General features: G+C 48.1%; 1 pseudogene across 1 annotated transcript; it reads left to right on the plus strand.

The window, feature by feature from the left end:
• Positions 1 to 2,533: 2,533 nt before the first annotated feature.
• Positions 2,534 to 68,002, plus strand: LOC309361247 (inositol polyphosphate 5-phosphatase OCRL-like; annotated as a pseudogene). Its single transcript has 14 exons — positions 2,534 to 2,578; positions 49,237 to 49,354; positions 49,437 to 49,631; positions 54,696 to 54,878; positions 55,597 to 55,696; positions 55,815 to 56,065; positions 59,447 to 59,500; positions 61,335 to 61,438; positions 62,849 to 62,983; positions 63,485 to 63,595; positions 64,061 to 64,226; positions 65,039 to 65,247; positions 65,596 to 65,619; positions 67,887 to 68,002. The product of its transcript is annotated as an inositol polyphosphate 5-phosphatase OCRL-like (transcript).
• The last annotated feature ends 75,747 nt before the right edge of the window (positions 68,003 to 143,749 follow it).

Consider the following 143,749-nt stretch of genomic DNA (forward strand, 5'->3'; position numbering starts at 1 on the left):
GCTTCGCCAAGGATGCAGTCAGGCCTCCTTCTGACATGAGCCAGTCTCTTGACCAAGCTTCTCTTCCCGTTCCCTCCACAACTTCTGGGTGGATCCCCTTCCCCATAGATCCTGATCGGCCCAAAATGGTGCTCGGCCACAGTGACCAAAGAGCAAGACAGAGGGACTCATCCAGACTGCGCCACCTTCTCCACTCACAATCCCATATGGCCAGACGTACAAGTGCTTCTGAACGCCCTCTTTAAGGAGGCGGAGAAGGCTGACATACTGGCAAAGGCAGGAGAAGCCCTATTACGGAATGGTTGCCAGATGTCCCCGTCTCCCGGGGACAGTCCCCGGATTTAAAAATCTGTCCCCAACAAAATCAGTCCCCGGAATGTCCCTGGATTTCATTTAAGGCCCCCAGATTCATATTTTAAGTGTTGTAGATTTATTAGTAGGGAAGGAATGTTGCGTGATTGGTTCAACGGCACAAGACACATCATATGGGGACTTCCGGCGAGGCAAAATGGCGGGTGCCACGGCAATGAGCAGCTCCTGAAGCCAGCCAGAGCCAAGTGCACTACCAGGCTGGCTCCGGGCTGCTGAGACTGCCACCTGCGCTGCCACTGCCGAGGGGGAACCAGGGATGCCCGGTGCGTCAACTGGGGGAACCGCTGACCCCCCCCCAGGACCCAAATCGAGGCGGGAGCGAGAGCGCCCGGCCACGTGGACAATTGCCCAGTGGCGCTCCAGGGCCAGTAAAAACCCCGGAGCCAACCCAGGGAGACGGAGGAAAGGAGAAGGAGAAGGAAGAGAGAGAAAGAGGAAGGAGAAAAAAGAGGGGAGCCCCGACCTTGCGGCCGCTGAGGAAGAGAGGTAGGAGAGCACCAGGAGGGCAAGGACACGGGGCCGAGCCCAGGCCCGACCCGAGCCTACTCCAGGGCAGATAGCACTCCAAGAGATCAGGCTGGGGCCCAGAGGAAGGCCACGCGACAGAGGAGACCCAGAAGAGAAGGTATTACTTCTTAGTTTTTTAAAAAATGATTTTTAAAAAATAACATTTTTTTCTCTTTTGGAAAAAAAAAAAGTGTCCCCAGATTCTTTGAAAAAAAATCTGGTAACCTTACCTTAAATCCTAACCTTCTGATTCCAAGTCTCTTCTTTCTCAATATCCCCATTCCGTTAACCGCACCAAGCAACAAGCTGTAAAATACAAGTTTAAAACGCAGGCTTTCCTTTGCATATCGCAGAACTTTAAATGTAATTTGTGGTTTTTTCCACCTGTCCTCCAAAATTCGGTCGTTTTGCCATCCTTTAAATGGGAAATCAGTAGTCAAGCCATACTTTTTGGTAAAACGTTTGTCTGGATCCCGGAAGTCCTACCTGAGAAGAACAATGGGAGTGTCCGCTAGCGCCAACCGCTTCTCCTTCTGCAAGCAGCGCCACCCGAATTCCCACCTGGGATGAGCCGCTTGGCGCACTAAACTGAGCCGCCGGAGAAAGACTGGGGCGGGCGGCAAGTGGGAGGGGGAAGTTGTGCGCTTCTGTCCCGTGAGAAAAGCGCTGGGCTCTGTCTCTCCAGTTGCGCTTCCTCGGTTCAGAGGTGGACTATAGCAGCTGGGCTGGGTTGCCACTGTAGCAGGAACCCCCCCCCCACCCCAATCATTCTGTTTGTATAAACTACACACTCACACACTATATACACCACATTTCTGTTATAAATTCATAGAAAATCAACCATACATCGGATTTGCACTGTTCCATTTTTATTTTACTCCATATGACAAGAACTAACAAAGGGGGGTGGCTTAGTCCTGGTCAGCCATAATCCCTTCACCGTCTCAGCACATCCACAGGAGCCCTGCCCATGCCAACCCTGATGATCCCAGACAGAAGACAATCAAGATCACAAAGAACTTGCATATGGGAGTGGATTCAACATGGACTGAAACAAAGGACACTGATCAGATCTTCCCTCAGGGGGCAGGAAACTGCAAAATTCCCTTTGTCTCCTGGAAGTTCCTGGAAGTGACTCAGGGGGAGGGGGAAGGGAGGAACCAGCCAGGTGACAAGACACTCAGGTTACCACCACAACTCCTCCCCCAACCCCTCCTTTCTGTAATGTATGCCTCCCTCAACCCCTCCTTTCTGTAATGTATGCATGATGTTTCTGGGGGTGGGCTTGATCTAGAGGAGGGGAATTTCAAAAGTTTTTATAAGACCTTGCACACTATTCTTCTGGGTCTTTCCTCTCTCCTGCAAGTGAGGGGAATACCCTGTTGCAACAGTTCAATAAAGGCCAAGCCTACAGGCTGCTGTTTTGCTCCAAGTTATCCTGGTTGGTGTCTTTGTTTTGTCCAAGAGAGCCCTCGGATTTTTCCTGTAACACCACAAAGCCCATCAAGGCCACAGGCTGCTAGCATGACTCATCCCGGCTTTCTCATCTGAGGGGAAAGAATGCACGGTCTTAAATGCTGGCCTTGGCAACTTGGCTGAGCTACCTTGGGCCAGTCCTTGGGCCAGCTTAGCCTCCCACCGCAGCCGCTCCAGGATGGGAACTGCGTCCGAGGAAAGCGGGAATCAGGCGGAGGAGGACGTCGGGTTGGGTGGGGATTGCCAGGAGCAGCACAATGTCCCTCCAACCCCCGGCTTCCACTCTCCAGGCAGGCGCCCAAAGTGGCCAGCTGGCAAGGGCTCTTTCTTACTCCAGCCTTGGCGTGCAGATCCCGGGTTCAGCCCCAGATCTCTGGAGCGGAAAGGCTCTTGGGCGTGAATATGAAAGGCAGCATCTGTCAGAATAGGGCATACTGAGCCAGTACAGATGAACGTGACTGTTGGTTCGCTTCCTCGGCATCCCAGAACTGTGAAGGTTGCCTCAACTGTTGAGCAGCACAGCTAAGGAAGAAGGAGTGGCGTGTCTCTGGGGGGAGCATAGCTCTCATTCCCTTCCAAACACACAGACAGGACAGTGTGGTCGCACCCAGGGAATAGTTCGGCTTTGGATCCATTCCAGTCCGGCTTCCGCGCTGGTCATGGGACCGAGACGGCTCTGGTTGCCCTAACAGATGATCTTCGTAGACAGCTGGATCGAGGCGGGTCGGGGCTGCTGATTCTTCTAGATCTGTCAGCAGCTTTCGTCATGGTCGATCACGAACTTCTGGACCACCGCCTTGCCAACATGGGGATCCAGGGCACAGTCCTTCAATGGCTGCGCTCGTTTCTCTCTGGTCGGGACAGAGGGTGGCGCTTGGGGGGGAATTGTCATCGCGCCACTCCTTGGTGTGTGGAGTACCTCAGGGTGCGATACTCTCCCTGATGCTTTTCAACATCTTTATGCGCCCCCTCGCCCAGCTTGTCTGGAGTTTTGGGCTGGGTTGCCATCAGTATGCCGATGACACCCAACTCTATCTGTTGATGGATGGCCATCCTGATTCGGCCCCAGACACACTGACCAGATGTTTGGAAGCTGTGGCTGGATGGTTACGTGGGAGCCGGTTGAAGCTAAATCCTTCGAAGACAGAGGTCCTGTGGCTGGGACGGGACGATATGGGATTGGGGGGGGGGCAACTCCCATCTCTTGCGGGGGCGCAATTAGTGCCAGCACCGTCCGTTAAGAGTTTGGGTGTAATCTTCGACACCTCCCTTTCCATGGAGGTGCAGATTGCAGCTATAACAAAGGCAGCATTTTTCCATCTCCGCCAAGCTAAGCAGTTGGCTCCTTACCTCTCTCGCCCTGACCTAGCCACTGTGATCCACGCGACGGTCACCTCCAGACTGGATTATTGTAACTCGCTCTGCGTGGGGCTGCCCTTGAGACTGACCCAGAAACTCCAGCGGGTGCAGAATGCTGCGGCGAGACTCCTTACGGGGTCTTCGCTGCGAGATCACATTCACCCAGTGCTATACGAGCTGCACTGGCTCCCGGTGGAGTACAGGATCAGGTTTAAGGTGCTGGTTTTAACCTTTAAAGCCCTATACGGCCTAGGACCCTCGTACCTACGGGACCGCCTCTCCTGGTATGCCCCACAGAGAAACTTATGGTCTTCAAATAAAAACATCTTGAAGGTCCCAGGCCACAGAGAAGTTAGGCTGGCCTCAACTAGAGCCAGGGCTTTTTCGGCTGTGGCTCCGACCTGGTGGAACACTCTGTCACAAGAGACTAGGGCCCTGCGGGACTTGACATCTTTCCGCAGGGCCTGCAAAACAGAGCTGTTCCGCCAGGCCCTTGGCCAGGGCGCAGCCTGACTCCCTCGCTTGGCAACCTCGCGGAGCTCTGGTCCAATGGTGGCCAGTGGCTTGAATTTAATTAATTTTATAATGAATGATTTTAGAGTGTTGTTTATGCTGTACTTTTGTACTGTTTTATTGTTGTTAGCCGCCCTGAGCCCAGCGGGTTATAAATAAAATTTATTATTATTATTATTATTATTATTATTATTATTATTATTATTATTATTATTATTTGCAGCAGCCGGATGGCTGGCTGAAACACACACCATTGCACTCTTTTTGAATGGGATTCACTCTGAATCAGCCAGTTAGTGAACTTGGTGCTCCTGTGCAACAAACCCACTACAAAACTGCTCTTCCCCGCACACTTCCAGGTCCCTCCAGCTGGGCTTTTTGAGTGTAATGGGTTTTTCTCACTCCAGAGCAGTTTGTCTTTAAGCTGAAGGTCACCAGGAAAGCAAGGGAGACCAGAAATATTGCATTTGTTGATATAATAAGCTTTTAATAACTCTAATACAATCTGAATCATTAGGGGTGCATTGCAGCAGTCATTGCAAATCTCCATGAGTCGCCTTTCAGCCAGAAGCTCTGCAGCACAGGTGGTTCTGATGATTCCCCTGTAAGGAAGGCTTACAATGTAGGAGGCTATGGGGCTTTGCGAGGGGGGGGGCATCATAGAAGTAGGCATGATGTGGGAAAGGGTTAGACCATGTTGCACCTCCAGCCGCAGAGGCAGTCTACCTCTGCCTACCCGTTGCGGGTGTCCCCAGTGGGGAGAGTGGGGCTGCATTTGGAGTCTGCTTGGGGCTTCCCTTGGACATCTGCTGGGCTGCTGAGAGCTGGACTAGATGGGCCTTGGTCTGATCCTGCAGGGCTGTGACAATAAGAGCCTGGAGTATGGCTGCTTTGCGAGCAATTCAGGGAACAGTAGTACAGAGTTGCATCTTCCTGGGAAGGGGCACGTGCTCAGCAAAGCTGTCTCTTGCTTCTGGTCCTAAGAGTTGGGGTGGGGACATGGAGGAAAGGGGTCTCTCCCCTGCCTCTCTCTGTGCCCGAAAAGGCAGATAGCAGAGGAAGCGAACCAATAGTCACGTTCATCTGTACTGGCTCAGTATGCCCTATTCTGACAGATGCTGCCTTTCATATTCACGCCCAAGAGCCTTTCCGCTCCAGAGATCTGGGGCTGAACCCGGGATCTGCACGCCAAGGCTGGAGTAAGAAAGAGCCCTTGCCAGCTGGCCACGTTGGGCGCCTGCCTGGAGAGTGGAAGAGGGGGTTGGAGGGACATCGTGCTGCTCCTGGCAACCCCCACCCAACCCGACGTCCTCCTCCGCCTGAATCCCGCTTCCCCCGGGACGCACTTCCCGTCCTGGAGCGGCTGGGGGGGGGAGCGCTCCCCACCCCCCTTTCCAGACTCTCCTCGTTCTTCTTCTTCATGCCTCGGGTGTTTTCCTGAGTGTATCTTCAAAACAACCCTCTGTGAGGGAGGCTAAGCTGACCCAAGGTTGCTAAGCCAAGTTGCCAAGCATTTAAGACCACGCATCCTTTCCCCTCAGATGATAAAGCCGGGATGAGTCATGCTAGCAGCCCGTGGCCTTGATGGGCTTTGAGGCAGCCCGGCCCCCTTCTCTGCAAGCAGGCTGCCTCCGGGGAGGAGCAGCACTTTTCTGACGGGACAGAGGCGCCCGACTTCCCCCTCCCACTTGCCGCCCGCCCCAGTCTTTCTCCTGCGGCTCACTTTAGCGGCTCATCCCAGGTGGGAATTCGGGTGGCGCTGCTTGCAGAAGGAGAAGCGGACACTCCCATTGTTCTTCTCAGGTAGGACTTCCGGGATCCAGACGAACGTTTTACCAAAAAGTAAGGCTCGACTACTGATTTCCCATTTAAAGGATGGCAAAAAGACCGAAGTTTGGAGGACAGGTGAAAAAAACCACGAATTACATATAAAGTTCTGCGAGATGCAAAGGAAAGCCTGCGTTTTAAACTTGCATTTTACAGCTTGTTGCCTGGTGCGGTTAACGGAATGGGGATATTGAGAAAGAAGAGACTTGGAATTAGAAGGTTAGGATTTCAGGGTTAGATGGCTTGGATATTTGTGGTAGATCAAGTCAGAGTAAATGCGCATCTTGAGAACCACTGTATTAGACGTGTGTGGCGTATTAAGAATCTGAAAATAGATATAAAGTTAGTTTATACGCAAAGACTCTGTTTCACCAGAAGACCCTTTTTATAGACAAAAGGGTGACGGATAAAGAGAAATGGTTAATCTACTGAGAGTTCTTAAAGTGAAAACGGGGAGATTGTAAAATTAAAACAAGGGGTTTCTCTTTTACACTTAATAAAAGAGGGTTGGGGTGTTGTTTACGGGTTCTTTTTCCGGGGGGGGGGGGTTTGCTGTTGGTGATGTTTTTTTTTTTCCTCTTTAGCTTGGATTATATGATTTACGTGGAATCTTTATTATTTATGTGGAATTTTTTTCAATTTCGTTGTGTACTTTTTGATATTTTCTTCATTGTTTACGACTAGTTTTGTTATGTTTGCAGTTATGTAAAGTTTTATTTTTTTTGTAAGCTGCCTTGCACATGGTTTGAAATTTGGAAAGGCAACATACAAATAAATGATTGATTGATTGATTGATTGAGAGAGTCTAGTTGGAAATGAAGACCTGGGGTATGGAAGAGTGGAAGACGGGTTTTGAGATACAATTGTGCACATCATGTGATATCAAAAATGTACAAACTTTTGTTGAAATCCTAAATGGAAGAGGAACAGATTAAAAAGTGCATGATTAAAGGGGCAAGAGTTTCTCTTTTTTGGTTATATTGTACAGTTGGAATAGTGGTAACATATGTGGACTAAAGAGTTAAAATAATAATTGAGTTATGTCTTGAAATAGACTTTTAAATATATATATATTTAAGTATTGTTGGTATCTAACTCCCAAGAAGTTATTTAGAATACATGAAAACATACCAAATATTTGTTGGAAATGTCAAGAAGATGAAAGGACATTTTCTCGTGCTTGGTGGACATGTGAAATAGCTTAAAACATATGAGATACAAATACATACATTGTTTTTGAAGGTTCCTATTCAACTGTTGGGACTTACCGATATACAGAAAGCCTTTCCTGACTATAGCGCTGCAGCAGCTCCCAGCCAAGTGCTAGGAAATGTTCCCCAGCAGATGGCATGCTAGGAGGTCCTGCACCACTGGGTTTTTCAGGTATTCAGAGAAAATGTGGATTTTAGGACTTAGAAATGGGTCTGCAGCTTCATTTGGCACTGCCAGAAAAGACTGCCCCTTCAAATTCTGTTTCTAACGCGTATAATAATTTAATAATTATATTTTTAAATTATTTCTACCTGGCCCATCTGGCTGGGTTTCCCTAGCCACTCTGGGCGGCTTCCAGCAAAAGATTAAAAATACATTAAAACATCAGTCATTAAAAGCTTCCCTAAACAGGGCAGCCTTCAGGTGTCTTCTAAATGTCATATACTTGTTTATTTCTTTGGCATCTGGTGGGAGGGCGTTCCACAGGGCGGGCGCCACTACCGAGAAGCCCTCTGCCTGGTTCCCTGTAACTTCGCTTCTCGCAATGAGGGAACCACCAGAAGGCCCTCAGCGCTGGACCTCAGTGTCCGGCCTGACCGATGGGGCTGTATTGAAGCACAATAGGGGGGGGGGTGTAGGGACTTTGCGCAGGTGATTGATGGTCAAGAAAAGGCAACCTTTGTGCTGTTTTATGTCAGGAGTTGGGAATTCTAGAAGTAGTATTCCTGTTTGCATGTTCTTACTTCCTGTATTGCTTGAATGAAAGAGGAAAACTTCACTTCCTAATTAATTATGTTAAGCGAGGCAAATGTTAGGTCAGGAAGCTCAGCGCAGTATACCCGAAGGAGCATCTCCACCCCCATCCTTCAGCCCGGAGGTCCTCCTCCCAGGGTCTTCTGGTGGTTCCCTCCCCGCGAGAAGCGAGGTTGCAGGGAACCAGGCAGAGGGAGGGCCTTCTCGGTGGTGGCAGCCTCTCTGTGGAACGCCCTCCCTACAGGTGACAAGGAGATGAGCAACTATCAAACCTCTGGAAGGCAGCCCTTTATAGGGAGGCTTTGAATGTTTGTTGTTTTAATATGTGTTGGAAGCCGCCCAGAGAGGCTGGGGAAACCCAGTGAGGTGGGTGGGGTACAAATAACACAATTACATTTATAGCCCCCATTTCCTGCAAGGAGGTCCAGTTGGTGTGCAGAGTTCTCTCTCCCCCCCCCCCCATTTTATCCTCACAACAACCCTTTGAGGTAGGTTAGGCTGAGCGTGAGTGCCTGGCCCAGGGTCACCCAGTGAGCTTCAGGGCTGAGTTTGAATGCCTGCCCCCAGCATTCCTCCTCTGCAAGGCCTGCCTCCTCCCATGAGAAAGTCTGCTCACACACTCTCAAGCCCCCATGGATGGCTGAGGCAGGTAAGGTTGTGTGTGTTGGAGGAGGGCAGGAGCAGGCAAGGTGAGCCATGCCCCCAAAGGAGGCAGCTGCAGCAGCCCCCTCCTCCTGCTGCCCTCCAGGAACAGGGCGGGGAGGGACCAGCCCCCAGGAAGGACATGTTTGCCTCCCTCTGCAGTGCTCAGAACAAGAGGGGAATGAGGCCACCCAGGCCCTCTGGAGCACAGAAGGGCTCACCATCCTTGACTTTCCCCCTTCAACTGCCTTTCTACCCAATCCCTCATTTTGAGGAAGTCTCCTCTTTTGACGTCAAATGTGACTGTTCTGGATTTCCTTAGCAATTGTCCACTTCCATACTGTGTATGTTGAATTTGATAGCACTGTGGTCACTGTTCCCATTTGATTCAACCACACCTACATCTTGTCAGTTGAGAGCATCAGGCAGAGCACCCAGCACCTACCGAAGCCTTTTTTTATTCCAGCAGGTCTTTTTAACGGAAGTCTGATGTCATCCATGTTAACTTTTTCTGCAATGTATTTCTCGTGTGTCACTTCAGAGATGATTATAGTCAAGTGGTGTATAAGCTGTTTAAATAGTAAATGGTTGAATGCAATTTTAAAAATAATAATTGTATAACAAGGGGGAAAGCATACTTGTATCTGACCATATCTTAATGGACACAGACCTTGATAAATAGCATCCTAGCCATAGGCTAATTTTGTGGAGTTTAAAGCTAAGCATACAAGTTCTCAAAGCATGCTTTGAAATCCATATGAACTCTAGTATGCTGTCGGGGGAAGAGGAAGGATGTGGTTGGCTGAAATGAAGTCCGATCCTGTACAGATAAATCACTAGTGGAAGCGCCAACAGAAACCTGTACAGATTCCACACGATCATGAGGAAGCCTGAATCTGGGCAGGACCTTGTCTCTTTGCCTGTCATTTGTGGCTGCTCCACCCAGGTCTGAGACGCCTTCCGGAGTGAAACAGTGATCGGGGGGGGGGGGGGGGAGGCAAGAGGATGGAGCCGTCTAAAGCCCTCCGCGGGTACTTTGAAAACAGACTCCTTTTGTCTGGATCTTCCCTGCGCAAAGATGGGTCTGTATGCATTTTGAGCAGAGGAGGAGGGTCTGTGGAACTGCCCACCACTGCGGTGTACTGTTCCCAGGATATTAAAATAAAATAAAATATATTCAAAGTTATAACAAGACATATTATCCAAAAACATATAAAAAAATTGTGGATGCTTATTCAAAACCTAGCAAGGAGTCCAATTCACTTTGTTGCGTCTTCAGAGACTTTTTGAAAGGTTCCCATTCATCCTTAAAGTCATAGTTCTCCTTGTCCTGTAGCTTATATGTCAATTTTGCCACTTCTGCATAGTCCATCAACTTTTCTTGCCATGATTCTTTAGTTGGGGTTTCTTCAGTCTTCCATCCTTGCGCAACCAGAACTCTCGCGGCCATTGTCGCATACATGAAGATGTTTTTCAACTTTTTTGGCAGACCTTTCCCTACAATCCCCAACAAAAATGCCTCGGGTTTTTAAACAAATGATAAATGGGACATTATCTTCAATTCATTGTATATCATTTCCCAAAATGTTTTAATTACCTTACACTCCCACCACATATGATAAAATGTTCCCTCCTTTTCCTTACACTTTCAACATATATTTGAACTAGTTTTGTACATTTTCCCTAACTGCACTGGTGTTGTATACCATCTGTACATCATCTTCATGTAGTTCTTCATGTACTGTTCCCAGGATAGGTAAAGATCATTCAACAGTTTTCAAATTGAAAAGCGGTGTTTCATTTTGAGACCCTTTGTAACACCATCCAGTTCGCTTAACCACAACCTACGACCCTTGAGGTTTTTACTGAAGCAAAAGGATTGATTCCATCCCTGCATCAAACAGCTGTGATTTGAGGATCGCCTGTTTCATAGCAGCTCCTGTGCCCCTTCCCCCTGCTGCATTTGGCATGAAATTGCCGGTGATTTCCCCAGGAGTAAAAAGGCCTACCTACTCTGGGCTTATTCTTGGGAATTACTTTGCAACAAAGAAGAAAGCTTTTCGTCTTCTGTTTCTTTTCATTTTTATGTTTTCAAAATGCTTGATATCTGACACTGATTTCTGTATATTGTGTTTTCTTTGTTTTTCAAGCTTTCATAAAAATTAGCCTTTGAAACCAGCTGGTACACTGGTCAGAAGACTTGCCTTCGTGTCCACAGAATGGAGAGGAAAAGTTCGCCCAACGAATCCCTGGGTGCGACCCCAGAGACCTCCGGCTCCCACCTGGCTGAGCCTTCTCATTGCCAGCTCACTTCGATGCCCTCTGTTCCCAGAGATACCACTGGAAGAGCTGCTTCCCTTAGCCAAGAAGAGTCGGGGTCCCAGCAGCCTTCCCAGCAGGCCTCCCACATTTCCTCCTCCTTGGGCAGTGCTCCATTGCAGGTCCCCGAGCAGCTTGCCGAAGAAAGGCCCCATGGCACTGGCCAAAGTGCTTCCCTCCCATCTCTGGGTGAGGTTTCTTCTTCCCAGTGCACCACCCAGGGAATGGGTCACCAGCGTGCAGCGACGTTCTCTAGCCTGCAGTCTGGGAGTAGGAAAAGTGTGATCTGCTTTGCGGGCATCTCCTTTGAGAGTGCTCTCCAGGGGACCCAGGCTGTTTCCTCTGCCTCTAAGTCTCCAGAGGGGTCTGTCCCAGCTCCGAGCACAGCTGATCTGGCTAAAGGCGGCCAGGGGCAAGGCCAGGTAAGTCCAGATTGAGAGGTAGGGAAAGGGCTTTGAGGCTGTAATGCCCTCCTTGAGTCTCTCCAGCTGCTTTGGACAACTGCCCCCATCCCTGACCCCTGGCCATACCGCCTGGGCCTGGTGAGAGATGGAGCCCCAGAACACCTGGAGTGCACCAGGCTGGGGAAGGATGTCGTGAGGTGGAAGGCAAAAGGAAGGCAGACAGCCCATCCCGGGGTCGGTCCTTTTCCTCCTTCTAGCTTAATGGCTCACCTGAGCCGCCATCCTTTAAACTGGGGAAGCAGCAGCGGCTCATCAGAACTCACAAGTTAGGAAGTCCTATGTTATCGTCCCCATCTTCTTGTTATGTCCTGTTGGTGGGGAGGATCGTGCCACTTTCCTGTGGGTGGGCAGCCAGCCAGCAGCAGGCTGGCAGGTGGGCCCAGGGAAATGGCTTTGTTGGGGGAGCCTCAGAACTCATCCTCTGCATGTTTGTTCCCTGTTGCCCCAAAGTGGGAACTGTCTTGCAATTCAGGCTTGTGGCACACAGGTAGAGAAGGGGAGCCGTTTGTCTCTTCAGATGCCTGGGAGAAGAGAGCAGTGGGTGGGGGCAGCCTCTGCTCCCCCTTCTAGAAAGGAGGCCTTTGCCAACATGGGTGCAATTCTGCTCCATGGGGGGAAAATGTTTATCCATCATGGACTTGGGGGGATGCTGCTGCCAGCCAATATGGGCTTTGAAGGATATTTTTTTACTGTAGGCCTGCATTTCAATGTTTGCCTATTTTCGGACCTAGTTGTAAAGTACCTTGAGATTCCCACATAATAGGTTGCAGGTAAATACTCAAAAAATAAGAACTCCCCCCCCCCCATCATGTTACAAAGTCAATTGACACAGAGCCTAAAATAATGCCAATGAGCTCTTCTACCTGGAAGTGCAACATCAGCCCTTCAACACATCAGCATGATGTGCAGTTGTCACACGGCTACGACTCATAAGCCATGAATGCAGGTCTGAATAGTGCCCCTTTGGAAACCCCCACCCTCCATGCAGAAAAAGAGCATCTGCCCCTGAAATCCTTTCAGTATAAAGTGTATGAATGACAGGCAGCTAAAAAACTGTCTCCTTGGCTATTTGGCTCATGTGTCTCATAGGACAAACTCCGTGGACGAAAACAGCCTTGCCAGGAATGTGAGCCGACTTTAATCCAGCCTGCCCTGAAATATCTCAGAAGTGAAGCAGGAGAAAGAGGCCCAGTTTATGGCGGTGAGCTGACTTGGTTTTGAGTAGGAGGGTGTGCGCTGCAGGGGACTGGTCTGCTTATGTGAATAGGCTGGACTACAAAATCTATGGCTACTCTTCTATTCTTTTCCTGCAAGCCGTCCTCTACAAGGAGATCCTTGGGCTGGGAGGGGGCTTGAAGTGACCATATTCCAGATGAGGGGGAGCATGAAGCCAGGCTCTGGGCTTTCGTTTCGTGTTGGAATGGAGATGTAAAATCACAACAGATCCACACCTGGGACCTTGTCAAAAGTCAAAAGTTTAAAATATAAAGGCTAATGGAATTCTATTTAAAAATCAAAAGTCGCTGTGGTGGTTCAAATTATAGTGTCAGACAAAAGACAAGATGGAAAAGAAAAGATAAGGAACAGAGAAAAGAGATAGAGAGAAAAGAAGAAAGAAAGAAAAAGAAAACACAAAAAATGCTACTGAAAATGGTTTGTTTGTTTGTTCAGAAAAGAGAAGGAAAAGAAAAAAACCAATGTAATAAGTAAATAGGAAAAGGGGGGAGTGGGGATGGAAAAGTAGTTATATATATATAGAATTTTTTAATGAGAAATTAAAAAAAAACTTTTTAAACTTTTAAGTGATAGCAGCTCTTTTGGCTGAGGTGTGGCATGCAGCTGAAACAGTATTTCAGGAAACTCAAGCATTCGGTGTGAATCTCCAAGAGCTTGAAGAGAAACTCCAGGCGTTGCCAGCAACACTCCAGGAGCCGCAAGCCAGAGGTATTTTTGAGAATCCTGTCTTCACAAATTCCGGGGACATGGCCCTCCCAGTGTTAAGGTGGGGAGGTGGGGCTGCGGGTTTGCAGAGAAGAGTCCAAAGTTAAAAATGTAAAGGCCTGGGGGGGGGGTGCCCCGACCTTGCTGCAGCCGCCGCTGCTGAGGAGAGGGAGAGCACGACCCGAGAGAGAAGAGACCCAGAGGAAGGTCTGTCTGCTTTAACGCCTCATTGCTGAGCAAAAATCAGCGTTCTTGGCCGTTCCTGTGGCGTACACCCCTCCCCCCTTTTCTCCAGCTGGACGGCTTGTCTTTGGGGCGTTGAGGCAAAGCACAGCAGAGGGGATCCCCCTCCCCCCCACCCACTTTGTGGGAGAGCTTGCTTGCAGATAGGGATAGCGCACGGTTGGAGTGCCTTTTATTTGTAATTGCTCTGGTTGCTTAGAAGGGTAGTTGGCGGATGAAGTGAATCAAGTCAACTTTAATCGTTTAACCTGCCAGAAAAAGGGCCAGTTTAAAACAGCGGCTGTCTAGTTCACAGAGTTCCTGAACAAGCCTGCATGGAAACACCAGTTTCTATAATAACTGAAATGTGCTTTTCTCCTAATGCAGAGCACAATCCACAGCTTCAGGCAAGGCCATTTATATACCCAGAATCCAGAGCAGCCTTTTCTCATACGCCTCTGAAGTACCACCACTGCAACACCAGCGCTTGGCCTTCTGGCACCTGCAGGCTAGGGAAAGAGCTCTTTAGCACCCTGGGGTGGAGCTCCTTTTCAGCAATAGCACTGTCTGCTCATTCCCAACTTCTTCAACCAGTGCCTCTGTGCCTTCTGTAAATGTCTGGAGTAAATGTCTAGCAGGAAGTGTCTGTCCTCTCCAGGATGTTGAAATACCGAAGAAGGCGCCCAATAGCCCTAAGACGGGGGCGGAAACAGTACTTAAGCATGATGAAGCATTGCCTATGAAGGTCCAGGAGCTTGAAGAAAAAATCCAGCTGTTGACAGAAATACTCCAGGATCCGCAAGGAAGAGGTATTTTTGAGAATCCTGTCTTCACAAATTCTGGGGACATGGCCCTCCCAGTGTTAAGGTGGGGAGGTGGGGTTGGGAGTTTGCAGATAAGAGTCCAAAGGTAAAAATGTAAAGGCTAATGGAATTCTATTTAAAAATCAAAAGTCGCTGTGGTGGTTCAAGTTATAGTGTCAGAGAAAAGACAAGATGGAAAAGAAAAGATAAGGAACAGAGAAAAGAGATAGAGAGAAAAAGAAGAAAGAAAAAAAAACACACAAAAATTCCTACTGAAAATAGTTTGTTTGTTCAGAAAAGAGAAGGAAAAGAAAAAAAAACCCATTGTAATACGTAAATAGGAAAAGGGGAGGAGTGGGGATGGAAAAGTAGTTATATAGAGAGAGAATTCTTTAATGATAAATTAAAAAAAGCTTGTTAAACTTTCTAAGTGATAGCAGCTCTTTTGGCTGAGGTGTGGCATGCAGCTGAAACAGTATTTCAGGAAACTCAAGCATTGCCTATGAAGGTCCAGGAGCTTGAAGAGAAACTCCAGGCGTTGCCAGCAACACTCCAGGAGCCGCAAGCCAGAGGTATTTTTGAGAATCCTGTCTTCACAAATTCCGGGGACATGGCCCTCCCAGTGTTAAGGTGGGGAGGTGGGGCTGCGGGTTTGCAGATAAGAGTCCAAAGTTAAAAATGTAAAGGCTAATGGAATTCTATTTAAAAATCAGGTCAGGACAACAGATCCACACCTGGGAGCTTGATGGCAGCTGAAGGGATCCATGGGGATCCAGGGCAAGCTGCACTTGCTGCTCAGGTAAGGCCAGAAGGAGGCTTACCAGTCGTCCCCGGTTGCCAGGGACAGTCCCCGGACTCAGCAATCTGTCCCCGGCAGAAATGTGTCCCCGGAATGTCCCCGGATTTACGCCTGGGGACTTCCTGCGCTGCAACATGGCTGACGCCATGGCAGCAAGCAGCATCGGAGGTCCCAACTACATCCGGGGACATTAATTAAATCCGGGGACATTCCAGCCAGCCAATCCGCTGGCTGGGGGGGGGGTGCCCCGACCTTGCTGCAGCCACCGCCGCTGAGGAGAGGGAGAGCCCGACCCGAGAGAGAAGAGACCCAGAGGAAGGTCTGTCTGCTTTAACGCCTCATTGCTGAGCAAAAAACAGCGTTCTTGGCCGTTCCTGTGGCGTACACCCCTCCCCCCTTTTCTCCAGCTGGACGGCTTGTCTTTGGGGCGTTGAGGCAAAGCACAGCAGAGGGGATCCCCTGTCCCCCCCCCACTTTGTGGGAGAGCTCGCTTGCAGATAGGGATAGCGCACGGTTGGAGAGCCTTTTATTTGTAATTGCTCTGGTTGCTTAGAAGGGTAGTTGGCGGATGAAGTGAATCAAGTCAACTTTAATCGTTTAACCTGCCAGAAAAAGGGCCAGTTTAAAACAGTGGCTGTCTAGTTCACAGAGTTCCTGAACAAGCCTGCATGGAAACACCGGTTTCTATAATAACTGAAATGTGCTTCATTTGCAACTAAGTAGAGCCTCTCTGCTAATGCAGAGCACAATCCACAGCTTCAGGCAAGGCCATTTATATACCCAGAATCCAGAGCAGCCTTTTCTCATACGCCTCTGAAGTACCACCACTGCAACATCAGCGCTTGCCCTTCTGGCACCTGCAGGCTAGGGAAAGAGCTCTCTAGCACCCTGGGGTGGAGCTCCTTCTCAGCAATAGCACTGCCTGCTCATTCCCAACTTCTTCAACCAGTGCCTCTGTGCCTTCTGTAAATGTCTGGAGTAAATGTCTAGCAGGAAGTGTCTGTCCTCTCCAGGATGTTGAAATACTGAAGAAGGCGCCCAATAGCCCTAAGACGGGGGCGGAAACAGTACTTAAGGATGATCAAGCATTGCGTATGAAGGTCCAGGAGCTTGAAGAAAAACTCCAGCCGTTGCCAGCAATACTCCAGGATCCGCAAGGAAGAGGTATTTTTGAGAATCCTGTCTTCACAAATTCCGGGGACATGGCCCTCCCAGTGTTAAGGTGGGGAGGTGGGGTTGGGAGTTTGCAGATAAGAGTCCAAAGTTAAAAATGTAAAGGGTAATGGAATTCTGTGCTCCGAAGGCTTGCGGATTGCCGCCTGAAGCCTGGAGAGTGAGAGGGGTCTGTGCACACCGATCCCTCTTGCTCTCGAGGCTACGCTTTGCTGGAGAGGCGCTGCACAGTTTTCCCTCTCTGTGCAGCGCCCCTTCAGCGAAGCGGGAGGAGAAATGGAAGGGGCTCCGTTTCTCCTGCCACTTCGCTGAAGGGATGCTTAGCAGAGAGGGGGAGAATTTTTTTCCCCTGTTCTCCGCCTCCTATGGTCCGGTGCGTCCTATAGAGCGAAAAATACGGTATATATAGAATTCATTAATGAGAAATTTAAAAAAACTTTTTTTAAAAAAAAAGAAAAAATGAGTAATAATAATGAAAATGAGTAAATGAGTAAGAAGTGAATAGAAATGGATGAATAATGAGTAATAATGTATTAATAAAAAAGGGAGGGTTGTGTGTATAACTAAAGAAGAAGGAGGAGAGAGAGAGAGAAGGGAACAAGAAAAAGGGGCAGTTTGAATTCTCCTGTGGGACCCCCAGGGCTTGGTGTCGGGTCCCTAGATCGGGGCTGAGGCGGCCGTTCCAGGAAATGGGCTCCAATGGTTCAGGCCGCCTACCTGGGTTCATAGGGCTTTAAAATACGGATAAGAAATGGACTGAAAATAAACTAAATAAAATAAAGCATGGGTTTTGCTGTGCCCCCCTGCACTGGCAGGGCAGGGTCCACGCCGCGTTCTTCTAGCCCCCAGCCGGTCCCCGGTGCGCGGTTCCTCTGCTCTTTTGCTCCAGCCGCTGGTGATATTGGCTTGGGGTCGGAGCTGGGCTAGCTGGGGCGTTCCCTCCGGGCTTCCCTGTCTCTCCCGATCCCCTCCTATCCTTACCAATACAGTCGTACCTTGGATCCCAAACGCCTTGCGTCTCGAATGTTTTGGCTCCCGAACGCCACAAACCCGGAAGTGAGTGTTCCGGTTTGTGAATGTTCTTTGGAGCCCAAATGTCCGACGGGGCTTCCGCGGCTTCGGATTGAGTGCAGGAAGCTCCTGCAGCCAATCGGAAACCGCGCCTTGGTTTCCGAATGTTTTGGAAGTCAAACGGACTTCTGGCATGGATTCCGTTTGACTTCTGAGGTACCACTGTATATCTTCTCGGAGCAGGGGCAATCCCATTGCCGCCTTCAGTTCTGGTAAAGCTAAGAATTGCTTGTGCAGATCTTGATGCCTTCAAGGCCGAGGCTGTCATCTGATGAGACCCAGTACTCCTATCAGAGAAGCAAATCCTCAAATACAGTCATACCTCTTCTTCCGCTCGGCTCAGGTTACGTCTTTTCAGGTTGCGTCCCGCGGCGACCCGGAAGTAACGGAACGGGTTACTTCCAGGTTTCGCTGCTCGCGCATGTGCAGACGCTCAGAATGACGTCACACGCATGCGCAGAAGCGGCAAATCGCGACCCACACACGCGCAGACGCGGGTTGCGTTCTGCTCATGATGCGAACGGGGCTCCGGAACGGAGGCCCTTCGCAACCAGAGGTACCACTGTAGTTGAAATGCCTGGCTTGTTCAATGGCTTGTCCATTTAGGAGCCATTTCTGCTTCCTGGGCTGTGCCCCCAATACTACGGCTTTTGTCTTGGAATAATTTGTATTCAAATCTTTGTTACGACACAGTCTCCCAAAGTTCTTTAGCAATCGCCTCATACCCACTTGCGTTTGTGCTAACAACACCGTATCGTTGGCATGTAGCAAAATGGATACATTATGGGATAAAACTGAAACAGGGAAATATCTGGCCATTTGGGTTCCTTTACTACACCATTTACATAAATGTTAAAAAGCAGAATTTTAGAAAGTATTTCAAAGTGTTTAAAATGATTTAGGAATTACAAGGTTAACTTTTTTAAAAAGATATTAAATAGGTTTTAAAAGCCTGTATGTGTAACTACTGATGATGTTGGGGGGTGGCGGCAGCTGTGGTTGTAAGACTCCCTTAAAACTGATTTACAGTGCTGGCTCTTGGGGACTGAAAGGGCACATAAAAAGGCCTTGCCCAAATTAAAGAAAAACCAACAAACAACCCCAGTCAAACAATTAGAAAAAAAGCCTGTGGAGCTCAGATGAACAAGCCCCACTTTGGTGCAACTTGACCGGAATGGCATGCACAGATGCTCCTTTCTTTTTCTCAGTGATTACAGCTCTTTTGGCTGGGGTGTGGCATGCAGCTGAAACAGTATTTAAGGAAGCTCAAGTGTTCCGTGTGAAGCTCCAGGAGCTTGAAGAGAAACTCCAGGCGTTGCCAGCAACACTCCAGGAGCCGCAAGCCAGAGGTATTTTTGAGAATCCTGTCTTCACATGGCCCTCCCTCCCAATGATGTTGGGTTTCAAGTCCCATCATCCCTGATGAGCGCTGGCCATGTTGGCTGGGGCTTAGGGGAGTCCCACCACAGTCTGGAGCCCAGTTCAGTGCGCCTTTGTGGGCAGCTGGTAGCCATGCCAGGGTCGCCTTCGCTGCGTGGAAGGGGTGGCCTCCCCCCCACCCCCACCCCATGCGCAGGAGACCAGAGGCCAGTAGCAGACTGCGCATGTGCCTCTGAAGGGCACAAAGGTTTGCTGCCTCCTTGTGTGCCCATTTTCTTGCCAAAAAGAATAAAAATACAGCATATGGTTGCACATACCAGGCACCAATTTTAATGGTGGTTCTTTGGCTTTTCCTTCAGGTGAGGAACACGAGGAGGAGGAGGAGGAGCAGCAGCAGGTGGAGAAGGAAAAATAAAGAAAAGGGGGGGATATATATTTCCCTATATATTTCTATTCTTAGTTCTATGTATTGCTCCTTTATTTAATAAAATTTATTTTTAAAAGCCTGCAAAGTGGTTTACCAAAACAAAAAACAAAAAAACCACCACAGCAGTAAAATTAAGAAAAATCAATAATCCTACTTTAAAACATACAAAATCTAAAATATTAAAAGAGATGAAAATTACTTCAACTTCCTAAGCTTCTAGGTATGCTTGCCTCAACAAGAATGCTTTTAGCAGGTGCCTGAAAAGCGTCTAGCAAAGGCACGTGCTTTGTTGCAAGAGGCGGGGAGTTCCAAAGGGCAGGTGCTGCCACACTAAACCATGCAGTACAGATATTCTGCGGAACCTGTGGTAGCGCTTGAAACTGTGAGAATTCCAGCTCCATGATTGCAGTCATGGGATTGTTGTCTATGTTTTGACTCCACAGAGTGGGAAGTGACGGCGACAGGATGTTTGTGTTCCTGTGTTCCGTGAAGTGGGACTATTGTCCTTTGTTCTTTTTCTCTTTGCTGTCTGATGCTCGAGAGAGAGGGAGCCATGTTGCAGTGCTCCGTGTGTATGTTGATATGTAAATAAAGTTGATTAGCCAAAATGCTGAGTTGCTGAGGTCTGTCACGCATGATGCACAAACTCTGCGGATCCCTAAGTGTGCCGGTGTCACTTGGCATCAGTCGCTGTGATGTTCGGGCTGAAGAAAGCTTATGAAGATCCCAAACGATCAAGATTCCTTCTGCATTTGCAGCGCTGCCCCCAAAGTGACCCTTTCAATCCACATGGTAGTCCAGCTGTAGGCGCTGGTCTTCCAGGCAGAATGAAAGGCGCACCCACCGATCCCGCTTCCTTCCTCTCCCCTTCCTGCCCCCCTCCGTTCTTTGCTCACCTGCCTCCTTCCCGTCCTCTCCCCTGCCTGCCTCCTCCAGCCGGGAGCGCCCACCCATGACTCCCAGCTTCCCAAGCCACCAGTGAATGCCCCCCCCCCCCGCAGGATGACACCCTGCTCCGCCACTGCTCTGGAAGAAGCTGTTCTGCTGAGAGCAGGACATCTCTGAAGACTCGGCTGGGGTTCTGTAATCTCTGGTGATACATCCCACTGGCTGAGGTGTGGTGAGCTGCAGACTGACTCCCACAAGTCACCAGCTGAGAGGTCCATGGTCCAGATGCCACTACACCCCTAGGTGCTGAAAAGTACCAACTTGAATGGCTCTGAAAGGAAATCAGACAAATTCAACCTTGAGATTTCTATGCTGTCCATCGGACTGGGTTGCCCCAGCCATTCTGGGCAGCTGCCTCACTCTGGCTCATCAGAGGTCCGGCCCTGCTTGGGAATATGAGTGGGAGAGGGCCATTGCACTCAGGTCCTGCTTATGGGCTTGTTGTGAGCCTCTGCTGGGCAACTATGGGGAACAAGGTGCTGGACTAGATCATCCATTGGTCTAATCCAGAAGGACTGTTCTTACATCCGGGGTGGACTGGAGGCAACTCCAACTTGCAAAAAGCCCTGGAACACCAAGAATTGCAGACTCCCACACTCGCAAGCAAATGAGCTATTGCTTCGCTTCTTAAACCAAAAGAAAAAAACAAACCCACGTCCAGTAGCAAACAGACCAATGAAAGTTGCATTTTTGCGTGGGTAGGAAGGGTGTCATTTTCCTTTGGCTGATTTAGGTCCTCGGCTTTTAGACTCCAGAACTGGCACAAACAGGGATGGGACTCTGCTTAAGTTCAAAGGGAGGTATGATTGGCAGGCAAGGTGACACAGCCAGTTAGGTGGGAGGGAGGAGGAGGCGGGTGGGGAGGTCACAAGGGAGGAAAGAGCTGTGCACCTCAGCTCGGAAGTATTTTGGAAGAGTGGAGGGGAACAGAGGAAACCTTTCTTCCCTTGCAGTCTTTTCTCTCCCCCTCCTTTTTCCTTTTTTTCCTTTTCTAAGAATATGCTACACGGAATTTCCGAGGGGGGAATTCGCTAGGGATCTCGCCTTCCCCAGAAACCCCTCCTCATAGCTAGGGCGCGGGACAATGAGCTCGAGAAAGCCCTTTCCTTCCCCTGTCGCACCAAGCACCACATCTTTTTTTAAGAAGAAAAGACCCTGCTTCCCTCTTTCTGGTATGAAAGCCTATCAATATGAGCGGGGACTTGGGCATGAACTCTGTATTTACATACTGCTGCGTATAGCCCAATCAAAAGCATCGGATTTGGACAGCTAGCCAATAGCGCTTAGCGGCCTCTAGTGGACAGAATCTGTCTTGGGCCGCTGCCTGTTTCCCTTCTGCGGAGCAGCGGAGCTTCGCCAGCTTGACTGAGCTCCTGAGTGGCCGCCGGCTGAGAGAACAATGGACTCCGTCCATCAAAAGCCCATGAACTGGTTTCTATTGCCCAAAGTGATCCTTTGTTGCAAGAAATCTGTCAAGCCACTTCACCTATGGAATGCTGGCTTAGGAAAAGCCCCTCACTTCAGAAAATCCACCCCCTGCATCAATTTCCTCCATTCCAACGCCATTCTTGCCCTTAAGGAAAGGACTCTTTCCCCCTCTATCTCCCGCCAGAATCCCTCAAGCGTGAGGACACGTGTACACCCAGGGAAGTGCCCAAAGGTGACACTTACTGAGCAGTTAGTTGGCCAAAGAAACCAAGAGCCCATCCCCAGGCTTGCCCCAGGGTATGGATGTGCAGGAGGGACGCGGGTGGCGCTGCGGTCTAAACCTGGCGCTGTGATCTGTTGGTGAAAACAGTACCAGGAGACTCTTTCAGGTGGTTCATAGTCTAACAGAACCACCTTTGCCATCAGGGTCTGATACAGAGTCCAAGATCTCCTGTCATGACTCCTGTCATGAGATAAAAAGAGGTAGACTCCACCAAGGGAGGAGGGTGCCAGAGCTCTTCCTTGCCAGTTCCCGGGGCCACGTGGAGGAGGGGGTAGGAGGGAGGGAAACAGACGGAGTATGCATGCGCATTCGACTGCCCAATGGCATCCACATCACCCAGGGGATCACAGCCACAGAGATGAGAAAAGAAGAGCCACCCCATTGTCTGGAGAGGTCACTTACCTGATCGCATGGACAAGCCGTTGTCATCGGACCCCAGTGATGGAAGCGTGCAGCTGTATTGAGGCAGCACCAGGTGCTGAAATTGTGCACCTCTAACAATTTTGTGCCTGGGGCAACTGCCCCTGTGCCCCGCAGCCCACTACGCCACTGGGTCTAGTCAAGTAAAGTGAAGTTGATCCTCCACTGTGGGTTACTTTTGTTCAAAGCAAGATTCCTCTGGGGGGAGAGGATGTTGCAAAGTAAGTCAGAGGCAAAGCAGCCCCAAGCCAGGTTCTGTGTTTGCACACATGATTTGCAGTGAGCCAAGGGCTGAATTGCTGCTCTTGTTTCATAGCCCAGAACAGCAGCTGTAGGCGAAAGGTCTCAAGTTAGACAACCAGGTCTTGGTCAAGGCATCCGCTGACCAGCAGGCCATAGAGAAGAGGAACGTCAGCATTTCAACTCTGAGCCAAAAGTTTGGCTTTTGCTATTTTTGGACACCCTTGGTCATGAGCCAAGTGTGATTCTCGAACTGTGAATGCTGACTTTGCCAAATCCACACAGGCCCTTTTCATCTCTCATGCTCAGGAAGTCGCAGCCAGAGCTCAGGAGAGGATTTTTCATTTGCTCCTTTTCCATGGGGTGGGGAAAACTCAACACTTTTAATCTTGTCTTATTGTTATGCAAATTGGGTGGTCCAAAAGAAGGAGACTTATAGCTGCACCCTCTCTTTAGCACAGATGGCCTGCAGGAGAATTTCCTGTCCTTAAAAGTAAAACTGAACTTTTTTGGCAGTGCAACTGCAGGGAAGGCATTGTCTGCCATGTTTGTAGTTGAAGGCAGAGCTTGGGGGGGCAGGAATGTTCAGCAGAGGGCAACCAAAATTATCAAGGGGCTGGAGCAACTCCCAGATGAGAAGCTAAAACATTTGGGGCTTTCTAGTTTAGGGGGGAAATGAGTAAGGGAGGACACGGTCAGGGGTACACGCATAGTGTAGAGAAAGTGGAATGCTCACAAGGCTGAGGGACTAGGCAAGACCAAGGCTATTTCAAAACCAGTTTTTAGGTGCATTTAGCTTTGTGTTCTATAGCTTTTAGCCCAATATTGATTGATGGGGAATGGAGGCTTATTTGGGGATGGTTTGTGGTGCGCAGCCCTGTCTTGTCTTGTCCGTGTGTGTGTGTGTGTGTGTGTGTTCAAGGGCTTTTGGCTTGTTCACGGGGATCCTTCAGAAGGAAGAGACAAAAGAGTAGGGGCATTTTAGGACAACATAACAAAAACTTATGCAGGCATAGCCTATTTCATCAGAAGCATATAGGAGACTGAGGAGGTTGATTGATAGTTTGAGGTATTGGTTGAGGCTAAGGCACCTGAAAAATCATATCACCCCTTAATGGATGGCTCTGCTCTGCAGATGACGGCTTCCTGCAGGTACCATCTTATCGGGGGTCCCTTCTCTGCTATCTTTTCAATGCCTACTTCCTCTTCCTCTTTCAAGAAGCCTTCTAAGGAGAGATTTTTCTTAGTCTGCTTCTGTGTAGGAACCGTTTTTGGATGTTTTGGTTGTTTAACTGTTGTGTCTTTGCTGCCCTGGACTCCTTTGGGAGGAAGGGTGGGATAATATAAGGAGGCCGAGTAGTGCCTCCTGCCCATACCTGAAGGTTTTGTGGAGGCGCCAGAGCCTCAGTGTCTCAGCACCTGCATTGCATGCAGAAGGTCCCAGGTGCAGTCCCTAGCACCTGCAGTTAGAAGCTCAATGTAGGTAGGAGCCTCTCTCTGCCCAAGACCTTGGAGAGCTTCTGCCACTCAGGCCGGAAGTGGGCAATACTGGGCTAAATGGATCAATCAGGTTTAGGATCAGGGACTTGCTTCTCTTAAATGAGCTACCTTCCCAGGTGGATGAGCCCCACTGCTCGTCACTTCCCTCTACAGCACGGGCAGAAACCACCTTCTTGACTGTTGGACCCCCTAGTGGTCTCATCAGCCCAATTGGCCGGAGCCTGGCTGTCAGGGCTGATTCAGCTGCAGTTCAGCATCAAAACTCAGAGATGAGCAGTAAGGTGGACTCTTTCTTCAGAGAGACAAAACCCGACAGAGAAACTCCACAGGCAGGACTAGCCCCAGTTGCCAGAACGGAGGATCTTAGCCTCCTCTTAAGGTAGGGCTATCAGACATCAACAGCTTCTGGGTCTTCCTTTAAGAAGCTCAACAATTTGGGGGTCTTCCTAAAAATAGCGCCACAGCTTTCGGGGTGTCTTGGTTTCTACTATTAGAAATATGGCATCCCTATCCTAAGACTCCTCCTCAGTCGGCTGACTTCCCAACAGTCATGGAGGGGCTCTCTGTGCCTTTTGTTCTGCTCCATGTAATGCCTCCCTTGTTCCTGGGGACAGAGGAGGAGGGGAGAAGGGAACAGTGGACATGGCAGGTGCCTGGGGATCTGTTGCAGCCTCAGCCTCCACCTCCTTCTCCTCCTCCTCAGCTGCCTCAGTCTCCCTTAAACCTGTTGCTTGTTTAGCCTCCAAGCCATCTGCTCCCCCTTCTTCTTCTGACCTGTCTCCTGCACCCCACCAGCAGTCTCTTGGCTTGGAGCCTTCCCACTTTGATGCTTCCCTCGGGGGTTCCCTGGCTGTAGCCTCCCACCATTCCTCCTCCTCTAGCCAGTACCCGACACTAGCTTTGTCTACAGAGGAAGCCCCTAACTCACTGAGGGTTTGAGACCCATCTACACCCCTCACCTGGTTAGCCCACCAGTTGAAGCCATTCCTGGGGTGTGGCTGCTGCTGCAGGCTGACAGTTTCTAAGAGAAGAACTGTAGTGACCAAAGGTGGACAAACTACCCCAGAAGGAGCACAACGTGCCCCCCACCAGAGGTACTACCCCTCCCCTCACACCCTTGAGTCATGAAGGACAGAGAGTGGAGAGTTGAATGTGTGTAGAAACCAGCCTTCCTTAGGAAACCAAAGTTTACATTCATCACTCCACCCACTTTCACCTGTGGCCCCTTCCACCACAGGCACACGGCCCCTGGAAGGCTTCCCAGAGGAGAATATGGCCCTTAAGACTGAAAAAGAGTCCCCAACTCCAAACTAGTGACGAACTGCTATTGATGGCTCCAGCTGGAGGTGGAAATCTCCCTCTAAGCTCCTTCTCAGATCCATGTTCCCTTTCAACAACTGGCTTCCTCCTGCAGGTCAGACAGTCCCCTCAGTTCAAGGACCCATTGTTTCTCCATGTGCATTTTCAGCAGCCTCCCATGTGACTGCCAGTGATGTCATTTTTCCCATCCTCAGATTTTGCCCCACCCCCGGCAGCCTAAAATTCTAATCAGCTTATATCTTCAAAGGAAATAAGACATCTCCATCTGAGCAAGACCTCCATGTGGCTGGGGTATTCTGGGGCTTCTGTACCTTGAACTAATAATTTCTTGTTTGCATGTTCTACCCCAGCTGCTGCTCCCTGTTCAGTTCAGCTGGGGGATTAATTATGCCTTGTCATTTGATTCGTCAGGGTCTGTTCCATACATGTCTAACTGGTTTGAGCGAAAGGCTTCTCAGAAGCTAGGGCATGTCATAAAAGACAGCAATGTACAAAAGCGGGTGGAGGGTGGACATTAAAATCAGTCCAAAGAATTCAAATGTCTGGGTGCTCAGGAAATGTTTAAATGATAGCACAGAGCTGTTGGCATAAAAAAGGTCTTCAAGAGATGCTTGAAAGTCAGCATTTCATTCCAGATCAGCCTTCTCACGGATTCAGTCACTTGTGCAGACAGCTCAACTTCTGCAACCAATGACCTCCTGCAGAGTGTAGCCACAAAAGAGAGTTTTGGGAGGACTGGAGGACAGGCTTGCAGTTCATTCAGGGCGGAAGCAATGGGAGAAGGGCCATAGCTTAGTGGTAAAGCAGCTGCTTACATGCAGAAGCTCTCCGGTTCAATCTGTTGTATCTCCAGCTAGAATGTCCTCTGTCTGAAACCCTGGAGAGTTTTTGCCATCCATTGTGGACAAGACTGAGCTAGATAGAGCCATAGTGGGACTCAGTATAAGGCAGCCTCCTATTGTCCCAGCAAGAAGCCTTTGCCACGCACAGAGGACTCCTTTCAGACATGAAATAAATAAAGCTGCCCTGGAAAGGGATGCTGAAAATTAGAAAGCCCTGGGACAACAAAAGACTCGGACACAGTGCCTTTAAAGCACGGACCTGGGCCTAGGAAGCATGGGGCACCAGGAACCTGTGGCTGAGCCTTGAGAGACTGCTGTCCAAGGTGCTGAAGGGATTGAATACCAAGATGCAACTGTTAGCATGTCAAGGGGCATGATGGTGCTTTGAATGCATAAAGCAGATGCGGCCTAACTTGCACAGTTGCAGAATGAACTGAACTGAGCTGGAAGAAGCAGGACTACATGGGATGTAGAACGCTATACAGCAAATGGCTCGGGGTGGCCCACTGGGAGAGGCACATGATGCAAAAAGCGGCAGTTCCAACCCATTCATGGGAAAGAGAGCTCTGAAATCCTGGAGAGCAGACCTGGAGTGGCAGACCATACAGAGCTAGATGGCCCAGTGGTCTCACTGGCTTTTCAAGCCAGAACACAGCTTCAGCGCCCCCAGGACAAACCAATTTTTAATCCCCCAAACACTTACTAATCAGAGTTTCCTTTTTAAAGCGACAGTAGTTCAAAGCATTGACTAGGGGCTGTTCAATGTTCAAAGGCACTTTGGATGCCTTGACTTGCAATCCCTACAACAACCCTGCAGAGCAGTTCAGTGTTATCTCGAGTTGCAGAATAGCGAGGCGCGATGCCGAGGCGGACGCAGGGTGGCCCACCTAAGGAGTTCATGGTAGGGGGACCTAATGAGGCCAAACTCCGCCTTTTGCAGCCCACTCCTGCATATTGTAATAAGCAAAAACCTGTCCTTATTCCCTTATGGGGAACACAAGAGCCCTTCTAGAGTCCTTTGTAGGCTCTCCATCGGTCGGAGAAAATAGCAGAGGCCAAGCAGAGAAGATTGAGAAGCAAAGCAGCTAGTAAGCCTGATCTTTATTGAACTGTTGCAACAGGGTGCTCCCCCCACAGGCAGGAGAAGGAGGAGGACCCACAACAAAGATGTGCCTGCCCTTATAGAGACATTTTAAATTGCCCGCCTTGGAGGCCAAGACCACCCCCAGATACATCGTACCTACATCACAGAAAGGGCGGTCTACAACAGACATCTGAGTGTGTTGTTTACCTCCTGTCTGGCAGGTGACCTGTTAGTGCTCACTTGATTGGGTACCCTGGGGAGCCTGGCCAGTCTTTTGTAATGACAAAGACTTAGTTCCTGAGCCAGGTCACAGGCTCAGCCTATGTAGGAGTGCAAATATCCAGAGATGTAGTGATCAGATGGGATTACTATGAGGAATTATAAAAGACCCTGATGCTGGGAAAGATGGAGGGCACTAGGAGAAGGGGATGACAGAGGACGAGATGGTTGGACAGTGTTCTCGAAGCTACCAGCATGAGTTTGACCAAACTGCGGGAGGCCTGGCGTGCTCTGGTCCAGGGGGTCACACAGAGGCGGGCACGACTAAACAACAACAACAACAAAGCTCTCCATTCCTTTTCTGCACCAAACTTGATTATTGGAGGACAGGAAAATACTAGCAAAAGAAAAGGGGGAAAAAAGCTGACCTTGTCTTGTGTTTCTTTCCTGGAATAAGAAAAAAATGAAGAGACACGAGAATTCTAAGGTGCCAGAACAAGCTTTGCTGGCTACTGGTAGTAAACAAACCAGAAGAGACAGAAGATGACCGACTTTCCATTGAAGAAGCCTTGACCCGTTTGAATAAAGGTAAGAAGAAAGATAGGGCTCAGTGCTTATGCCCCAATCCAGCAAAGAAGAACAAGACATGTAAATCAGCTCCAGTACATTTGTCTCTTGCTGGGTCACGAACTGGGAATAAAGCTGGTGCATATCTGAGTGTTAGTACTGAACTGCATTGTTTCCAATATGATGTGCTTCTGAATGGGTACTCCTCTTCATCTTTTAGCTCATCAAGCCATACTTTAAAATGGTGTTTCCATGTGACTAGGGTTGGGTAAGGTCCTTACCGTCAGGATGTTAATACTTGGATGCTCAGTTGAGGTTTATCCCCTTCTCTTCAGCTGTTTAAGGACTGCCCCTCTTTCTGATTTACTGCCAATGAACTTTGTGCCATCTGCAGATTTCAACATGCTTCTACTTAACCTGACCCAAACCATTGGTTGGCTTTCATTGAGTTCTGTGGACACAGTAAAACATAGCTGCCATCTGGTTTCTCTCGGGATGTTCGGATTGTGGAACACAGATTTGCTCTCCACCGTAACCATGTCTCTCAGCATACCACTTTATTTCCCCCCAGATAGGTGGCTACTATTCACTTGTAGGAAGATGTGCTCATTTAGATTACAACATTGCAGCTGGGAGGCTGCTCAGAGCCCGTGGGTCCCTGCGGAACAAAGAAGGAGTCCAGCCCCCAACCGGAGCAAATAGCGGAGACCAAAGTTTATCGCACAACAGGTTCAGAGAGGAATTGAACCCCGAGAACGGGGTGACAAGGACTTTTAAATGTTCCTATCTTATCCCAGCAGGCAGTTCGCTAAACATCACCACTCCATCAGAAAAGGGGCGGGTTATGCATGATTAACATAGGAGGAATGTGTTGGGGTAACATGCAAATACAGGATATGTCTTGGGAAATCCGCTCCACTTCCCAGTGGGGAGGAATTGCGGTGGACCACGTGGCCACCCACTCCCCACCAGGGGCGGGGGACTCTGTCCCCCGTTGCCTATGGGATCCTGCCCACGTCAGAGTCCGGCCAACCAACCCCCAGAGAACTTCCTCTTTGGCTCGCTTCCTCAATCACCCGCCCTCCCTCCCGATTTTGCAGGTTAGGCAATGGCCTTGCTATGGACTTTGGTTGGTCGCCTTGGTTGTCCGAGGGGCCTGGTAGGAATTTTTCCACTTGGCAAATTGGCACTGGACACTTGGTTTTTGTGGGAATGTTCAGGGGTGCAGGAGAGGATATATTGACTAATTATATCCTTATCCAACTTGTGCTAACAAGTTCCCAAAATATCAGCAGAGTTTATAGACATTCCCCTTTAAGTTCGCAACGGTAACGTCTGCACAGGTTCGCTAGAACCTCTATAATAATTACTCTGGTAATTTCCCCTTTGTTCCCTCTTAAAATACAAGACACAACACAGTCTTTATAAAAGTATAAAAGAGTTTACTCACATTCTGTTCACAATATGATCCCAGAAGGCACACAGACTTAAAAAGGTAAAATACATTTAGAATCTATCTTGTAGCAAGATAGTCCTTATCTCCTCTCTTGGCTGGGAGCCAAGAGAGCATCCTTAGATGTTTCCCCATCGAAGGAAGATGGCAGAGAGAGAGAGATGGCTGCCTGCCCTGTGCTTTTAACATTTACCTGCACAGGTGAGGCCACACCCACCTCTGGTCACATGCGGAGGAAGTCCGTACCCAGGAAGTTTACCTGCTTGCTAGACAGACATCCCTCCCCATGTTCTAACATGTACACTCTAGGAATGTTGTCATTGACTGCTCCTGTGTTTACATCCCACACTTTTCGCCTACCTCGTAGCAATCGTCACAACTTTGTTAGGGTTGTGGTTAGGCATTGTTTGACCTTGTGTGGGGGAGGGGAGGTGTGGCCACCACCTGCCCCTCCATGCTTAAGGGTATTCCGTTAAAGGGTGTTGATCTAGTCTGAAGCCCGGCTGGGGGGCTAAGGCCTTGACACGACCCCGACGGGAACACCAGGGGGAGCTTGAGTTGGTTCGCATCGACAGGGCTCCCCCTACTGGGACTTCCTGCACAATGGGCAGGAGTCAGATATAGTCAGGTCCAATCAGTGCCTTGGCCAATACCGCTCACATTCTTTAATTTCAATAAAGTTGTGGCCAAAATTTGCCCAGTAACATAAACCTAATATCCGTGTCCTTGTGTGAGTCATTTCCAACGAGGGGGTGGCTGCGGGGTCTCGACACCCAAGTACATTCTAAGCACCTACTGGAAGAGGACAATAGAACTTTGGTTTGCATAGTCTGCCGCCTGGGTAAGTCCGGAGGAGAGCTTTTGCCCAGCGATTGTCACCTACGGGTAAAGTACCTTCCTGTGAGTAGGTGACCTCCTGCTTGGGGAATTCTGGCGGGGACCCAGGGGTTCCCAAGTCCTTGGCCAACAACGCAGACTGGCGGTGGAATGAAGAGAATCGGTGAAACCAGTGGTTTTCTATGAATTTCCAAGCGTTTTTAGGCTTTTTTAATACAGACGGTTCTTTTGGGAAGTGGCCTGGCCTGACATTGCTACTTTGTATCTAGCTGGACCATAAAGAAGGCTGTTCGCCGAAGAATGGATGCTTTTGAATTCTGGTGCTGGAGGAAACTCTTGAGAGTCCCATGGACTGCAAGAAGATCCAACCTCTCCATTCTGAAGGAAATCAGCCCTGAGTGATCACTGGAAGGACAGATCCTGAAGCTGAGGCTCCAATATTTTGGCCACCTCATGAGAAGAGAAGACTCCCTGGAAAAGACCCTGATGTTGGGAAAGATGGAGGGCGCAAGGAGTAGGGGACAACAGAGGACGAGATGGTTGGACAGTGTTCTCGAAGCTACCAGCATGAGTTTGAGCAAAGTGCGGGAGGCAGTGGAAGACAGGAGGGCCTGGCGTGCTCTGGTCCAGGGGGTCACGCAGAGTCGGACACGACTAAACGACTAAACAACATCTAGTTTTGATTGGATTAACAGGGTAACGAGGTTTCGATTGCCTCAGTCCGTTGTTCTCGCAGCTGGAGCTGTCATCACCTTGTCAGCGCTCAGTGGAGTGTGCAAAACAGCTGGAGCTGAGCTGCCTCTGCAGAGCCATGGCATTGCTGCGATTGGCTGAAGGGCTACAATCAACGCCATCTGATTGGCTAGAGCGCATCCTCATGCAAATACATTGTTCATTCATAAAATGCATCAATCGTGTATAGCATCGGGATACGGGGTCAGAAATGGCGCTTTCTTCTCGGGGTTTTGGACTTTTGTGCGGTGCTTGGTGCAACGTTGGGACGGGGCGAGGGGAGCCCTAGTGTGGTAGGGTTCCCTTGAGGTCATCGCCTCGGGCTCTACGTCTCTTACTCGGGAGTAAGACTTTGTTCATATGCCCCCCCTCCATTCCGTAACACTCTTCATATGGACTTCATGGAGTGTGCACTACTGCAGGGTCTGCTTCCAGAAACTGCAGATGTAGATATTTTGGCAGAAATGGTTTACAAATATGCACGATGGCAAGCAGGCAGACAGGAACAGTTACAAAGCAACCTTGGTCCTGCCTAGCCTGGAAGCTGTTTCCAACTAGTGAAATGGAAACCTTTACAACCATCTACAAACCCCAAAGTTTGTATTTTCTTGAGCTTTCTCTAGAGAAGGGGCTGTTTTGTATATTGGAGCAGAATAGTGTATTAGCTCTCATGTTTTGTGTAAAGCAAGCCCTTGTTAAGTACCGTCAGCTGAATTGGGCTTGTGCCCAGATCTTAGCACACTAACTGATAAAACAGGTGAGGGTAACCTCTGGCTCTCCAGACGTTGCTGAGCTACAATTCTCACCATCCTGCCCATTGGCAATGCTGGCTGGGGCTGAGGAATTTCAAGGAAGCTTTCGACTTGCCCCGACCTACACCTACCTACCCACTGAACGAAGGAGCAAGAAAGCAAAAGGCAAGTTCAGCATTCCAGAGTTTTCCAAATGCCATGGCATCTCAATGGGGCTCCCTTGCCAATTGATGGTAAAGCAAGCCATTGGAGAGGCCATCATGCATGAGGACGGTTTTTCGAATGGATTTGAATCACACTTGGACTTTTTCCTAATTCAAGATAGTGCCTCACGGAAGCAGGGAGCTTTGCAGAGTCCTTTGGAGACTGTGGAAAAGATTGCGCAAGAGAGAGGCTTGGCACCAGAAGAAATTCAGAACTTGCTGAACTCGCACTCAGTGCCAAGCTTGGTAAAGAAAACATGTTTTGGCTTCTTCTCTTTCCCCTTGGCAGCAAAGTATGTCAATGGAGCTGCATTGCCCTGCCTTCTCCCTTAACAAGAACCGGGGCTGCTTCGAACTTGTGAGAAATTATCAAGAGTGAAGTTGTTCAGCATGTTCAGCAGTGTCTTTCAAGGTTTTGCAGGCACAGTGATAAGCACTAGGCTACTGAAGACTCTGATTCCCATTTCCGTAAGAACAGAGGATTCTCTTCTTTCAGCTGTGTCTTGGCTCTGTGCTCGCAAGTGTTGTAGTGACTTTCAGGTAACTTGGAAAGCATGGTAATGATGTCTTGGTTCTGAAGAATGATATTTCCCCCAGCCTGACTTAGTTATCCTGGTGATGATTCAGCTAGATGTTGTACACGCTGACCATATTCCAGAAGGGGTTGGTTGTCTTGGCCTTGCTTTGGCTTACTGAGATCTGTCTTCTCCCTATAGGTGCTCATTCTGAAATGGATAATTGTAACGTTTGACTTCATTGATCAGAAGGAAAATAGGAATGCTCTCTATGGTTTCTTCTTCCGCTTCTTACAATGTGAGAAATTGGTAAGATAAAAAGGAATGTGTTGTTTTGAAGGAACTCGCTTTTATTCTGACATTAACCCAAATCAAACAATAAAGAGTACTTTCCGACCACACAAGAGGACACCATGGGAAAAGTGGGGCCTTACAAATACCTCTCCCATTTCCTTCCTTTTCCTGTCTTGTTCCTTCCCAATGGGCGCCGGTCACAGCGCCCCCCGGGGGCACGGCATCTTCAGGCAGGCAGGCAGGCATCGGATGTCGATCCCGCCCGTTCCTCCCTCCACCCCCCCAAAGACAGCCGCGCAGGCAGCTATCCGATGGAGGGAGGGGGGAATCCTGTTCTGCATAGCTATCAATTCGGGTGTGATAGTCTTATGTTTGCATACTTATGGGGAAATACAACTAATTTATTTTAGAGCTTGTATTTGTGTGTATTCATGGTATCATTTGTAGACCCAGTAGATGGCAGTGTGGTGTGGAGAGTGTTTTTGGCAGCTCCTGAAAGGATAGAGGGTGGAACGTTGACCGTTCAAAGGCACTATAAGCAAGATATATATATCTCCACATTGTCCTAGCTACGTTTCCCCATAAAGGTATCCACTCGAATACATTTGAATCAAATACATTTGGAACAACTGATTGTTACATTTAAGGAACATCCTCTTTAAAAAAAAAAAAATATTCATTTTTCAAACACATAATAAAAAACAAACACAACACAAAACAAAAACATACACAACATTAAACATATACCGACTTCCCCATACCTCCCTTTCGCTGCATCCTTATTCCACAATTCTTTAGCAACCCTTTAGTCAATTTATCTATTAGTTCCCTTTCATTAAATTTCCTTAAACTTATTAGTTACAGCTGTAATTCTCTACTTCTTACCCCTTGACATCTTAACACTCCTCAATTTTACAACAGTTTTTAAGATATAATTTAAACTTCTTCCAGTCCTCTTCCACTGTCTCTTTCCCCTGGTCTCGGATCCTGCTGGTCATTTCTGCTAGTCCCATGAAGTCTGTCACCTTTGTCTGCCATTCTTCCAGAGTAGGTAGTTCTTGCATCTTCCAATACTTTGCCAGAAGAATTCTTGCTGCTGTAGTAGCATACATGAAAAAAGTCCTATCCTTCTTTGGCACCAGTTGGCCAACCATGCCCAGGAGAAAAGCCTCAGGTTTCTTAGGAAAAGTCCACTTAAGGACCTTCTTAATTTCATTATAGATCATTTCCCAAAAGGCTTTAATCTTTGGGCAGGTCCACCAAAGGTGGTAAAAGGTACCTTCAGTCTCATTACATTTCCAGCATTTATTATTGGGCAAATGGTAAATTTTTGCAAGCTTGACTGGGGTCATGTACCACCTATAAATCATTTTCATTATGTTCTCTTTTAAGGCATTACATGCCGTGAACTTAACACCAGTGGTCCATAACTGTTCCCAGTCAGCAAACATAATGTCATGACCGATATCCTGTGCCCATTTAATCATAGCTGATTTCACCGTTTCATCCTGTGTATTCCATTTCAACAGCAAGTTATACATTCTTGACAAATTCTTAGTATTGGGTTCTAACAGTTCTGTTTCTAACTTTGACCTCTCCTTCTGAAATCCTATTTTCCTGTCCTGCTTAAATGTCTCATTTATCTGATGGTAATGTAACCAGTCTCGAACTTTGAACTTTAGTTTCTCATAACTCTGAAGTTTAAGCTTCTCACCATCTTGTTCTAGGATTTCACAGTATTTTGGCCAATTAGAATCCATATTAAGTTTTTTCACCGCCTTAGCTTCCATTGGTGACAACCACCTGGGAGTTTTACTTTCCAACAAGTCTTTATATCGAATCCAAACATTGTATAATGCTTTCCTGACAATACATTCATCTTAATAACAGCAATTCGGCCTAACAAGGAAAGTCTCAGTCTAGACCATATTTCTAAATCTTTCTTTACTTATGTCCAACACTTTTCATAATTGTCTTTAAATAAATTCACATTCTTAGATGTTAAGTTCACCCCCAGGTATTTCACTTTTTTTGTTATTTCCAACCCTGTTTCACTCTGAAATCTCTCTCTTTCTTCCATTGTTAAATTTTTTTCCAGCACTTTCGTTTTCTGTTTGTTCAGTTTAAATCCTGCTACTTGACCAAATGTCACAGCGCCCCCCGGGGGCACGGCATCTTCAGACAGGCAGGCAGCTATCGGATGTCGATCCCGCCCGTTCCTCCCTCCACCCCCCCAAAGACAGCCGCGCAGGCAGCTATCCGATGGAGGGAGGGGGGACTCCTGTTCTGCATAGCTATCAATTTGGGTGTGATAGTCTTATGTTTGCATACTTATGGGGAAATACAACTAATTTATTTTAAAGCTTGTATTTGTGTGTATTCATGGTATCATTTGTAGACCCAGTAGATGGCAGTGTGGTGTGGAGAGTGTTTTTGGCAGCTCCTGAAAGGATAGAGGGTGGAACGTTGACCGTTCAAAGGCACTATAAGCAAGATATATATATCTCCACATTGTCCTAGCTACGTTTCCCCATAAAAGTATACACTCGAATACATTTGAATCAAATACATTTGGAACAAGTGATTGTTACATTTAAGGAACATTCTCTAGGCGATGAGATTGGGGGAAAATACAAAAACCCATTCGGATACATTTGGATACATTTAGAAAAGGACAGCATTTTGAGGAAAAATACATTTGAGTCGAAAAATACATTCAGATCCATTCTTAAAGTCAATGAGAAAGATACAGCGAAAAAGGATCCATTCCCCAAGGCACCGTTGACCTTCTTGTAGGGTGTGAAGGCAGAATACGGTCTATTTGATATTGGTAGGGTCCTTCTCTGTGTGGTTTGGGGCAGATCCAAGAAGCACCAACACCACGAGGTGATTCCTCTGGAAGAGGCTGCCGAGGAATACAAGGTACCTTGAGGGGGAGAAATAGCTGTGTATTCTTCTTGGCAGGTGATCTTCTTAATTCTCAGATCCAGAGTAGGCATGGTATTCCTTGGTGGTTGTTTATTACCTTAGAAGCAGCCAAGGGGAAGCCTGAGGGCTGCTGGGATGGCTGGGAGGAGGGAGTCAAAGTCTTTCTCTCTGCCAGGGGGGCCAAGGGATCTTCCCTTGAAATACAGCAGCTTCAAAGATTTGGGTTGGGACCATGGCAGGGAGAGAAAGGGTTAACCTCATCCACATCCCCCAGCAAGGTTGCTTTGTACACATTTAGAACACTACAAATGTGAATTGCACATGTCTCCTTTGGCTAGCAGGATGCCTCCTCAATACCCTGCCAAGCAGAGAGCAGCAAGGGGTCAGCTGCAAGGGGGTGGGGACTGGGGGCTCCTTTTCCCTTCTGGGGTACCTCAGAGCCCATATAGGGTCCTTTTGTAGCTTCTCTATCGGTAGGAGAAAATAACAGAGGCCAACCAGAGAATACTGAGAAGCAAAGCAGCTAGTAAGCCAGATCTTTATTACCTGTTGCAACAGGGTGCTCACACCCCCCCACGCAGGAGGGAGGAGGAGACCCCGAACCAAGTCCTTATATAGACATTTGAAATTGCCCACCCTGGAGCCCAAGACCATCCCTCCATACATCATACATACATCATAGAAGGGGCGGCCTACAACAGACTCCTGTCTGGCAGGAAACCTGTTGATGGGTTTACCTGGCTGTTCATGGGTTTACCTGCATATTCTTTTGTGATGAGAACTACTTATGGTATTTATGTATGTGTTCTGTACTTTTCTTTCCTCCAGTAAATTACTTTGCTGTTATACTATTGCTGATATTATGGCTAAAAGGTTAAGAAAGATACTGGTAGAAGAAAGCCATAAAGATCAAGCGGGCTTTCTCCCGGGGAGACACTTGTCTGACAATACGAGGAATATAATTAACATTAGAAAAAATTACATTAGAAAAATTACAAGTGAAGGTCAACACAAAAGCAGTTTTGATGTTTGTGGACGCGGAGAAAGCCTTTGACAATATTTCTTGGAGTTTTATGAAGAAAAAATTACAGGGAATGGGGGTAGGCCAAGGTTTTGAAAACGGTATAGGTGCAATTTATTCAGAACAAAAAGCCAAATTGGTTGTGAATAACGTAGTTACAGAAGAGTTTAAGATTGAGAAAGGAACACGGCAGGGGTGCCCAATCTCTCCATTGCTTTTTATATCGGTCCTGGAGGTTTTGCTAAATATGATTAGAAAGGACCAATTAGTTAAAGGCATACAAGTCGGAGCTAAACAGTACAAATTGAAAGCATTTGCGGATGATTTGGTATTGACATTACAGGAGCCAGAATCTAGTACTAAAAGAGTATTGGAATTGATTCAAGAATTTGGTCAGGTAGCAGGTTTCAAGTTGAATAAGTTGAAAACTAAGGTTTTAGAGAAAAATCTAACACCGATTGTGAGAGAGAGGTTTCAGAAAGAGACAGGATTAACATTGGTTAAGAAAGTGAAATACCTTGGGGTTAACATGACTGCTAAGAATGTGAACCTATTTAAAGATAATTATGAAAAATGTTGGACGGAAGTGAAAAAGGACTTAGAAATATGGTCAAATTTGAAGCTTTCATTGCTAGGCCGAATTGCAGCGATAAAAATGAATGTATTGCCAAGGATGTTGTTTTTGTTTCAAACATTGCAAATTTTGGACAAAATGGACTGTTTCAAGAAGTGGCAGAAAGATATTTCTAGATTTGTGTGGCAGGGCAAGAAGCCCTGAATAAAATTTAAAATATTAACTGATGCAAAAGAAAGAGGTGGATTTGCCCTGCCAGACCTCAAACTTTACTATCAATCAGCCGCATTTTGCTGGCTGAAAGAATGGCTGCTTCATGAGAACACAGACATTTTGGACTTAGAAGGTTTCAACAATGTATTTGGGTGGCATGCATATTTGTGGTATGACAAGGTCAAAGCACATAAAGCATTTAAAAACCATATTGTCAAGAAAGCTTTGTTTAACGTTTGGATAAGATACACGGATCTGCTTGAAAATAAAACCCCAAGGTGGTTGTCACCAATGGAAGCTAAGGCCTCAATATGGAGGCCAACTGGCCAAAATATTGGGAGATATTGGAACAGGAAGGAGACAGCTTAAAGCTGCAGAGTTTTGAAAAACTAAAAAACAAAGTAAGGGATTGGCTTCATTATTATCAAATAATGGAGGTTTATAATTTGGATAAGAAAATTGGGTTTCAAGTGGAGAAATCAAAATTGGAAACAGAATTGTTAGATCCTAAAACTAAGAATCTGTCAAGAATGTATAACTTGCTGTTGAAATGGAACACTCAGGATGAAACGGTGAAATCAGCTATGATTAAATGGGCTCAAGATGTTGGACATAACATTATGATGGCTGACTGGGAACAGTTATGGACCACAGGTATTAAGTTTACGGCATGCAATGCCTTAAGAGAGAATATAATGAAAATGATATACAGGTGGTACATAACACCAGTCAAGCTTGCAAAAATCTATCATTTGCCCGATAATAAATGTTGGAAATGTAAAGAGATTGAAGGTACATTCTTTCACCTTTGGTGGACGTGCCCAAGGATTAAGACCTTCTGGGAGATGATCTATAATGAAATGAAAAAGGTACTTACATATACCTTTCAGAAGAAACCAGAGGCCTTTCTCCTGGGCATGGTCGGCCAATTGGTGCCAAAGAAGGATAGAACTTTATTATGTATGCAACAACAGCAGCAAGAATACTCATCGCAAAATACTGGAAGACACAAGATTTACCCACCCGGGAAGAATGGCAGATGAAAGTGATGGACTATATGGAACTGGCGGAGATGACTGGCAGAATCCGAGACCAAGGTGAAGAGTTGGTGGAAGAAGATTGGAAAAAAATTAAAATTTATTTACAGAAACATTGTAAGATCCAGGAATGTTAGAAGGATGTTGGAATGAAGTAATGTGGTTTTAGCAGAAACGATATAAAAGATTAGGTAAAAATTGATTTTTTAATTGGTGAAATGAGAATGTAAAATTATAGTACACTAAGATAAATTATTAGGATAAAAACCAAGCTGGAAAGGATTTGCTGAAATATTTAATTGAACTAGAATACAAAAAAGGGAGGTGTGAGGAGGTCAGGGAAACAAGTAAATGAAAGACAAGACATGGAAAGAAGGAAATGTTTTTAATTGTTTTTATTTTGCTGTATTTTGTATTTTGTGCTCTCTTTTTATTTTTTTTATTCCTTTTCTTTTCTCATTTTTGTAACTTTTTTGAAACTTTAATAAATATTATTTAAAATATATATATATAGCAAGGCCACTGGACCCAAGAAGCCAGTATAATATTCATCTCCTCTTTTTGTGTCTCAATCAAAGCTGAGTTTTCCCTTTTCTTGTCAGGGAGAGATCTGTCGCCGCCTGGAGATTCGGAGGAAAGAGAGAGGGGAAATTCTGGCCTATCAAGCAGACCTGGACAAGGAAAGCAAAGACCTCCTTGGAAGTGTCCCTCTTGTTACTAGTGAGGGAACAAGCACTTCAAGAAGCAAGTCCGGACTGACTTCTCATTTCAACTTCTCCCCATTTCTCCTTTTCCCATATCGGTTTGCTATTTATTTATTATTCTGAAAATGAATCAAATGCTAGGGTGGCTACCCGCCTCCGGCAATGGCGGAGCTCCTCCGATCAGGAGGAACTTGCTCCATGGAAAGCAGGGTCTGACCACCACGGCGAAGGCGGAGACCCACTGAAATCACAAGCGGGAGAAGCTTGTGAACCTGGGATTCGGCTGGCACCCTTTGCGCCTCCCCTACTCGCGGGGAAACCCTGTTTTGGGGATCCAGAGTGACGTGGGGTGAGTGGCGCGGTGCTTCGAATTGACTGCTTCTTTCACGGAGTGAAGCCGCATTGCTGTTGCCGGAGAGCGCTGACTTTTTCCTGTGGACAATTGGACTTTAAACAACTACCCGTGAGTAGAACGGAAAATTGGATCTTTAAATACCTTAATTTGGCACCAAAGCGGGAAGGTCTTAAACAGGAAGTCCGCCTTCCGCTTTTGTAAATACATTGAAGCAAAGACGGTACAAGCTAAAGTCTTTGAAAGCTTTTGGCAAAGGATTAAATTTCCATCGGTTAAAATTACAAAACCCCCCTTGGAAGCAGGAGAAGAGGGGGGAAATTTTGGACCTAGCGAGCCTGCAGGAGAGAGTGAAAAATCAAATTACCACTGCTCTGAACCTGGAAAGAAAAGAGTTCATTAACTGCGAACAGACCATATTTGACAGCTAGCTAAATAAGAGAAAGATACTGTTTCCATTGCCCTCTTCTGCTCTTAAAAAGGAGGAAAAGTAACTGAAAATGGAAACTATTTTTATGGTTTGAGTTGTGTTTGAAAGGATTGATACAAGTGGAGACTGTTTCCCTCTAGAGGGAGCTTTTGAAACTGTTACAGGAGTGTAACTGGGGAATCGCCAGCTGCAAGATAAGGAATTGTGAGAACCAGAGATTGACCTTGGACCATTTTAAAATGTTGACAGGAGAAGCCATAGTGACTGTATTATGTAAGATAAGCTATTCGCTGGAACAGCTTCATAAGAAGACGGATGACATGACTTTTAAAATTGATAACTTGGAACAGAAAGTGATTAATTTGAGACAAAAAGTGAGCATCAACACAGAAGTAATTCAGGACTTGGTACAGGAATCTACTTGGGCAGGACAAATTGTGGAGGAGAAGGAGAAAGCTGTTGTTGTTGAACCTAAAGTAATACAAGCGGGATCCTTAGTCTTACGGAAGCAAATTGAGGACTACAAATTGAGGCCTTTTATGATTGAATCTAGAAGAAGTCAGATTTTGAGGATCGGATCCCGGCTTGGACTGAAGAAGGAAAGTTGGAAAGATCCCTCTATGCAGGGATTAACTGACATGGACTTGGGTCTGGAGGAGATTGAAGTTCTGGGGGCCTTTGGATTTGGAGGAATCCTGAAACATGTTCTGAAACACTTTATGGATCTTAGCTTCAAATATGGAAATTTGGCTGACCTGTCCAGAAGGAATAAAAGTATTGTTAGGTTGGAGTTTTCCCGAGATTTGCTCTTTAGCATTAAAGAATATGAAGAAGACCTGCAGAAGGGACCTGGAAAAGAGTTAAGAGCCTCGGACATAAGATCTCCAGGTTGATGGACTATATGGAATTGACGGAAAGGACTGGCAGAATCCGAAACCAGGGAGAGGAGATGGTGAAAGAAGATTAGAAATATTGTAAAATTAATGAGTGATAGAAAAATGGTGGAATGATATTTTATGGCCTTAGCAGAAATGTTATAAAGAGTTAAGCATATATAAGTATTTTAGTTTTAATGGAAAATAAGGTTAAAAAATATGTTATTTATAATATGATAGAAAATAGAGAAAGATGGAAAGGATTTGCTGAAACAATTAATAGAAGTGGAATACAAAAAGGGAGGTGAGAGGAGGTCGAGGAAACAAGGGAATGAAAGATAGAGTATGGAAAAGGTGTGGTGTATGTTTTTAAATTGTTTTTGTTTTGTTTTATTTAGGGTTAGGGTTAGGGATTCGGTTTTGTTTAGTTTAGTTTAATGTGTTTAGTTTAACGGGTTTAGGTTGTGTTTTGTATTGTCTATATATTGTATTGTTTTTTTCTCCTTTGTTTTTTCTCTTTTGTCTTTTTTTTCTTTTCTTTTCCTTTTTTGTAATCTTTAAAAGTAATAAATATTTTTTTAAAAAAAAACAAATGCTAGGGTGGCTACCTTCTCGTATAAATATGTTGATACGTGCTTTACCCTCATAAATTCATTTTTTGTGAACATTACCTGGCTGGGTCAACCTTGAGAAATTCAGAGGTGTGAATTTCAAAAGAATGCTGTTTTGGTCTCCATATTTTCCCAAGAATGGTGAATTAGGTAAGTTCACCTTTGAATGCAGCTAAATGGAGTTTATTTCCCATTGTTGTTTATTATGTGAAAAGCAGTCAAGGAGAAGCCTGAGGACTTGTGAGCTGAGAGGGTGGAAGCAGTTCAATTCAAATCCCAATCCTAATTGTGAGTGGAGAGGCTGAAGACTGTGGAGAAGTTGAGACAACTGCGCCAGTTCCTGGAAGAAGAAGAAGAAGAAGAAGAAGAAGAAGAAGAAGAAGAAGAAGAAGAAGAAGAAGAAGAAGAAGAAGAAGAAGAAGAAGAAGAAGAAGAGCGTCTGCTGAATCATGTGGAAGAGGTGAAGAAGGAGATTGCAGGGAGAAGGGATGAGCAGCTGGCCAGACTCTGCAGGAAACTCTCCTCTCTTGAGAGGATCAGGTGCGCAGGACCAGGTGCGCAGCCTGGGAGTCATTTTGGACTCACAGCTGTCCATGGAGGCACAGGTTAATTCTGTGCCCAGGGCAGCTGTCTACCAGCTCCACCTGGTACGCAGGCTAAGACCCTCCCTGCCCGCGGACTGTCTCATCAGAGTGGTGCATGCTCTAGTTATCTCCCGCTTGGACTACTGCAACGCGCTCTACGTGGGGCTACCTTTGAAGGTGACCCGGAAACTGCAATTAATCCAGAATGCGGCAGCTAGACTGGTGACTGGGAGTGGCCACCGGGACCACATAACACCGGTTCTGTGAGATCTGCATTGGCTCCCAGTACGTTTCTGAGCACAATTCAAAGTGTTGGTGCTGACCTTTAAAGCCCTAAACGGCCTCAGTCCTGTATACCTGAAGGAGCGTCTCCACCCCCATCGTTCAGCCCGGACACTGAGATCCAGCGCCGAGGGTCTTCTGGCGGTTCCCTCATTGTGAGAAGTAAGGTTACAGGGAACCAGGCAGAGGGCCTTCTCGGTAGTGGCACCTGCCCTGTGGAACGCCCTCCCAGCAGATGTCAAACCAATAAACAACTATTTTACTTTTAAAAGACAACTGAAGGCAGCCCTCTTTAGGGATCCCGGGTTCAGCCCCAGATCTCTGGAGCGGAAAGGCTCTTGGGCGTGAATATGAAAGGCAGCACCTGTCAGAATAGGTCATACTGAGCCAGTACAAAAAAAAAAAAATCCTTCCAGTAGCACCTTAAAGACCAACTAAGTTAGTTCTTGGTATGAGCTTTCGTGTGCATGCACACTTCTTCAGATACCTTGCTGAAGAAGTGTGCATGCACACGAAAGCTCATACCAAGAACTAACTTAGTTGGTCTTTAAGGTGCTACTGGAAGGAATTTTTTTGTTTTGACTATGGCAGACCAACACAGCTACCTATCTGTAACTGAGCCAGTACAGATGAACATGACTATTGGTTCGCTTCCTCGGCATCCCAGAACTGTGAAGGTTGCCTCAACTGTTGAGCAACACAGCTAAGGAAGAAGGAGTGGAGTGTCTCTGGGGGGAGCATAGCTCCCATTCCCTTCCAAACACACAGACAGGACAGTGTGGTGGCACCCAGGGAATAGTTGCAGCAGCCGGATGGCTGGCTGAAACACACACCATTGCACTCTTTTTGAATGGGATTCAATCTGAATCAGCCAGTTAGTGAACTTGGTGCTCCTGTGCAACAAACCCACTACAAAACTGCTCTTCCCCGCACACTTCCAGGTCCCTCCAGCTGGGCTTTTGGAGTGTGAAGGGTTTTTCTCACTCCAGAGCAGTTTGTGTTTAAGCTGAAGGTCACCAGGAAAGCAAGGGAGACTTAAAAAAATTGTTAATATAATAAGGTTTTAATAACTCTAATAATGACTAACTGTGGAAATGACTGGAAAAAGAAAAAAAAAAACGGAAAATCAAGGCTTTCGACTCTTAGTTTCCTGGAAGAAGATGAAAAGACTCCCCTGGACTAGAAGAGACATCTCATTAACAACTGGAGAAATGCCAAAGAACTTTGGATATCTGCTTGGGAAGTTTCTGATGCAGTATTAATTTAACAAGGAGCCAGGAGTGAAACCGAAAGTAGACTGACCAGCTAGCTGAATCCAATTATATTGCTATGGGGTGGGGGGAAGCCTCTAACATTTTACTTTTTGATACTTGTACTTCCAGGGTGAATTGAATGGTTGGGGGGTGGGGTGGAGGAGAGGCAGAAAGAAGAGCTAACTTGTCCCTGGCTGGGGGCGCAATCTGGACAGTTCTGCCGGGGCGCAAGATCACCTAACTACTGCTCTGCGCCTCTGGACCAGGGGTGGATGGTGCTCATTGGGACTGGGAGGGTGGAAGGCAAGGAGGCCAACAGTAGGTGGCGCCAGAGCCAAGGAGTGGCAGAGCAAATGTGTTCTGTATCTGAGATGGAGTGGGAAGGGGCTGGCGGCCACCTCAGCCATCCCCTGTCTGCCCTCATGGAGCGGCCAGAATCCACTGGACAAATGCTCATCTTGCCAGAGTCTGGGTCTTCTGCTGTTGCTCTCTCAGAAACCGTGCCCAGGTGGGATGCTTCGTTTTTCGTAGCTGCTTCATCCCCGAGGAAGTTGGAGGTGATGCAACTCCTGCATCTCTGACGTGGGAAGTTTGGGAGGTATTTCAAATTCCCCCCTTCTCCCTTGGCTCCCTGGAAAGAAGGCATCTTTACATTTTGAGCGCATTTCACAGGCCAGGAGCCCTTCCCAGCCCAAAGGCGTTCCCCTGAGATTCAGCTTCCGGGCTATGGCTAACCAGGTTAGGAGCAGGAATATTGGGAGCGGGAAGGAACTGATGTCATCTGCCAGAGCAGCTGGCTAATTGAAGGGAATGAGGTGATAACAAGGCTTTCAAATCTGAACTCTTGTTTGCGGCTGATTAGGAAAGAGGGAGGTGGAGAACAAGGGCAATCGGAAGCAGACTCTGGGTAGCTGGTTCCTTCTCTTTGTTCGGGTTCCTACGTCACACCTGCAGTTTAAATGGCAACACTCCTTTGCAAGATTGGCCGCCTTTTTAATTCTTTGTTATGGAAAATCAATAAAATGATAAGTTGCCCCTGCCAAAGGGTTGCATGACATCTGGCTGAAGACTTTTGGTGCTAAACGCTGAAGCTATGCTGGGGTGTGTGGGTGTGGGTGTGTCCATCCGTCCATGTGGCCGCTGTGTATTCAACATTCCACCCCCTCCAAAGCATCCTAAGAACCTTACTTTTCCTTTCACAGTGCTACGATTCCCAGCACCCTTAACAAACCATTGTTCCCAGGACGTTTTGGGTGTGGGTGGGAGGAGATGTGCTTTACGTGTGTGGTGTGCAGGCATCTCCCAGCACATCTGTGTGGGGATTCAAGACTGACTCTTATGCTTTTCTTCCTTAGACCAGCTTGACGTTGAACAAGAGGTTCTCTGGGTTGAGGAACACACGCCATTTCACAGCGAAGCAGAACACGGGCCGAATGGTCACTCTGCCATTGCATTTGGTGAAATCAGACTGGCTTTGCAAAGGAGCTTGCCCCTGAAGCCAGTTGGTTGCCTGCCTCTGGCTGGCTGGCGGCCTGGCATCACCAAAACACAAAGAGACAGCCCCATGCAACCTCACACCCAAAGATTTCTGCCCATGCTTCAGACATGCAGCCCTAAGAGCAGCTCTGACTCCCACTCTAGGCCCCTCTGCCCCAGTCTTCCTCCTGATGTAGGCTACAGGATCTGGGAAGTCTGATCCAGCTTTGAGGTGTGGTTCCATATGGCCGTTAGTACTGTTGTGTTTTTGCCAGAGAGCCACGTGGTAAGGAAGATCTCCAAGCACGCTTCCTAGGGGGTCCTCTTTAATCCTCAGATGGGCCCACAAAGGCATGATCCAGCACCCTCATGCCACAGCTGCCTCTGGAGTGACCCTCCCTCCGGTAAGAGGTGTGCCTCACAGCTGAGTGCCTGGTTGTTTGTGTAGGGCGGGGGCAGGGAATCTTGTGGGCTCCCAGATATTGCCAGATCCAATGGCCTTCTGCCTCAGGCAGCATGGCTGACGGTCAGGGGTGATGGAATCCAACAACATCTAGAGGGCCACACAATTCCCCACCCCTGGTCTAGTGAATTTGAGGTTCTTGGTTTCTCTCCCTCTGCCCCCTTTTGCCTGGAAAAGCACTTTGGCAGATTCCTTTGGAGGATTTGGGTGTGACAAGCTGTAGCAGCGCACTGAATAAAACAACTCTGAGAAGCTGAAACACCGGGCTGTTTTCTTTTCTAATAAAAATATTCACTGTGCAGTTCACAGGCACAAAACACAATGTTGATATTGTCCAGGAAATGGGTTTTCAGTTGGAGGGCATGGGTTGTGTGAGAGCATATTGTGCGGGATAACCAGTCTCATATAACCATCATGCTTCAGTCTAATTAGTGCATGAAGGGGTTAACACCATAGAGTAAGCTGTCCTGCCATCTTAGCCATGTCTCTTCCCCTTACCTTGGGAGTGAGTTCTGATCTATTCTGGTATTCACTTCTTCAGCGTTTAATTTTATGAAATAAATAAATAATTTTAAATAAATAAATAAATAAATAAATAAATAAATAAATAGGAAGATGTAAAACCACAACCTCCGAAATCAAAGCTACTGTCCCGCCAGACGGATGTTTTTGCCTGGAGGGGGGCCGTATTCTGCAATGTGCTATCGATGCAATAATAGTGCAGCGTTCTAATGGACTGTCCACGCAAACATCATTCTGCTTTCTCAGTTGCTCTGCAATGCTTCGCCAGGGTTACCACATCATGGCCCCCTGGGGGTGCGCTCCTGTGTTGTAGCTCAGCAAAAGCAGGACAACATTCCTCTAGTATGGCTCACAGTGAGGGCTGCTGAGAGTCGGGAGAGATCTCGGAGGCCAAAGAGTTTGCTTTCCGGCTCAGTACAGGGGATCTTGCCAGCTCTTCAGCCCTGACTGGCCGAAGATGCCCATCTCTCATCCATGCAGCTCCACAGCGTGCCTGGATGATGACTCAGATGGAGCTGGACACACCATTCCTGAAGGATGCAATAATCTTGCAATTGTGGTGGACCAACTACATGCCAACAGGATGTCGGACTGAATGGGCCTTGGCCTGAGCCAGCAAGGCTCTTCAAATGCGCTTATGTTCCCCTGACTTTGGGGACGCCTTGCAGGAGTCTCACCCGTCTCATGGCTATTCTTCTAGTGTGGACCAGTTCGACAAGCTCTCCCCCGAAAGCAGGTGCACCATCCAGAACATGCTGGCGCTGTACCTGAAGAAGAAAGCGAACACAGACCAGGAGGCAGGGACTTCTAGGGGAAGCGAGGCCTTCATGCGGGAAGCCTTGACTCCTCACGTGCTCCCCGGGATCAGCTTCGACCCCACCACCCAGTCTTCTGCTGGTGTCACTCTTCCACCTGGCCCAGAACAGGAGGCTCCTTCCCAACATGCAGAATGCCTTGCACGTGATCGATGGGCCTGTGCTCACTGTGACATAGGCAGGGCCGGATTTATGTATAGGCTAAGTAGGCAGAAGCCATGGGCCTCTAGATCTAGGGGGCCTCGCTAGCCTGCCTGCTCCCCAGCGCCGCAGACAGTCTTCCCTCTCCCCAAATTGCAAACCCAAGACTTCATGCAGGGCATTTCTCCCCCATTTCAATGACATTTTGCTTCAAAAGGAAAGGTGGACTTGGAGAAGGCAAGCAAAATGCGAGGGAGATAGTGAAAGATACAGGAAATTGAATGCAGATTTCCAAAAAATAGCAAGGAGAGACAGGAGGGCCTTCTTAAACGAGCAATGCAAAGAAATAGAGGAAAACAACAGAATGGGAAGAACCAGAGATCTGTTCAAGATAACTGGAGCTATGAAAGGAACATTTCATACAAAGAGTACCATAATAAAGGACAAAGGTGGAAAGACCCTCACAGAAGCAGAAGACGTCAAGAAGAGGTGGCAAGAATACACAGAGGAATTATACCAGAAAGATATGGATGTCTCATACACCCCAGGTAGTGTGGTTGCTGACCTTGAGCCTGACATCCTGGAGAGCAAAGTCAAATGGGCCTTAGAAAGCACTGCTAATAACAAGGCCAGTGGAAGTGATGGTATTCCAGCTGAACTATTAAATTTTGTTAAAGATGATGCTGTTAAGGTGCTACACGCAATATGCCAGCAAGTTTGGAAAACTCAGCAGTGGCCAGAGGATTGGAGAAGACCAGTCTACCTCCTTTAGAGGAAAAGGCCTTGAGGGGAGGACCTCTTGCCTCCACAATCCTTCCTAAACATGCATAAGCTGAGAGGCAATTGTCCGGCAAATGTGGTGCTGTGGGGAGGCAGGAACATTTTCCTGCAGTTAAGTATTTTCTAAGTTCCTTTCCCGAAACTTCCCCAAACGGTTCTGAAGCCTGTTACAGGAAAGTCCGAGGGCTCTCTTGGACAAATGAAGACACCGACCAGAGCAATTCAGAGCAAAACAGCAGCCAGTAGGCTCGGTCTTTATTCAAGAAAAGACTGTCGCGACAGGACTCCCACCGCCCACGAGGTGAAGCAAGATGGAAGCCCCGAACAAAGGGAGACCCTAACTTTTATTAGTTGCTAATCCCCTATGCTACACCCCCAGAATTACATCACATTTACATCATGATTACATTAATATTAGGAGGAGTCGAGGAGGGGCTACACAGGTAATCTGAGTGACCTGACACCTGGTCGGAGCCTCCTCTCCCCTCCCCATATGAGTTATTTACAAGAACAAAAGAGAAGGGCGAAGTTTCCTGCCCCCTGAGGGGAATCCGGTCAGAGTCCTTTTGTGCGAGTCCGCATGGAATACACTAAAGGGTGCAGTTTATTGTGTCCTTGATAGCCTTCTGTCTGAGCCCATCATGATGGCTATCAAGGTAGTCACGTCCGCTGAGAAGGGCCGCTGACTACGTGACCGCTCGGTCAAGGGATTATGGCTGCCCCACATCAGGTCACCCCCCTTTGATAGTCCTTGTAATATGTAGCAAAATAAAAGTGGTCCGGTGAAAATCCGATGTACGGCTGATTTTTGGTGAATTTATAAAGAATATTGTCCTTGAAGTTCAAAGTACTTTCGCCTTTCGGAAGTTACTTGCTACATTTTGATTACATCAGTCACGGTCAATTAAACTCGGAAACATTGTATCGAGAGCTGTCAAAAGGTGAGGAAAAGGCGCTTGCAGCCTGCAGTACCAGCGTGGCCGCCGCAAGGGGCGCTGTTCGGCAATGTTGATTGGCTGAGGCGGCCGCCGTTTGACCTAAAGTTCAGGCGGCCGGTCTACTCACAATAAAGATAGGGCGATGCGGAGCGCTGTAGAGAAGAGCTGTCAGACTAGCGCTTCCTTATTTACGGAAGGCTGTTAAGAGATGGCCCTCTAAAGGGACATCTCTGGGGTCAGGGAGGGGAGCTGCGTGCATGTGTGAGTGTGGTGCTTGTGCGTTACACGTGTTAATGGAGGGGGGGGGGTGATTTCCGGCGACAAGCCTCTCTAACCTCAGAAGTCTTTTCCTCTCTCGGGAATTCTGGGATTCGAGGATAACTTCATGGAGAAGGAAAGAAACCTGCAGAATCAGCAAATGGGGAGCCTCCACCCCCACCGCTGCCACCAAGCAGGCTGTAAGTTGCCTTAGAGGTGTACTGTGCCCTCCCACCTCCTTGCTTTGAAGGACTACTTGAGTTGTGTTCTCATCTCCCTGAGGCGTATCCGTGACAAGGAGAGCATGAGCAAGAAGCAACCCCAATGACCCACACTATGCGCCAGCTCTTTGTGCCTTCCACACATCCGCAGTCCGGACAGAGAGAGGGACTCATCCAGCACGTCCTCGCCAAGAGAGAGAAGGAATATGTCAACACCCAGAATTTCAGCTCAGATCATGCCAAAGTGCAAAGACCAGTGGAACCACCACAGCATAAGAGGCCTGAGAGAGGCTTCCGGGACACGGCTGCTGCTGCTGCTGCTTGCGTGAGTGTTGGGAGGACCGCTCCCTCTCCTGCCAACTCCATCCGGCCTAGGGGGCGGGGCCTGCACTACCACTACAGTTTAGAGCAGCTACCAGCAGCAATGGACACAATGGTTTTAAATGTTTTAATCGCTTTTAATTTGCAGCACTTTAAATGGTGGTTGTTGTTTTTTTATAATATTATATTATTTCATTACTTTATTTTTGCTTGGGGTGGGATAAGCATTTAGTCAGGGCTATTGTTTCTTGCTTTGTTTTGTTTTGTTCTGTTCTGTTTTGTTTTATTATTATTATTATTCTGTTAAATTATTATATAGTTTGTATTTTGCCTTTTAAGGGGAAGGGTCATGGCTGCCTGGGAGTGGGCCTCAGCCAATAGATTGGGTGGGGCAGGTTCCACAGGGGGAGATGTATTGGGACACCCGATCTCAGTGATCACGGGCAGGAGGAGGAATTATGCTAAGACCAGACCATGTCATTACCGAGGAGGCAGGTTTAGTCGTTGTTTGAGGACTATCCCTGCCTCCAGGTCTGGTCCTGACCGGAAGGATACAGTAATCAGCAAGGGAAACCCACATGACCTGAAGGTGTTGCTGTGCAATGCCAGGTCAATGATGAATAAAACCACTGCCATCCACGACCTGATTGTGGATGGAGGATTTGATCTGGCATGTGTGACAGAGACCTGGTTGGATGAAGCAGATGGGCCTGTCCTTGCCGCTGCTTGCCCACCAGGTTTCTCTTACGCACAGCAACCCAGGTCATGTGGGCGGGGGGGGGGGGGTGTTGCAGTGATTTTTAGGAAGTCATTAGTCTGCACCAGGCGTCCTATTGGGAAGACCCAGTTTTCTGAGTGCATGTTCTGGAAGTTGGGCAATAGGGGCAGTACAGGATTCCTACTGGTGTACCGACCTCCCCGCTGCACCAAGGATTCCCTGCCCGAGCTGCTTCAGGTCGTGGCGGATATGCTCCTGGAGACACCTAGCTTGGTTGTCCTGGGGGATTTTAACATCCATGCCGACACGACCTTACAAGGGGCCGCTCGGGACTTCGTGGAAAGCATGGCCTCCATGGGGCTGTCCCTGAATAAGTCTGGCCCAACTCATAGCCACGGACATGCCTTAGACTTGGTGTTTACCTCTACGGATGTTGGTGATCTGACATTAACTAAAAGCGAAACAAAAGAAGTGCCATGGTCAGATCACTTCCTGGTGCAACTGGACTTCTCCGCAACCCTTCCCCTACGCAGGGAGGTGGGACCGATTCGGATGGTCCGCCCCCGCCACTTAAGGGATCCAATTGGCTTCCAGAGAGTGGTAGGGGATGCTTTATCCCAAGTTGATGGCCTTTCAGCTGATTCCCTGGTGGCACGCTGGAATGCGGAGTTAACCAGGGCTATTGACTGTCTGGCTCCGAAGCACCCTCTCCGATTGCATGGAGCCCGGACAGCCCCGTGGTTTTCCCCGGAGCTGAGGGTGATGAAACAATCGTTGAGACGGCTAGAGCGCCAGTGGCGGAAAACTCATTCTGAATCAGACCGGACACGGGTTAGAGCTCAACGTCGAGCCTACCAAGTGGCAATGGCGACGGCGAAGAGGGCCTTCTTCGCCGCCTCCATTGCATCTGCAGAAAACAGCAGCAGGAGACTTTTTCAGGTGGTTCGCAATCTATCAGAACCACCTGTACCACCGGGGCCTGGTAGGGACCCCAAGACCTCCTGCAATGCTTTTGCAAAGTTTTTTGCGAATAAAATCGCTCAGATTCAGAAGGAGCTAGACTCCACCGTGGGAGCAGGGCCAGGGCGGGAGAGTGCTAGAGTTCTGTCTGGTCCTGTTACATGGGATCAATTCCAATCTGTTACCTCCGAGGATGTGGACAGGCTGCTTGGACGAGTGAAACCGACCACCTGTCTCCCTGATCCTTGCCCATCCTGGCTGATAAAAGCGAGCCGGGAAGGGCTGGGCGATGGGCTCTGCGGGGTGGTGAATGGCCAACTATCGCCCAGTCTCAAATCTGCCATTCTTGGGCAAGGTGATTGAGCGGGTGGTTGCTGAACAACTCCAAGCACGCCTGGAGGAAACGGACCATTTGGATCCCTTCCAATCGGGATTCAGGCCTCACCATGGGACTGAAACTGCCTTGGTCGCGCTGGTTGATGATCTCCGGCGGGCTAGGGACAAAGGTGAGAGCTGTTTCCTAGTTCTGCTGGATCTCTCAGCGGCCTTTGACACCATCGACCATAACATCCTTCTGGACCGTCTAGAGGGGCTGGGAGCTGGGGGCACTGTCATACCGTGGTTCCGCTCCTTCCTCCTGGGCCGTGTTCAGAAGGTGGTGGTGGGGGGTGAGTGTTCAGACCCCTGGGCTCTCACTTGTGGGGTGCCTCAGGGTTCTGTCCTCTCCCCCATGCTTTTTAATATCTATATGAAGCCGCTGGGAGAGATCATCAGGGGGTTTGGACTGGGTGTTCATCAGTATGCAGATGACACCCAGCTCTACCTCTCCTTTAAATCAGAACCAGTGAAGGCGGTGAAGGTCCTGTGTGAGTGCCTGGAGGCGGTTGGAGGTTGGATGGCGGCTAACAGATTGAGGTTGAATCCTGACAAGACAGAAGTACTGTTTTGGGGGGACAGGAGGCGGGCAGGTGTGGAGGATTCCCTGGTCCTGAATGGGGTAACTGTGCCCCTGAAGGACCAGGTGCGAAGCCTGGGAGTCATTTTGGACTCACAGCTGTCCATGGAGGCGCAGATTAACTCTGTGTCCAGGGCAGCTGTCTACCAGCTCCAACTGGTACGCAGGCTAAGACCCTCCCTGCCCGCGGACTGTCTCATCAGAGTGGTGCATGCTCTAGTTATCTCCCGCTTGGACTACTGCAACGCGCTCTACGTGGGGCTACCTTTGAAGGTGACCCGGAAACTGCAATTAATCCAGAATGCGGCAGCTAGACTGGTGACTGGGAGTGGCCACCGGGACCACATAACACCGATTCTGAGAGATCTGCATTGGCTCCCAGTACGTTTCCGAGCACGATTCAAAGTGTTGGTGCTGACCTTTAAAGCCCTAAACGGCCTCGGTCCTGTATACCTGAAGGAGCGTCTCCACCCCCATCGTTCAGCCCGGACACTGAGATCCAGCGCCGAGGGCCTTCTGGCGGTTCCCTCATTGCGAGAAGTGAGGCTACAGGGAACCAGACAGAGGGCCTTCTCGGTAGTGGCGCCCGCCCTGTGGAACGCCCTCCCATCAGATGTCAAAGAGATAAAGAATTACCTGACGTTCAGAAGACATCTTAAGGCAGCCCTGTTCAGGGAAGTTTTTAATATGTAATGCTGTACTGTTTTTAACACTGATTGGGAGCCGCCCAGAGTGGCTGGGGAAACTCAGCCAGATGGGCGGGGTATAAATAATAAATTATTATTATTATTATTATTATTATTATTATTATTATTATTATAACCTGTATCAGAGTTGGGGCTGGAGAAAGCGACATCTACATGACAGCTTTATTGTTGGGTGCCAGGCAAAGTCTGTCCTGTTCACTCAGGCCACATGGGTGGGTAATTGAAAGTATTAGTTGTGGTGGGCAATTTCCCTTGGTGCCACATACTGAACCGTGGCTTCATATTATGAGCAGGACGGCAGCCTCTCCTCCAGGTTTGCACACCTCTCCCCCACCCCAAGCCTATTGGGAAGCTTCCACTTGGATTTTAAATTAACCACAGTTTGGTGTGTCCAGATCCTAAGGTGGTTCATTTGACCAGCTTTGTAAACCCACGATTGGAAATGGGCTTGTTTCAAGGAGCCATGGTTCAAATGAAGCGGTTTGTGCAGCTTCAGACATTGTGACAAGATGCAGTTAATCCAAAACTGAAGCAAAACCTTTGGAACTCCTCCTAAAAGCTGTGCTGGAGGAAAGGGAGGTGTGACACCCCCCCCCCAACACTTGGTGTGGGTCATCCTTATAATGCTAAGCTTACTACTTCAAACAAAGTTTTTGAGTTTTTGCTTTGGTTATTTCCTCGTACTGTTAGTAGTAAGGTAAAGTTAAAGGGACCCCTGACCATTAGGTCCAGTCGTGACCGACTCTGGGGTTGCGGCGCTCATCTCGCTTTACTGGCCGAGGGAGCTGGTGTGCAGCTTCTGGGTCATGTGGCCAGCAGGACTAAGCCGCTTCTGGTGAACCAGAGCAGCACACGGAAATGCCGTTTACCTTCCCGCCGGAGCGGCACCTATTGATCTACTTGCACTTGGACGTGCTTTTGAACTGCTAGGTTGGCAGGAGCAGGGACCGAGCAACGGGAGCTCACCCCGTCACGGAGATTCGAACCGCCGGCCTTCTGATCTGCAAGTGCTAGGCTCTGTGGTTTAACCCACAGCGCCACCCGTGTCCCACTGTTAGTAGTACCCAGTGGCCATTTGTTTTTCATGTCTCCTTTTATGATATGTTTATCAGTATGTGGTTAGCAGCTTCAGATGCTACTGTTTTACAGAGGCTGTTTAGCTTGCTCTTTTTACCCCTTTACTAGACAGGCTGTATTTCTGTGCTGTTTTCAGAGTCGGGAATGCCCATTCCTTCATGGCCAGCATGGAAACACAGAAGGCTAGCCTTTTAGGAGGTTTGCAAAGAGGACAAGGGTGTTACGGGGTAATCTTCTAGCAAACAAGCTTGGCACAACAGATCTGAGAGGTGGTTTTCTGCTCCCGGAAAGCCAGCCTGGAAACCAGGTTGCCAGGTGAAGGAAGAATGGAGAGATCAACCAACTCACTTGCCTTCAAAGAATTTCTGGTTGCCTGTGGCTACTGGGATAGTGCTTAGATATCAGGCTGGCTGACACATCTTAAAAAATACAAGGGAAAAGCTTTTTTTCTTTCATTAGCAAAGCTCCTTTGGGGCCCCGAATAGCTAAGCTGAGGAAGAAGTGGCTGGTATTACTTGTTTGTTCTTGGTCCTGATCTTGCCTGCCCTTGCACACTCCTGTTGTCTTTGCATATTTGACCAGCACGTCTGTTCCGATTGGAGTCCTATTCCTGCACTTCCACATCCTTCTCTTTGGCACTTGGGCATTCGGTTCCAGGAGCTGGACCTGAGCACAGAGGCTTTCTTCTACTTGGACTCGACAAAGGAGCAAGAGTGGCTGACAGCTGTGGAAAAGGCTTTGCGTTCCAAATCCAAGTACAAGAAAGTAAGTCCAACCCCACCCATTTCTTCAGCAGCCAGACAGCTGTCAGGAGCTGGAGTGAGGAGGAGGAGGAGGAGGAGGAGGTCAGCAAGAAAAAACACCTGGTGTCAGTGGTGTTTTATTCAAAAGAAGCCCACATTCTTTATTCAAAGAAACCCAAACCGTGCAGGCCTCGTGATCACAGAAACCTTTCCCAACAGGTCTTGCCCCAGTGAGGTAGTTGTGAAGGCTGAAGGTTGCTACCCACCCACCACTCTCTGAAGTCTCCTCCTCCCCCTGGTCCTTCCCAAGCATCCTGAGACTCTGACACCTTGCCTGTCTTTGCTCCCTCCTCTTAATTTCTCTGTGTTCTGGGAGACCAGCAGGGAGGGGAGCTGATCGCAGCAGGATGGGGAGACCCCCTGGCTTCTTCAGCAGCCTGCCTGATCTCTGCCTCTTGACCCCCGCCTCCAGCCTCCACTTCTGCCTCGGATTCTGGGCTGCTGTTTGCCACAGAATCTTCCTGCCCTCCTGCCTCTTCAGTTTCCAACACCTCCTCTTGCTCACAGTCTGCTCCCTCTTCTCCCTCGGACGACCCCCCACCAGTTCCCTGGCTCTGAGCCTTCTTCCCTTGGGGGATCCCCAGTTGGTGCCACCTGCCACTCCTATCTGCATCCAGCCGGCCCAGGACAGCAAGCAATGAACAGAGCTGGTAGACATCCCAGTACCTTGCATCTTCTAGGTGCAGCTGGTGCTCATCTTTGTCAGGAAGGACCAGCTCAGCCGCATCAAGGAAGTGATGAGGGAGACAGTGGCCACAGGCATCATGGGGAAGATGGGGAGTAGACCCTGACAGCGGAATTCCCTACGTCGATCTTTCTGTCTGTCTGTCTGTCTGTCTGTCTGTTTTTCTAATCTCTGCCAACCAGTTCCCCCTCTTTCCTGCTTGCTCACTAACAGCCATCTTTGCTCCGCCCCTGCAGGGTAACAAGGGGTGTGTGGCCGTGAGGCTTGTCTGCAACAATACCAGCTTCTGCATGGTCAATTCCCACCTTGCTGCCCACGTGGAAGACTTCGGGCGCCGAAACCAGGATTACAAGGATATCGGTGCCCAGATGAGCTTCCTGCCCCCTGACCAGGGTCTGCCGCAGCTGACAATCATGAAACACGAGTGCGTTTCGAGGGCTTGGAGGGAGAGAGCCTTGGCTGATGTAACTTGCTGGTCTCCGCTATCTGGAGAAGCAAATTGAGTCACGTTTCTGTAACTTTCCTGCCTGTGTGTAGCTCAGGGTAGGCAGCATTTGTTGTTGTTTAGTCGTTTAGTCGTGTCCGCCTCTTCGTGACCCCCTGGACCAGAGCACGCCAGGCCCTCCTGTCTTCCACTGCCTCCCGCAGTTTGGTCAAACTCATGCTGGTAGCTTCGAGAACACTGTCCCACCATCTCGTCCTCTGTCGTCCCCTTCTCCTTGTGCCCTCCATCTTTCCCAACATCAGAGTCTTTTCTCTTTTTTAAAGAAATAATTATTAAAGTTTTACAAAAACATAAGTACAAAAATACATGAAAAAATAAAAATAAAAATACAACATACAAAAGACAAAAGACAAAAAGAAAATAAGAAAAAATAAAAACAAATCTGTTTTTTTATAACTTTAAACTCATTTGCTTGTTTCCTTGACCTCCTCTCACCTCCCCTTTTTGTATCCCCTTTACATAATCAAATCAGCAAATCCTTACCCTCATTCATTGTCTTATCTCTATATCTTAACATATTATAACTCTTTATTTCCAACCATTATCAATTCATTTTTGCATATTCTTAATAACTTTGTTGCTAATGCCACTTATTTTCAATCCAACATCATTTTAACATTCGTTAATTTTACAGTGTTTCTGCAAATAGTCTTTAAATTTCTTCCAGTCTTCTTCCACCAACTCTTCTCCCAGGTCTCGTATTCTGCCAGTCATTTCCGCCAATTCCATATAGTCCATCACCTTCATCTGCCACTCTTCCAGGGTGGGTAAATCTTGTGTCTTCCAATACTTTGCAATAAGTATTCTTGCTGCTGTTGTTGCATACATGAAAAAAGCTCTATCCTTCTTTGGCACCAATTGGCCGACTATGCCCAGGAGGAAGGCCTCTGGTTTCTTCAGGAAGGTATATTTAAATACCTTTTTCATTTCATTATAGATCATCTCCCAGAAGGCCTTAATCTTTGGGCACGTCCACCAAAGGTGAAAGAATGTACCTTCATTTTCTTTACATTTCCAACATTTATTGTTGGGCAAATGATATATTTTTGCAAGCTTGACTGGTGTCATGTACCACCTGTATATCATTTTCATAATATTCTCTCTCAATGCATTACATGCCATGCCATAAATTTCATACCGGTGGTCCACAATTGTTCCCAGTCAGCAAACATAATGTTATGACCAATGTCTTGTGCCCATTTAATCATAGCAGATTTAACCATTTCATCCTGCGTATTCCATTTTAACAGCAAGTTATACATTCTTGAAAGTATCTTAGTTTTGGGATCTAACAGTTCTGTTTCCAATTTTGATTTTTCCACCTGGAAGCCATTTTTTTTGTCCAAATTATAGGCCTCTCTTATTTGGTAATAATGAAGCCAGTCTTGCACTTTATCTTTTAATTTCTCAAAACTCTGCAATTTCAATTTGTCTCCTTCTTGTTCCAATATTTCCCAATATTGCGGCCATTTGGCCTCCATATTGAGTTTTTTCTGAGCCTTTGCTTCCATTGGTGACAACCACCTTGGGGTTTTATTTTCCAGTAAGTCTTTGTATCTTATCCAGACATTAAACAATGCTTTCCTGACAATATGGTTTTTAAATGCTTTATGTGCTTTAACCTTGTCGTACCACAAATATGCATGCCACCCAAAAACATTGTTGAAACCTTCTAAGTCCAAAATGTCTGTGTTCTCAAGAAGCAGCCAATCTCTCAACCAGCAGAATGCTGCTGATTCATAGTAAAGTTTAAGGTCTGGCAGGGCAAATCCACCTCTTTCCTTTGCGTCAGTTAGTATTTTAAATTTTATTCTGGGCTTCTTGCCCTGCCAGACAAATCTAGAAATGTCTTTCTGCCACTTCTTGAAACAGTCCATCTTGTCCAGAATTTGCAATGACTGAAACAAAAATAACATTTTTGGCAATACATTCATCCATCAGAGTCTTTTCCAGGGAGTCTTCTCTTCTCATAGAATCATAGAGTTGGAAGAGACCACAAGGGCCATCGAGTCCAACCCCCTGCCAAGCAGGAAAGACCATCAGAGCACTCCTGACATATGGTTGTCAAGCCTCTGCTTAAAGACCTCCAAAGAAGGAGACTCCACCACACTCCTTGGCAGCAAATTCCACTGTCGAACAGCTCTTACTGTCAGGAAGTTCTTCCTAATGTTTAGGTGGAATCTTCTTTCTTGTAGTTTGGATCCATTGGCCACTCATGAGGTGGCCAAAGTCTTGGAGCCTCAGCTTCAGGATCTGTCCTTCCAGTGAGCACTCAGGGCTGATTTCCTTCAGAATGGAGAGGTTTGATCTTCTTGCAGTCCTTGGGACTCTCAAGAGTCTCCTCCGGCACCAGAATTCAAAAGCATCAATTCTTCGGTGATCAGCCTTCTTTATGGCAGGCAGCATTGTGCTCTCCAAATGTTGATTGACCAAAATTCCCATAATTGCTAAGAATTGGCCTTGCTGACGGGCTCATGAGAGTTCCACTTCAGCAACACCAGGAGGGTGCAGTGTCGGCGATCCCTGCTGCTGCAGCTGCACCACTAAGGTTTCTACTAGAGCAGCCAGGAGAGAGCAACATAAACCGAGTGGCAGAGATGTATTAGATGAGATTATAGCAAATGTGGGCAACTTCTCCAGTGATCGGGGTGGGAGTTGCAGTTTGTTAAGGGCAGTAACGCGAAAGCAGAGCGGCCATTTTGCATGGAGAAGGTTCCCGGCTCAGTCACCAGTGTGTGCAGCTAGGGCTGGGCATGATCTCTGCCTGAAAGCTGCTGCCAGTCCATGTAGTCCGTCCTGAGCTTGATGGGTCAATGGTCTGCCTCAATATAAGGTCGCTTCCCATGTTCCTGTGTACTACAGCAGGGTTTGGAGGGCCACAAGCGCCCTGCCCATGAATTCAAGAACCAGGGGAAATTCTAAAAGTCTTTGCTGAAAGGACATCAAAGCAGGGGCCAGGTGAACCTCTTTGGGAGATTATTCTGAAAGGTCGGGTGCCATGACTGAAAAGGCCCTGCCATGCTTGAAAGAGCAGGAGTTCCCTGGGAAAGGGATTCTAGTCAGTGGAGAGGCAGTGCAAACATAAGTGGGCCTTCTTCTGGTACCCTTTCCCCAAACCTTGAAACACTTGAAAGGCCAAATGGGATGCTCTGAATTGGGCCTGGAAGCAGTTCAAGAGCCAGTCTAGTTCACAGAGCACTAGCCTAATATGATCATACTGCCCAATCCTAGTTATCAGTCTTACTACATATTGCAGGAAGTGGCAGCAGGCTGCCTCCCGACCCCCGACCCCCGACCCCGTGAGCTAGCCTGTAGCTGTGGTTGCTTTGCTTTTTTCCAGCATTGTCATCTGATCACTAAAAATGAGCTTCAGAGACTTCTGACCTACGACCAGGTGAGAGACATCTTTGTGTTATATGTGGTGGTTTAGGATATTGCCCTGTTTATTTCCTTTGTCTGGGATACCCCAGCCTAGGCTAGAGAAACCACTTTCAGGCAGTTAGGAGCAAAGTGTAGCTATAACATAGGATGACTGCGACTTCTACAAATGCTTTTTAAGGTTGCCGGTTTGTGCAACCTGAATTAGAAGCAAGTCCCAATTAAGTTGGAGGGTTGCCTTGGAATAAGTAGGACTGCTCTGCCGTTTCCCAGTTAGAGGGCTTTCCTAGCTCAGCACACGCTCCAGATGTTGTTGGACTCCCATCAGCCCCAGCATAGCTGCTGTCCAGCAATATCGAAAGGTCTAAGGTTTCCTGCTCTAGGTTTTGCATCTGTCTGGAAAATCTGCGTTGCTCACATGTTCTTATCAGCAGAGACTTCCATTAAGTCCAATTAAATTGCTGGTGCTTTTTGTTTTACATTTTTCTCTCCAAGGTTTGTGTGTTCATCATGTTGACGACCTTTCTCCCACTTGGCATAAGGAGCATTGGTATTTTGTGTTGAAACAGGCCTGATTGCTGCACCTTACGGTGGATTTAAACTCTGTGAGCGTAGTCGTGCCTTAGCCCTTTGAGAAGGATGCTGCAAGGAAGGCAAGGGGGGGACTTCCAACATATGCAAAACCATCATAAAACATTAAAAACTTCCCTAAAGGCTGTATAGTTACTTATCTCCTTGACATCTGACGGGAGGGTGTCCCACAGGGCAGGTGCCACTACTCAGAAGGCCCTCTGCCTGGTTCCCTGTAACTTCGCTTCTCACAGTGAGGAAAAGGCCAGAAGGCCCTCGGTGCTGGACCCTGATGCCTGGGCTGAACAATGGGGATGGAGACACTCTTTCAGGGCTGAGGCCATTTAGGGCTTTAAAGGTTGGCGCCAACACTGAGAATTGTGCTCAGAAACGTCCTGGGAGCCAACGTAGGATGCAAAAGGGTGGTTTTGCAGTTGCTCTTAGTGTCGGGGGTGTATTCTGGTGGTTGTTAACAGTTTGTATGGATTATTGGTACATATAAGATTGTCTATTGGAGGTATAGCTAACCTGTGGTCTGCCGGATGTTACTGAGCTGCAGTTCCTGTTGGCTCCAGCCATCATGGCCAGTAATCAGGGATGATGGGAATTGTAGTTCTGCAGCATTGTGAGGGCCACGTGTCTGCTACTCCTGAGTTAGAGGATTTTCCTGTCGTGTGATGCAGCAAAGTAATTTAAGATGACATGGGGCAAAAATGCACAAGCATCCTGTACCTTTAAGAATTGGGTATAAGATAGGATCTCAGCAGGTATACCCCTTTTTTGCACTTGGCTAACCTACTAGTAGGGACGCGGGTGGCGCTGTGGGTTAAACCACAGAGCCTAGGGCTTGCCGATCAGAAGGTCAGCGGTTCGAATCCCCGCGACGGGGTGAGCTCCCCTTGCTCTGTCCCTGCTCCTGCCAACCTAGCAGTTTGAAAGCACGTCCAAGTGCAAGTAGATCAATAGGTACCGCTCTGGCGGGAAGGTAAACGCTGTTTCTGTGTGCTGTTCTGGTTCACCAGAAGCGGCTTAGTCATGCTGGCCACATGACCCGGAAGCTGTACGCCGGCTCCCTCGGCCAATAACGCGAGATGAGCGCCGCAACCCCAGAGTCGGTCACGACTGGACCTAATGGTCAGGGGTCCCTTTACCTTTACCTTTAACCTACTAGTACTTCACCTTGGTCTTCCAGCACAACAGTGGCTGTTAATAGACTCCATTGTCAGGCAACAGGGGGTCTTCTGCTTCTCTGCTGATAAGCGATTTCTTTTTGGCTTTAGCTAAACATTCAGCGTACCCAAAAGACAGCTTTTGCTGATTTCACAGAGGGAGAGATCAAGTTCATCCCGACGTACAAATTCGACTCTAAAACAGATCCTGCTTGATAGTTGAGCCTTTGTAAGTAAGTCCTCTCAATCATTCTTCTGCAAGGCTTGTTTGTTTTTCCTAGTCTGCTGAGATGCTAGTAGTGTCCTGCCTTTCCATCCTCCTGAGCAGGCTAGTAAAACATATATTTTAAACATGGCTTTCTGCTAAGCAAGCTGTTGGAGGAGGGCTAGAGTTGAGGGCTGGACGGACTTCCTTTCCTCTGCAGCCAGAATGGACACCAAGCCACGGAGGAAGAGAGAGATCCAGCTCTCCTTCACCTGCTCACTTTGCTTGCATGGAATTCCCGGTTGCCAAAGGCTGCTAGGCGAGTTGTGAAATGCAAGGCTGTGATATGTTGTCTTCCTCAAGCCATCCCTGCTCAAAGTCTCTGGAAATGTTTTGGCTCCTTTTCCACAAGCAGCCTTTCCCCCACATTTGTCCTGATAATCAGCATCCTGTTTCATGGCGTGTTTAAGCAGAGAATCCTGTTTGTGTCAAGGAAGTCTGGGAATGAGACTTGGTGCTCTCTCAAGATGAGTCTGCCAGGGCATAAGAGCATGAGAGCAGCCCTGCTGGATCAGGCCATTGGTCCATCTGGCCCAGCATCCTGTTCTCACATTGGCCAATGAGATGCCTCTCGGGGAGCCCACAAACAGGACCTGGGTGCAACAGCACGCTCCCCTCCTCCAAGCCATACTGCTTCTCTTGGTGGAGTATGTTCTCTGGCCATTATGGCTAGTAGCCATTGAGCCTCACCATCCAGGATGTGGCATATTCTTGTGGTTCTTGACAACTGTCAGAAGCCACCTAGGCCTGCTAGTTTCATTGCTCTTGCTGTGGTAATGGGGAAATCAAAAGGACAGGCGGAACATGTAGTGACGAAGCCGGAAAACGGCAGGCTCCTTTGGGCAGCATTTCAGGTGCCAGAAAGGGTCTTTTGGGTCACTGAAAAAATAGTGTCTGAACAAGAATAACGGGGCCCCTTGCTTTGGGGAAGGATCATCATTTGGTGGTGTGCCATATGCTTTGTATGCAGAGTCTCAAGTTGAAAGGCACCTCCACCTGAAAAAGGATTGGGCCACAGAGAGCTGCTGCCAGCCAGAGGAGACTTAATTAATGAATTGTGGGGTTGGAAGGGATCACGAGGGTCATCTCGTCCAACCCCCTGCAATGTAGGAATCCAAACTGGGGGAGGTCAGAAATTCATTCTGACCTGGTAGAAGGCAGCTTTTGATTTCCTGACAACTCTCTCCATGAGGCAAAATGCCTGCACACCTGCAAGGTCCGCCCCTTCAGAAGTTGGACTCCCAAGCCCCATCATCTCCAGCTCTTGACCGTGGTCAAGATCACAGGCCGTGTGTGGAGCCAAAGTTTGACTGTGTGAGCCTTGTGTGTTGCCTCAGCCAGTCCAACTGTCTCCTTGCAGTGGGAAGTGCCGTGTGCCAGCATGGTGTGAGCCAATCCTCTGGCGAGGAGGCAGCGTGAATCAGCTCAGCTACCGAAGCCACATGGAATTGAAAAGGAGCGACCACAAGCCCGCCAGCTCCCTCTTCCTCACAGGGTAACACCTGCCCTGGCCAGGGCTATCGTCTATTCAGGCTTTTTAGTTGCCTGCTATGTGGCACCTCCTCGAATCTGGGCAGGCCCTGACCAACAACCAGGCCCCTTTCCACAGAGCTCCTCCTTGGCCAATGACTTCCGGTGCAATGAGTGGGCAGGTTTTGGCTCTGTTAAATCCCTAGGCTTACATTCTCCACTGTTCTGAGTACACGCTGCTCCTGCAGGCATGGCAGACCACATGGGCTGAACTGTATACCTTAACCGTTGGCTCTATTCATGCAATGGAGCTTCTGTGGTACTTGGCTTGGAGCATTGGGCTTCAGCCCATTGGCTCTGGAAGTCACAGCCGCTGCCATCCTGGGGAAGCTCTCAGAGTTACAGTACTTGCCTCTTTCAGGGCTGGGAACAGGGGGTGCATCAGGCCTTTCTGCTCTTAACTCATGCCCCCCCTTTTTAGTCCATAGCCCCAACAAATGTGCTCTGCCCCCCCCCCCCCCGATAGGTGAAGGTTGTGGATGACCGACGGTACCGGAAAGTGATTGAGGATATTGTTCAGTTGATGGACAGGATGGAGAACGAATTCCTTCCCTCCCTGGAGGGAGGTAAGGACGAATAGGATCCTCTCCAACCCCTTAAAGAGGGTTTGCTGCAAAAAGACCAGGGGGGAAAGAAGGCCTTGGCCCATCTAGCTCAGTCTTGAGCGGTTCCCCAGGATTTCCGGGGGATCTCTCCCAGCCCTACCTGAAGATGCTGGGGATAGAACCTGGGACCTTTGCATGCAAGGCAGATGCCCTTCCACTGAGCGGCAGCCTCTTCCTCTTCCTCACAGGCAAAGACTCCAGGGGTCGCCAGCGTGGTGCCCTCCAGATGCTGGACTACAACTCCCATCATCCCCAGCCAACATGGCCAGTGGCAAGTGCAGCAATATCTGGAGAGCCCCACGTGGACCTGTGGCATGTGCAGTCCCCTAAATGAGAGGCCGGGGCCAAGGACAAACTCCCCCCTGGAGCACGTTTCCTTGCCTCTGCTGAAGGCAAACACTCTCTTTCCTCCCCCCCCCCCCCGTTTTGCTCTGCAGTTTCCGTTTGAGAATGTGAAGTTCCGGCAGCTGCAGAAGGAGAGGTTCCAGATCACAAACAACGGGCAGGTCACCCTCCACTTCTCCTTTATCCCCAAGCTCAGTGACAGCCAGTATTGGAAGGCATGGCTTCGTGCTGAGCCCTGCGAGGGATACTTGGAGCCCAGCGCGTCTCTCTCTGGAATCAGAGAACTGTAGAGTTGGAAAGGGACCCCAAGGCTCATCTAGGGAAGGCCTTCCTTTTCCCCTCCTCTTCCCAACCCTCCTCCCTCAAACCTTGGGAGTTTGGTAGAGCAGGGGAGGCTTAACATTTGTGGGCTGCATTGCCCCATGCTCAAGCCTCCAAGGGCCACACGTCAAAGCAGCTGAGCCCAAAGTGTAAAAGTGTGTGTGACCAGCTTTAAACAAAGACACACAGACAAATGAATTGAAGCCAAGCAATGCTGGAGGGTCCCCAAACACCTTTTGGCATCGCAGGGAACCAGTGAGAGCAGTCCGTCCAAAAATTACTTTAAAAAAAAATAATCGTATTTTTATGTTGTGGAGGCACAAAAATATCTTGGGGAACATATAGAACTAGCCAAACCTTTAAAAACTCAATGAAATGTAAACTAAAAAAGAAAGTTACATTGGGGGCGCAAAAATCCTTTCCCTTTTGATATTCTTTTGTTAGGATCACTTTCTCTCACCCCCCAGTATCCTGTCACCATCTTCTGTGCAGCTGCTGCTTTGGAGGACTAGAGAGGAAAGTGGGGTGGGGGTGGGAACTGAGTCGCTTCTTCTCCTAATTCTTGAAGTTAAGGTTTGCCCCATACACCTGTGAGAACAGGATGCTGTACTAGATGGGCCGTTGGCCTGATCCAGCAGCCTCCTATTGTGTCCTTCTGTTCAATTCTTCACCGTCTTCACTTTTAATTTACAGACAAGCCAACTTGGCTGTGCCCAAGAGTGTATCTACCTGACCTCCTCCCGTTTTAGGTGAGACGGTGGACATTTCCCTGGATGTGTACGTCAGCAAGGAAGAGAAGATTGAGGCTATCTTTGTCCTTCACCTTGACCCTGGCAAGGACTATTTCCTCACCATCGGTGGGAGCTACCTACCAAGCTGCTTCGGGACCTCCTTGGAAGCCTTGTGCTGGATGAGGCAGCCGCTTGGCGGAGTTCCCGTCACCAGACTTATTGACCTGGTAGGGAAAGGGGTTGATTTACCTGGCAGGTTCATGTGCTGGATGTCTACCCTTCCCACTCTGCTTGCCTGCTTGGAAAACAGCTGCTCTTCCACTCAGCAATGTGGGGGCTGGGGGTCCTCCGCTGCATTCAGCTTCAGCTTCTGTAGCTGTGCATCCGCTTCCTGTGTGCTGTTCATGCCCTTTGTTTGCCTTGACTGAGTCATCCCAGGTTCTGGTCCTCCCACCTGCCCTTTCGCAGGGCCACTGATACTGTTCAGCCAACGGGCTGTTTCTTACTCTTCTCAGGGCCTGTGCCATTAACACCCTTGGTTGTCTGTTGCTCTTGCCTTCCTCCTCTGATCTCAGGGAGAAGACGGCTTCCTAGAAAAGGTAACAGTTGGTTTGCTATCCTCTAGATGTTCTTGTAGCGGGCTCAAAGCAGGTTTACACGGGGGTTGCGTTCCGAGGTGCCGTGCGTTTAAATGAAATTGCGTATATTGGGGGCAGCATTGGAAAAGCCTGCAAACACCCTCTAAACTCCCGGAAGCCCTTTTGAAAGGCCTTTTGAAAACCAGCAGCCTCCCTGCAAAACTCCTTGCTCCAACTCTCCACAGGTCTGAAAGGTCGGTGCCAAAGCTCCTGGGAGGGAGTCGAGATGCTGTTTCCATGCCGCTTTGACGCTTTTGTGCTCTTGGGGGGGGGGACGACATTTTTGCCCCTTCCAGTGCCCCTTCCAGCTCTGCGGCAGTGTGCATGTGCCTCGAAGGCACGTAAATGGAGTTGCCCTTGTCAACGATCAGCAGCTGCTCCATGCAGTGGCAGCTGGTCCCTTAGGGCAAACCAGGCACTACCCCACCAACCGGACTTTCCTCTCAGGTACCCACACCTGCCTGCCTTCTGACTCAAATCCAGTCCAGGTGGTGGCTCTAGCTCTCTGCTTTGGTCTCTCCCCTAGTCTCAACGTGGCCCTTGTAGAACTCGGCAGAGGAGAACGGAGACGAAACCAGAATTTGCCATCGCTGCTTGACTCTGGGTCCGCATGCGATTGGCAGCACGGGAGGCAGAAAGCCCAGTCTCATGATGCAGGCGCCAGCCCCCTCTGGCCCCAAGAGCCAGTTTTCTCCTTGTCTCTGTGCTCAGCAACTGCTGCACAGGCTGTGCCACTCTGGCTTACTCTCACCACCTGAGCACTGGCATTTGGGAAGCGGTAGTGGCTGCTTTGGGGTGGCTCAGGGAAATGTCACTCCTCTCGAAATCAGATCAACTTGGGTGTATTATCCTAGCCACAAGGAGACCGTGGTGACTGTCAATTTGGACAGCTGTAGACATTTAGAATCATGGAGGATATGTTGATCAGTGGCTCCGGTCAGGGCTATTTCTTGCCACTATTATCACAAACCACATGCTTTTGATTACCAGTTTCTGGGGAACATGATGGACAGAGTGCTCTTGTCCCCGTGTCCCTATGGACTCCCAAGGGCATGTGGTTGGCCATTGTGGGAACAGAATGCTGATCTAACCCAGCAAGGCTCCTGTGTTCTTTAGCATGCACCAGCTACTCTTGCACTAAGACTCTGATACAGCATGTGTCATTCCCCACACCAATACACACTCTCTCTCTCTCTCTCTCTCTCTCTCTCTCTCTCTCTCTCTCTCTCTCTCTCTCTCTCGACAGGGGCGGGGAGTATTGGCGGGGGGGGGGGGAGGGGGGATGAACTGGGTCCTAATCAACAGCTGCCCTGGGGATGAGGGGATCAAATTCTCCATCCTTGCCAACTCCTTTCAGTGATGGGCTGCTTGCCACTGCTGTGCTCCTAAAGCTCTCTTGCTCCCCCTCCTCTCTTTCTCTTTCTCTTGAATGTGGTAGCTTGAGATAGAAATAACCACCCTGAACATTCCTGGAGAGGAAGATGGGAAGGAGGCCGGAGGCATTGTTCACCAGCTGCTGTGTGCTGCATTGCCCAGACAAAGTCGTGGGCTGGGGCTCCAGCTGTTGCTCAGTTTCTACCCCTGCCTCTGCAATGTGCTCTAGACAAGGGGTGGTGAACATGTGACCCCCTCACCTCATCATGCTGGCTGGGGCTGCAGCCCATCAACCTATGAAGGCCCATCCATGTTCTGTTGCTGTTTTTAGTTTTTTGTTTCCCCACTTGAGATGCTTGCTGTGGCTAGGGCCGGGCGATATATTTTCAAATCAGCTTGAAGTCTAGATAGTGAGACTGGTTTCATAATTTCTGACCTGGCAATATATTGCGAATCATGATGTGTGTGTGTGTACTATGCAAAAAACACCATGTGGGGGGAAACTGTGAAGCCAGACAATGCTTCTTTAGATTCCTGCAGCCCCTGTGGACTCTGCCGGTTCAGCTTTCCCCTGCCCTCCTGCAGGGGGCAGCCGAAATCACAATGCGGGGGAAACCGTGAAGCCAGCCAATGCCTCTACATAGCTCCATCTTATTTCAGACATCGTGATATATTGGTGTATTGCAATGTTTAGCTAGTGATATATCACCGTGTTGAAAGCCACCTATCGCCCAGCCCTAGTTGTGGCCTCAGAGGGCAAGACTTGTCCACCCAGCTGGAGCAAGGAAAGAATGCATACTGGCACACATTCTGTCAGGCTCTCATGCCAGTCCCCCTTGTCATTGGACCTCCAGGAGAAGCAGTTTCTGGATATCGTACCCCAGGATGGTGATGACTCCACTGAGCAGCCAAGGAGATCTGGCTTTTGGTGGACCACCTCTTCAAGAATGCCTGCCACCAGGTGAGCTGAGGGGGAGGGTACCATTGAAAGGATGGGTGTGGGCTGGAATCCAGTACCAGTTTTGGGGTGTGCAGGTTCCAAACGTCCCAATTGATTTATATCTTAGCTACCGACTCGCTCTTACGAGCTCCTGCTGTGAGTATAGTGGCACCTTGGTGGAGCGCAGCGGGTGGGACATCCAGCATACGGTCTTCCTTAGAGCGGCTCAGAAGAACCCAAGTGTTCCCAACCATTGTCTGTCTATCCCTAGCAAAGCGGCTCTCTGAGACTCGCCACTAGAAGACGCGGGGAATGATTTGACTCTCCCATTGCCCCAAATCAGGAGAAGGGTAGTAGGAATGCTACTGTGGAAAGCAGGCGGGATACAATTCTCAGCCCTTGTGCCAGCTCTCTTGGTGAGGGGCTTCTCTCCATTGTGGCATTCCTCGACCTCACGTTATGCACCCCAGGGCTGGATTGTTCTTCATGCTATCCAGGATGTACCTCATCCCATTTGGAATGGCCCTTGAGAAAGGATGGTCTGCCTATAGTCAGCAGCTTACCACCTTGTTGTTTGTTAAACACCTGAATAAAAAGCATGCTTAAAATAAAACAGGAAAGATGAAATTTTGCTGGCTTCTTGAGAAAAGAATAATGCCTCATTATTTGTATCTGCTTTTAAATGTTGTTTCTCTTCTCTTTGTAATGAGTTTTACTGGGTCTGGGGTCATTTTAAGTTGCTTACCTTCACTAAAATATATAAATCTACTCGACTGGAAACTTTTATTATCCAAATTCAAACCCACTTTTCTTTCTCGGAATGTCCTCCATGGAAATGAGATGAGCAACTGGATAGCAAAATTCCTGGAGTGGGGAGGAGGGTTCAGTGTTCTAATAGATTAGATATGGACAGTCCTTCAGTACAGCAAAACTTGACACTTTGAAACCTTTGAGTCCTTTCCAAAAGGACTTCACCCACTATTTAGGGGGGAAGTATGTCAGAACTGACCTTCTGCAGTACTGATTCCACATTCTTGGACTCCTAATCTTACACGTAAATTAGAGCTGGAACCATCTCAGGCCCTATGGCTCTTGAAATGACCATGACCTATTGAGCAAAACCACAGACTCCACCTCTTTGGTGACTAAACCCCACTTGCTTTTACAAAATAAATTAACAAGAGAGGAAAATCATGGAAGAAATAAAATGGCTTTTGAAATTAACAAAGGCGATTCCTTTTATCCACATGTATTACGGGACATGTTCAAAGCGCCCCTCAGGAGAAATTCTGTAAGCAAAGGTAGCAGGCTTTGAAAAGCTTGTGCAGATACACAAGGGCACATTGCTAAAAGAAACAAAAGGATTTGGAGGGACCATGAGTGAACAGGTAGTACCAGAATGTACAGAATTGTACCTAGAAAAGGGTTACAACTGGACTACCTTTTTGTAAACAAAAACAACAACAACCCCCAAAATAAAACTCGGAAGCAGCAGGACTCCTTAGCAACTCTTCAAAAAACAAAACACAAAACTGCATATCCCTACCTAGTCACCAAATGTGAGGGGAAACGTAAACCAGCGTCTTACACTGCTTTAAATGATAGCCAGATTCTGCCATTTTTTACCACACCAGAAGTAAAAGCACGGGGCATTAATAAGTTTTTGAAAAATCATGCACTTCATTTGTAGGCAAGGGGAAGCTTTCTGAAATGTACACACAATCTGTTGAAATGACCAAGCAGCGGACGAGATTCGGGGACAGTGGTGTGCCGCCTGGGGAAATGTTCCTTTCCATTCACCTTAAGCAAAGATGTGGTGACCTTGTGCATCCATAAGTAACTTTCAGAAATGTATTTCATTACTTCCCAAAGCTTCTCACTGGGCCACCAAATGGCATTTCTTTCTATTTTGGATGAAACTGGGGAAGCAGCTTGAGAAGAAGGGGTTGCTGACATTCACTGGCCTGGAGAACACCTGATGCCAATATGATGGCAAATTGTGGGTGGTGCATTGATGGAGAAACTAAGGCAACAAATGGGGACATGACGCCACCGGTGTTCTAAAGATACATTTCATGTAAAGATTATGATGGGCTTCTTCAAATGCCCATAGCCTCTTACAAGCAGAGGGTTTAGATCAATTTTCTGTAAACCTCTGTCATAAATAGTTGTCACTGGAAATACGACCCAACAATGCAATGCTGGACTCATCCCTCCCGTCAGCGTGCCTGGAAAGCACGGGTCCCAGTAGGTTCCGCCTTACTCTGCTCCTTTCTCTGTGAAAGCCTGCTCTTTCGCTTTCACATGGGAGCAAACCTCAACCCACCCCCTCCCAAAGAAACCTTTTTTATGAGCTCCCCTACTCTGCGTGTGCTTTCTTTGGCTCCTGTCTCAATGAGCAGAAATTGAGCACATGAATTTTCCAGCATCAGGAGTTTCCCCCAAGACAGTGTCGAGATCAGGCGTGTTTGTGTGGCTCCACGCTTGCAATTCTTGGGGCTTTGGCTAAGAGGAGTGCATGCTAGCTAGACAGTTTACCTCCCTTTGCTACAGTTTAAATTTCTGCATGCCATCTGCTGTTGTGGAACAAGTCATCCCCATGATCCCTCTAGCCCAGTGGTCTCTAGGGCGGCCCACAGAAGCTCTCAAGGGTTTCAGACAAAACATTTGTTCACTTCAGCATATAGCAGTCCAAAGAAATGTATGCTCTAGAAGGTCACAGGCTCCCCCGTCTTTGGGGTAGAGCTTTGACGTCTGAGACTAGATCTGCAGGACTCATAAACATTTCACTCTGTAGAGATGAGTAGTCGGCACCGTCCGAGTATAGGAGGAGGGGGGTGGGGGTGGAATACAGGGCTGAGAACTAGAAGAATGCGTTCAATCTCCTACACGAAGCCAGAGCCAATTATGAAGATTGACCAGTTGCTTATAGATCAAATGCATGGATCATGCAGCTGCAAAGAGGTCTACCCAGCCGCTCCCACAGGCAACATGGAATTCTTCTGTGCAATTTACTGTGTTGTTGTTGTTGTTGTTGTTAAAGATGTAAGACAAGCCTATATTGCACTTCATTAAAAATGCCAGGTCACTTCACAACAATCTACTGATGGACTCAGTAGAATCAGCAAGGGCCAGAGGTCAGCAACCTTTTTCAGCCGTGGGCTGGTCCACCGTCCCTCACAGCATGTGGGGGGCTGGACTATATTTTGGAGAGAGAAAATGAACGAATTCCTATGCCCCACCAAGAACCCAGAGATGCATTTTAAATGAAAGGACACATTCTGCTCATGGAAAAACACATTGATTCCCGGACTGTCCGGCCCCCGGGCCTTCGCTTGCCTACCCCTGCTCAAGGCAATCACTTCCTGCACTTCACGTTAACGCAGAAGACGGCCCAGTTGTGCTCAGATGCTCAAAATTCCCTTTTCACCTTTGGAGGGTCTGTTTCAGTTGGCATCGGGACAGCTCACCTAGCAGTGCAGCTGCCTTTATTGCAGAGGCAGGAGGTTTCCTTCCTTTCATATTCAGGATTTCTGTACTCACATAGAAATAATAAAATGGTTTCTGCTGTTTGTTAAAAGTCATGAATGAACTCTCACAACTCGTTGATAAGGTAGCTTGCTTGTGTCTCGAGAAATCGTATAAGAGGAGCATTCATAGGAAGTTGCACTTGACAGAGTCAATCTAGCCTAGCACTGCCTACACTGACTGGCAGCAGCGCTGCAGGGTTTTCAGACGGGGGCAGTCCCAGCCCTGTCTAGTGGAGATCCTGGACTGAACCTGGGATCTCCTGCATGCAAAGCAAGGCCTCCCTCAACTCGGGAGGCGTGAGTTCTCTACTGTATTTCAGCAAATGCTTTCACTTTATCATTTCATTTTCCTCTGTATATTTTGTGCACCTATTTTCCTGTATACTTTAGACAGAGAGGAGTAGCAATAGGGTTGGAGGCAAGGTTCACAGTTAGTGTTGTGTGAGCATTTTAAAGCAGTTGAGTTTAAACAGGAGGGGATTTCAGCTGAAGAGATGGCCAGCATCGTGAATCTGTAAGTAGGATGTCTTCTGCTTCTTTCTTTTAATCTTCTGGGGCGAGGGCTTGGGGTCCCCCACACGGCCAGCATCCCCATGGAATTTAACCCCTTCCTGAACAGCTTAACTTCTCTTCCCACCCGCCTTCCCATTCTCCCTCCAATCTCATTGCAGCTCAGCTGGTTAGAGGGAGCTGCAGATAGCACCAAGGTTGCTGGCCCGATTCCCAGAAGGTACAGCTGCAGATTCCTGCATTGCAGGGGGTTGGACTAGACCTTCCATGATCATTATTTGGGGATGCTTTTTATTACATTCGTAGCCCACTTTTCATCCAAGCAGTTCAAGGTGGCATTGATGGCTTGCCTTTCCCCCTGTTTCTCCCCTCACAACAAACCTGTTAGGCAGGCTAGGATGAGAGTGACTGGACCCAACATCAAACAGTGCACTTCATGACTGAGTGGGGATTTGCGCTCGGATCTCCCAGGTCCTCCTAGTCCAGAATTCTAGCCACTATACACCCCCCTCTCTCTACCCCTTCTCCGTTTCTCAACTCTTCAGCCATCAACTGCAACAGACAGGGGTTCTGTCAGTCTTCCTGTCAGTCACTCTGACTCTAAGAGAGTTTTCATTGCATTCTTTGGCTCATCTATGCCTTGATGCTTTGACGACCTTCCTAGCAGCCCCCTTCGCTCTCCAGGCAGGGCTGCTGTCCTAACAGCATTGTGCTGAGGGCTCTTTTAAATGCTGGAAATGCTTCCCTTATCTTTCCTTTGCTGGGGATTGGGGGGGGGGAGTGTTGGAATCCCCCCCACATACATGAGATGCACCACTGTGTTCCTGTGGAGAGCCGTTTGGGGCCTGTGGAAATAAAGACACATGCCACAATTATTTCAGGTCAATGGGCTAAATATGGCCACAACTTTATTGGTTACAGGTGATGAGTGGTATTGGCTTAGGCATTGGTCCTAACCGACTATCCGGCTTCAGCCCGTCCGCTTGAGGTCCGGGAAGGGTTAACCACCAGTAGGGGGAGTCCTGCTGATGCACGTCAACTCGCACCCCCCCCCCAGGCGAAAAACCAAGTCGGGCAAAAGAGGGAGATCCCCGGCCCCGCCAGCGATAAATAGGGCTGGTCACGCCCCCTGAGCCAGCCGCTTCCCTCAGTCGCACTTTCCAGACTAAGGAGAGCCCACTCAGTAGCTGCAGCATCCTTGCTTGATGCAGACCTCCTGGGTCATGTGGCTGTGCAATCCTGCCACAGCACAAAGATGGCCAAACTGCAGGCTTGGAAGGAGTCGTTGCCACCAAAGGCAGGATCCATAAATAGAACCCCAGCCCTGGAAGCCTCCTTGTAAATGGGGGCCAGGTCAATTTGGTGAATCAGTAAAGGTGGCAGAAATTCATCTCTCTTCTCCTTCATTCTCTTCCAGATGACATAAGACTTGATGTCAGTTTCGATTATGGGGAGAAGACACAAGTTTCAAGGCTCAGCGATGATGGAGTGGCAATTGTTGCTTGCTGTTTCATTGTGTCTTGTTGCTGTTGTTTTAGAATTCTTTCCTATGCAATATTACTTTTTTATTGCTTTTAAATTGTTGCTTTTTAAGTTGTCCTTGTAAAGGAAAGTGTTCTGCTAATGTTGATTGTATTCTGAATTGCTTCAAGAAGCCTCATAGCAATGACTACTATTAAGAGTAATAATTATTTTACCTGCCTTAATTATAATAAAGCATTGACATGCATATTTTAAATTAGCGGTTAAGGTCTTAAACTACACATTTTAATAGTTTCACATCTGTATTCTTTACTGTGTTCTAGCTTATAGATTTTGATTTTAACCTACATATATATGAGAGCCAGTGTGGTGTAGTGGTTAAGAGCGGTAGTCTCGTAATCTGGGGAACCGGCTTCGCGTCTCCGCTCCTCCACATGCAGCTGCTGGCTGACCTTGGGCCAGTCACACTTCTCTGAAGTCTCTCAGCCCCACTCACCTGTTTGTTGTGGGGGAGGAAGGGAAAGGAGAATGTTAGCTGCTTTGAGACTCCTTAGGGTAGTGATAAAGCGGGATATCAAATCCAAACTCTTCTTCTTCCACATTTTCTCTATCTCTGTAGAAGTCCATATTCTGGTTTGTGACTGTAATAAACTGATTCGTTCATTCAATAAAGCTTCGGTGGTTTTGAAATTCAGTAAATTGTCTCTGCCTCCATTTTTTGGTATTGAGGGAAACGCTCTGTAAAATAATCAGAAAACATCAGGGTTGTAGTCAACATCAGTCCTTTCCACAGCAGACCTATTTAAATTGATGGGCACAAATTACGTGGCTGTGTTGATTTTGAGTAAAACTCAGTTGACTACTGTAGGGATAATCGCGGAGTGGGCAGTGGGGTCCGGAGGGAGCACACTCCCCACCAGCAGGCAGCCACAGTCTGCCTGCACGCGTGACCCTGGGGTGCGTAGCATACTCCCCCTCACAGACAAAGTCATGGCTGTCTGGAACATCGTTCCCTCTGTCTGACCTTTTGCGGTCTCAGCAGTCTGCGGTGTCCTGTCTGTAACCTTTGTCCCTGAGACCTTTTGTCTCCTTCGTCATACACTGTGCAAGGGGAAAATGACGCGGTGGAAACAGGTGCCAAAATAACTTTGTACCACCCCACGATCTCGGGACCAAAGGTGTGTAAAGGTCACAGGCCAAAATGTATCTGCCTAGCTTGCATATTTGTCTCAATAAAAGGAGGCTCCACAGGACTGGTCAGCAGCTCGCTTCAGCCCACCTGTGCGCAGCTCACATGATGATCAACTCCTGTCTTCTGCCTTCACTTCAGACTACTCCTCACAGGATATCATGGAATTGTAGAGTTGGAAGGGACCACAAGAGTCATCTAGTCCACCCCCTGCAATGCAGGAATATTTTGCCCAACGTGGGGCTCCAACCCACGACCCTGAGATGCAGAGTCTCACACTCTACTGACTGAGCTATGGGCAGATATCTTGCTTGATAAATGTGTCCCTTGGAAACATTTTGGTTTTATCCTCTCTGCAGGAGGTGCTATGCCTGATCATTCCATCTAGTTCTGTCGAAAGAGAGGTGGGGGTTGTTTTCTGATTTCTTAATTGTGAATATTTGGGGGGGAGGGGAGGCATGGGTGGAAAGGAGATACTCAGATGGACCAGAGTGAAATGGGGGCTTCGGGATGGCTTGGGGAAGTCTCAAAGTGTCACATCCAAACCAAAACTCTTGGTTGTGGGATGCCCCTGCCTTCTGTCATCATTTGAGCTTTCCTCTGCTTCCCTTTCAAGCTGCTGTCTGGAAGGAGGCCAAAGCCCACTTAAACATCAGAATGATTATAAGAAAGCATTCATTCAACAGCCAGAGTTGAATGAAGACGATGTGCTAGGAGGAGAATGAGCTAATTAAACCATTCTGCAACACACACACACACACACACACACACACACACTACAATCCGAACCCCAGTGCTGTTATGAGGGCAATGGTCACAACCACACATTTCAAGAAGCATTGCACTAAGAGTCACAGATTCACCCAACACATCCTGGGAACCTCTGTTTGCTACAGATCTAACATCTCTCAGCACCCTTGGCAAACTACAGTTCCCAGGATTCTTGAGGGAAAGCCTGGACTCTTTCAAGTGGTGTAAGAGCTTTAAATGTGTGGTGTGGAATTCCTCCAAAAGAATCAGGGAACTGTGCAACCCTCTCTCTCTCAGGCTACGGTCCTGCCCCAGGCTCAGGAGGAGGAGGAGGAGGAGGAGGGCTCTTTATTAGATTAGGTTTGTATCCTGCCTTTCTATTTTCATGCTCAAGGCAGCTAAACCGTCAGAACTACATAAATCAATTATAATAATCAATACAATAAGAATAGCAATAAGAATTATTTACCAAATCTAAATAATCTGATAGAAAATTGAGGGAGGGGTGATCTCTTCATCGGCTGCAGTCTTTGGACACAACATTTCAATGAACATTATTGTTATTATTATTATTATTATTATTATTATTATTATTATTATTATTTATTTCATTTCTATAGCGCTTTATATTTTCAAGAAAAAAATCAAAGCAGTTTACAGCATATTAAAACATAAATAAAACAATCTGAAGAATGTCAAATATACACTTAAAGCAACATACAGATAGGTAGCCGTGTTGGTCTGCCATAGTCAAAACAAAAAAAAATTCCTTCCAGTAGCACCTTAAAGACCAACTAAGTTAGTTCTTGGTATGAGCTTTCGTGTGCATGCACACTTCTTCAGATACACTGAAACAGAAGTCACCAGACCCTTCTATATAGTGAGAAGGTGGGGAGGGGTATTACTCAGAAGGGTGGTGGGAATGGGTGATAGCTGTGATGAGCCTGTTGACGACTCTTAACGACTGCAATAGGTCTTACAGGAAAAAGCAAGGGGTGAGAAGGTGAAAAATGGCTTTGTCATGTATAATGAGATAAGAATCCAATGTCTTTGTTCAGACCAGGTCTCTCCATGGTTTTAAGTTTGGTAATAAGTTGCAATTCAGCAGCTTCTCTTTCCAGTCTATTTCTGAAATTCCTTTGTAGTAGAACAGCTACTTTGAGATCTTGTATAGAATGTCCTGGGAGATTGAAGTGTTCTCCTACTGGTTTCAATCTCCCAGGACATTCTATTGCGGTTAGGCATTGTTTGACCTTGTGTGGGGGAGGGGAGGTGTGGCCACCACCTGCCCCTCCATGCTTAAGGGTATTCCGTTAAAGGAATCCGGGGGTGTTGATCTAGTCTGAAGCCCGGCTGGGGGACTAAGGCCTTGACACGACCCCGACGGGAGCACCAGGGGGAGCTTGAGTTGGTTCGCATCGACAGGGCTCCCCCTGCTGGGACTTCCTGCACAATGGGCAGGAGTCAGATATAGTCAGGTCCAATCAATGCCTAAGCCAATACCGCTTACATTCACCAAAGAATTGATTCTTTTGAATTCTGCTGCTGGAGGAGACTCTTGAGAGTCCCATGGACTGCAAGAAGATCAAACCTATCCATTCTGAAGGAAATCAGCCCTGAGTGCTCACTGGAAGGACACATCCTGAAGCTGAGGCTCCAAGACTTTGGCCACCTCAGGAGAAGAGAAGACTCCCTGGAAAAGACCCTGATGTTGGGAAAGATGGGGGGCACTAGGAGAAGGGGACGACAGAGGACGAGATGGTTGGACAGTGTTCTCTAAGCTACCAGCATGAGTTTGAGCAAAGTGCGGGAGGCAGTGGAAGACAGGAGGGCCTGGCGTGCTCTGGTCCAGGGGGTCACGCAGAGTCGGACACGACTAAACGACTAAACAACATCAAGTTTTGATTGGATTAACAGGGTAACGAGGTTTCGATTGACTCAGTCCGTTGTTCTCGCAGCGGGAGCTGTCATCACCTTGTCAGCGCTCAGTGGAGCGTGCAAAACAGCTGGAGCTGAGCTGCCTCTGCAGAGCCATGGCATTGCTGCGATTGGCTGAAGGGCTACATTCAACACCATCTGATAGGCTAGAGCGCATCCTCATGCAAATACATTGTTCATTCCACGTCAGGGGTGCCCAATCTCCCCACTACTTTTTATATCAGCCCTGGAGGTCTTGCTGAACATGATCAGAAGAGACCAGCTGGTTAAAGGTGTACAGGTCGGAGCCAAACAGTACAAATTGAGAGCATTTGCAGATGATCTTGTACTTACATTACAAGAGCCAGAATCTAGTACTAAAAGGGTTTTAGAATTAATTCAAGAGTTTGGTCAAGTAGCAGGATTTAAACTGAACAAGTTAAAAACTAAGGTATTAGAGAAAAATTTAACAGCTATCGAAAAAGAGAGGTTTCAGAATGAGACAGGTCTAACTGTGGTTAAGAAAGTGAAATATTTGGGGATTAACATGACAGCTAAAAATGTGAATTTATTTAAAGATAACTATGAGAAATGTTGGACAGAAGTGAAAAAAGATTTAGAAATCTGGTCAAATTTGAAGCTTTCCTTGTCTGGTCGAATTGCAGCTATAAAGATGAATGTATTGCCTAGAATGTTGTTTTTGTTTCAAACACTGCAAATTGTGGACAAGATGGACTGTTTCAAGAAGTGGCAAAAAGACATTTCTAAATTTGTCTGGCAGGGCAAGAAACCCAGAATAAAATTTAAGATTTTAACTGATGCAAAGGAAAGGGGGGGATTTGCCCTGCCGGATTTTAAACTTTATTATGAATCAGCAGCTTTCTGCTGGTTGAAAGACTGGCTGCTTCTTGAGAATACAGACATTTTGGATTTAGAAGGTTTTAACAATATTTTTGGGTGGCATGCATACTTGTGGTACGACAAGGTTAAAGCTCATAAAGCTTTTAAAAATTATATTGTCAGGAAAGCATTGTATAATGTTTGGATGAAATATAAAGACTTGCTGGAAAATAAGACTCCAAGGTGGTTGTCGCCAATGGAGGCAAAGGCTGTGAAAAGACTCAATATGGAGTCCAAATGGCCGAAATATTGGGAAATTCTGGAACAAGAAGGGGATAAACTGAAATTGCAGAGTTTTGAGAAATTAAAAGATAAAGTGCGAGACTGGCTTCATTATTATCAAATAATGGAGGCTTACAAGTTGGACAAGAAAATTGGCTTCCAGGTGGAAAAATCAAAATTGGAAACAGAATTGTTAGAACCCAAAATTAAGAATTTGTCAAAAATGTATAACTTGCTGTTGAAATGGAATACGCAGGATGAAACAGTTAAATCAGCCATGATCAAGTGGGCACAAGATATGTTTGCTGACTGGGAACAGTTGTGGACCACCGGTATGAAATTTACGGCATGTAATGCCCTAAGAGAAAATATTATGAAAATGATTTATAGGTGGTACATGACCCCAGTCAAGCTTGCAAAAATTTACCACTTGCCTGATAATAAATGTTGGAAATGCAAAGAAAATGAAGGTACGTTCTTTCACCTTTGGTGGACGTGCCCAAAGATTAAGGCGTTCTGGGAAATGATATATAATGAACTGAAAAAGGTATTTAAATTTACCTTCCTGAAGAAACCAGAGGCCTTTCTCCTGGGCATGGTCGGCCAATTGGTGCCAAAGAAGGATAGAACATTCTTTATGTACGCTACAACAGCAACAAGAATACTCATCGCAAAGTATTGGAAGACACAAGATCTACCCACCTTGGAAGAATGGCAGATGAAGGTGATAGACTACATGGGACTGGCAGAAATGACTGGCAGAATCCGAGACCAGGGAAGAGAGACGGCGGAAGAAGATTGGAAGAAATTTAAGGATTATCTCAGGAAATACTGCAAAATTAATGAATGTTAGAATGATGTTGGTTTAGAAAGTAAGTGGTTTTCAGCTGTAATGATTAAGTAAAAAGAAAAGAAAGGTTAAAAATTAAATGAAAATTAAGGGAGAGGATTTGTTGAATTAATAATTAGAAACTGGAATACAGAAAGGGGAGGTATGAGGAGGTCGGGGAAGTAAGTTATAAGAAAATAAGGGAACAAAACCTTATTTGTTTTTAAATAGTTTTTAGTTTTGTATTTTGTCATATATATATATATATATATCTGTTATTTTCTGTGTTTGTGTTTTGTTTTTGCTATTGTTTTTTTCTTTTTTCTGTATAACTCTCAAAACTTTAATAAATATCTTTAAAAAAAACAAAAACAAATGCATTGTTCATTCATAAAATGCATCAATCGTGTATAGCATCGGGATACGGGGTCAGAAATGGCGCTTTCTTCTCGGGGTTTTGGACTTTTGTGCGGTGCTTGGTGCAACGTTGGGACGGGGCGAGGGGAGCCCTAGTGTGGCAGGGTTCCCTTGAGGTCATCGCCTCGGGCTCTACGTCTCTTACTCGGGAGTAAGACTTCATTCATATGCCCCCCCCTCCATTCCGTAACACTCTTCATATGGACTTCATGGAGTGTGCACTACTGCAGGGTCTGCTTCCAGAAACTACTATTGCAGATGTAGATATTTTGGCAGAAATGGTTTACAAATATGCACGATGGCAAGCAGGCAGACAGGAACAGTTACAAAGCAACCTTGGTCCTGCCTAGCCTGGAAGCTGTTTCCAACTAGTGAAATGGAAACCTTTACAACCATCTACAAACCCCAAAGTTTGTATTTTCTTGAGCTTTCTCTAGAGAAGGGGCTGTTTTGTATATTGGAGCAGAATAGTGTATTAGCTCTCATGTTTTGTGTAAAGCAAGCCCTTGTTAAGTACCGTCAGCTGAATTGGGCTTGTGCCCAGATCTTAGCACACTAACTGATAAAACAGGTGAGGGTAACCTCTGGCTCTCCAGACGTTGCTGAGCTACAATTCTCACCATCCTGCCCATTGGCAATGCTGGCTGGGGCTGAGGAATTTCAAGGAAGCTTTCGACTTGCCCCGACCTACACCTACCTACCCACTGAACGAAGGAGCAAGAAAGCAAAAGGCAAGTTCAGCATTCCAGAGTTTTCCAAATGCCATGGCATCTCAATGGGGCTCCCTTGCCAATTGATGGTAAAGCAAGCCATTGGAGAGGCCATCATGCATGAGGACGGTTTTTCGAATGGATTTGAATCACACTTGGACTTTTTCCTAATTCAAGATAGTGCCTCACGGAAGCAGGGAGCTTTGCAGAGTCCTTTGGAGACTGTGGAAAAGATTGCGCAAGAGAGAGGCTTGGCACCAGAAGAAATTCAGAACTTGCTGAACTCGCACTCAGTGCCAAGCTTGGTAAAGAAAACATGTTTTGGCTTCTTCTCTTTCCCCTTGGCAGCAAAGTATGTCAACGGAGCTGCATTGCCCTGCCTTCTCCCTTAACAAGAACCGGGGCTGCTTCGAACTTGTGAGAAATTAGCAAGAGTGAAGTTGTTCAGCAGTGTCTTTCAAGGTCTTGCAGGCACAGTGATAAGCACTAGGCTACTGAAGACTCTGATTCCCATTTCCGTAAGAACAGAGGATTCTCTTCTTTCAGCTGTGTCTTGGCTCTGTGCTCGCAAGTGTTGTAGTGACTTTCAGGTAACTTGGAAAGCATGGCAATGATGTCTTGGTTCTGAAGAATGATATTTCCCCCAGCCTGACTTAGTTATCCTGGTGATGATTCAGCTAGATGTTGTACACGCTGACCATATTCCAGAAGGGGTTGGTTGTCTTGGCCTTGCTTTGGCTTACTGAGATCTGTCTTCTCCCTATAGGTGCTCATTCTCAAATGGATAATTGTAACGTTTGACTTCATTGATCAGAAGGAAAATAGGAATGCTCTCTATGGTTTCTTCTTCCGCTTCTTACAATGTGAGAAATTGGTAAGATAAAAAGGAATGTGTTGTTTTGAAGGAACTCGCTTTTATTCTGACATTAACCCAAATCAAACAATAAAGAGTACTTTCCGACCACACAACAGGACACCATGGGAAAAGTGGGGCCTTAAATACATTTGAATCAAATACATTTGGAACAAGTGATTGTTACATTTAAGGAACATTCTCTAGGCCAGTGTTTCCCAACCTTGGGCCTCCAGCTGTTTTTGAACTACAATTCCCATCATCCCTGACCACTGGTCTTGCTAGCTAGGGATGATGGGAGTTGTAGTCCAAAAACAGCTGGAGGCCCAAGGTTGGGAAACACTGCTCTAGGCGATGAGATTGGGGGGAAATACAAAAACCCATTCGGATACATTTGGATACATTTAGAAAAGGACAGCATTTTGAGGAAAAATACATTCAGATCCATTCTTAAAGTCAATGAGAAAGATACAGCAAAAAGGATACGATTCGATACAGCGAAAAACGATACATACATCACAGAAGGGGCGGCCTACAACAGACTCCTGTCTGGCAGGAAACCTGTTGTGATGGGATAATGAGCTGCTTGTGCGTAAAAGCTTGATCCCTCTGGGGTTTGGCTGGTCAACCAAACCGAGGCACTAACGGAGCCCCCAAAGCATGACTGCGTCAGTCGCTGGTAGAATCTGACAGTGGGCGTCTACGGAATTTACTCCAACATAAAAGCTGTTTGACGGACATGCGCCTTCGTGACTCTCTGCGTGACAGTTTCCGGCGAAGGGTGGGAGTTCCTAACGGGGGTCTTGTTACCTCTTCACTATTCTCACTAGAAGTATCCCAGAGCCTCCCCTCCGACTCCCCTTCCGCTGGAACTCCTGCTCTCCCCCTGCTGGTTCCTTCTTCTGCTGCAGAGTCTCTCCTATTCTCCTGGAGCCTTTCCACCACCTGTCCCTCCGATGGCATTTCCCTGACATCCACCTCCCCCCCAGGGCCCCCTTCACCCCCCCGCCTCCTCTCCCACTGGCGGTGAGGGCGGAAAGCCCCTGAAGGAACTCTCCTCGTCGTCCGAGGATTCAAACACTTCTAGCCACGGCGTACCGTCTCTCTCCCCGTCTTCCTCTTCTTCGTCGGAGTCGGCTTCCTCACCCACCCCTGACTCTGGGTACCCTTCAAACTCTCCTTCCTCATCGGTGGTCCCAAAGTGTTCCCTTCTAAATCGTGCCACGGGTTGCGGTCTTTTTGGGAAACGCTGATGAAATGTTTCTATTAAAACCTCGTCATTGACTACCTCTGCTGGTACCCAAGTGTTTTCCGACTCTACTTCCCCCTCCCATTCTACCAGATATTCCACCTGATTCCCCTTCCACCTGGAATCAATGATTCCTGCCACGTTCATGTCGCGTTCTCTCTCTTCTATCACGGGCGTTTGGGTGACCTCTCTCTCACTCTCCCCCCACTCACATCCCTCTCGGTACGGCAACAGTAATGACCTGTGAAATACTGGGTGCAATTTCATGTGACTGGGCAGTCTGAGTTTGAATGCTACTGGGTTGACCTGCTGTATGACCTCAAAGGGTCCCAATCTTTTGGGTCTCAATTTCTTACTCCCTCCCTTGAATGGTAGTCCTTGGGTGGATAGCCACACCCGGTTTCCCACCCTTATAGTTTCACCTTCCCTCCTATTTCTGTCTGCTTGCTTCTTATATTCTTCCTTGGCTTTCTCTAAGTTAAGTTGAAGCTGACGGTGGATCGCTTCCATCTCTTCAACAAAATGTTCCGCCGCCGGCACGCTCCACCTCTCCCCTCCTTCTCCTGGGAATGCCCGGGGATGACACCCATAATTTGCCAGAAAAGGACTCATCCCTGTGGACACGTTCTCCGCGTTGTTGTAGGCAAATTCTGCTAGAGGTAACTTATCTACCCAATCATTTTCTCTGTCTTTTACATAACACCTCAGGTATTGTTGTAAAATCCCGTTTGCCCTTTCCGCTTGCCCATTTGTTTCTGGGTGCCGGGCAGTTGAGAAATTGAGTTCCACGTGCAGTAAGCTCATAAGTTTCCTCCAGAACCTGGAAGTAAACTGTTTCCCTCTGTCGCTGACCACCCTCAAGGGGGCGCCATGCAACCTGAAAATATGCTCTACAAACAACTTGGCGGTTTCCTCTGCTGTGACCGCATGTGAACAGGCTATAAAATGACACATCTTAGTTAATAGATCTACCACCACCATGACAGCTGTTTTGCCTTTGGATTTTGGCAGGTCCGTCATAAAATCTATGGATACTGCTTCCCATGGCCTTTCTGGTGTGGGTAAGGGTTGTAATAGCCCCGCTGGCGCCACCCTCTCCCCTTTCGCTCGCTGGCACCTGTCGCAACCCCTGACATATTCCCGTACGTCCTCCCTCACCTTGGGCCTCCAAAACTCCCTGGTAACCAACCACATGGTTTTGTGCTGTCCAAAATGTCCCGCTGTGGGGCTGTCATGCAACTGCTTGAGTACTCTGCCCCTCAGTTCCCCATCGGGTATGTACAGTGCCCCTTTGTAATACAACGCCCCGTTCTTTTCTTCAAACCCCCCTGTGTTCTCCTCTGTCCTCCTGAGTTCTCCGAGTTTCTCTTGGGCGTATTCATCGTTCTCAGTACCCTCTATCAGCTCCCTCTGCCCCACCAATGCCGCTCCACACACCCAGCGGTCTTCAGGGATTACATGCCTTGCCTCAGGCGCTCCCTCCCCCTCTAAGTACTCAGGTTTCCTGGAAAGAGCGTCCGCCCTCACGTTCTCGGAGCCTGGCACGTAACGAATCTCAAAGTGGAATTTGGAGAACTCCTGGGCCCATCTCACTTGTCTCTGGTTCAGCACTCGGGCTGTTCTCCAGTATTCCAGATTTTTGTGGTCAGTTCGGACTTGAACCTTGTGCTGCGCCCCAATCAGCAAGTGCCGCCATCTTCGGAATGCTTCATGAATGGCGAGCAGTTCTCGGTCGTATACTGTGTAGTTCCTCTCGGATTTGTTCAACTTCCGCGAGAAGAATGCACACGGTCTCCATTCAGACGTATCTTTTCCCGGCTGGAGAAGCACGGCCCCCACCGCTCGGTCTGACGCGTCAGTCTCCACTCTCATTGGTTGTTGTAAATCTACATGCAAAAGTTGCTCTTCCGACGCAAACGCCTGCTTTAAGTGTTCGAACGCCCGCTGCGCTTCTTCCGTCCAAACAAATTTTTTCTTGCTGCTAAGACAATCCGTGATGGGCGCTGTTAAATGGGCAAAGTTTTTGATGAACTTCCTATAGAAGTTTCCGAAGCCCAGGAATCTTTGCACGTCCTTCTTGGTCTTTGGTGTTTTCCATTCCAGTACCACTTGAACCTTGCTGGGATCCATGGCCAATCCCTTGTCAGACAACCGGTACCCCAGGAATTCCACCTCCCTGGTATGAAACTGACACTTCTCCAGTTTCACCCACAGCCGATTTTCTCGCAGTTTGCTCAGTACTTCTCTTACATCTCGCACATGCTGCTCCTCATTCTCTGAGTACACCAGGACGTCATCTAAGAACGCTACGCAGTTCTTGTAGAGCAATGGCCCCAGGACGTGATTCATGAATGATTGAAAGCAGGCCGAACCCCCTTGTAATCCGAAAGGCATAACCAAGTACTCAAAGGCCCCCAAGGGGGTGAACATAGTGGTCTTCCACTCATCCCCCTTTCTCACACGTATTAGGTTATATGCCCCTCTAAGGTCCAGCTTGGTAAAAATTTCCCCTTTTCTCACCCGTGTCAGAATGTCATCAATTCTAGGCATAGGGAAAGTCACTGGTTCTGACACTGCATTTAGGGCCCTAAAATCACATACAAGCCTGGGTTTACCCGTGTTTTTTTTGTCCACAAAGAACACTGGGCTGCCCCCCACCGCTCGTGACTCTCTGATGAAACCTCGCTTGAGGTTTTTGTCAATGAACTCCCTTAACTCCTGCATCTCACTGTCTGACATTGCATACAGCTTGCCCACTGGCAATTGTGCTCCTGGGAGTAAGGTAATTTGACAGTCAAAGGGTCTGTGCAGGAGCAGTTTATCTGCTTCTTTTTCGCTAAAGACGTCAATCAAGTCAGCGTATTGCGGTGGCACCTTCCCCTTGTCCGTCACTTCCATCCCTGCTAGAGTGGCCCTGGCGCCTGCCTGAGCCTCTCCCTCCTTGCAGTGTTCTAGGCAATGTGCTGATCCAAAGGAAACTACTCTCTGATGCCAGCCTACTAGCGGATCGTGTAGTGCCAACCAGCTCATTCCCAAGATAATAGGAGCTCCTCCGAAGGTGGCTACGTTAAACACTATCAGTTCTGTGTGTCGTGCCACCCTCATTATCATTGGTACAGTCTGTTGGCTCACTTCTCCTCCCAACAGCTCCCTCCCATCAATCGTGGTAACCTGCAAAGGCTTACTTAATGGGATAGTCTGTATCTGGTGTTCAGCTGCAAACTCCTTACTCATGAAATTACAGGAGCTACCTGAATCCAATAGCGCTTTTATGTTTAGTGGGTGTCCGTTTGACAGTTCCAGCAACACCTCTATCACAAGCGCTGGTCTTGGAGGTTCCGGTGTGGGCACATTCACTACTCCCTGGCCTGGCTGCTGTGCCCTGATGTTGGCAGCCAGGCGTTGGCTTTTACTTGCTCCTTGATTTCTTCTTCCTCCTTCCCAACAACAGTTCCCGCCATCCCTTGCCATTCCTTCCTTTGCGGACAGACTCTGGCAAAGTGACCTGGCTGTTGGCAGAGATAGCATCTCTTGCCGCTCTTTCCCTCCTTCTTCCGCCCTTCACTGGTGTTTGAAACTGCGCGCGTGCGCGCTGTTCCAAGTTCCATCGGCTCTGCTGGCGGGAAAGGCTGCTCCGGAATCTCTGGAATGCGGAAGTCCTTCCAACGTTCCCCCTTTCCTTCCTTTTCCAAAGCTCTAGCTTCCTGGCGCGCTCCTATGGACAGCGCAGATTTAGTCAGCTGATCCATAGACTCCGCCCTAGGCGCCCGGGAAAGTTCATCTTTCACTGCCGGAGAGAGCCCTTCTTCAAACAGCATTTGAATAGGTTCACTCGCAAGTTCCCACCCCAATCTGTGAATCAGCATGGTGAACTCAGTCCAGTACTCACGTACAGATCGGCTCCCCTGTTTACACGCCATTAACTGCCTGCGCACCACCCCCTGCTCGAACTCGCTGGAAAACATCAAGTCCATGGCGCGAAAAAACTTCATTGTGTCCTTTAAGATTTCATTATTGGCTGCCATCAGGGGCCGAACCCAGTCCTTCGCCCCTCCCTCTAGATGGCCAATCACGTACGCCACTCTAGAGTTCTCATCGGGGAAGTCATCAAACAGTAGATTGAGAGCATATTGCATCTCTGCCCTAAAGGCTTGATAGTTCCTGGGATCCCCCCCAAATTTCTACACCAATCCAAGCACCTTTCTGGCAAGTGGGGTGGTTTTCCCCTTATCCGCATCTTGAGCCCTCCTCTCCTCGAGCCTCGCCGTCTGCAGCGCGAGCTGGACCTCCAACACCCTGTACCTTTCTTCCAGGCTTGGACCTGCTCCAGCTCCAGCTCCTGCTCCTCCGGTTCCGGCTGGTTCGCTCATGATGCCCTCTGCTTGCACAAGCTGCTTTCAAAGACTGTCAGATTGCTGTGATGGGATAATGAGCTGCTTGTGCGTAAAAGCTTGATCCCTCTGGGGTTTGGCTGGTCAACCAAACCGAGGCACTAACGGAGCCCCCAAAGCATGACTGCGTCAGTCGCTGGTAGAATCTGACAGTGGGCGTCTACGGAATTTACTCCAACATAAAAGCTGTTTGACGGACATGCGCCTTCGTGACTCTCTGCGTGACAGTTTCCGGCGAAGGGTGGGAGTTCCTAACGGGGGTCTTGTTACCTCTTCACTATTCTCACTAGAAGTATCCCAGAGCCTCCCCTCCGACTCCCCTTCCGCTGGAACTCCTGCTCTCCCCCTGCTGGTTCCTTCTTCTGCTGCAGAGTCTCTCCTATTCTCCTGGAGCCTTTCCACCACCTGTCCCTCCGATGGCATTTCCCTGACACCTGTTGATGGGTTTACCTGGCTGTTCATGGGTTTACCTGCATATTCTTTTGTGATGGGAACTACTTACGGTATTTATGTATGTGTTTATATCTTAGACCTTCTAATTCTCCTAACACCAGGAATTGACCAGATGGTGCAGGATGCCCCCCCAAGTATCTGTTGGAAGCAGATTTAGGAGTGGGGGGTGGAAGCACCTACTGGTGGGGAGCACACTTCTTCTGGGGATGCTTCCTCCTCCTCCTCCTCCTCCTCCTCCTCTTCCCACTTCTCCCTGGGGCCTCAAGATGAGAAGTCAGGCTGGAAGTCTCCTCGGAGAAGACAAAGGAGCAAGCATGGCTGCCTTTCCTCTTCTCCAGACCAGTCAGTTGGACTAGAAACCTTTCCCATCCCAGTTCTGCAGTGGTTTTCAAGCAGTGTGCTGTGGCAGCTGGGGTGCCTTGAATGATGGTTGGGGTGCCGCGGGAGACACTGGCCTCTGTCCCTCTTTCCTTCCCTCCCTCCTCGGATGCCATCTCTGCCTCCCCAAGGCTTGCCCAGCTGTTCTCCCCCAGAGAATGGTGCCTCTGGGGCTGGCCAGGGGGTGTGGGCTGCCAGGAGCTGAGGCGGCCTCAGAGGAAGCAAGCCAACTGGCGAGGGGCCCTTGCTGTTGGGAATGGACAGGCAATGACGCTATAATGATACAATCTGAATCATTAGGGGTGCATTGCAGCAGTCATTGCAAATCTCCATGAGTCGCCTTTCAGCCAGAAGCTCTGCAGCACAGGTGCTTCTGATGATTCCCCTGTAAGGAAGGCTTACAATGTAGGAGGCTTTGGGGCTTTGCGAGAGGGGGGAAAGTGGGGACATCATAGAAGTATGCATGATGTGGGAAAGGTGCAGAGCGATGTTTCCTCCTCATAATATCAGAACCTGGATCTCTTTAAGAAAGCGGAATGATGGCAGATTCAGGCCAGACACAGTGCCTAGTGACACTGAAATTTCCTCCTTCCAGAGGCACTGACGGGGATGGCTTTAAGAGAGGATTCGTCAAATTCATGGAGGCTTAGACCATGTTGCACCTCCAGCCGCAGAGGCAGTCTACCTCTGCCTACCCGTTGTGGGTGTCCCCAGTGGGGAGAGTGGGGCTGCATTTGGAGTCTGCTTGGGGCTTCCCTTGGACATCTGCTGGGCTGCTGAGAGCTGGACTAGATGGGCCTTGGTCTGATCCTGCAGGGCTGTGACAATAAGAGCCTGGAGTATGGCTGCTTTGGGGGCAATTCAGGGAACAGTAGTGCAGAGTTGCATCTTCCTGGGAAGGGGCACGTGCTCAGCAAAGCTGTCTCTTGCTTCTGGTCCTAAGAGTTGGGGTGGGGACATGGAGGAAAGGGGTCTCTCCCCTGCCTCTCTCTGTGCCCGAAAAGGCAGATAGCAGAGGAAGCGAACCAATAGTCACGTTCATCTGTACTGGCTCAGTATGCCCTATTCTGACAGATGCTGCCTTTCATATTCACGCCCAAGAGCCTTTCCGCTCCAGAGATCTGGGGCTGAACCCGGGATCTGCACGCCAAGGCTGGAGTAAGAAAGAGCCCTTGCCAGCTGGCCACGTTGGGCGCCTGCCTGGAGAGTGGAAGAGGGGGTTGGAGGGACATCGTGCTGCTCCTGGCAACCCCCACCCAACCCGACGTCCTCCTCCGCCTGAATCCCGCTTCCCCCGGGATGCACTTCCCGTCCTGGAGCGGCTGGGGGGGGAGCGCTCCCCACCCCCCTTTCCAGACTCTCCTCGTTCTTCTTCTTCATGCCTCGGGTGTTTTCCTGAGTGTATCTTCAAAACAACCCTCTGTGAGGGAGGCTAAGCTGACCCAAGGTTGCTAAGCCAAGTTGCCAAGCATTTAAGACCACGCATCCTTTCCCCTCAGATGATAAAGCCGGGATGAGTCATGCTAGCAGCCCGTGGCCTTGATGGGCTTTGAGGCAGCCCGGCCCCCTTCTCTGCAAGCAGGCTGCCTCCGGGGAGGAGCAGCACTTTTCTGACGGGACAGAGGCGCCCGACTTCCCCCTCCCACTTGCCGCCCGCCCCAGTCTTTCTCCTGCGGCTCACTTTAGCGGCTCATCCCAGGTGGGAATTCGGGTGGCGCTGCTTGCAGAAGGAGAAGCGGACACTCCCATTGTTCTTCTCAGGTAGGACTTCCGGGATCCAGACGAACGTTTTACCAAAAAGTAAGGCTCGACTACTGATTTCCCATTTAAAGGATGGCAAAAAGACCGAAGTTTGGAGGACAGGTGAAAAAAACCACGAATTACATATAAAGTTCTGCGAGATGCAAAGGAAAGCCTGCGTTTTAAACTTGCATTTTACAGCTTGTTGCCTGGTGCGGTTAACGGAATGGGGATATTGAGAAAGAAGAGACTTGGAATTAGAAGGTTAGGATTTCAGGGTTAGATGGCTTGGATATTTGTGGTAGATCAAGTCAGAGTAAATGCGCACCTTGAGAACCACTGTATTAGACGTGTGTGGCGTATTAAGAATCTGAAAATAGATATAAAGTTAGTTTATACGCAAAGACTCTGTTTCACCAGAAGACCCTTTTTATAGACAAAAGGGTGACGGATAAAGAGAAATGGTTAATCTACTGAGAGTTCTTAAAGTGAAAACGGGGAGATTGTAAAATTAAAACAAGGGGTTTCTCTTTTACACTTAATAAAAGAGGGTTGGGGTGTTGTTTACGGGTTCTTTTTCCGGGGGGGGGGGGTTGCTGTTGGTGATGTTATTTTTTTTTTCCTCTTTAGCTTGGATTATATGATTTACGTGGAATCTTTATTATTTATGTGGAATTTTTTTCAATTTCGTTGTGTACTTTTTGATATTTTCTTCATTGTTTACGACTAGTTTTGTTATGTTTGCAGTTATGTAAAGTTTTATTTTTTTTGTAAGCTGCCTTGCACATGGTTTGAAATTTGGAAAGGCAACATACAAATAAATGATTGATTGATTGATTGATTGATTGAGAGAGTCTAGTTGGAAATGAAGACCTGGGGTATGGAAGAGTGGAAGACGGGTTTTGAGATACAGTTGTGCACATCATGTGATATCAAAAATGTACAAACTTTTGTTGAAATCCTAAATGGAAGAGGAACAGATTAAAAAGTGCATGATTAAAGGGGCAAGAGTTTCTCTTTTTTGGTTATATTGTACAGTTGGAATAGTGGTAACATATGTGGACTAAAGAGTTAAAATAATAATTGAGTTATGTCTTGAAATAGACTTTTAAATATATATATATTTAAGTATTGTTGGTATCTAACTCCCAAGAAGTTATTTAGAATACATGAAAACATACCAAATATTTGTTGGAAATGTCAAGAAGATGAAAGGACATTTTCTTGTGCTTGGTGGACATGTGAAATAGCTTAAAACATATGAGATACAAATACATACATTGTTTTTGAAGGTTCCTATTCAACTGTTGGGACTTACCGATATACAGAAAGCCTTTCCTGACTATAGCGCTGCAGCAGCTCCCAGCCAAGTGCTAGGAAATGTTCCCCAGCAGATGGCATGCTAGGAGGTCCTGCACCACTGGGTTTTTCAGGTATTCAGAGAAAATGTGGATTTTAGGACTTAGAAATGGGTCAGCAGCTTCATTTGGCACTGCCAGAAAAGACTGCCCCTTCAAATTCTGTTTCTAACGCGTATAATAATTTAATAATTATATTTTTAAATTATTTCTATCTGGCCCATCTGGCTGGGTTTCCCTAGCCACTCTGGGCGGCTTCCAGCAAAAGATTAAAAATACATTAAAACATCAGTCATTAAAAGCTTCCCTAAACAGGGCAGCCTTCAGGTGTCTTCTAAATGTCATATACTTGTTTATTTCTTTGGCATCTGGTGGGAGGGCGTTCCACAGGGCGGGCGCCACTACCGAGAAGCCCTCTGCCTGGTTCCCTGTAACTTCGCTTCTCGCAATGAGGGAACCACCAGAAGGCCCTCAGCGCTGGACCTCAGTGTCCGGCCTGACCGATGGGGCTGTATTGAAGCACAATAGGGGGGGGTGTAGGGACTTTGCGCAGGTGATTGATGGTCAAGAAAAGGCAACCTTTGTGCTGTTTTATGTCAGGAGTTGGGAATTCTAGAAGTAGTATTCCTGTTTGCATGTTCTTACTTCCTGTATTGCTTGAATGAAAGAGGAAAACTTCACTTCCTAATTAATTATGTTAAGCGAGGCAAATGTTAGGTCAGGAAGCTCAGCGCAGTATACCCGAAGGAGCATCTCCACCCCCATCCTTCAGCCCGGAGGTCCTCCTCCCAGGGTCTTCTGGTGGTTCCCTCCCCGCGAGAAGCGAGGTTGCAGGGAACCAGGCAGAGGGAGGGCCTTCTCGGTGGTGGCAGCCTCTCTGTGGAACGCCCTCCCTACAGGTGACAAGGAGATGAGCAACTATCAAACCTCTGGAAGGCAGCCCTTTATAGGGAGGCTTTGAATGTTTGTTGTTTTAATATGTGTTGGAAGCCGCCCAGAGAGGCTGGGGAAACCCAGTGAGGTGGGTGGGGTACAAATAACACAATTACATTTATAGCCCCCATTTCCTGCAAGGAGGTCCAGTTGGTGTGCAGAGTTCTCTCTCCCCCCCCCCATTTTATCCTCACAACAACCCTTTGAGGTAGGTTAGGCTGAGCGTGAGTGCCTGGCCCAGGGTCACCCAGTGAGCTTCAGGGCTGAGTTTGAATGCCTGCCCCCAGCATTCCTCCTCTGCAAGGCCTGCCTCCTCCCATGAGAAAGTCTGCTCACACACTCTCAAGCCCCCATGGATGGCTGAGGCAGGTAAGGTTGTGTGTGTTGGAGGAGGGCAGGAGCAGGCAAGGTGAGCCATGCCCCCAAAGGAGGCAGCTGCAGCAGCCCCCTCCTCCTGCTGCCCTCCAGGAACAGGGCGGGGAGGGACCAGCCCCCAGGAAGGACATGTTTGCCTCCCTCTGCAGTGCTCAGAACAAGAGGGGAATGAGGCCACCCAGGCCCTCTGGAGCACAGAAGGGCTCACCATCCTTGACTTTCCCCCTTCAACTGCCTTTCTACCCAATCCCTCATTTTGAGGAAGTCTCCTCTTTTGACGTCAAATGTGACTGTTCTGGATTTCCTTAGCAATTGTCCACTTCCATACTGTGTATGTTGAATTTGATAGCACTGTGGTCACTGTTCCCATTTGATTCAACCACACCTACATCTTGTCAGTTGAGAGCATCAGGCAGAGCACCCAGCACCTACCGAAGCCTTTTTTTATTCCAGCAGGTCTTTTTAACGGAAGTCTGATGTCATCCATGTTAACTTTTTCTGCAATGTATTTCTCGTGTGTCACTTCAGAGATGATTATAGTCAAGTGGTGTATAAGCTGTTTAAATAGTAAATGGTTGAATGCAATTTTAAAAATAATAATTGTATAACAAGGGGGAAAGCATACTTGTATCTGACCATATCTTAATGGACACAGACCTTGATAAATAGCATCCTAGCCATAGGCTAATTTTGTGGAGTTTAAAGCTAAGCATACAAGTTCTCAAAGCATGCTTTGAAATCCATATGAACTCTAGTATGCTGTCGGGGGAAGAGGAAGGATGTGGTTGGCTGAAATGAAGTCCGATCCTGTACAGATAAATCACTAGTGGAAGCGCCAACAGAAACCTGTACAGATTCCACACGATCATGAGGAAGCCTGAATCTGGGCAGGACCTTGTCTCTTTGCCTGTCATTTGTGGCTGCTCCACCCAGGTCTGAGACGCCTTCCGGAGTGAAACAGTGATCGGGGGGGGGGGGGGCGGGGGAGGCAAGAGGATGGAGCCGTCTAAACCCCTCCGCGGGTACTTTGAAAACAGACTCCTTTTGTCTGGATCTTCCCTGCGCAAAGATGGGTCTGTATGCATTTTGAGCAGAGGAGGAGGGTCTGTGGAACTGCCCACCACTGCGGTGTACTGTTCCCAGGATATTAAAATAAAATAAAATATATTCAAAGTTATAACAAGACATATTATCCAAAAACATATAAAAAAATTGTGGATGCTTATTCAAAACCTAGCAAGGAGTCCAATTCACTTTGTTGCGTCTTCAGAGACTTTGTGAAAGGTTCCCATTCATCCTTAAAGTCATAGTTCTCCTTGTCCTGTAGCTTATATGTCAATTTTGCCACTTCTGCATAGTCCATCAACTTTTCTTGCCATGATTCTTTAGTTGGGGTTTCTTCAGTCTTCCATCCTTGCGCAACCAGAACTCTCGCGGCCATTGTCGCATACATGAAGATGTTTTTCAACTTTTTTGGCAGACCTTTCCCTACAATCCCCAACAAAAATGCCTCGGGTTTTTAAACAAATGATAAATGGGACATTTTCTTCAATTCATTGTATATCATTTCCCAAAATGTTTTAATTACCTTACACTCCCACCACATATGATAAAATGTTCCCTCCTTTTCCTTACACTTCCAACATATATTTGAACTAGTTTTGTACATTTTCCCTAACTGCACTGGTGTTGTATACCATCTGTACATCATCTTCATGTAGTTCTTCATGTACTGTTCCCAGGATAGGTAAAGATCATTCAACAGTTTTCAAATTGAAAAGCGGTGTTTCATTTTGAGACCCTTTGTAACACCATCCAGTTCGCTTAACCACAACCTACGACCCTTGAGGTTTTTACTGAAGCAAAAGGATTGATTCCATCCCTGCATCAAACAGCTGTGATTTGAGGATCGCCTGTTTCATAGCAGCTCCTGTGCCCCTTCCCCCTGCTGCATTTGGCATGAAATTGCCGGTGATTTCCCCAGGAGTAAAAAGGCCTACCTACTCTGGGCTTATTCTTGGGAATTACTTTGCAACAAAGAAGAAAGCTTTTCGTCTTCTGTTTCTTTTCATTTTTATGTTTTCAAAATGCTTGATATCTGACACTGATTTCTGTATATTGTGTTTTCTTTCTTTTTCAAGCTTTCATAAAAATTAGCCTTTGAAACCAGCTGGTACACTGGTCAGAAGACTTGCCTTCGTGTCCACAGAATGGAGAGGAAAAGTTCGCCCAACGAATCCCTGGGTGCGACCCCAGAGACCTCCGGCTCCCACCTGGCTGAGCCTTCTCATTGCCAGCTCACTTCGATGCCCTCTGTTCCCAGAGATACCACTGGAAGAGCTGCTTCCCTTAGCCAGGAAGAGTCGGGGTCCCAGCAGCCTTCCCAGCAGGCCTCCCACATTTCCTCCTCCTTGGGCAGTGCTCCATTGCAGGTCCCTGAGCAGCATGCCGAAGAAAGGCCCCATGGCACTGGCCAAAGTGCTTCCCTCCCATCTCTGGGTGAGGTTTCTTCTTCCCAGTGCACCACCCAGGGAATGGGTCACCAGCGTGCAGCGACGTTCTCTAGCCTGCAGTCTGGGAGTAGGAAAAGTGTGATCTGCTTTGCGGGCATCTCCTTTGAGAGTGCTCTCCAGGGGACCCAGGCTGTTTCCTCTGCCTCTAAGTCTCCAGAGGGGTCTGTCCCAGCTCCGAGCACAGCTGATCTGGCTAAAGGCGGCCAGGGGCAAGGCCAGGTAAGTCCAGATTGAGAGGTAGGGAAAGGGCTTTGAGGCTGTAATGCCCTCCTTGAGTCTCTCCAGCTGCTTTGGACAACTGCCCCCATCCCTGACCCCTGGCCATACCGCCTGGGCCTGGTGAGAGATGGAGCCCCAGAACACCTGGAGTGCACCAGGCTGGGGAAGGATGTCGTGAGGTGGAAGGCAAAAGGAAGGCAGACAGCCCATCCCGGGGTCGGTCCTTTTCCTCCTTCTAGCTTAATGGCTCACCTGAGCCGCCATCCTTTAAACTGGGGAAGCAGCAGCGGCTCATCAGAACTCACAAGTTAGGAAGTCCTATGTTATCGTCCCCATCTTCTTGTTATGTCCTGTTGGTGGGGAGGATCGTGCCACTTTCCTGTGGGTGGGCAGCCAGCCAGCAGCAGGCTGGCAGGTGGGCCCAGGGAAATGGCTTTGTTGGGGGAGCCTCAGAACTCATCCTCTGCATGTTTGTTCCCTGTTGCCCCAAAGTGGGAACTGTCTTGCAATTCAGGCTTGTGGCACACAGGTAGAGAAGGGGAGCCGTTTGTCTCTTCAGATGCCTGGGAGAAGAGAGCAGTGGGTGGGGGCAGCCTCTGCTCCCCCTTCTAGAAAGGAGGCCTTTGCCAACATGGGTGCAATTCTGCTCCATGGGGGGAAAGTGTTTATCCATCATGGACTTGGGGGGATGCTGCTGCCAGACAATATGGGCTTTGAAGGATATTTTTTTACTGTAGGCCTGTTTATTCTGCTGCATTTCAATGTTTGCCTATTTTCGGACCTAGTTGTAAAGTACCTTGAGATTCCCACATAATAGGTTGCAGGTAAATACTCTAAAAATAAGAACCCCCCCCCCATCATGTTACAAGGTCAATTGACACAGAGCCTAAAATAATGCCAACGAGCTCTTCTACCTGGAAGTGCAACATCAGCCCTTCAACACATCAGCATGATGTGCAGTTGTCACACGGCTACGACTCATAAGCCATGAATGCAGGTCTGAATAGTGCCCCTTTGGAAACCCCCACCCTCCATGCAGAAAAAGAGCATCTGCCCCTGAAATCCTTTCAGTATAAAGTGTATGAATGACAGGCAGCTAAAAAACTGTCTCCTCGGGTATTTGGCTCATGTGTCTCATAGAACAAACTCCGTGGACGAAAACAGCCTTGCCAGGAATGTGAGCCGACTTTAATCCAGCCTGCCCTGAAATATCTCAGAAGTGAAGCAGGAGAAAGAGGCCCAGTTTATGGTGGTGAGCTGACTTGGTTTTGAGTAGGAGGGTGTGCGCTGCAGGGGACTGGTCTGCTTATGTGAATAGGCTGGACTACAAAATCTCTGGCTGCTCTTATATTCTTTTCCTGCAAGCAGTCCTCTACAAGGAGATCCTTGGGCTGGGAGGGGGCTAGAAGTGACCATATTCCAGATGAGGGGGAGCATGAAGCCAGGCTCTGGGTTTCGTGTTGGAATAGAGATGTAAAATCACTTCTTTTGTATTCAGGTCAGGACAAGAGATCCACACCTGGGAGCTTGATGGCAGCTGAAGGGATCCACGGGGATCCAGGGCAAGCTGCACTTGCTGCTCAGGTAAGGCCAGAAGGAGGCTTACCAGGCGTCCCCGGTTGCCAGGGAGAGTCCCCGGATTCAGCAATCTGTCCCTGGCAGAAATGTGTCCCTGGAATGTCCCCGGATTTACGCCTGGGGACTTCCTGCGCTGCAACATGTCTGACGCCATGGCAGCAAGCAGCATCGGAGGTCCCGACTACATCCGGTGACATTAATTAAATCCGGGGACATTCCAGCCAATCCGCTGGCTGGGGGGGGGGTGCCCCGACCTTGCTGCAGCCGCCGCCGCTGAGGAGAGGGAGAGCCCGACCCGAGAGAGAAGAGACCCAGAGGAAGGTCTGTCTGCTTTAACGCCTCATTGCTGAGCAAAAAACAGCGTTCTTGGCCGTTCCTGTGGCGTACACCCCTCCCCCCTTTTCTCCAGCTGGACGGCTTGTCTTTGGGGCGTTGAGGCAAAGCACAGCAGAGGGGATCCCCTGTCCCTCCCCACTTTGTGGGAGAGCTTGCTTGCAGATAGGGATAGCGCACGGTTGGAGTGCCTTTTATTTGTAATTGCTCTGGTTGCTTAGAAGGGTAGTTGGCGGATGAAGTGAATCAAGTCAACTTTAATCGTTTAACCTGCCAGAAAAAGGGCCAGTTTAAAACAGCGGCTGTCTAGTTCACAGAGTTCCTGAACAAGCCTGCATGGAAACACTGGTTTCTATAATGACTGAAATGTGCTTCATTTGCAACTAAGTAGAGCCTCTCTGCTAATGCAGAGCACAATCCACAGCTTCAGGCAAGGCCATTTATATACCCAGAATCCAGAGCAGCCTTTTCTCATACGCCTCTGAAGTACCACCACTGCAACACCAGCGCTTGGCCTTCTGGCACCTGCAGGCTAGGGAAAGAGCTCTTTAGCACCCTGGGGTGGAGCGCCTTCTCAGCAATAGCACTGTCTGCTCATTCCCAACTTCTTCAACCAGTGCCTCTGTGCCTTCTGTAAATGTCTGGAGTAAATGTCTAGCAAGAAGTGTCTGTCCTCTCCAGAATGTTGAAATACTGAAGAAGGCGCCCAATAGCCCTAAGACGGGGGCGGAAAAAGTACTTAAGGATGATCAAGCATTGCCTATGAAGGTCCAGGAGCTTGAAGAAAAACTCCAGCTGTTGCCAGCAATACTCCAGGATTCGCAAGGAAGAGGTATTTTTGAGAATCCTGTCTTCACAAATTCCGGGGACATGGCCCTCCCAGTGTTAAGGTGGGGAGGTGGGGTTGGGAGTTTGCAGATAAGAGTCCAAAGTTAAAAATGTAAAGGCTAATGGAATTCTATTTAAAAATCAAAAGTCGCTGAGGTGGTTCAAAATAGAGTGTGAGACAAAAGACAAGATGGAAAAGAAAAGATAAGGAAGAGAGAAAAGAGATAGAGAGAAAAAGAAGAAAGAAAGAAAAAGAAAACACAAAAAATCCTACTGGAAATAGTTTGTTTGTTTGTTCAGAAAAGAGAAGGAAAAGGAAAAAAAACCATTGTAATAAGTAAATAGAAAAGGGGGGAAGTGGGGATGGAAAAGTATATATATATATATAGCATTCTTTAATGAGAAATTAAAAAAAAACTTTTAAAACTTTTTTTGAGTAATAGCAGCTCTTTTGGCTGAGGTGTGGCATGCAGCTGAAACAGTATTTCAGGAAACTCAAGCATTCGGTGTGAATCTCCAGGAGCTTGAAGAGAAACTCCAGGCGTTGCCAGCAACACTCCAGGAGCCGCAAGCCAGAGGTATTTTTGAGAATCCTGTCTTCACAAATTCCGGGGACATGGCCCTCCCAGTGTTAAGGTGGGGAGGTGGGGCTGCGGGTTTGCAGATAAGAGTCCAAAGTTAAAAATGTAAAGGCTAATGGAATTATATTTAAAAATCAGGTCAGGACAACAGATCCACACCTGGGAGCTTGATGGCAGCTGAAGGGATCCACGGTGATCCAGGGCAAGCTGCACTTGCTGCTCAGGTAAGGCCAGAAGGAGGCTTACCAGGCGTCCCTGGTTGCCAGGGAGAGTCCCCGGATTCAGCAATCTGTCCCCGGCAGAAATGTGTCCCCGGAATGTCCCCGGATTTACGCCTGGGGACTTCCTGCGCTGCAACATGGCTGACGCCATGGCAGCAAGCAGCATCGGAGGTCCCGACTACATCCGGGGACATTAATTAAATCCGGGGACATTCCAGCCAGCCAATCTGCTGGCTGGGGGGGGGGTGCCCCGAGCTTGCTGCAGCCGCCGCCGCTGAGGAGAGGGAGAGCCCGACCCGAGAGAGAAGAGACCCAGAGGAAGGTATGTCTGCTTTAACGCCTCATTGCGGAGCAAAAAACAGTGTTCTTGGCCGTTCCTGTGGCGTACACCCCTTGCCCCTTTTCTCCAGCTGGACGGCTTGTCTTTGGGGCGTTGAGGCAAAGCACAGCAGAGGGGATCCCCTGTCCCCCCACCCACTTTGTGGGAGAGCTTGCTTGCAGATAGGGATAGCGCACGGTTGGAGAGCCTTTTATTTGTAATTGCTCTGGTTGCTTAGAAGGGTAGTTGGCGGATGAAGTGAATCAAGTCAACTTTAGTCGTTTAACCTGCCAGAAAAAGGGCCAGTTTAAAACAGCGGCTGTCTAGTTCACAGAGTTCCTGAACAAGCCTGCATGGAAACACCAGTTTCTATAATAACTGAAATGTGCTTCATTTGCAACTAAGTAGAGCCTCTCTGCTAATGCAGAGCACAATCCACAGCTTCAGGCAAGGCCATTTATATACCCAGAATCCAGAGCAGCCTTTTCTCCTACGCCTCTGAAGTACCACCACTGCAACATCAGCGCTTGGCCTTCTGGCACCTGCAGGCTAGGGAAAGAGCTCTTTAGCACCCTGGGGTGGAGCTCCTTCTCAGCAATAGCACTGTCTGCTCATTCCCAACTTCTTCAACCAGTGCCTCTGTGCCTTCTGTAAATGTCTGGAGTAAATGTCTAGCAGGAAGTGTCTGTCCTCTCCAGGATGTTGAAATACTGAAGAAGGCGCCCAAAAGCCCTAAGACGGGGGCGGAAACAGTACTTAAGGATGATCAAGCATTGCGTATGAAGGTCCAGGAGCTTGAAGAAAAATTCCAGCCGTTACCAGCAATACTCCAGGATCCGCAAGGAAGAGGTATTTTTGAGAATCCTGTCTTCACAAATTCCGGAGACATGGCCCTCCCAGTGTTAAGGTGGGGAGGTGGGGTTGGGATTTTGCAGATAAGAGTCCAAAGTTAAAAATGTAAAGGCTAATGGAATTCTATTTAAAAATCAAAAGTCGCTGTGGTGGTTCAAGTTATAGTGTCAGACAAAAGACAAGATGGAAAAGAAAAGATAAGGAACAGAGAAAAGAGATAGAGAGAAAAAGAAGAAAGAAAGAAAAAGAAAACACAAAAAATCCTACTGAAAATTGTTTGTTTGTTCAGAAAAGAGAAAGAAAAGAACAAAACCATTGTAATAAGTAAATAGAAAAAGGGGTGAGTGGGGATGGAAAAGTAGATATATATATATAATTCTTTAATGAGAAATTAAAAAAAAACTTTTTAAACTTTTTAAGTGATAGCAGCTCTTTTGGCTGAGGTGTGGCATGCAGCTGAAACAGTATTTCAGGAAACTCAAGCATTCGGTGTGAATCTCCAGGAGCTTGAAGAGAAACTCCAGGCGTTGCCAGCAACACTCCAGGAGCCGCAAGCCAGAGGTATTTTTGAGAATCCTGTCTTCACAAATTCCGGGGACATGGCCCTCCCAGTGTTAAGGTGGGGAGGTGGGGCTGCGGGTTTGCAGATAAGAGTCCAAAGTTAAAAATGTAAAGGCTAATGGAATTCTATTTAAAAATCAGGTCAGGACAAGAGATCCACACCTGGGAGCTTGATGGCAGCTGAAGGGATCCACGGTGATCCAGGACAAGCTGCACTTGCTGCTCAGGTAAGGCCAGAAGGAGGCTTACCAGGCGTCCCCGGTTGCCAGGGAGAGTCCCCGGATTCAGCAATCTGTCCCTGGCAGAAATGTGTCCCCGGAATGTCCCCGGATTTACGCCTGGGGACTTCCTGCGCTACAACATGGCTGACGCCATGGCAGCAAGCAGCATCGGAGGTCCCGACTACATCCGGGGACATTAATTAAATCCGGGGACATTCCAGCCAATCCGCTGGCTGGGGGGGGGGGTGCCCCGACCTTGCTGCAGCCGCCGCCACTGAGGAGAGGGAGAGCCAGACCCGAGAGAGAAGAGACCCAGAGGAAGGTCTGTCTGCTTTAACGCCTCATTGCTGAGCAAAAAACAGCGTTCTTGGCCGTTCCTGTGGCGTACACCCCTCGCCCCTTTTCTCCAGCTGGACGGCTTGTCTTTGGGGCGTTGAGGCAAAGCACAGCAGAGGGGATCCCCTGCCCCCCCACTTTGTTGGAGAGCTCGCTTGCAGATAGGGATAGCGCACGGTTGGAGAACCTTTTATTTGTAATTGCTCTGGTTGCTTAGAAGGGTAGTTGGCGGATGATGTGAATCAAGTCAACTTTAATGGTTTAACCTGCCAGAAAAAGGGCCAGTTTAGAACAGCGGCTGTCTAGTTCACAGAGTTCCTGAACAAGCATGCATGGAAACACCGGTTTCTATAATGACTGAAATGTGCTTCATTTGCAACTAAGTAGAGCCTCTCTGCTAATGCAGAGCACAATCCACAGCTTCAGGCAAGGCCATTTATATACCCAGAATCCAGAGCAGCCTTTTCTCCTACGCCTCTGAAGTACCACCACTGCAACACCAGCGCTTGGCCTTCTGGCACCTGCAGGCTAGGGAAAGAGCTCTTTAGCACCCTGGGGTGGAGCTCCTTCTCAGCAATAGCACTGTCTGCTCATTCCCAACTTCTTCAACCAGTGCCACTGTGCCTTCTGTAAATGTCTGGAGTAAATGTCTAGCAGGAAGTGTCTGTCCTCTCCAGGATGTTGAAATACTGAAGAAGGTGCCCAATAGCCCTAAGACGGGGGCAGAAACAGTACTTAAGGATGATCAAGCATTTGATCTGAAGGTCCAGGAGCTTGTAGAAAACCTCCAGCCATTCCCTGCAATACTCCAGGAGCCGCAAGCAAGAGGTATTTTTGAGAATTGCGTCCCACGGTGACCCGGAAGTAACGGAACGGGTTACTTCCAGGTTTCGCTGCTCGCGCATGTGCAGACGCTCAGAATGACGTCATGCGCATGCGCAGAAGCGGCAAATCGCGACCCACACAGGCGCAGACGCGGGTTGCGTTCTGCTCATGATGCGAACGGGCCTCCAGAACGGAGGCCCTTCGCAACCAGAGGTACCACTGTAGTTGAAATGCCTGGCTTGTTCAATGGCTTGTCCATTTAGGAGCCATTTCTGCTTCCTGGGCTGTGCCCCCAATACTACGGCTTTTGTCTTGGAATAATTTGTATTCAAATCTTTGTTACGACACAGTCTCCCAAAGTTCTTTAGCAATCGCCTCATACCCACTTGCGTTTGTGCTAACAACACCGTATCGTTGGCATGTAGCAAAATGGATATATTATGGGATAAAACTGAAACAGGGAAATATCTGGCCATTTGGGTTCCTTTATTACATCATTTACATAAATGTTAAATAGCAGAATTTTAGAAAGTATTTCAAAGTGTTTAAAATGATTTAGGAATTACAAGGTTAACTTTTTTAAAAAGATATTAAATAAGTTTTAAAAGCCTGTATGTGTAACTGCTGATGATGTTGGGGGGTGGCGGCAGCTGTGGTTGTAAGTCTCCCTTAAAACTGATTTACAGTGCTGGCTCTTGGGGATTGAAAGGGCACATAAAAAGGCCTTGCCCAAATTAAAGAAAAACCAACAAACAACCCCAGTCAAACAATTAGAAAAACCAGCCTGTGGAGCTCAGATGAACAAGTCCCACTTTGGTGCAACTTGAACGGAATGACATGCACAGATGCTCCCTTCTTTTTCTCAGTGATAGGAGCTCTTTTGGCTGGGGTGTGGCATGGAGCTGAAACAGTATTTAAGGAAACTCAAACATTCCTTGTGAATCTCCAGGAGCTTGAAGAGAAACTCCAGGCGTTGCCAGCAACACTCCAGGAGCCGCAAGCCAGAGGTATTTTTGAGAACCCTGTCTTCACAAATTCCGGGGACATGGCCCTCCCAGTGTTCAGGTGGGGAGGTGGGGCTGCGGGTTTGCAGATAAGAGTCAAAAGTTTAAAATGTAAAGGCTAATGGAATTCTATTTAAAAATCAGGTCAGGACAACAGATCCACACCTGGGAACTTGATGGCAGCTGAAGGGATCCATGGGGATTCAGGGCAAGCTGCACTTGCTGCTCAGGTAAGGCCAGAAGGAGGCTTACCAGTCGTCCCCGGTTGCCAGGGAGAGTCCCCGGATTCAGCAATCTGTCCCCGGCAGAAATGTGTCCCCGGAATGTCCCCGGATTTACACCTGGGGACTTCCTGCACTGCAAAATGGCTGACGCCATGGCAGCAAGCAGCATCGGAGGTCCCAACTACATCCGGGGACATTAATTAAATCCGGGGACATTCCAACCAGCCAATCCGCTGGCTGGGGGGGGGGGTGCCCCGACCTTGCTGCAGCCGCCGCTGTGGACAGGGAGAGCCTGACCCGAGAGAGAAGAGACCCAGAGGAAGGTATGTCTGCTTTAACGCCTCATTGCTGAGCAAAAATCAGCGTTCTTGGCCGTTCCTGTGGCGTACACCCCTCCCCCCTTTTCTCCAGCTGGATGGCTTGTCTTTGGGGCGTTGAGGCAGAGCACAGCAGAGGGGATCCCCTGTCCCCCCACCCACTTTGTGGGAGAGCTCGCTTGCAGATAGGGATAGCGCACGGTTGGAGAACCTTTTATTTGTAATTGCTCTGTTTGCTTAGAAGGGTAGTTGGCGGATGAAGTGAATCAAGTCAACTTTAATTGTTTAACCTGCCAGAAAAAGGGCCAGTTTAAAACAGCGGCTGTCTAGTTCACAGAGTTCCTGAACAAGCCTGCATGGAAACACCGGTTTCTCTAATAACTGAAATGTGCTTCGTTTGCAACTAAGTAGAGCCTCTCTGCTAATGCAGAGCACAATCCACAGCTTCAAGCAAGGCCATTTATATAACCAGAATCCAGGACTTCCGGAGGCGGCGCCAACGGCAATGGCGGAATCCATCTGAATAGGTGGGAGAAGCTCCGCAGAAATCGGGTCTACCCGCTGCAGCGAAGCGGGGACCCTTCCAAAAACCGCAGGAGAGCAAAGCCTGCGACCGTGGAACTCGGCGGGCACCTTTGCGCCCCCCCCCCCCCGTTTGGCAAAGGGGCTTGGTAAAAAGCTCCGGAACGAGACGGGGGTGCGCGGCGCTGTGCTTAGAGTTAATCGCTACTTCTGCGGAGTGAAGCTGCATAGGTGATGCCGGAGAGCGCTGACCTTTTTCCTTTGAAAATTCGGCTTCTAAACTACAACCCGTGAGTAAGATTTCGTTAAAAGTGAGAGATCAAAGGATTTGTTTGCTTTGATCAACGCAACAAACTTGAATTTGGCACTGAAGCGGGAAGGCGCAAAAAGGAAGTCCGTCTTCCGGTTTTGTAAATAGGACTAAAGCAAAGACGCTTTTTTTTTTTTTGAAGCTAAGAATTCGGGAAGTTGAGCTAAAAGGAGCTAAATTTTAATGTCTGAAATAAGTACCCCCCTCTCAGAGCGGGGGGGAGGAGAAGAAACCTCTTGATTGAAGGAAAAAGGGTGAGGGAAAAATAAAGACCACCACTTAATCCCTGATATTGGACTGCCAGAGACAGCAGGGAAAGTTCTGCACCATTTAAAGACATTGTTACTACATGAGATCACTCTGTAACTGAACTGACATTATTGAAGGACCCTCTTTGTAATTGTTGCTTTTGACTGAAGTATACTACTGCCTATAGAAATAAGTTACTTTGAAAAGAACATTGTTGCCAAGGAGCTCCCCTAGAGGAGGCTTGTGATATAACTGGGGATTTTCCATTACAGCTGGCCAGGAAATTTTCCCATTACTAAAGAATCTGAACCGTGAGAGTGACCTTGAGTTTCAAAGATAAAGTAATGGATCAGCTTCAACCTCAGGGAAAATCCCAGGAAAAATCCTCAAAGATAAAAACCAGGCTGCAGCAATGAAGACAATCAGTAGTAGCCCCACCTGTTTTAGAAAAAGAAGAAATTGGACAGTCTGGAGCAAAAGGTGGGGGCTCTGAAGAGACATTAAATGCATCATTAGATAAAATATTTGGAGCTCTGGAAAAATTGTCAGCTAAAATCGACTTAAACACCACAACTATCAGCTCCAACACACAGGCCATTGATTGGCTGCTGCAGGAATCTAAATTGACAAGAAAAATTGCTGAGGAAGCAAAAGAGAAGGCGCAGGCGGTAGAAGAAAGGATACAGCCAATTAATAAACAACTTGAGGATCATAAGGTGCAATTGTCCTTGATTGAACTAAGAGACAAACAGACCAATTTAAGGATCAGGTCGGTACCAGAATTGGAACAAAATAATTTGAGTGAATTTCTGACACAGGAATTTGAAGAATTCTGGGGCCTTGATCAGGACAAAGATTTTAAGATAGTGACTGCCTTCAGACTCGGTAAAGGCGGCAAAGGGGGAAGAAAAAACAGGGTAAGAGACTGTCTGATTACACTCAGATCTAAAGAAGAGAGGGATAAAATATTGAGCCTCCACTACCAGAAATCATTGGAGATAGAAGACTCAAGGATTGAAATTTTTAAAGATATTCCAAAACACCTATTGGACCTTAGAGCTAAATACGGAGATCTAGTGTATCTGTTAAGAAGAAACAGTATCATTTTTAGGTGGGAGTTTCCTCAAGGCCTGTCTTTTACCTATAAAGGGAAAAAGGTGAAGATAAGATCAGAGGAGGATAAAGAGAGATTTTTGAAAGATCACAAGGAAAATCTACAAAAAGAGGCAGAGGAAAGAGAACCGAAGATACCAACGAAAAAAGTGAAATACCTGGGGGTGAACTTAACATCTAAGAATGTGAATTTATTTAAAGACAATTATGAAAAATGTTGGACAGAAGTAAAGAAAGATCTAGAAATATGGTCTAAGTTGAGACTTTCCTTGTTAGGCCGAATTGCTGTTATTAAGATGAATGTATTGCCTAGAATGTTATTTTTATTTCAGACCCTACAGATTTTGGACAAGATGGACTGGTTCAAGAAGTGGCAGAAAGACATATCTAAATTTGTCTGGCAGGGCAAAAAGCCCAGAATAAAATTTAAGATTTTAACTGATGCAAAAGATAGAGGGGGCTTTGCCCTGCCGGACTTAAGACTCTATTATGAAGCAGCAGCTTTTTGCTGGTTGAAACACTGGCTACTTCTTGAAGACACAGACATTTTAGATTTGGAGGGGTATGATAATAACTTTGGTTGGCATGCATATCTATGGTACGACAAGGCAAAGGTGTATAAAAGTTTTAAAAACCATATTGTCAGGAAAGCATTATACAATGTTTGGACTCGATATAAAGACTTGTTGGAAAGTAAAACTCCCAGGTGGTTGTCACCAATGGAAGCTAAGGCGGTGAAAAAACTTAATATGGATTCAAATTGGCCAAAATACTGTGAAATCCTAGAACAAGATGGTGAGAAGCTTAAACTTCAGAGTTATGAGAAATTAAAGTTCAAAGTTCGAGATTGGTTACATTACCATCAGATAAATGAGACATTTAAGCAGGACAGGAAAATAGGATTTCAGAAGGAGAGGTCAAAATTAGAAACAGAACTGTTAGAACCCAATACTAAGAATTTGTCTAGAATGTATAACTTGCTGTTGAAATGGAATACACAGGATGAAACAGTGAAATCAGCTATGATTAAATGGGCACAAGATATAGGTCATGACATTATGTTTGCTGACTGGGAACAGTTATGGACCACTGGTGTTAAGTTCACGGCATGTAATGCCTTAAAAGAGAACATAATGAAAATGATTTACAGGTGGTACATGACCCCAGTCAAGCTTGCAAAAATTTACCATTTGCCCAGTAATAAATGCTGGAAATGTAATGAGACTGAAGGTACCTTTTACCACCTTTGGTGGACCTGCCCAAAGATTAAAGCCTTTTGGGAAATGATCTATAATGAAATTAAGAAGGTCCTTAAGTGGACTTTTCCTAAGAAACCTGAGGCTTTTCTCCTGGGTATGGTTGGCCAATTGGTGCCAAAGAAGGATAGGACATTTTTTATGTATGCTACCACAGCAGCAAGAATTCTTCTGGCAAAGTATTGGAAGATGCAAGAACTACCTACTCTGGAAGAATGGCAGACAAAGGTGACAGACTTCATGGGACTGGCAGAGATGACCGGCAGAATCCGAGACCAGGGGAAAGAGACAGTGGAAGAGGACTGGAAGAAATTTAAAATATTTCTTAAAAACTGTTGTAAAATTGAGGAGTGTAAAGATGTCAAGGGGTAAGAAGTAGAGAATTACAGCTGTAACTAATAAGTTTAAGGAAATTTAATGAAAGGGAACTAATAGATAAACTGACTAAAGGTGTGATGGCCTGGGATTCAGAGGATGAACCAGAGGAATCCCAGCCTGCACTGGAGTCCCCGCCTCCAGGGCCGGCTGAACTGGGGCAAGGCCTAGATGCTGAAGAGCCTGCACCTGTGACAGAGCTTCAGGAGCTGGCCCCAGGTGAAGCCCTTCTGGCCCCAGAGGGGCTTGACGACTCAGTGGCCACAGGTGAGCCTCCTCCAGGGTCCAGTAACCCTTCGGCCTCTCCTGATCTGCAGAGGCTTAGGGCAGAGAGGCGAAGGGAACTGGTTGCCCCCAGGAGGAGTGCTCGCCTTAAGGCCAGAGGAGGCGGGGCTTCTGGGGGCCGGGACCGCCCCCGGCCTTAGAAGAGGATAAAAGCCCAGTCAGCCTGGCCCCAGGTTGCGGGAGCAACGTCGTTGTTGGCTTCAGACCTTCCTGTGTTCCTGATCCCTGCTCGGCCTCCTGTTCCTGACTATCCGGTGTTCCTGATCCCTGCTCGGCCTCCTGTTCCTGACTATCCGGTGCTCCTGTTCCCTGCTCAGCCTCCTGTTCCAGCGTTCCTGTTCCCCGCCCGGCTCTCCACCTTGGACCTCGCCCCTCTTCGTGTGGACTCTGCTTACACCCACGGTACCTACCCCCGGGACCAGCACAGTTTGCTCCCGCCACACCCGCACTCCCCCTTCATTGGGGTGTGTTCGGGAAGAGCCAGAGGCCATGGCTGACCAGGCGGCTGCGCTGGAGGCTTTGGCCCAGGAAAACCAGGCCTTGACCCACACCGTGCAGCAGCTCAGCGATGCGGTGACGGTTCTTCAGCAGCGCTTGGAAGCCCCACCGGCTCCTGGCAAGTACCCAGTGGCTTTGCCCGAGAAATTTGATGGGGCCCCGGCCAGCTTTCCCATGTTCCTCGCCCAAGCCAAGCTGTATATTCAGGGGCGAGCCCGGAACTTCCCTGACGACCGCACCAAGGTGCACTTTTTGATTAGTTTGTTAAAGGACCAGGCGGCCAAGTGGGCGTTGCCGCTACTCAGGCAAGACTCCCCCTTGCTGGCAGACTATACGGGGTTTTGCAATCTCCTGGAGGCCGCGTACGGCAACCCCCTGAAAGGGAGTCAAGCCAACCGGGCGATTCGGCGGTTGGAACAGGGCAAGTCCACGGTAGCCGCATATACCACGGAGTTTCGGCTGTTGGCACAGGATTTGACCTGGAACGACTCGGCACTGCGGGACCAGTATCTCGAAGGGCTTTCGGACGAGATACTGGACCAGCTGGCCACGATGGAACGCCCCACCACGCTAGACACTCTCATTCAACGGAGTCTACAGATAGACGACCGGCTGGAGGATCGTCGCCAGGCCCGGGGCCGACGACACCTCCAGTTCTCGGCACCAGTTTCTTCCGGCAGCCCCTCGGTCACAACTAAGTTATCGGAGGAGCCTATGCGGCTCGGGGCAGTGCGGCCACGCCTTTCCCCCGTAGAGAAGGAGCGGCGTCGGGAGGGGAATCTATGTCTCTACTGTGGCGGAAGTGGACACTACGCTCGGTCCTGCCCTGAGAAACGCCGGCCGCAGGGAAACCGCCAACCCCCAGTAGCTGATGGCCCTAGCTACCGGGGGTCCCAAACAGCGCAGAATGGGCCCGCACCAATAGACTTGCAACATCTTATGGTTCCGGTACGTTTATACCCTCCAGGTGGGCCCTGGATTCTTACCCATGCTTTGGTGGATTCAGGAGCAACCCGTTCTTATATGGACGCTGCTTTTGCTGCCCATCATCAGGTGCCACTTCGGAACAAGCCAGAACCGGTCCAGGTGGAAGCAATTGACGGACGGCTTCTACGTTCGGGAGCCGTTACTCAGGAGACCCAGCCCCTGGTCCTGTGTCTCCAGCAGCACCGGGAGTTGCGAACTTTGGACATTGCCTCTATGCCCCGGTTCCCCCTCGTGCTCGGGATGGACTGGTTGGAAGCTCACAACGTTCAGATTGACTGGGTCAAACGGACTGTGCACTTCCCAGACCCATGTTCCCATGCTCAATCCGAGACGCTGGCGGCCGCGCCCACGGAGCAGGCAGCACCCACGCTCCCAGCTGTGTACCAGGACTACCAGGACGTGTTTGAGGAACGGGGGGCGGACCAGCTGCCGCCGCATCGGCCTTTTGACTGCGGCATAGACCTCCAACCCGGAGCGCCTTTACCAGTGAGTCGCTTATATTCTCTAACAGAGCCAGAGCGCGAGGCTTTGCAGGACTTCTTGCGCAAGAACCTGGAGCGTGGGTTCATTAGGCCTTCCACCTCGCCTACCGCGGCACCAGTGCTCTTTGTTAAGAAGAAATGTGGGGAACTCCGCCCTTGCCATGATTACCGAGCCCTGAACAAAATTACCATCCCAGACCGGTACCCCTTGCCCCTTATTTCGGAGTTGCTGGAGCGGGTGCAAGGGGCACAGGTGTTCACCAAGCTGGACCTCCGGGGGGCCTACAACTTGATTCGGATCCGAGCCGGGGATGAGTGGAAGACAGCGTTTGGGACCCGGTACGGGCAGTTCGAATACTTGGTTATGCCCTTCGGTTTGTGCAACGCGCCTGCTGTGTTCCAACGCTACATCAACCACGTGTTCCAGGATTTGTTAGACAAGTATGTGGTGGTGTACTTGGACGACATACTGGTTTACTCCCGTGACCCGGCTCGCCATGAGGGACATGTCTGGACCGTGCTGCAGCGCTTGCGTGAGCACCGTTTGTACGCAAAGCTCAGCAAGTGCGAGTTCCATCAGCGGACTGTGGACTTCCTTGGTCACCGGCTCTCTCCAGATGGGGTGCAGATGGACCCTGGGAAGGTGGCAGCGGTTCGAGAATGGGCGGCACCCCGGAACCGCAAGGACCTACAGCGTTTCCTGGGGTTCGCCAACTACTACCGGACCTTCATCGCAGATTATGCTCATCGCACCACCCCGTTGACCCGGCTACTGCGCCCAAAGACGCCGTTTTCCTGGGACAAGGAGGCAGAGGAGGCGTTTCAGGGGTTGAAGGCCTGTTTCCAGAGGGCGCCGATCTTACAACATCCTGACCCCTCTCGACCCTTTGTGGTGGAGACCGACGCCTCCAGTACGGCTCTCAGTGCCGTCTTGTCTCAACAGAATGGACCTGAAGCGCCACTCTTACCCTGCGCCTTCTATTCCCGCCAGCTCCTACCAGCGGAGCGTAACTATACTGTGTGGGAGCGGGAACTACTGGCCATCAAGGTGGCCTTTGAGGTCTGGCGCCACCATCTTGAGGGGGCACGACATCCGGTGGAGGTGAGAACCGACCACCGGAACCTGGAGTACCTTCAGACCACCCGCAAGCTGAACCAAAGACAGATCCGGTGGGCGTTGTTCTTTTCCCGGTTCCAGTTCCGGATACGCTACATTCCTAGCTCTCAGAACCAGAAGGCGGATGCCCTGTGCCGGAAACCTGAAGACAACGCAGACACGGTACAGCAAGCAGAACCCACCACGATCCTACCTCCAGCTGCATTCCTGGCCACCCAGGAGGCGGAGCCACTGCAGGCTCGGCTGCGGGAACAGCAGCGGATCAACGCTTGGGCCCAGGAACGACTCCGGGAGCTGGCTGAAGGGTCCAGCCCACAGTATCCGGGGCTGGTCCTGCATCAGGGCCTTCTGCTGCACCACGGCCGTCTGTACATCCCGCCAGGGCCACTGCGGCTGGAGGTTCTCCGGATGGCCCATGATGCCCCAGCAGCGGGGCACTTTGGACGGTATCGGACCACCCATCTGGTCAGTCGTGAGTTTTGGTGGCCCCGCCTGAAGGCTGACGTGGCTCGCTACATTGCTGGTTGTGAAGTCTGCCGGCGCGCCAAGGGCCCTACCGGGCGACCCCCCCGGCCTACTTCAGCCATTGCCAGTTCCACCGCGCCCTTGGCACACGGTTTCGTTGGACTTTGTAGTGGACTTACCCCCGTCTCGTGGCTGTACCTGCCTTCTAGTTTTCTCCGACCATTTCACCAAGATGGTGCACTGCACCCCCTGCCCATCTGTACCCACAGCCAAGGAAACCGCTCAGCTGTACCTTCAGCATGTCTTCCGCCTGCATGGCCTACCTGAGCGTGTGGTGTCCGACCGGGGCGTTCAGTTCACATCCCGGTTCTGGCGAGCATTGCACCAGACCCTCGGGACAGAGGTCTGCCTCTCGTCAGCCTACTACCCACAGACCGATGGCCAGACGGAACGGGCGAACGCGGTGCTGGAGCAGTACCTCCAGTGTTACTGCAGCTATCAGCAGGATGACTGGGTCGACCACCTGGCATTGGCGGAGTTCGCCTACAACAACGCGGTGAATGCGTCCACCCAGCAGACCCCGTTCCAGGCCAGTTACGGTTACCATCCACGGCTGTTTCCAGATGTGCTGCCGGCATCCGCGGTCCCGGCGGTGACGGAGTGGCTTCAAGAGCTCCAGTCCCAGCAACAGCTTTTGGTGGAGCAACTGCACCAGGCCAAGGAAGCGTACAAAGCCCAGGCCGACCGCCACCGCCAGGTGGGGGCCGGAGCTTCGCGTCGGTGACCTGGTTTGGCTCTCCACTCGCCACCTCCACCCCTCTCGACCTTCGCGGAAGTTGGACGCCCGCTTCACCGGCCCGTTCCCTATCGTGGACCAAGTCTCTCCTGTGGCATTCCGCCTCCGGTTACCCGCAACCCTGAAGGTTCGCCCGGTCTTCCACAGGTCCCTTCTGAGTCCGGTGGCCCCACCCGACGAGTTCCACCCGAACCGTCCCCAACCGCAGCCAGTGTTGGTTCAGGGAGAGCCTGAGTACGAGGTGGAACGCATCCTGGACTCCCGATACCGCAGGGGAAAGCTGCAGTATCTCATTGACTGGAAGGGGTACGGACCGGAGGACCGTTCCTGGGAACCAGCGGCCAATGTCCACGCACCTGCCTGCCTCCGAGAGTTCCATGCGACGTACCCCGGCAAGCCGGGTCCGGACCCTCGGTTGAGGGGGGGGCCAGGGAGGGGGGATGGTGTGATGGCCTGGGATTCCGATTCAGAGGATGAACCAGAGGAATCCCAGCCTGCACTGGAGTCCCCGCCTCCAGGGCCGGCTGAACCAGGAGCTTTGGACCCAGGGAAGCCACCACTGGGAGTGGATAAATCAGAGAAAGTGATACCACCCACAGATCAAGAACAATTGTTGGGAGCTGTTGGAGGGAATATAGAATAATTTATACAATGTCTCTGCAGGTACTAAGTTGGAATATTCGAGGTTTGAATTCCCCTGACAAAAGGAAAAGAATCTTTCATCTATGGAAAAGGAAAAATTGGACTTGATTTGTTTGCAAGAAACCCATGTGACCAGAATACACAAGAAAGTATTAATCAACAAAAGATTAGGCCAAGAATTTATCTCATCAGATAAAGTTAAAAAGAGAGGAGCTGTGAGCTATGCAAAAGAAAGTTTATCACCAAAATTCACTTTTAAAGATGACCAAGGAAGATTTGTGGCAATTGAGATACAATTTCAAGGAGAGAGACTCTGGATAGTAGGGGTCTATGCACCAAATGAGGAAAAATCAGAATTTTTTAAGAAACTGCACGAGACATTGTTGGACTTTATGGATTACAATATCATCATGCTCAGAGATATGAATGGGGTGGTATCGACAAACATGGATAAGTCAGAAAGACAGGTGGTGACAAAAGATGGAAGACTACCGAAAACCTTTTTTGAAATGACAGACAATATGGACCTGATTGACATTTGGAGAACTAAGAACCCCCTAGGTAGAGAGGGGACTTTCTTTTCTGAAGCCCAAAAGACCTGGACAAGAATTGACCAAATCTGGATAACCAGAGGAATGGTTCCCAAGATTCAAAAGGTGGAAATCTGTCCAAAAACCTGTTCCGACCATAATCCTGTGAAAATGGAAACACCGACTGGTTCCTTCAGATGGAGGATGAATGACACCTTGTTTAGAGATACAGAAATTACCAAGAAGGCCCCAAAAATGATGAAAGACTATTTTGAGATTAATTTGAAGACCTCTGTGGAAAAAAGAGTAATCTGGGACGCAAGTAAAGCTGTAATGAGAGGGTTCCTGATACAGCAGAACGCAATAAAAAGGAGAACTCAAGAGGAGAAAAAAGAAAAGATTTTGGAGAAGATAAGAGGAGAGAAGAGGCTTAGAGCTAAACCAAAGTCACAAGAGATTCTGAGAGAAATTAAATTAAACCAAGTACAATATATGAAAATGATAAATCAAGATATTGAATGGAAAATCAAACAGATGAGACAAAAGACCTTTGAATCAGCCAATAAATGTGGGAAGCTGCTAGCGTGGCAGTTGAAGAAGAGACAAAAGTTAAATACGGTTACAAATCTTGAGGTGGAAGGAAAGAGCATACAGAACCCACAGGAGATCAGAAATTGTTTCCAGAGATACTTTAAACAACTTTATACACAAGGGCCACAGATTGAGACAAAAAATGACCAATTTTTGAAAACCAATGGATTACAAAAAATTCCTCAAGAAAATAAATTGTTATTGAACCACAAAATAACTGAACAAGAGGTGGAATGTGCGATTCAGAACATGCAATTGGGCAAATCTCCAGGGCCTGATGGATTAACCTCTAAATACTATAGAACTTTGAAAGACTATTTAATTCAACCACTAATGGAGGTGTGCAACAAAATTATGGAGGGGGGAAAAGCGCCTGAGTCGTGGAAAGAAGCTTATATCACACTTATACCGAAAACTGAGTCTGAAAAGACACAACTTAAGAACTACCGTCCCATATCCCTGCTTAATGTGGATTATGAAATTTTTGCAGACATTTTGGCTAAAAGATTGAAAAAAGTATTGGCAGAGGCTATACATAAAGATCAGGCAGGCTTTCTCCCTGGAAGACATCTATCGGACAATATGAGGAATATAATTAACGTCCTAGAAAAATTGCAGGTGAATATCAACACAAAAGCAGTGTTGATATTTGTAGACGCGGAGAAAGCCTTTGACAATATCTCCTGGAGTTTCATGAAGAAGAACCTTCAGGGGATGGGGGTCGGACAAAATTTTGAAAATGGTATAGGTGCGATCTATTCTGAACAAAAGGCCAAATTGATAGTTAATAACGTGGTGACAGAGGAATTTAAAATAGAGAAAGGGACACGACAAGGCTGCCCAATTTCCCCACTGCTCTTTATTTCGGTTCTGGAGGTTCTGCTGAATATGATTAGAAGGGACCAGTTGATTCAAGGTATTCAGGTCGGAGTTAAACAATATAAACTTAAAGCCTTTGCAGATGACCTAGTACTGACATTACAGGAGCCAGTACCTAGCACCAAGAGGGCCTTAGAAGTAATCCAGGAATTTGGTCAAGTAGCAGGTTTTAAGTTGAATAAGTTAAAAACCAAGGTTTTGGAGAAAAATTTGACACCAATAGAGAGGGAGAGGTTTCATAAGGAGACAGACTAACATTGGTAAAGAAGGTAAAATACCTGGGGGTGAATATGACCGCTAAGAATGTGAACTTATTTAAAGATAATTATGAGAAATGTTGGTCAGAAGTGAAGAAAGATCTAGAAACTTGGTCGAATTTGAAGCTTTCCTTGCTGGGTCGAATTGCTGTTATTAAGATGAATGTATTGCCGAGAATGTTATTTTTATTTCAATCACTACAAATCATTGACAAGATGGACTGTTTCAAGAAGTGGCAAAGAGATAAATCTAGATTTGTCTGGCAGGGCAAAAAGCCCAGAATAAAATTTAAGATACTTACTGATGCTAAAGATAGAGGGGGGTTTGCCCTGCCAGACTTTAAACTCTATTATGAATCAGCAGCTTTCTGCTGGCTGAAGGAATGGCTACTTCTGGAAAATACGGATGTGTTAGATCTTGAAGGGTATGACGATGTATTTGGGTGGCATGCATATTTGTGGTATGGCAAGGTAAAAGCGCACAAGGCATTTAAAAACCATATTGTCAGGAAAGCATTGTTTGATGTTTGGATTAGATATAAGGACTTTTTGGAGAGTAAAACCCCAAGGTGGCTTTCACCCATGGAAGCGAAAGCTCTGAAAAAACTTAATATGGAGGCCAAATGGCCAAAATACTGGGAAATTTTAGAACAGGAAGGTGGCAAATTGAAATTGCAGAGTTATGAGAAGCTTAAAGAGAAGGTGTGAGACTGGTTACACTATTTTCAAATAAGAGAGGTTTACAACCAGGACAAAAAAGTGGGTTTCCAGGTGGAAAGATCAAAGTTAGAGACAGAACTGTTAGAACCCAATGCTAAAATACTATCAAGAATGTACAATTTGCTGTTGAAATGGAACACTGAGGAAGAAACGGTAAAATCTGCAATGATAAAATGGGCACAAGATATAGGATATAATTGTTAGGATATTTCCGTTCCACCTTAAAAGGGAGCAGGCTGTGTGAGTCAGAGTCTGCGTGTTTCCTGTTTCTCAGGATGTTTTATGTTTGCTATTGCTTTCGTCTTCTCTCTCTGCGCCAGAACACGATAGCAGTCGGTCATGTTTTCTTTGTTCTGACCAACGCTGAATAAACATTCTAAATGATACTCTCCTGAGTGCAACTTTTGCTGTGTGAATTCTGCTGATAGAGTGTGCATCAGCCCAGGAATGTGGCAATCTGTTTCTGAGGCTTGGTGCCGCTAATTGCTGATACTGCGTGACTACGGGACATCAACAGATCGTCCGGAGACGACGTGGAAGGCAGTGATGGCCTTTGTCTCCCTGGCAGTATCCCAACAACAGGTTTCGGGCCCAGATTCACGGCACTTACAGGAGAGTAAGACTGCGACAGACTGCTGAGGTATGTGGAGGAAAAGCCAAAGGAGAGGCTTTTCTGAATGCCGCGGAAAAGAGCTTTTGATGTCCGGCAAAACTAATTGGTCCGGGAGCGGCGCCAGAGAATTCGTGATTAATGGGCTGCCAAGATAAGGAGTCTTTGAAGTAAAGAAAGAGACTCGGGCTCACGTAAAGACCTGGAATGGAGTTTTTCCAAGTGTCTGAAGCTGCTGAATGCCCAAAGTTAAAAGGGGGAAATTATCAGACCTGGGCAAAATGGTGTGAGAGTTTGCTGCGTCAGTACGGAGTGTGGCAAACTGTGTCTCAAGCCCCCCCAGTTCCTCTGACAGAGAAATGGGAGGCCCAGAATTTGAGGGCCATTGACATAAGCGTCCTGTCCGTCTCTTTGGAGGAAATAAAAACGCTTGCTGGCAACGTGACGGCACGTGAGATGTGGAATGCTTTGAAAGCTGCCCATCTGCCAATCATCCCAGCCCAGAGTTTGACTGCATCGGAGGTCCTGGCTGTTTCCCAGAATGCGAGTGAATGCAGGGATGCTGAGGGCACCAGTTGCAAGCTGCAGGGGGAGCAGACTGTGATGTCAGCCCAGGCAGCATTCCAGCCTCCAGGGGGAGCCAAGGAGTCGGCAGCTGAGAGCTCTGTTTCTCGTGGGAGCCAAGGTCATCGTCTTTGCAGAGGCCGGAAGGCCAGAGGTAAACAAAGACAGATGCCTGCAGATGGCCCGAAGCAGAGGGGGGGTGAAAAGCCCATGCCAGTGGAAAACAAAGCTTTGTTAGCTGGCACAGCTTCACCAAAGGCTAAAGGCAAGTCTCATGGCCAGGAGCAGGGGGGCAAGCTGCAAAAGCCCACGCTGGAGGAAAACAAGGTTTTGCTTGCTGCAAAGACTGCTCCAAAGGCTAAAGCCAAATTTGTTGTGGACTCAGGGTGCACGCGCCATTTATCGAACGATAAGCACCTGTTTATCTCCTTTACACCTCAAGACAGAGAGATCCACCTGGCTGATGGAAGGACGTTGCAAATTGCAGGAGAAGGGACTGTTAAACTTGCAAGTTTGCATACAACCATCAGTAAAGTACTTTTTGTTCCAGGAGCTTCGGACAATTTGCTGAGCGTCCCACAGCTGATTCTGCGTGGTTTTGAGGTTTCCTTCAAGAGGAATGTCTGTGTCATCAGGAAAGGCAAAGAGGACATTTTGCATGCAAAGTTTATGGATGGTTTATTCTGTATAACTTATGATGACAATGCTGTTGTGTCTAATGCTGATTCTTGTTGTGTTGCACAAACTAACAAGGTTCTTCATGCAGGTTGTATTCATGAAGCACATCGAAGATTTTGTCACACGTCTTGGCAAGTGCTAGCCAAGATGCCAGGGTTGGTTGAAGGTTTGAGCATCAAACCTTGTAAGTATCACATGAAATGTATATCTTGCGCAGAGAACAAGGTGAAGGTTGCTCCAAAAGGCAAGGAGTCTAGCAGGCAGGCTTCCAAACCCTACCAGCTAGTGCATGCAGACCTGGTTGGTCCACTTGCGCCCTCTTTGGGAGGAACAAGGTACTTCATGGTTCTAATTGATTCTTTTTCCAGGTACATTCATGTGTTTATGCTTGAGCAGAAATCGCAAGCATTCCCTAAGTTCAAGGCTTTCTGTGCTTGGTTGGAGAATGTTCGTGGTGAACGTATCGGCTGTCTTTTTACCAATCGGGGCGGGGAGTTCACTTCTCAGCAGTTTGAAGCTTTCCTGACTGAGAAGGGAATCAAGCATGACTTATCAACGCCTAGATCGCCATGGATGAATGGACTTGCTGAGCGAGCAAATCAAACGTTGCTTCAAGGCCTAAAAACCTTGTTGCATGATGCCAACCTCCCTGAGAAGTTTTGGGGGGAAGCTCTGTCAACGGTGGTTTATACCGTTAATCGCAGACTGTCATCACCCATAGGTTGCACTCCGTACGAGAAGATGTTTGGTAAGAAACCGAACGTCAAGCACATGAGAATCTTCGGTTCTGACATGTGGGTACACTCCCCACAAAACAACAAGCTTGGGAAGTGTGGGGCACATGGTTTGTTCATGGGGTACGAGAAAGGTGCATACAGGGTGTGGATGACTAGCTCTAAGTCCATTAAGTTCACCAAGAGTGTTGAGTACAATCCTAAGTGGGGGGAAAATGTGGGAATTTTCCAGAGTTACCCAGAGGAGGATGAAGGTGATGGGAAAAAGGCAGAGGATGATGATGATCCTGAGGATGAGGATGATGATCAGAGTTTGGATTCCAGTTCAGTTGGTGGCGCTGCTGCTGCTGTCAGTGACAGTGATGACACAGCAGACTACAAGAGCGCAAAGGCCTCAGTCAGACCATCTGATGCGTCTGACAATGAACTGGAAGAACCACTGTTCACCATTGGTCACTTTTCTCCTAAGAAGGAGGAGATGAGTCCAGAAGACTTACGTCTGGTTCGCAGATCTGAGAGGGCCACCAAAGGCAGACCTCCAAAGAGGTTTGCTGATGAGTTTGCTAAGACGGCAACTGCTGTTCTTAGTAGCTCAGAGAAGGTGTGGGAACCTTCAAGCTTCAAAGAGGTTCAGGAGTTAACCTCTAAAGATGCTGAGCCTTGGCTTAATGCCATGAAGGCTGAAGTTGATTCCTTGAACAGGAACCAAATTTGGGAGTTGGTACCGGTAGTCCCAGGAATGAGACTGGTTGGCAGCAAATGGGTCTTCAAGGCCAAGACAGACCAGAATGGCAAGGTTGTCAGACACAAAGCCAGATTGGTTGCCAGAGGTTTTTCACAGGTACCAGGACAGGATTACCACGAGACCTACTCTCCCACCGTCAAATATGAGAGAATTCGACTGATGCTCAAGATCGCTGCAGAGGAGAAACTGCATGTTTCCCATCATGACATTAATACAGCTTTTTTGTACGGGATTTTGGACAAGCAGCTGTATATGCTTCCACCTGATGGAATGCAGATACAGAAGGGAATGGTCTGTAAACTGCAGAAATCCTTATATGGTCTCAAGCAGAGTGCCAGGTGTTGGAACACAAAACTCACTGAGACATTGCTTTCTCTAGGTTTTCACCAGGGCAAAGCTGATCCATGTGTGTTTGTCAAAGAGGAGGGGCAAAACAAACTGTATTGTTTATGTTTTGTTGATGATCTTCTGATGTTTTGGAAGAATCAGGCTTTTTACCAAAGCACCCTAGCTCAACTGAAGGAGCACTTTGACATGAAGGATCTTGGTGAGGTATCCAACTATCTTTCTCTGCAGGTGGAGAGAGACCAAGCAGGTAATTTTCTGGTACACCAAACACAGAAAATTGCTGATGTATTAACCAGGTTGAATTTGGTTGATGCAAACCCAGCAGACACACCGATGGTGACAGGCTACCAGGTAGATAGTACTGCTGAAGCGTTTTTTGACACTACGCTGTACAGATGCATTCTAGGCAAGTTGAATTTCATTGCTAGATGCTCAAGACCTGACATTGCTGTAAGCACTAACCTGCTTTGCAGACATGCTAACAATTCTACTGTTCAGGATTGGAAAGCTCTGAAGCGCATAGCCCGCTATTTGAAGGGGACCATGCACTACAGGCTGAGGTTCACCAGTCAGAAGACTGGAGGTCTTGAAATCTTTGCAGATGCAAGTTTTGGAAGTGACACCACGGATGGTACAAGCACTTCTGGAGTGTGCTACATGTACAACCACTGTCTGTTTGACTGGTTGTGCAAAAAGCAGACAACAGTGAGCCTAAGTTCCTGTGAAGCAGAACTCAATGCTCTGTCATTTTCACTCATGGATTGTGAATGGTTGATGCAACTGTTTAAGGACATTGGGGTTTCTGTGAAATGTCCTATACAGGTATACCAAGACAATAGATCCTGTTTGGCTTTGCTGAACTCAGAGAGTTGCAAGTAAAGAACCAAGTACTTGCAGATTAAGCTACATCGTGCAAGGGAGTGTATTCAGAAAGGACTGATTCAGGTGTCCTACATGCCAGGAAATGAAATTCCTGCTGATCTATTGTCTAAGGTTGTTAACAGAGAACAACTTAAGGTTTACGTACAGAAGTTGCAATTGGGTGAACCACAGGTACTACAGGTTACACGGAAAGGGGGAGGATGATAGGATATTTCCGTTCCACCTTAAAAGGGAGCAGGCTGTGTGAGTCAGAGTCTGGGTGTTTCCTGTTTCTCAGGATGTTTTATGTTTGCTATTGCTTGCGTTTTCTCTCTCTGCGCCAGAACACGATAGCAGTCGGTCATGTTTTCTTTGTTCTGACCAACGCTGAATAAACATTCTAAATGATACTCTCCTGAGTGCAACTTTTGCTGTGTGAATTCTGCTGATAGAGTGTGCATCAGCCCAGGAATGTGGCAATCTGTTTCTGAGGCTTGGTGCCGCTAATTGCTGATACTGCGTGACTACGGGACATCAACAGATCATCCGGAGACGACGTGGAAGGCAGTGATGGCCTTTGTCTCCCTGGCAGTATCCCAACAATAATATCATGTTTGCTGACTGGGAGAAGTTGTGGACCACCGGGATTAAATTCACGGCATGTAATGCCCTAAGAGAGAATATTATGAAAATGATGTATAGGTGGTACATGACCCTGTTATGGTTCAGAATTTATCTGGTTAAATTCCCTGGTGTGTGTCACCTGCTGACGTCAGCTTACAGCTGGGCGGAGACAGAAGCTTTCGAAGCTAGGGAGGAGCTAAGGAGAGACAATCCCTGTATTGTTCAGTTCCCCTGTGTTCCTGAGGGGAGAAAGACGTTCTCTCTGTGTATCTGTGAGAGAGACATGGCTGAAAGAAGCCCTGGTCTTTGATGCTGTAATGTTTTAATAAAGAGCTGTAAATAGACGAACCTGTCTATGTGTGCTTAAAAGGAAGAAAGTCTGCTTTACACGCTGTGTTCTACTCTGCTAAAAGCCGTGACTGAGAAGAGACAGCAGGAGTTATTGCGCAGCTTGGGAGGAAGCGTGCCGGACCGCTGTAAGTGATTGATTGGGATCGTAAAGCTGTCTGAGATCGCGGCCCTATCGATCAGGGAGGATCGATATCTATCCGAACAGACCCCAGTCAAGCTCGCAAAAATATATCACTTGCCCGACAATAAATGTTGGAAATGTAAAGAAACTGAAGGTACATTCTTTCACCTTTGGTGGACGTGCCTAAGGATTAAGGCTTTCTGGGAGATGATCTATAATGAAATGAAAAAGGTACTTAAGTACACTTTCTTGAAGAAACCAGAGGCCTTCCTCCTGGGCATAGTTGGCCAATTGGTGCCAAAGGAGGATAGAACTTTCTTTATGTACGCTACAGCAACAGCAAGAATACTCATCGCAAAGCATTGGAAGACACAAGACCTACCCACTTTGGAAGAATGGCAGATGCAAGTAATGGACTATATGGAAATGGCGGAAATGACTGGCAGAATCCGAGACCAGGGAGAAGAGTTGGTGGAAGAAGATTGGAGGAAATTTTAAATTTATTTACAGAAACATTGCAAAATTTTTGAATGTTGATGACATTGAAATGAACTGAGGGGGTTCTAGCAACAAGGTAAAAAATAAGATTGGATTGATAATTATATAAATTAATTGGATATGAATTTGCTGAACAAATTTTTAAAAGGGATACAAAAAAGGGAGGCCTGAGGAAGTCAGGAAAATAAGTGAATCAAAGATGAGAAATTAAAAAGAGGGATTTTTGGTTTTTTCTTTTTGTGTGTTTTTTGTTCTTTTCCTTTTTACTTATGTTAAATGTTTGTATTTTTTGTATTTTGTAACTTTGTGCTTTGTGCTTTTATGTTTTTCTTGTGTTTTTTTCTCTTTTCTGTTTGTTGTTATTCTTAAAACTTAATAAAATATTATTTATATATATATATATATATATATATATATATATATATATATATATATATGCTTTCGTAGATTTTCACGGGTACAGGAATGCAGGTTTTGGTGTCCTCGGGTGTCTTCCCGTGTAAAAGTTGGGGTGTCTAGGCGACGTTTCGACGAGGTCTCACTCGTCATCTTCAGGCTGGTGCTTTTGGCTTCTTGTTACTGGAACAGAGCAGGATCTCAGTGTTTGAGTTCCTATAAACACCACACCCCCTCAACAGTATTTATAGGAACTCAAACACTGAGATCCTGCTCTGTTCCAGTAACAAGAAGCCAAAAGCACCAGCCTGAAGATGACGAGTGAGACCTCGTCGAAACGTCGCCTAGACACCCCAACTTTTACACGGGAAGACACCCGAGGACACCAAAACCTGCATATATATATATATATATACATACACACCCAGAATCCAGAGCAGCCTTTTCTCATGCTCCTCTGAAGTACCACCACTGCAACACCAGCGCTTGGCCTTCTGGCACCTGCAGGCTAGGGAAAGAGCTCTTTAGCACCCTGGGGTGGAGCTCCTTCTCAGCAATAGCACTGTCTGCTCATTCCCAACTTCTTCAACCAGTGCCTCTGTGCCTTCTGTAAATGTCTGGAGTAAATGTCTAGCAGGAAGTGTCTGTCCTCTCCAGGATGTTGAAATACTGAAGAAGGCACCCAATAGCCCTAAGAAGGGGGCGGAAATAGTACTGAATGATGATCAAGCATTGCGTATGAAGGTCCAGGAGCTTGTAGAAAACCTCCAGCCGTTGCCAGCAATACTCCAGGATCCGCAAGGAAGAGGTATTTTTGAGAATCCTGTCTTCCCAAATTCCGGGGACATGGCCCTCCCAGTGTTCAGGTGGGGAGGTGGGGTTGGGAGTTTGCAGATAAGAGTCAAAAGTTTAAAATGTAAAGGCTAATGGAATTCTATTTAAAAACCAGGTCAGGACAAGAGACCCAAACCTGGGAGCTTGATGGCAGCTGAAGGGATCCACGGTGATCGAGGACAAGCTGCACTTGCTGCTCAGGTAAGGCCAGAAGGAGGCTTACCAGGCGTCCCCGGTTGCCAGGGAGAGTCCCCGGATTCAGCAATCTGTCCCCGGCAGAAATGTGTCCCCGGAATGTCCCCGGATTTATGCCTAGGGACTTCCTGCGCTGCAACATGGCTGACGCCATGGTAGCAAGCAGCATCGGAGGTCCCGACTACATCCGGGGACATTAATTAAATCCGGGGACATTCCAGCCAATCCGCTGGCTGGGGGGGGGGGGTGCCCCGACCTTGCTGCAGCCGCCGCCGCTGAGGAGAGGGAGAGCCCGACCCGAGAGAGAAGAGACCCAGAGGAAGGTCTGTCTGCTTTAACGCCTCATTGCTGAGCAAAAAACAGCGTTCTTGGCCGTTCCTGTGGCGTACACCCCTCCCCCCTTTTCTCCAGCTGGACGGCTTGTCTTTGGGGCGTTGAGGCAAAGCACAGCAGAGGGGATCCCCTGTCCCCCCACCCACTTTGTGGGAGAGCTCGCTTGCAGATAGGGATAGCGCACGGTTGGAGAGCCTTTTATTTGTAATTGCTCTGGTTGCTTAGAAGGGTAGTTGGCGGATGAAGTGAATCAACTCAACTTTAATCGTTTAACCTGCCAGAAAAAGGGCCAGTTTAAAACAGCGGCTGTCTAGTTCACAGAGTTCCTGAACAAGCCTGCATGGAAACACCGGTTTCTATAATAACTGAAATGTGCTTCATTTGCAACTAAGTAGAGCCTCTCTGCTAATGCAGAGCACAATCCACAGCTTCAGGCAAGGCCATTTATATACCCAGAATCCAGAGCAGCCTTTTCTCATACGCCTCTGAAGTACCACCACTGCAACACCAGCGCTTGGCCTTCTGGCACCTGCAGGCTAGGGAAAGAGCTCTTTAGCACCCTGGGGTGGAGCTCCTTCTCAGCAATAGCACTGTCTGCTCATTCCCAACTTCTTCAACCAGTGCCTCTGTGCCTTCTGTAAATGTCTGGAGTAAATGTCTAGCAGGAAGTGTCTGTCCTCCCCAGGATGTTGAAATACTGAAGAAGGCGCCCAATAGCCCTAAGACGGGGGCGGAAACAGTACTTAAGGATGATCAAGCATTGCCTATGAAGGCCCAGGAGCTTGAAGAAAAACTCCAGCCGTTGCCAGCAATACTCCAGGAGCCGCAAGGAAGAGGTATTTTTGAGAATCCTGTCTTCACAAATTCCGGGGACATGGCCCTCCCAGTGTTAAGGTGGGGAGGTGGGGTTGGGAGTTTGCAGATAAGAGTCCAAAGTTAAAAATGTAAAGGCTAATGGAATTCTATTTAGAAATCAAAAGTCGCTGTGGTTGTTCAAGTTATAATGTGAGATGAAAGACAAGATGGAAAAGAAAAGATAAGGAAGAGAGAAAAGAGATAGAGAGAAAAAGAAAAAAGAAAAAGAAAACACAAAAAATCCTACTGAAAATAGTTTGTTTGTTTGTTAATAAAAGAGAAGGAAAAGAAAAAAAACCATTGTAATAAGTAAATAGAAAGAAGGGGGAGTGGAGATGGAAAAGTAAAAAAAGGAGAAAGAGAGAGAAATGAGTAAAAAGAATGAAAACGAGTAAATGAGTAAGAAGTGAATAGAAATGGATGAATAATGAGTAATAATGTATTAATAAAAAAGGGAGGGTTGTGTGTATAACTAAAGAAGAAGGAGGAGGGAGAGAAAAAGAAAGAGAGAGAGAGAGAGAGAGAGAGAGAGAGAGAGAGAGAGAGAGAGAGAGAGAGAGAAGGGAACAAGAAAAAGGGGCAGTTTTAATTCTCCTGTGGGACCCCCAGGGCTTGGTGTCGGGTCCCTAGATCGGGGCTGAGGCGGCCGTTCCAGGAAATGGGCTCCAATGGTTCAGGCTGCTTACCTGGGTTCATAGGGCTTTAAAATACGGATAAGAAATGGACTGAAAATAAACTAAATAAAATAAAGCATGGTTTTTGCTGTGCCCCCCTGCACTGGCAGGGCAGGGTCCACGCCGCGTTCTTCTAGCCCCCAGCCGGTCCCCGGTGCGCGGTTCCTCTGCTCTTTTGCTCCAGCCGCTGGTGATATTGGCTTGGGGTCGGAGCTGGGTTAGGTGGGGCGTTCCCTCCGGGCTTCCCTGTCTCTCCCGATCCCCTCCTATCATTCTCCTCCCCCCCCCCCCGTGTTACCTGTGGGGGCGCCTTACCAATACAGTCGTACCTTGGATCCCAAACGCCTTGCGACTCAAATGTTTTGGCTCCCGGACGCCACAAACCCGGAAGTGAGTGTTCCAGTTTGTGAATGTTCTTTGGAGCCCAAATGTCCAACGCGGCTTACGCGGCTTCAGATTGAGTGCAGGAAGCTCCTGCAGCCAATCGGAAGCCGCGCCTTGGTTTCCGAATGTTTTGGAAGTCAAACAGACTTCTGGAATGGATTCCGTTTGACTTCCGAGGTACCACTGTATATCTTCTCGGAGCAGGGGCAATCCCATTGCCGCCTTCAGTTCTGGTAAAGCTAAGAATTGCTTGTGCAGATCTTGATGCCTTCAAGGCCGAGGCTGTCATCTGATGAGACCCAGTACTCCTATCAGAGAAGCAAATCCTCAAATACAGTCATACCTCTTCTTCCGCTCGGTTCAGGTTACGTCTTTTCAGGTTGCCTCCCGCGGCGACCCGGAAGTAACGGAACGGGTTACTTCCAGGTTTCACTGCTCGCGCATGTGCAGACGCTCAGAATGATGTGCAGACGCTCAGAATGTTTGTGCTAACTCTTCAGGTGCAAATAAATTTACCTTCGGGTAAATATAAATTGCCGTCCAGTCACTCTTCCCTGCGCGAACTTTTCTTGGAAAAAATGACCTGGCAGGATAGCAGAGTAAATGCAGCGGTCCTGAGTCCATGTGAGAAAGGGATAAATTAAGTCCAAAGACAGATCGGTTCTTATCTCTAGAAGTGTTTATTTACAAGCTATAAATCAGTCTCTTCCATCAGAGTTTTCCTGCATTCTCCGTGCTTCCAAAGCACACCGATTCACAGCCTCTCCGTTGAGCTGTGACTCTCAGGCAAAATCGAAAGGAACTTTCACAGACAAAGCCTGTGACGTCCGGCCCTGCTTCGGGCTCCTCCCAGATACAGGACACCACGGAGTTTTAACCCTGTTTGTTCCAAACTCCACACCCCCTCTTGTCCTGCATCTGGGGACAATAGCCAACAATGCTTTCCCCATACACAGACCCTCACAGAACTCCTCGTGCTTCTGGAAGGTTAATGGTTTTGTGAAACCATCAGCGAGGTTCTTTGTTGAGGGACAGTATTTCAGAGCAACTAGCCCCTCACGAACGCTCTGACACACATTTTGAAAACATATGTCCAAATGTTTGGTCCTCGCCTTGAATTGCCCTGTCTCAGCTAATTTAAGGCACGGTTGATTGTCTTCATGCACCACAACGGGCAGACAAACCTCTCCACAGATTTCCTCGATCAAACACACATAGAACTCCAGCTCTCTGCAAGCATCTGATAGCGCACTGAACTCAGCTTCAGTAGACGAAAGCGCTATGAGACTTTGCTTCCGGGACCTCCACCCTATCACTGAGTCCCCAAACTTCACCACCAGACCTGACACTGATTTGCGGTCCTCAGAGTTACCCCAATCTGCGTCCACAAAGCAAGTCAGTTTGACTTCTCCTTGAGCTGGCAACCTAAGACACAAGTCTTTGGTTTCCTGCAAATACCTCAGAACTCTCTTGATGCCATTCCAGGCTTGCACACTAGGACTTGAAGCCTCTCTACTGAGCAGATTGACAGCAAATGCAATGTCTGGTCTGCTCCACTGTGACAGATACAACAGACTGCCCAGAGCTGACTGAAAGAGTTCAGTATTTTCGAACACCACGCGTTCTACTTGCTGACACTCCTTCACAAATCCAGCCTCCATGGGTGATCTGGCACCTGCACAATCAGACATCCTGAACTTCTCAAGCAACTGTTCAATCTTACCTTTCTGGCAAAGCAAAAAGCTTCCATCACTTGTTCTTGTGATCTGGACGCCTAAATAGGATTTGACATCTCCAAGCTGCTTTAACTTGAACCGCTTTCCAAGCTCTTTAGCAAACTTCTCCACCTGTTCACCTGTCTGTGCCAAAACTAAGATATCATCAACAAACACAAGCACCACTTGCTGTTTTACGCCTGAATCTTTAATGTAAAGACAACTGTCTGCAAGAGATCTCTTAAAACCTAGCTCCTCTAAAGCTTCATGTAGGCACATATTCCAATTCCTGGCAGATTGGCGTAATCCATAGATGGATTTGTGCAACCGCCACACGACGCCTGGCTCACTGACTTCAAACCCTGGAGGAGGAAGCATGTACAACTCCTCCTTGAGATCTGAGTTCAGGTAGGCGACATCTACATCAAAATGGTTCACTTTCCAACCTCTCTGTGCTGCTATTGCCAAAAGCGCTCTCAGAGTCTCTGCTCTTGAGGTTGGCGAATACACTTCCGTGAAGTGTACACCCTTTTTCTGTGTGACTCCTCGGGCCACTAATCTCGCTTTATACTGTGGTTCTCCTGCTTCTGTGGGTTTCAAACGGTAAATCCATCTGCAGCTAACAGCTCTTTGGTTAGCCGGCAGCTGAGTGAGTGAGAACACACCAAGAGACTCCATTGAGTTCATCTCCTTCTGCATCGCCTCATGCCATTTCCTGGCTTCTTCCTGAGGCAACTTTTGAACATCCTCAAAGGATTCAGGTTCACATCTAGCCACACCAACCCAGACACTAGTGGCTTAATACCTTTCAGGTGGCTTTCCCTTGGTTGATCAAATCAAATCAAATTTTATTAAACGGTCACAGACCAGATTAACTCATACAGCTAGTCAGCGAAGCATAACACCGGAAAAACAAAGGGCAATTTCAATACAGATTAGGCCATAGCAGCAATTTAAAATTAGACAGCATAAATAAAATTAAGTATTTGCCTTCGCCTGCATATTAACATTGGGAAGCTCTTGTTTCCTACGCCTAATAGCGGCTACACAGAATTTGGCAACATTGATCGTAATTTCAGGAACCTTATCTTCTACCAAGGCTCTCATACGTTGGAGTTCTGGTTCATTTTTAAGCTTTTGTAGAACTGGGGCAATAAAGGTCAGGCGTAGATCCTCGTAGTAACTACAGTGCAGCAATACATGCAGACTTGTTTCCACTTCCGATGAGCCACATGGGCAAACACGTGAGTCATATGGTTTGCCCTCATATCTGCCTAGCAGCAGGGCAGAGGGCAGAACGTTGAATCTGGCCAGGGTAAAGGAGTGTCTGTACCTAGGTATTTGTAAATCAGCCAGGTAATTTGCGGGTGAAAACCCTCTCCCAAAGTTGATCTAGTTGACCTCCTCAGCGTGAATTCTGGAACTGCGCCTGATTCACCTGGATCAACTCTACTATCCTCTGTGTCTGACACATCCCCCTCTGACCTGCTGCGCCGTTTCGGGCGTACAGCTGGTTGTGCTGGTGAGGATGGTGCACTCCTTAGCTCAGACTTGACAGAGACCTGTGGAGGGGTCCTGGGACTCCCTTTTGGAGAGCCTGGCGCTGGACCCTGCGGCTGTGGACCATGCACATCAGCAGCAGGTTCAGCCTCACCCTCCTCTTCCTCATCTGAGTCTGATAGAACATCTGGGTTCCCGTGAAGACGTTTCCACCCACTCTGCTCGCAAAACTCAGCACTGCCGCTAATAAGCAGCTTAGACTGGTTGCCAGTAGGGTATGCGAAACGCCACGCCTTTGAACCCGGCTCATAGCCCACAAAGATCATCTTCCTAGACCTTGGCTCACCCTTTCTGCGCATGGCCTTTGGAATGAGAACCCAAGCCTGAGACCCAAAAACATGAAAGTAGTGTACTTTAGGCTTCCTCTGATGCAACAAAAAAAACGGTGTGTTGCCTACACTGGAATTGTACACCCTGTTCTGTACAAAACATGCTGTCCGATAACTCTCAGCCCAAAAGCGCTGTGGCAAACCTGAGTCTGCCAACATAGCGTTTGCAGATTCCTGTAATGTGCGAAACTTTCTCTCTGCGACCCCGTTCTGTTGCGGACTGTAGGGGGCAGACAATCGATGATTGATACCCTTCTGCCTGAAAAACGATTGCAGCGCAGAACCTGTGAACTCCCCCCCCCCCCCCGCGATCAGATTGAAAGGAAACCACCCTGGTAGAGAACTGTAGCTCTATCGCTGTGATCCAATCCCTGATCAGGGTAGCCGCTTCTGACTTGCATTTAAGCGCAAAAACCCAAGAAAACCTCGAAAAATCATCAATCAGAACCAGAACCCACTTAGACCCAGCTAAAGAAGGTGTTGGCATGGGTCCTGACAAATCTGCATGCACAAGTTCAAAGGGTTTGCTGGTTCGCCTCTCTGACCTGGGGTATGAGCATGTTGTGACCTTCGACTGCTTACAGGCTTGACAATCTAGGTATTTGTCACAAACCTTGAATCTACAACCAATGGTGTTTTCAGCAGCCTTTCGCACAAGCGACCACCCAGCATGCCCAAATTTCTTGTGCCATAAGTGAATACAATCATTGTGTGGTGGGACATTTGCACACTGCACATGGGCATCTTCAATGGACTCTCCACTAGCCCCATTTTCCACCAGCCCCATTTTTCCACCAGTCCCATTTTCCACTAGTCCCATTTTTCCACCAGCCCCCTTTTCAACAGGCATCTGCACCAGAAAGAGCCTGTCTTTTCTCTCAATGCTGTAGATGATCTTCCCATCCCTGTAAAAAGAGCACAAATTGTTAGAGAACAGAACATTGAACCCATCGTCATTTAGTGCTGGCACACTTAAAAGAGAGTGTGCAAGCTCTGGAACCACAAAAACCTGCACCCAATGATCCAAGAAAGAACAATAAAGGAACCCAGATTCAGTCAATGGTCTCTGAGACCCATCTGCTAATTTTACGCAGCGTTTAGTTTTAACTGTCTTGCAGTCCCTCAGGAACTCTTTAGATTTTACAAGACTGTGAGAAGCTCCAGAATCGATAATAAAAGATAAAGTGTCTCTCTGGCTGTTTTCTAAAGCTGCCATGGCGTTGCTCGCACCCCCACCGGGGCCTCTGCCAGTGTCCTTCCTGGTTGCCATGGCCACAGCCTCCCCCCGATCAAGGCTTTTGCCTTTTCCCAGAGCCACCGTCGCAGCTGTGAGGTGATAAGACGACTTGTCTTTGTTTTTCTCCTGGCCTGCAGCTTTCTCACGTTGCTGCTGAGAACAGGCCTTGGGAAACTGCTTTGTTGACATTCCACTGCAGCTGGTGTCCTTGGCAGCCTGGGCCTCTAGCGGATGCTTCCCAGCGCTGTTGGACGTCGCAGCAAAGCACAAACAACTTTCGGAGACTTTCGCTTTCTCAGAGCTCTTGGAACGGCTTGCACCCCCACTCTTGGGTGCACAGCAGCCTGAGGAACAGCTTGCCACTGCTTTCCTCCTTTCAGCTCTCAGCATCTCTCCCGCACACAGTCCATCACACAGACGTGTTGAAGCATTGCAACAGCTCCCCAACACTGTCCCAGCCCCCACTGGGCTTTCTGGGCAACCTTCAGCCTCTCCTGGGCTTCCTCCAGCCCCCTCTGGCCTGGCTCCCGCTGAGCTTTCACACACACTCCTCAGCGCCTGCCAGGCGGCCTGGGCCGATTCAGCGCCCTCCAGATGAGGCTTCAGCACAGCGTCCACAGCTGCTTGCAACATGCAAAGCTGCCTCTGCTCTTTCTCCCTCAGCATAGCAGTAGCTTGCGTGGGTGGTGCCGGCTCCTTCTGGACTGGACTCCAGAGCCCTGTGGCCACAAACCACCCCCTGGCTCTTCTTGACCAGGCCTCCCAATTGGCTCCATGCAATTTTTCACCGGGGTAGCTCTCTTGGCTCTGCTGTGCCTGAGCAGCAGCCATCTCCCCCCCCCCCCCCCAGGGCTTCAAACGTACTCACTCTGCCAGCAAGCAGGTCCTCCGAAGCAGCAGCCGTCTCTCTTGGCTCTTGGCTCCGATCACCAGCATCTCCCACTGCCCTTTCCTGGCAGGAGATCACAGCAACTCAAAGCTGGCAGCCTTCCTCCCTTCTCACACTTGTCAGGAAACACGTAAGATCCATAACCTCTTCAGGTGCAAATAAATTTACCTTCGGGTAAATATAAATTGCCGTCCGGTCACTCTTCCCTGCGCGAACTTTGCTGGAAAAAATGACCTGGCAGGATAGCAGAGTAAATGCAGCGGTCCTGAGTCCATATGAGAAAGGGATAAATTAAGTCCAAAGACAGATCGGTTCTTATCTCTAGAAGTGTTTATTTACAAGCTATAAATCAGTCTCTTCCATCAGAGTTTTCCTGCATTCTCCGTGCTTCCAAAGCACACCGATTCACAGCCTCTCCGTTGAGCTGTGACTCTCAGGCAAAATCGAAAGGAACTTTCACAGACAAAGCCTGTGACGTCTGGCCCTGCTTCGGGCTCCTCCCAGATACAGGACACCACGGAGTTTTAACCCTGTTTGTTCCAAACTCCACATAACAACACCGTATCGTTGGCATGTAGCAAAATGGATACATTATGGGATAAAACTGAAACAGGGAAATATCTGACCATTTGGGTTCCTTTATTACATTATTTACATAAATGTTAAATAGCAGAATTTTAGAAAGTATTTCAAAGTGTTTAAAATGATTTAGGAATTACAAGGTTAACTTTTTTAAAAAGATATTAAATAGGTTTTAAAAGCCTGTATGTGTAACTACTGATGATGTTGGGGGGTGGCGGCAGCTGTGGTTGTAAGTCTCCCTTAAAACTGATTTACAGTGCTGGCTCTTGGGGATTGAAAGGGCACATAAAAAGGCCTTGCCCCAAATTAAAGAAAAACCAACAAACAACCCCAGTCAAACAATTAAAAAAAACCAGCTTGTGGAGCTCAGATGAACAAGTCCCACTTTGGTGCAACTTGACCGGAATGGCATGCACAGATGCTCCCTTCTTTTTCTCAGTGATTACAGCTCTTTTGGCTGGGGTGTGGCATGCAGCTGAAACAGTATTTAAGGAAGCTCAAGTGTTCCGTGTGAAGCTCCAGGAGCTTGAAGAGAAACTCCAGGCGTTGGCAGCAACACTCCAGGAGCCGCAAGCCAGAGGTATTTTTGAGAATCCTGTCTTCACGTGGCCCTCCCTCCCAATGATGTTGGGTTTCAAGTCCCATCATCCCTGATGAGCGCTGGCCATGTTGGCTGGGGCTTAGGGGAGTCCCACCACAGTCTGGAGCCCAGTTCAGTGCGCCTTTGTGGGCAGCTGGTAGCCATGCCAGGGTCGCCTTCGCTGCGTGGAAGGGGTGGCCTCCCCCCCACCCCCACCCCATGCGCAGGAGACCAGAGGCCAGTAGCAGACTGCGCATGTGCCTCTGAAGGGCACAAAGGTTTGCTGCCTCCATGTGTGCCCATTTTCTTGCCAAAAAGAATAAAAATACAGCATATGGTTGCACATACCAGGCACCAATTTTAATGGTGGTTCTTTGGCTTTTCCTTCAGGTGAGGAACACGAGGAGGAGGAGGAGGAGCAGCAGCAGGTGGAGAAGGAAAAATAAAGAAAAGGGGGATATATATTTTCCTATATATTTCTATTCTTAGTTCTATGTATTGCTTCTTTATTTAATAAAATTTATTTTTAAAAGCCTGCAAAGTGTTTTACCAAAACAAAAAACAAAAAAACCACCACAGCAGTAAAATCAAGAAAAATCAATAATCCTACTTTAAAACATACAAAAGTTAAAATATTAAAAGAGATGAAAATTACTTCAACTTCCTAAGTTTCTAGGTATGCTTGCCTCAACAAGAATGCTTTTAGCAGGTGCCTGAAAAGCGTCTAGCAAAGGCACGTGCTTTGTTGCAAGAGGCGGGGAGTTCCAAAGGGCAGGTGCTGCCACACTAAACCATGCAGTACAGATATTCTGCGGAACCTGTGGTAGCGCTTGAAACTGTGAGAATTCCAGCTCCATGATTGCAGTCATGGGATTGTTGTCTATGTTTTGACTCCACAGAGTGGGAAGTGACGGCGACAGGATGTTTGTGTTCCTGTGTTCCGTGAAGTGGGACTATTGTCCTTTGTTCTTTTTCTCTTTGCTGTCTGATGCTCGAGAGAGAGGGAGCCATGTTGCAGTGCTCCGTGTGTATGTTGATATGTAAATAAAGCCGATTAGCCAAAATGCTGAGTTGCTGAGGTCTGTCAGGCATGATGCACAAACTCTGCGGATCCCTAAGTGTGCCGGTGTCGCTTGGCATCGGTCGCTGGGATGTTCGGGCTGAAGAAAGCTTATGAAGCTCCCAAACGATCGACCAGGAGGGAGGGAACATGCCAGTCGGGCACGTGTCTCTGCCAGGGTGCTACTCGAGTGTAGGCTGAACTCCTGACAGAAACTACGGAAGGGGAGGTTTTAGTCATGGGGATTTCACCATGCTCTGAAAAGGAAAACATTGATTTCAACAGCAGCAATCTACTCGCCTGCGAGTCTCATCATGATCAGTGGGACTTCTTCCCGAGCCGGCGGTGCATAAGATGGGCTGCACCCCTTGCACCCAACTTGTACCTAAAACTCTGCACAAGCCTGCCTGCACCAGAGAAGAGTGGAGCTAGAAGGGACCCCTGAGGGTCATCAAGCCAACCCCCTGGGGCAATGCAGGAATCTCAAGTAGACTATCCCTGACCGATGGCCCCCCGTCTTCTGTTTTTCCTCTCAGCCAGGACACACAACAACGGAGACTGGAGGTGGGGGGAAAGATAAATTTTGACGAGGGAAAGGCAATGGGGCCGATTTGTCAGGCGCACACAGGCACAGCTTGAAGACTTTACGCAGAGAGGAACCCCACACGGGAGACACAGATACACAAGCACACAGAAGTCAATAACCCAAGAGTGGCTTCTAAGTGGGGGGTTGGCTGAGGACAGGGTGGGGCAGAAACATGTGGAGCTTTGCAGAGGAGAGGCAGAAAGCAGTTGTCAGAGGGAAACTCACTTTCCCTGTTTAGAAACCGGCCAAGATCCCTTCTGCATTTGCAGCGCTGTCCCCAAAGTGACCCTTTCAATCCACTTGGTAGTCCAGCTGTAGGCGCTGGTCTTCCAGGCAGAATGAAAGGCGCACCCACTGATCCCGCTTCCTTCCTCTCCCCTTCCTGCCCCCCTCCGTTCTTTGCTCACCTGCCTTCTTCCCGTCCTCTCCCCTGCCTGCCTCCTCCAGCCGGGAGCGCCCACCCATGACTCCCAGCTTCCCAAGCCACCAGTGAATGTCTCCCCCCCCCCCCGCAGGATGACACCCAGTGCGGACCGCCCCCACCCTGCTCCGCCACTGCTGAGAGCAGGACATCTCTGAAGACTCGGCTGGGGTTCTGTAAACTCTGGTGATACATCCCACTGGCTGAGGTGTGGTGAGCTGCAGACTGACTCCCACAAGTCACCAGCTGAGAGGTCCATGGTCCAGATGCCACTACACCCCTAGGTGCTGAAAAGTACCAACTTGAATGGCTCTGAAAGGAAATCAGACAAATTCAACCTTGAGATTTCTATGCTGTCCATCGGACTGGGTTGCCCCAGCCATTCTGGGCAGCTGCCTCACTCTGGCTCATCAGAGGTCCGGCCCTGCTTGGGAATATGAGTGGGAACAATTTTCTGTTCTACTCACGGGTAGTTGTTTTAAGATCAAATTGTCCACAGGAAAAAGTCAGCGCTCTCCGGCAACAGCAATGCGGCTTCACTCCGTAAAAGAAGCAGTCAATTCGAAGCACCATGCCACTCACCCCACGTCGCTCCGGATCCCCGAAAACGGGTTTCCCCACGAGTAGGGGAGGCGCAAAAGGTGCCAGCCGAATCCCATGTTCACAGGCTTCTCCCGCCTGTGATTTTTAGTGGGTCCCCGCCTTCGCCGTGGCGGCCCTGATTTCCACGAAGCAAATTCCTCCCGATCAGAGGAATTCAGCCATTGCTGCAGGCGCCAACCCGGAAGTCCCCCATATTTACAGTTATTTATACCTCTATAAAATGCTATTCATGATAACACAGTGAAATGAAATGTAAGATATCAGAATAAAGAAAAAGGGAACAAAAAGAGAATAAAAAAGTAAAAAAACAGGTCATATATGAAATTTTTTTAAAAGTAGATAAGTACTCACAATACATAGCCATTTCTCATCTATATTTACATTCAATTGTATAATTTCGTCTTGTCCTTATCTACCTTAAACAAATTGTTACTTTTGAAAGAAAAAAGAAAAAAGGGGAAAAGAAAAAGAAAAAAAGAAAATAAAAAAACCACTTCCACCGTTCACCTCACGCGTTTTTAATAATCCGTTCTTCAGAGCCTCTGTTCTTCATATTTTCCCTTTGGGTTTCCTTAATGTCTCACTTTTTTATATTACGCAGAAGATTATTCTAAACACAACCAGATTTTTGTAGTTGAGCCCTGGTTTTCTAAATAATAATTTAAACACTCCCATTGCTTCATAACCATAGTTTTGGATTTTCTCCTTATTATATCTGTCAATTTTGCTAATTCCAGGTACTCGCAAAGTTTCCCCAACCATTCTCTTTTTGTTGGGATGCTTTCCTCTTTCCAATAGCTAGCAATCAAAATTCTTGCCGCTGTTGTCGCGTATAGAAATAAGTTAATTTTCTCTTTGGGGATATCTTTATCTAAGATTCCTAATAAATATGCCTCTGCCTTTTTTTTATGTGATGTCCTTATCAATTTTTTTATTTCGTCATGGATCATGTCCCAAAAGATTTTAATCTTTGGGCAAGTCCACCACATGTGATATAATGTACCTGTGATGGGATAATTAGCTGCTTGTGCGTAAAAGCTTAATCCCTCTCTGGTTTGGCTGGTCAACCAAACCCAGGCACTAACGGAGCCCCCAAAGCATGGCTCCGTCAGTCGCTGGTAGAATCTGACAGTGGGCGTCTGCGGAATTTACTCCAGCATAAAAGCTGTTTGACGGACATGCGCCTTCGTGACTCTCTGCGTGACAGTTTCCGGCGAGGGGTGGGAGTTGCTAACGGGGGTCTTGATACCTCTGCACTATTCTCACTAGAAGTATCCCAGAGCCTTCCCTCCAATTCCCCTTCCGCTGGAACTCCTGCGCTCCCCCTGCTGGTTCCTGCTTCTGCTGTAGGGTCTCTCCTATTCTCCTGGAGCCTTTCCCCCATCTCTCTCTCTGATGGCAGTTCCCTGACATCCACCTCCCCCCCAGGGCCCCCTTCACCCCCCGCCTCCTCTCCCACTGGCGGTGAGGGCGGAAAGCCCCTGAAGGAACTCTCCTCGTCGTCCGAGGATTCAAACACTTCTAGCCATGGCGTACCGTCTCTCTCCCCGTCTTCCTCTTCTTCGTCGGAGTCGGCTTCCTCACCCACCCCTGACTCTGGGAACCCTTCAAACTCTCCTTCCTCATCGTTGGTCCCAAAGTGTTCCCTTCTAAATCGTGCCACGGGTTGCGGTTTTTTGGGGAAACGCCGATGAAATGTTTCTATTAAAACCTCGTCGTTGACTACCTCCGTGGGTACCCAAGTGTTTTCCGACTCTGCTTCCCCCTCCCATTCTACCAGATATTCCACCTGATTCCCCTTCCACCTGGAATCAATGATTCCTGCCACGTTCATGTCGCGTTCTCTCTCTTCTATCACGGGCGTTTGGGTGACCTCTCTCTCACGCTCCCCCCACTCACGTCCCTCTCGGTACGGCGACAGTAATGACCTGTGAAATACTGGGTGCAATTTCATGTGACTGGGCAGTCTGAGTTCGAATGCTACTGGGTTGACCTGCTGTATGACCTCAAAGGGTCCCAATCTTTTGGGTATCTGTTTCTTATACCCTCCCTTGAACGGTAGTCCCTGGGTGGATAGCCACACCCGGTCTCCCACCCTTATAGTTTCACCTTCCCTCCTGTTTCTGTCTGCTTGTTTTTTATATTCTTCCTTGGCTCTCTCTAAGTTAAGTTGAAGCTGACGGTGGATCGCTTCCATCTCTTCAACAAAATGTTCCGCCGCCGGCACGCTCCACCTCTCCCCTCCTTCTCCTGGAAATGCCCTGGGATGACACCCATAATTTGCCAGAAAGGGACTCATCCCTGTGGACACGTTCTCCGCGTTGTTGTAGGCGAATTCTGCCAGAGGTAACTTATCTACCCAATCATTTTCTCGGTCCTTTACATAACACCTCAGGTATTGTTGTAAAATCCCGTTTGCCCTTTCCGCTTGCCCATTTGTTTCTGGGTGCCGGGCAGTGGAGAAATTGATTTCCACGTGCAGTAAGCTCATAAGCTTCCTCCAGAACCTGGAAGTAAACTGTTTCCCTCTATCGCTGACCACCCTCAAGGGGGCGCCATGCAACCTGAAAATATGCTCTACGAACAACTTGGCGGTTTCCTCCGCTGTGACCGCATGTGAACAGGCTATAAAATGACACATCTTAGTTAGTAGATCTACCACCACCATGACAGCCGTCTTGCCCTTGGATTTTGGCAGATCCGTCATAAAATCTATGGAGACTGCCTCCCATGGCCTTTCTGGTGTGGGTAAGGGTTGTAAGAGCCCCGCTGGCGCCGCCCTCTCCCCTTTTGCTCGCTGGCACCTGTCGCAACCCCTGACATATTCCCGTACGTCCTCCCTCACCTTGGGCCACCAAAACTCCCTGGTAACCAACCACATGGTTTTGTGCTGTCCAAAATGCCCCGCTGTGGGGCTGTCATGCAACTGCTTGAGTACTCTGCCCCTCAGTTCCCCATCGGGTATGTACAGTGCCCCTTTGTAATACAGCGCCCCGTTCTTTTCTTCAAACCCCCCTGTGTTCTCCTCTGTCCTCCTGAGCTCTCTGAGTTTCCCTTGGGCGTATTCGTCGTTCTCCGTACCCTCTAACAGTTCTCTCTGCCCCACCAATGCCGCCCCACACACCCAGCGGTCTTCAGGGATTACATGCCTTGCCTCAGGCGCGCCCTCCCCCTCTGAGTACTCAGGTTTTCTGGAAAGAGCGTCCGCCCTTACGTTCTCAGAGCCTGGCACGTAATGAATCTCAAAGTTGAATTTGGAGAACTCCTGGGCCCATCTCACTTGTCTCTGGTTCAGCACTCGGGCTGTTCTCCAGTACTCCAGATTTTTGTGGTCAGTCCGGACTTGAACCTTGTGCTGCGCCCCAATCAGCAAGTGCCGCCATCTCCGGAATGCTTCATGAATGGCGAGCAGTTCTCGGTCGTATACTGTGTAGTTCCTCTCGGATTTGTTCAACTTCCGCGAGAAGAATGCACACGGTCTCCATTCAGATGTATCTTTTCCCGGCTGGAGAAGCACGGCTCCCACCGCTCGGTCTGACGCGTCAGTCTCCACTCTCATTGGTTGCTGTAGATCCACGTGCAAAAGTTGCTCCTCCGACGCAAACGCCGCCTTTAAGCGTTCGAACGCCCGCTGCGCTTCTTCCGTCCAAGCAAATTTTTTCTTGCTGCTAAGACAATCCGTGATGGGCGCTGTGCTGTTAAATGGGCAAAGTTTTTGATGAACTTTCTATAGAAGTTTCCGAAGCCCAGGAACCTTTGCACGTCCTTCTTGGTCCTTGGTGTTTTCCATTCCAGTACCGCTTGAACCTTGCTGGGATCCATGGCCAACCCCTTGTCAGACAACCGGTACCCCAGGAATTCCACCTCCCTGGTATGAAACTGGCACTTCTCCAGTTTCACCCACAGCCGATTTTCTCGCAGTTTGCTCAGTACTTCTCTTACATCTCGCACATGCTGCTCCTCATTCTCTGAGTACACCAGGACGTCATCTAAGAACGCTACGCAGTTCTTGTAGAGCAATGGCCCCAGGACGTGATTCATGAATGATTGAAAGCAGGCCGAACCCCCTTGTAGTCCGAAAGGCATAACTAAATACTCAAAAGCCCCCAAGGGGGTGAACATAGTGGTCTTCCACTCATCCCCCTTCCTCACACGTATCAAGTTGTATGCCCCCCTAAGGTCCAGCTTGGTAAAAATTTTCCCTTTTCTCACCCGTGTCAGAATATCATCAATTCTAGGCATAGGGAAAGTCACTGGTTCTGACACAGCATTTAGGGCCCTGAAATCACACACCAGCCTGGGTTTACCCGTCTTCTTTTTGTCCACAAAGAACACTGGGCTGCCCCCCACCGCTCGTGACTCTCTGATGAAACCTCGCTTGAGGTTCTTGTCAATGAATTCCCTTAACTCCTGCATCTCACTGTCTGACATTGCATACAGCTTGCCCACTGGCAATTGTGCTCCTGGGAGTAAGGTAATTTGACAGCCAAATGGTCTGTGCGGTGGCAGTTTATCTGCTTCCTTTTCGCTAAAGACGTCAATCAAGTCAGCATATTGTGGTGGCACCTTCCCCTTGTCCGTCACTTCCATCCCTGCTAGAGTGGCCCTGGCCCCTGCCTGACCCTCTCCCTCCTTGCAGTGTTCTAGGCAATGTGCTGATCCAAAGGAAACCACTCTCTGATGCCAGCCTACTAGCGGATCGTGTAGTGCCAGCCAGCTCATTCCCAAAATAATAGGAGCTCCTCCCAAGGTGGCTACGTTAAACGCTATCAGTTCTGTGTGTCTTGCCACCCTCATAATCATTGGTACAGTCTGTTGGCTCACTTCACCTCCCAACAGTTCCCTCCCATCAATGGCCTGCAAAGGCTTACTTAATGGAATAGTCTGTATCTGGTGTTCAGCTGCAAACTCCTTACTCATGAAATTACAGGAGCTGCCTGAATCCAATAGCGCTTTTATCTTTAGTGGGTGTCCGTTTGACAGTTCCAGCAACACGTCTATCACAAGCGCTGGTCTTGGAGGCTCCGGCGTGGGCACATTCACTACTCCCTGGCCTGGCTGCTGTGCCCTGATGTTGGCAGCCAGGCGTTGGCTTTTACTTGCTCCTCGGTTTCTCCTTCCTCCTTCCCCCCAACAGTTCCCGCCATCCCTTGCCATTCCTTCCTCTGCGGACAGACTCTGGCAAAGTGCCCTGGCTGTTGGCAGAGATAACATCTCTTGGCGCTCTTTCCCTCCTTCTTCCGCCCTTCACTGGTGTTTGAAACTGCGTGCGCGCGCGCTGTTCCAAGTTCCATCGGCTCTGCTGGCGGGAAAGACTGCTCCGGAATCTCTGGAATGCGGAAGTCCTTCCAACGTTCCCCTTTCCCTTCCCGCTTTTCAAAAGCCCTTGCTTCTAGGCGCGCTCCTATGGCCAGCGCAGATTTAGTCAGCTGATCCATAGACTCCGCCCTGGGCGCCCGGGAAAGTTCATCTTTCACTGCCGGAGAGAGCCCTTCTTCAAACATCATATGAATAGGTTCACTTGCCAGATCCCACCCCAGTCTATGAATCAGCATAGTGAACTCAGTCCAGTACTCACGTACAGATCGGCTCCCCTGTTTGCACGCCATTAACTGCCTGCGCACCACCCCCTGCTCAATCTCACTGGAAAACATCAGGTCCAGGGCGCGAAAAAACTTCCTCGTGTCCTTTAAGATATCATTATTGGCTGCCATCAGGGGTCAGACCCAGTCCTTTGCCCCTCCCTCTAGATGGCTAATCACGTACGCCACTCTAGAGCTCTCATCGGGGAAGTCATCAAACAGTAGATTGAGAGCATATTGCATCTCCGTTCTAAATGCTTGATAGTTCCTGTGATCCCCCCCAAATTTCTGCACCAATCCAGGCACCTTTCTGGCAAGTGGGGCGGTTTTCCCCTTATCCGCATCTTGCGCAAGCCGCTTTCAAAGACTGTCAGATTGCTGTGATGGGATAATGAGCTGCTTGTGCGTAAAAGCTTAATCCCTCTCTGGTTTGGCTGGTCAACCAAACCCAGGCACTAACGGAGCCCCCAAAGCATGGCTCCGTCAGTCGCTGGTAGAATCTGACAGTGGGCGTCTGCGGAATTTACTCCAACATAAAAGCTGTTTGACGGACATGCGCCTTCGTGACTCTCTGCGTGACAGTTTCCGGCGAGGGGTGGGAGTTGCTAACGGGGGTCTTGATACCTCTGCACTATTCTCACTAGAAGTATCCCAGAGCCTTCCCTCCGATTCCCCTTCCGCTGGAACTCCTGCGCTCCCCCTGCTGGTTCCTGCTTCTGCTGTAGGGTCTCTCCTATTCTCCTGGAGCCTTTCCCCCATCTCTCTCTCTGATGGCAGTTCCCTGACAGTACCTTTTGTTCTGTTACATTTCCAACATTTGTCGTTGTTCCTTTTATTTATTTTTGACAATCTGTCAGGGCTTAGGTACCATCTGTGGTGCATTTTTCTGAAATTCTCCCTTAATAAATCACAAGCAGTAAAATTTATATTTTCCTCCCAAAAAGTTTTCCATCTTTCCAGATCTATCTCATATCCCAAATCGTGCTCCCATTTTAACATGTTTTCCCCTTTCGTCTCTTGTTCTAGGGTGGTTTTCATTAATAGTCTATACATTTTTGCAAGTATTTTTTGATCGCTCTGTAGTATTTCCTTTTCTAATTTTGAGGTTTTATTTTCAAATCCCCCCTTTTTATGTCTTTTTCATAAGTTGCTTTTAATTGATAATATTGTAACCAATTTATTCTAAATGTTTGTAATTGTTCGTAAGTTTTTAATTTAATATTTCCATCTGCTTCCTCTAATATTTCCTTATATGTTGGCCAAGTCTCTTTTACATTACTCTTTAATGTTGTATTTGCTTCCACTGGTGAAACCCATTGGGGAGTTTTCTCAATAATTTTTCCTTTTGTTCTTTCCCAGACATCCAATAGAGCCTTTCTTACTATGTGGTTTGTAATTTTTTTGTGTTGTTCTTTTTTATCATAGAATAAGTAGCCGTGCCAGCCATATATTTTGTCCCAGCCCTCTAATGTTAGGACTTCATTATCTTTTAATAATATCCATTTTTTTATCCAGCACCAACACACTGCCTCAGAATACTTCCTTAAATCTGGCACTGCGAATCCTTCACTTTCTTTTGGGCCCATCATTACTTCTGATTTTATCCTTGCTTTCCCCCCCTGCCATATAAAATTTGCAAGATCTCTTTGCCAGCTTATAAAATATTTAGTTCCTATTACAATTGGAATCGTTTGGAATAAAAGTAGAATTTTGGGGAGTATCATCATTTTAATCATAGATATTCTTCCTCCTAATGATAGTTTTAATTTTCCCCATTTGTCCATACTTCCTTTAATTTCTTTCCATTTTTTAATATAATTATCCTTAAATAAATTTGTATTTTTATTTGTAATCCATATCCCTAAGTAGTTCACTTTATTTTCTATTTTTAGTCCTGTTATTTCTTCTAATTCCTTTTTTCCTTTCTCGCCTATATTTTTAGTTATCAATTTCGATTTATCTTTGTTCAATTTGAATCCTGCTACTTCACCAAATTCTTTCATTCTTTCCAATGCTTTATTTATACTTTCTTTTGGTGTTTCGGTTGTAATGATCACATCATCTGCAAATCCTCTTACTTTATAACACTGTGTCCCAAGACATATGCCCTTTATTTCTTCATCCTTTCTCAGAGCTATTAATAGAGTTTCTAATATTGTTATAAATAGGAGTGGGGATAAAGGACATCCCTGTCGCATCCCTCTCTCTATGTCGAATTCTTCTGTAATTTCGTTGTTTAGGATTAATTTAGCTGTTTGTTTTTTGTAGATTGCTTGAATTCCATTCATAAATCTTTTACCTAAATTTAAGCTTTCACATGTTTTGATCATAAATTTGTTAAAGGACCAGGCAGCCAAGTGGGCATTGCCACTGCTCAGGCAAGACTCCCCCTTGCCGACAGACTATATGGGGTTTTGCAACCATTTGGAGGCCGCATTCGGCAACCCCCAGAAGGAGAGTCAAGCCAACTGGGCAATTAGGCGTTTGAAACAGGGCAAGTCCACTGCGGCCTCCTACACCATGGAATTTCGGCTGTTGGCGCAAGACTTGTCTTGGAATGACTCTGCACTTTGGGACCAGTATCTTGAGGGACTGTCGGACGAGATACTGGACCAGTTGGCCATGATGGATCGTCCCACCATGCTGGACGCCCTTATTCAGCGGAGCCTGCAGATAGAGGATCGGTTGGAGGACCGTCGCCAGGCCCGGGACCGCCAGCACCCCCAGCTCCTGGCTCCTGTCCTTCCCAGCAGGTCCATGCCCGCAGCCGAGTTGCCGGACGAGCCAACGCAGCTCGGGGCTGCGCGACCTCGCCTCTCCCCCTCGGAGAAGATGCGGCGTCGGGAGGGGAACCTGTGTCTTTACTGCGGTGGGAGTGGATATTACGCCCGAACCTGTCCCAAGAAGATGCCAGTCGCAGGAAAACCGCCAACCTCTGTAGCCGAAGGCCCTAGCAACCTGGGGTCCCAAACCATGCAAGAGGGGCCCTCACCAGTGGAATTGTGACATCTCATGGTTCCAGTGCATCTCTACCCTCCAGGTGGGCCCTGGATTCTTACCCACGCTCTGGTAGATTTGGGGGCAACCCGCTCCTATATGGACGCTGCCTTTGCCGCTCATCAGGTGCCACTTCAGAACAAGCCAGAACCGGTACAGGTGGAGGCAATTGACGGACGGCTCCTGTGTTCGGGTGCCGTCACTCGGGAGACCCAGCCCTTGGTCATGTGTCTCCAGCAGCACCGGGAGGTGCGAACTTTTGACATTGCCTCCATGCCCCGGTTCCCCCTGGTGCTCGGGATGGACTGGCTGGAGGCTCACAATGTTCAGATTGACTGGGTCAATCGGACTGTGCACTTTCCAGACCCATGTCCCCATGCTCGGTCCGAGATGCTAGCAGCCGCACCCACTGAGGAGGCTGCATCCACGCTCCCCGCCGAGTACCGGGACTACCAAGACGTGTTCGAGGAACGGGGGGCAGACCAGCTGCCACCGCATCGGTCTTTTGAATGCGGCATAGACCTCCAGCCCGGAGCGCCCCTGCCGGTGAGTCGCTTATACTCTCTAACAGAGCCAGAGCACGAAGCTTTGCAGGACTTCCTGCGCAAGAGCCTGGAGCGTGGTTTCATTAGGCCTTCT

The sequence above is a fragment of the Podarcis melisellensis genome, assembly GCF_964234715.1.
Source record: "Podarcis melisellensis genome assembly, chromosome: W".
NCBI classification, from domain to species: Eukaryota; Metazoa; Chordata; class Lepidosauria; order Squamata; family Lacertidae; genus Podarcis; species Podarcis melisellensis.